The sequence below is a fragment of the Natator depressus genome, chromosome 7 (genome assembly GCF_965152275.1).
Source record: "Natator depressus isolate rNatDep1 chromosome 7, rNatDep2.hap1, whole genome shotgun sequence".
Classification (NCBI taxonomy): Eukaryota; Metazoa; Chordata; order Testudines; family Cheloniidae; genus Natator; species Natator depressus.
Window position 1 is genome coordinate 90,412,988 of NC_134240.1, and position 144,179 is coordinate 90,557,166.

Below are 144,179 nucleotides of genomic sequence, written 5' to 3' on the forward strand. Positions count from 1 at the left end.
TAACAAGATAATTTTAATAAATTTAATGATAATAAGTACCCCTGTAACAACGTATAGTGTGTATGATTTTTGGAAAAACCCTTTAAGGTTGTATGGTAATGATGCTTCTCAGCTATTACCTGTAAATAAACTTAAAGCTTAACACAGCAGGAAAAACATTATAAACTTGGTCTGCTGTATAAGAAGGGAAACTGAGGTACCCCACCTCAGGGATTTAATGACTAAATAGTGGAATAATTTCCCCATAACCCTTAAAAGATAAAAGCCATTGAAACCTGACCTGCCTATAGAACAAAAACAGGAAAATGTGGGGGCAATTCCTCTGTTTTGCCTGCAATCAGCAAGGGTATTTGTAAAAGAAATATTTTAAGCAATAATCTGCCACCCCAAAAGGGGTAGAAACATGTTATTTTTGTCTTTCAGAAAATCAGGAAAAGCTGATGCCAGCTGAAGAGCAACCCAATACTATGAATCTACTAGAAACTGTGTTTTGTGTTCTGTGTGTTGTCTTGTGTTTTGTCTTGTTGCTAGCACTGTTGTGTGTTTAAAAAAAAAAAATAAAGACCTGCAGGTAATTAAAAATAAATTAAGCTGTCCCAGCTACAGGACAGCCTGACACAAAAACAAGTACATGCCAATGTAGACTTGGTCCAAATTGGTCTGGGTAACCTAAAAGCCTGATGGAGTCTTTGGCAATGGCTTAATACTACCACATGGCTTATGCATAAGAAAAAAAAAAAATTAGAAATAGGAAACTACACAGCCATAGCTATGGGATGCACTGAAATGCAGAAACTTGCATTAGCTACTTTGGAACACAAAATGTTCTGGGTCATATTGGGAAATATTAAGGTTTGATGCATTTGTTAAAAAAGAAAGAGATCATTGTTTGACACTTATCAATATGAATGGATGCAATATGTTTCCAGTATTGTAAAACCAGACTTGTTAATGGGAGAAATTGTTGTCAAAATTGCACACCAACAGTCCCTGGAGGCAAAGGTATTGAAGGTTAGCACTCCCCATATTACACATGGGATCCTTCTGGCTACCCTGGACCTCGAGCCAGTGGGCTGGGGAGGGAGGGAAGCTATTGGACACTAGAGGTTCTACCGAATGGACTCCTCAAAAGTGGGTGTGCCTCACCTTGCCTATTGCCCCAGAACCTTGTAGTAAAGATACATCACTAGGATCGTGTATGTGGCATGAATTGGAATCACAAACTCAAATTGCCTCACAGTACCTTCTCTTGAATAGGCTACATAGAAAGTGACACTGACGATTATAAATCTTAGTGTCAAAAGGGGGATTATGTTGGATCATATCAAAGAAGTTCTGTATTAAAATCACAAATGAGTTTGATTCCCCATAGTTTAAATTCCAGGGTATTACTAATTAAGAGGTCTCTTGGTTTTTGGTACTGTTTCTCTCCCTCTGTGTGTGAAACTTACAAGCTGCTAATTGCGTTAGTACGTTCTAAGACAGAGTCTGTTCTCAAAGCAATTCACAGAGAGAGAGAGACTCAAAGCAATACTCTAACAACAGAAACAGCACCCAGAGACTCCCCGCCCTTTTGTTGTATTAACAATTGTGATTAAAGTAGAGATAGAGGATGTATGTGGATGGATGCTTGGTGTGGATAATAACTGAATGATCAGGGAGGTGCCAGCCTAAGAATCCAGTGTCCATCGGCTGAAGAAGGCGTCAAGTGGAAATAACCAGAGGACCCCCAGAGGGCAGACTGGAATCCACCCAACAGCCTCAAGAATGGGAGAACCAAAGAACAAGATAACTTCTTGGAGCCGTCAGGAATGTGCTATCTGCTGATTGATTCAGCAACAGCATGATGAAGCAATTCCCATAGACTGGCATAGGAAGAAATTCCTATAAAAATAGACTCTAAAAAGTGAGAACTTTGGGGTCTGATTCTGCAAACCAACTTCCAGGAGCATCAGATGAGCATCTGACAAGGCCCTGCTCCCTCCTCATGTCCAGGCCACCTGGCCAATGGCTTGGCATGAGCAACTCTAAGGCTGGTAACTATGATAACAACCTTGCAGAACGTGTGCGTGCGTGCGTGCGTGCGTGCGTGCGAATGAATGTGTGAATAAATATGAGATTGAATGGAATGTTATAGCTGTAACTAACTGCTTACTATGATTCTTTCTGTATTCACAATAAATGTGGTATTTTGCCTTTTTCCCTTTAATAAGATCCTGCTGGTTTTTAATTTATTGGTACAACACCCCCACCCCGCCTCTTCCTGCTCCTGCTCCCCCCCACTTACCCCAATGCCTCCTGCATGCCACTGAACAGCTGATCGCTGTGGGCAGGAGGCGCTGATCCAAGGGGCTGCTGAGTACACCCTATTTTATTTCTGTGAATACTCAAACGCTGGAGTACCCACAAAAGTCAGCGCCTATGCCTACACTGGCCTTTATCCTCAATGACAACAATAATGGTGGTGATCTAGCCAACAGCTGGTATTCATTTGTGTTGACGAGACAGTTCTCTAATTCATACAATAGGGATAATAATACTTCCCTACCACTCTGAGGTGTTGTAAGGATATGTTCAGATATGAAGATGGTAAGCACCATAAAAAAAAACAAAACATGTACATAAATAAATACATCACCAAATAAATAAAGCAACAACATTACAGGGATTGGGAATACATGGACATCTTGTAAGGGAGCTACAGTCTGCTGCACTGGAAAATGACAATTTAACAAATCATGTAACTTGTTTACATCGTGTGTATATATAGTGGCCAGTAATAGTTGGGGCTGAGATACGACTGGCTAGAGTAACATACATGACTTCATTGAGTCATTCAGGAACTCGAAGAAATTCTCCATGGCAATAAGAATGTTGCAAGATTTTGTCCTACATTCATGTCTTTCTGACAGGTTTCCCCATGTTACTCGTGGACATTTTTTGCCCATGCACATTTCACTTCTTGCTGCATGAGAAGTAATACTTTGAGATGTTACAGGAAGCAGTTTAACAATAATGGAAATGGAATTCACTTTGATCCCTCCATTGCCCTCTCTGAAATTTTCTATTCATATCAAAGGAACACATTCATTTACCCGGAATACTTGGCTGTGAAAAAAGTGCACTTCCTGGAATATAGTTTTTTAGCTCGTTTAGTTTTCTGTCCATGTGGGATAGAGCATGAAAACTTTCAAGTTTTTCAAACCCCTTCTGAAACCAGTATGACGCAACACCTAGCAAACAGAAGCCATGATGCTAGAAATTGCCAGATGAGTGAGATCAATGCTTTTGGAAAGTTTGGGAGGGCAGTAAATGCTCACAGTATATAATATCATTAGCTGTGTCACACAGATTAGTGTACACTAATGTTAATATTTCACCTACAGCAATTATTTGTGGTAAACTCAAAGCAGAGCAGCACCACCTCCCTCCCCCTGTCCCATAAAACCTCCCTAGGCCAGGTTTAAAGGATATATTTTAATGGTGTGTTTAGGCCAACATTTTAAAAAGTGGACACTGATTTCAGGTGCCTCCATTTTTGGATGCCCAGCCTGTGACACCTTGAAACTACAGGCAGTGCTCGGACTTACGACACAATTGGTTCCTGAAAATCGTGTCTTAAGTCAAAACGTCATAACTCAGAACACATTTTCCCACAGGAACAATGTTATAAGTGGGGGATTGGTTCCTGAACCAAGGCCTGATATTTTCACAAAAATAACCCAGACTTTTTAACTCAATCAATTATAGACAAGTAATATAGCTGCATTAATGTATTTATATTGTAAATAGCAATTATATGGACATAAAAATCACATAAGCTAAAAATACATGAAGAAATACTGTACGTTACCCCTACCTACAAATGATCTAAAAAGCAGAGAAATTTTAAAGCCTTAAAAAAAAAGTTTATATACACCTTGTCTTCATCATTCCTGGGTGTTGCTGATCTTGTCATTTGATTTGTAGGTTAAGAAACCTACTGAAGGAAAGAAAGAGATGGGTCACCTTCTTCTGAGCTCATGGGTGGGTCTAATTGGGTGGAGTTTTCAGGGGGTTTGAGGTGATTTGGAAGGACTTTGAGATTACTTTGCTGGACTTTTTGAAGGGCTCTTGGCTGGAGTCTTCTCAGGAGTCCTGGCTGCAGGTTTTTCTGGAGTCTTGTTTGCTTTCTTAAAGAAAGTCCAAGGAAGTTTGGACAGACGTTCTCTTCTTTTCCTTGAAAATTTCTCTGTAGCAGCTGTACATGTTGGATGTGCCCCTATTCACAGATGCACTGTGTTCAATGTTGGGGTCATGTTCCTCAAACAGGGACATGGCAGCTTCCAAATATTGAAATGCCTTAGCCAACACTTTTGATGTCAAGACTTTACGAGGCGGAGTGTCTTCAACAGTGGATACATCATCTTCTTGCTCTGCCACTTTTTGCAGTTCCAATTCAATGAGGTCCTCATTAGTTAATTCTTCAGAATGTGATGCCAGCAACGCATCAACATCCTCTGGTGCAACATCTAAGCTGGGTTCTTTGCGCATTTCAGCAACATCTTTGGTCACCTCTTCAACAGTGTCTGTAAAGCCTTGGAAGTCAGACACAAACTCAGGACACAATTTTCCCCAAACACCATTCAAATTTGATTGTTTAACTTCACTCCATGCCGCTCCGCTGTTCTTAACTGCATGGTAAATATTAAAGCCCTTCCAGAATTCCTTCCAAACTGGTCCACCTTCCTTCTCAGTTGCCCTGATGGCCGGGTAAATGTGCTGCTAAGATAGTAGGCCTTGAAGGATGCAATTATCCCCTGGGTTATGGATTGCAACAATGAGGTGGTGTTGGGGGGCAGAAACACCACTTTCATATCAGGATGCATGTCATCAAGGATGGTTGGATGACCAGAAGCATTGTCAAGGATTAACAATGCTTTAAATGCAAGACTGTTTTTGTTGCAATAACCCCTGACACTTGGCACAAAGTGAGGATTAAACCAATCCTCAAAAATGTTCTTACTGACCCATGTCTTAGGATTGGATTTCCATATCACTGGAAGAAATGCTTTGGAATATCCCTTCAAAACCCTATGGTTTTCCAAATGGTACACAAGCTGCAAAGGTTTAAGTTTAAAGTCACCTGCAGAATTTGCACTGAGCAAAAGAGTGAGCCTATCTTTAGCAGTTTTGTACCCTGGCATGGATTTCTCTTCTTTGGGAATGTAAGTTCTTGACAGCATTTTTCCCCCAAAAGAGCCCAGTTTTATCAACATTAAAAACTTCCTGAGCATGATACCCACCCTCTTCAATTATCTCAGCCAATGTCTCAGGAAAAGCACGAGCTGCCTCCTCATCAGCACTGGCAGCTTCACCTGAGACCCTGATGTTATGCAAATTGACCCTGGCTTTAAAACACATAAACCACCCCCTACTGGCATTAAAAGGTTCAGCATTAGAACTCTCCCCCTATTGTTTCTTTATTAGATCATCATAAAGACTCCTAGCCTTTTCCTGAATTATGCCTAAACTCACAGGAGCATGGTGTTGATTTTGATCCTCCAGCCAAACGATTAACAATTTCTCAACTTGAGCAATAAGTCCAACACCCTGCTTAGTTATCAAGTTGATTGCATAGGAACTGAGCCCTTAACATGTTCTTCTAAGAAGAACAATCATCAGATTTATGCTTTTCTGCCATTATTAATGACAAAGAAACACAAAATTTTAAGATGAAGTTTGGAAACACAAAGATCCACCACGTAAAAATGGCATCGGAAGAGCAACTGACCATCTTAAGCCAGGGAGATGAGCAGCACAGAATGTTAATGTGCACGTATGAACATATTAACTTGTTCGCTGGCGTGGCATTGCATCGGATCAAGTATCGTAAATTCGAAACAGACATCAGAAAGTCAAAACAGGGTGTCAATTTATAAATGTCATCAGTGCCGTTCATCATAACTCAAACATTGTAAAGTTGAGGACTGCCTGTAGTTTTCATGGGCGCTAAACACCACAACTCCATTTGAAATCAGGGGGTGTTTGGGTCCTCAGCATCTCTGAAAGTCAGGCCCAAGGTCTCAGGCTGGACATCCATAAATAGAATTCCCTGTCTGCACCTATAACTCAAACCTGGGCACCTTTGGAACATGTAATTCTTAACTCCTTATAGTCAAGGCCAGTAAGGAAAGGCTCTTATGACCAAATCACATAGTCTTTCTTAGCTATTTATTGAACTTCAGTGGGAAATCAGAAGATAGTGTAAATCCAACACCAGAATACACTGCAGCCTCAAAAATACATAAATGCATCAATCACATCTCCAGTTCCATTAGATACATTTAGACAAAATGTACAGGGGTTGATCTGTAAACAAAAAAAAAAAAAAAAAAGAGAAAAAAGTTTAAGGAAGAGATGTCCACAGTATGGAATTAAGACAATTATTTGTGCTAGCTGAAATCTTGGTTAGAGAGGAATAAAAGAAATATGAGAAATTAACAAGAGCTTAATATTTACCCTCCTATACTGTTGTGGGATTAGAAATCATTGCATGTCTCTTCACAGACCATTTTACATACATCTCAGCACCACTTTCCTACATCTCTGAAAGAGTTATCAGTTAGAGCCTTTTAGATTGGATAGGTTAAATATAGGCAGATCAATTTTTAATATTAGTTTAACAAAAATATCTATTTCCATTCAGTAATTATCAGCTTCCATACTTTAAAATTGGATATGAGAAAGTACTGGAGTGATCTCTTATTCTTTTCACTCCGTGCTAGCTTGAATACCGAAAAGCCTGAAAGGGAAAACCCTCTAGGCATTGTCAACACTGGGAAAATGCATCTGGTTAGAAACTGTAACTAACTTGATGTTAGACACTGTTGCACTTTCCTTGTATACTTAGGGCCTGATCATGTCAGGTGCTGACCATCTCCTGTGAAGTAAGTTCAAGAGCTGCTCATCACATTTCAAGACTGGCCCCTTAAAGAACAACTCCAGTTCATGGGTTTCCAGCCAGTTAACCCCAGATTAAAGGCTAGATAGAGCCCATTTCCATGATCAGGTTGAGGTGTTGCTTTGTACTATTGAAGGCTGGCAGCCTCAGGGGCACAGCCACTGCTTTTTTGCTCTTCCTTGGGGCAGTCTGTGACATGGCTTGGCATGTTCTTCCACAGACATGGAATTAGTAGTTCATACTGTATAAGAAACAACACAACACTACAGATACAAGACAAGATTCTGTCTGGCTCTTACAGAGTGGGGGCTAGGGAGGAGAGGGCAAGGACCTCTCTCCCTTCACCTGGCCTTGAAGGATGGCAATGAGAGGCAAAATTGCAGTTCCACTGCTGAGGACAAAGGCCTGCTCCTTCCCTACTCCCTACTGGGTGTGCAGTACCCAACTTGGGGGAGGGAGAAGATGGAGGTGAAGCCATGGCCCTCTCCCTACTCCACACCAGTACATTAATTTCATTTTACAGATGGAGAAACTGAGGCTCTTGAACTGGTTTTCAATCCGTAAAATGCTGATAATTCTAATTACCCACCTTCCTCTGAAAAGTGCCCACCCACTGGCCTGCTTGAACTGGGCAAAGCTGCCACTCTCAATGTGAGATGTGGTGTGCAGGAAAGAATCTCACAAGGAACCTTCAGGGACTAGCTACCAGACTGCCACCCATTAATAAAAGATTTACATTTCAAGTGAAGGGGGATCATACAGAATGAACTAGCAAAAGAAATGGCATACTGTTTCCTAAACAGCCTTTTCACTCAGCTCTGGGAAAGCAAAGACGGATGGGGGAGCGTATGTCAGACTCATCCTTCTCTTTTCTCAGCATTTTACAGTCACGAATAACTAAAATCCGGGGTAATGATGCCATCTAGTGGTAAAAGTGGCACACAGCCGGAGCGCTGAACATCAGACACATCACTGTGGTTTTGTGTGTGGAGGAGAAAGAAGAGGGTTTAGGTGTCATAGTTCCATCCAGGGAAAAAATGTTATAAAAACAGAGAGCTTGTAGGTCAGCATGAATCAATGTTTCCATTTGTATCAATAATTTTTTGCCACACAGTTTTTCCACTGCACCAGCATGTAAGTGAAGGATTCCACGCAAACCCACCTATGTATTTTTGGAGACAGCCCTGAAAAACATGAGACGTTAATCTTATGTTGGAGAGGGTTCCCCCTTCTTTCAGCTTTTGGTGAAAGAGGACTTGAAATTGGTCCCATCTGGGTCTGTGGGAGGCATCCTGCACAATTCTTGGATGACATGTACCAGTCACTATCTACACACCTGAAACCTAAAGCCTTCCCTTGGTAAAAAATATTGAGTGTTGTCTTGGCTCTCACTGGTATATGAACTATATCTTATAGCTGCTGTAAGAACATGCATTGCATGCAGGGAATGGATGGATCTGGAAACTGGTAACAGACAACTCCTTTCATTGATAGGTTACTGGTTCAAGCCAAGCCTGAATAGGTTGTTATGGACTGAAGAGCATTTCTCTGTGGTGGTTGTTTATTGTGCTTTATAAAAAAAAGAGTGGGTAGATTTTAGTCCATTTCCTAGTGGGCAAGTGTCCACATCACTAAACTGACCACCACACCTGGCAATCTTGTTGGTAGGCTAAGCAGAAAAGTCAAGGTCTGAAAAGGAACAGAAACAAAACTCTTTCCTCCAAAACGCAGGCTGAGGCAAATGAGCAGGCTGGTGAGGGGAAGCTTGCCCTTCTCAACTTGTTTTGTGAATAAAGGGGTTTCAGCCTCTGGATCTGTCTCCAACACTAACATAAGAACTGCCATACAGGGTCAGACCATCTAGCCCAGTATTCTGTCTTCCAACAGTGGCCACTGTCAGGTGCTTCAGAGAGAATAAATAGAACAGGCAATCGTGAAGTGATTCATCCACTGTCTTCTACTCCTAGCTTCTGGCAAACAGAGGCTAAGAACACTCAGAGCATAGTGTTACATACCTGCCCATCCTGGCTAATAGCCATCAATGGACGTATCCTCCATGAACTTATCTAGTTCTTTTTTTAACTCGGTTATAGTTTTGGCCTTCACAGCATCCCCTGGCATCCAGTTCCACAGGTTGACTGTGTGTTGTATGGAAAAGTACTTCCTTATGTTTGTTTTAAACATGCTGCCTATTACTTTCATTGGGTGACCCCTGGTTCTTGTGTTCTATGACGAGGTAAAAAACACTTCCTTGTTCACTTTCTTCATACCAGTCACAATTTTATAGATCTCTATCATATCCTGTCAGTCATCTCTTTTCCAAGCTGAAAAGTCCCAGTCTTGCTAACTTCACAGCTTATGAAGCCACTTATTGTATAATGTCCTCACACAACCACCCCCGCCCCCACACACAAACACACTGTGATGTCAGGAGGGATCCTTCTTGCCCCAGCCTAGTAAAGGATCTAATAACTCAAGATGTGAGGTTGATAGACTACAGGGAAAAGGCACATGAGATGTAAATAGAATAAACATTTTGTGACAAAGCTCCAACTTTGTCTCAGTGGGTCCCGCACTTCCTGGCGGATTTTGCTAGCCTCAGAGGCTCACTGTGACCCTCCATGTAGCCCTTCTCTCTCTAGAGGCAAGGGTCACAGCCTACTGAGCCATTTTCATCATCAAGGAAGGTGAGGAGAAGCTTTCCTCCCTCGCACAATTTTTGTTGTCTCCCAGTCTCAGTGATTAGTCAGAGAGGGGAGGGGGGAGCCAGGGCACGCCCTCTACTCTGGGCTCCAGCCCAGGGATCCTGATAGTAGCAGCTCTTGGTAGCTGACTTTTTTGGAAACAGGACAAGTACAATTCCCTGGGCCACTTCCTCAATATCTACTTCACCCTTACCTCAAGGCCTCCTTTCTTGTGCCTGATAAGGTTCATACAGCTCCATTTCTGCAGCAGCATGGCTCCTTTCTACAGCTCCTGACAAACACACCCCACCTGACTAGGTGGGAGGCTTTTAACTAGTTTCAGCCAGCCCCTGATTGGCTTCAGGTGTCCCAATCAACCTAGCTGCTTTTGGAAGGATCTGAATTGGCCCCAGGTGTCTTGATTAACCTGGAGCAACTGCCATTTGGTTACCATAGTAACAGGGATTCGTTTAGCCTGGGGCTAACATACCTGTTTCTCACTACTTTCCTATAGCCATCTGGCCTTGCCCCATCACAATTTTTAAAATGTCACCACCACTGAATCGTAAGAGATAACGCTGTTCAAATTTGTCCAGGAAAGTACAATCACTTTGCATATCTGCTTTGTAACAAACTTTTGTTTGGAAGATTACTTCTCAACGGCCTAGTAATAGAGTAGAGAAGTTAAATAAATAATGTTAGAGATTCAAAAACTCTGCCTGGGGAAAAGGTGAATACTACTCACAGAAAGAAAAGAAAGAAAGAAAGAAAGAAAGAGTCAACTTACATTTATGCTGCTTCACCCAGATCAAAGCCCAAGTCACCCCAAAGGATCGTCTTTAGAGAAACGGCAACTTTTCAAACACAGTTCCAGCTCTGACAATGGAGAAACATCATGGTAGAACACCACAGGAAACTATGGATGTCCATTAACTCCTGCGTATCTGAAAATGCGGAATGCAGTCTGTCAAGTGAGATGAGGTCAATGCCCTGGGTCCCGGGGCTCTCATAAAAAACAAGCCTTCACCTCCCCCCCGCATAGTCCCTTCCTACTCATACTTTAAAGAGGCTGATCATGCATAGCAGAGTTGTCCATGCTGTGCAAGGGTAGACAACAATGCCTACTGGAGGAACGATACCAGTTATCTCCAGTACTTGAAGGAACAGAGGGATCTTTTATACCTTCAGTCAGTGGCTGAGATAGAAAAGGAAATGATGAGAAACACAGAGATCAAGGCAAGAATCCTCATCTCTGTTTTCTGTGTCTGATGACTATTTCAGGATTATTCGTCACTGTGACCTTTTTTTGGTGAAAGCTGTAAACTAACTCAGGAGACTTCAGCTAAACTTTAACCTATCTGAATTCTGAGCTGTCTGCTGTAGCCAAGAGCAAATATGCTGAACTCTAGCTGAGTAACAGCATGATCCTTTTCAAAAGGCCATATCTTCTTAGAATAACACAGATTTGTTTACTTAGTCAAATACACTTGAGTTGAGGCTGCTCTAAAAGCTAACAGGATTCCAGTAACTGATACTGGCATTTCTGTTAAATATATTCATGTCCCTTTATCAAAACTCCTTTTGCCATCTAGTTACAATGATGCAGGGTCCCATCTCCAATTTGAAGTCAGTTCTTTGAGTTAATAGACAATTTTAGAGTTGGCTGAAAATTTTCAACCACAAATAAAAAAAGGGAGGGAGGGCAGATTTTTTAGTGAAAAATTTCCCCAATTTTCATTCAGCTCCGGTAATTTTATTTCCATTTTATCTGAGACTTTCATTTCCAAACTGAGCCTAAGGAGAGAGCAAGAAAACAGCCTTTTCCTTTGGAGAAATGCTTCTATTTTTTCCCCAGTGTTTCTGTTGCTCTAACAGTACTAGGCCAGCCGTGCCCCATTATGAATACACTCACACATTTAATACAGTGAGTTACAGGGGGAAACAGCAAGATGCCAGCTTGAGGATGTGTCTATATCTGGAATGCTAGCAAAGAGTGCAAGCAGCAGGGGAGACCGAGGAGTAGTTAAGTCTGCTTTATAGACTGGCCACTAGTTGGCAGGCATAACACCATAACTCAGGTCAAAGTCCTGAGCTATTTCCTTTAACTGTTGAAAGAAGATAGGAATGAGAGAGAGGAGAGTGTTTAGATCTGAGAGTTCTCCACTGGCTTGATGAACTAAACCTTCTCATCCTCACTGTATCTTATATCTTCACTTTCTACCAAGTCCAGCCTCTGCATTCTGCGGTTTTAGGGGCTGGGACCAGTCTATTTGTTTTCTGTGCAGTCTAGCACACTTGTGGATGCTAAAAAATAACAAATAGTGATGCATCAATAGCCAATCAAAACACACCATGTTTTGGCTTGTTGCTTAAATGATGCAGTGTATTGTGGATGCCACTATTGCAACCACCAGAAGTAATTAATCCCATGCTAACCAATCTGCATTTTGAATTTCACCAACATGCTGGATTCCTTTTCTTTTGCTCAAAGCATCTCATCACCTTTGCTGCTGTGAGAACAAGAATGAATAGGATATAGGCAATATTTCCACGGGGGGGGGGGGGAGTTCCACTCAGCCAAAGGTGTAAAACAAAATTGTGTGTGTTACTGAAAAAGTTATCTTGAAGACTTGCTCTACAAAAGGAAATTATCTAATGAATTAAGGTTTCATCCAGCACCCACTGAAATCTCCCATTGACTTCAATGGGCATGAGATCTGACTCGATGAAAATTGTGACGTGATAGACTTGGAAAGACACACAAGTCAGGAAGCGTCCTTATCTCAGACCATTGTGGAAACAAAACAAGCAAAAAGGCATGAGTTCAGGCTAGGGAGTGACACATCTCTTTGGGATGATGGGTGTCAAATTTGGCTTTTTGTTTTTTCTCCTTTGTTGCTTTGAATCACAACTTTAACTCAATCTGTTGTTTTTTAAATGGTATTTAGAAAGAAAACATGTGAAAACAAAAGATGTCTCCTTTAGACTAACTGCTGCACAATGGTTCCCATTAAGGACGTGCCATATGCCCAGTCCCTCTGGAGTTTAGCTCACCGAAAGCAATGGATGGCTGTCCCAGCCATGCAACCAGCTTCTAAGGACAGCTGTACGTAACAAAATGAACTACTAGCGGCCAGCAAAAAAGAACTGAGAGTCTCTGTAAATATGATGTAATTGCTCCTGATGTCAAAACCATTTGGGGCTTCTACACCTATTGCTTGTTCTCTTGTGTACTGTGAATAAGCAATGTTAGGGAGGTAATTACTGATGATATAGAGGACACACCCACATATGGAAAACACAAGCTTTTAAATAAATATTACTACAAAAGTAATATTAAAAAGAAAAATAATTCTTTTACTGTAAATGGAAATTAGCTTAACTTTCTATTGACATACACAGGGCCTCATTTCAAGCCCACTGAACTATATGGGAGCCTTCTGTGACACTCTGTACCTCAAAGGAGCACCCTAGACCCCCATATTCACCACTGTGATATGTTATGATGTGTTTTGTACAAAGTATGCCTTGTGAGGTATCACTTAAGAAGTCTTGAGTTGTTGCACATTACTACCCTGTTAAACTGTGTGTTACCCTTGTATCTGAAGTTATGAAGTATTTCTATGTGTGTGAGACTGAAATATGTTGTGAGGTTGGGAGATGCCCACAGCCAGCCTTTCAGTGGCAACAAAGGAGCACCTAGCGAGACAGATTCACATCAGGACCAACTAGTCAGATGTTGATGGCCCATTAAGAAGAATCCACTATCTCAGAGGCTCCTCAGAGAGGGCACGTACCCAATGAGGGCTGCCTAACCCCCACATCACAGCAAGGATCTTTCTAGCAGCTGGAAGAAAATATAAAAGAGGTACAGTGACATCATCACTGGGCCTCTCACCTCCCCCATCTCAACACTTGGAAGATCATCTGGAAGACGAAGGCTTTGAACTGAGGAGATTGGTCCCAGGCTGGGAAGGGAATCCTGCCTGTGCATTAAGAGCTGTGAACTGCATGGAATGTCTACTGGGGTGAGAAACTGCTTGATTCAAATCCTGCTTAGTTTGTAGAATTTAGACTACAAATTTATTTGTATTTCTTATGTAGCCAACTGTGATCTCTATGCCTGCTATTTATAATCTCTTAAAATCTGTCTTTCTATAGTTAATAAATCAGACCCCTTTCTCTTTAGGATGGACTGGCCTCTATTCCAGTATAGTCTGGGACATGGACATGGGTTCTACAGACCACCTCTTAGTATCTCTTCTCAGACTGGGCTCATGAGCATGGATTTTTCTAAAGGGCCCAGAGGCCACTCCTGTTACACCCAGGGCACCTCTCTCATGCTCCCCAGCTAGTTCCAACCACCAAACGTTAGAAATTATTTGATTACATTTGACATCTTTAAATATAAATTATGAACAGCTCCTCTAGCTCTCATCTACTGCTATGGAGGTAAGGGCAAATGTCTGGCATAGTTTCTACAGTTTGTATTATCTTGTTTTTCCTCTGGATACAAAGGCTCTTTGCACGTTTAAAAGACAGCCCCTAAATGGGGGACCAACCACTCTGAAATACGAACAATCATGGATGTTTATTGTGTCACCAGTTCAACCTCACATGGTTTTCCTCTCCAAAAATGCAACTATGTCCTGCCAAAAATCACTTGTGGCTATCCTAATGACGGTCTCAAAGGAACATGAACGCTGAGAAGACTAACAGCTGGAGTAGCCTTGCCAAAGTCGGAGCATCAAAATATGTATTACTATCCTACAAGAAATCATATATACGTACTTCCATCAGAATTGAAACCCAAGTTTCAGAGCAGATTTGAGGAGTTTAAAGTTGGGGTTTTTTTTTGTCTTAGTACCTTTCTCCCCTCCCCACCCTGCACAGCCAACAATAACTTCTACCCAATATGGTACTCAGAGGTCTTTATTACTGAAACTACACTTCAGATTATCTCTCTCCCTATGAAGTGATGAGGCACAGACTTGACCTTCCTTAAAAAGGCTATTAATCAGATGAGAAAACAAACCACCAACTGTTGTTTTTTTCAAATGGCCATTATAAAGTGGGGCCCACATTGGTTAGTGTTTCCCTAGAGCAGAGGGAGTGGGGGTGGGATTAGAAGAAACAGAATATGCCCCAAAGTGAAAACAGAGGTTCTCACCCATGTTGCTCATTTTACAAATGAATTATTGCCTTAGCAGATTTCAGAGAGGAAAGCTAAGGCGATCAATCCAGCCTAGTTTTGTATGAATGTCCCAGGAATTAATATTGAAATGGTGCTTTGAACATGTTTTAAGAATCTGCAAACTAGCCGATCTCCCTCACCTGGCAGACTACCTCCCTACCCCTGTCCTCAGGACGTCATGAGGAGTTGGGAACCCTGTATTTGGACCCCTGTAACAACTCCTTCCCCCTGTTGCAATGGAGTCTAAAATGCTCAGGATCCAAAGGTAAGGCAGGGAACACATTTTTATACATTTGTATAGCATCTAGCACAATAGGGCCCTGATCCTGATTTGGGCCCTTGAGCACCACTGTAATATCAATTTAAACAATTAAATTTGTATACATATAGGTTTGTTCTAAGAGATTCAGATCCTTTGGCGATACTCTCACACTGGTGAACACTGCACAAATATTTTGGAGACAGAAGGTGGGTGAGGTAATATCTGTTATTGGACCAACTTCTATTGTCTCTCTCACCAGCAGAAGTTGGTCCAATAAAAGATATTACCTCACCCACCCCAGTCTAATATCCTGGGACCGACCAGGGTACAACAACACTGAATCCAAATATCTTACCATAAAAATAATGCAATCTGTGCTTCAGAGGATTAATTATAACATTCATAGAGTGTCATATTTGTATAATAAAATACAAATATGCATGACAGCAAAAAATAATGTTAAGGTATTAAAAATCAGGCCAATCCTAGAATAAGACAGTGAATCACATTTTTAACATCATAGGAGAGATTAGTAGGTAGATTTCAAGATGACAAAAGAACTATAGGGACTGTTTTGGCCTTTGGCAGCACATATATTTTTACTTATCTTCTTATTTGAGCCTCTTTTTATTACTTCTTGCTCTTTATTTTTCTTACTATGTGTTCTTCAACCCAATTTTACTAATATTTGTTAAAAATATTAAACCTCTCTTGTATTGTGATGCATCTTTGACTGTCGTGTTTTGTTATACATTTCCTTTAAAAGATCTCAGACAAAAATTAGCAAGAAAAGGGGTTACATCCATGCAAACAAACAGCTATGCAGAGAGCATTAAAAACATTTAATCACTGTAGCAGGGAACCTATTATGCCCTTTAAGTTTCATGTTCAGAATACATACAGCATTTTAAAATAGAGCCTTATTTTGTGCTTTACCCAAACAGTTGAGACCAGAGACACCTGAGCTTATATAATATATATAATATTCTAGGGGCTGTTGTATATATAATGGCTGGGGTTGGGTTATTTTCAGAGAGGATCTCCAACTCTGGAGTTCACTTCCCTTCTTGCACTGACAGCCTGGATTTGTTGACCTTCCAAGCGTGTTGCAAGATCTACTGATGTAAGTGCTTTCTCCTCAAGAGCCTTGTTTTATTTGTGGACCAGGCAGTTCTTTTCACCTTTTTTTACATTGTTAATTTACAGTATGTTTCTAAATTTGTATTCTTCCACCCAGTTACAAGAAAACTGAAAATACAATATAGTAAGTAAAGTACACATTAAGCAAAGCGATGGATGTTCTCATGTCAAACAATCACCTGTTAGGAAAAGGCAAGGGGAGTAGAGAAGAGGGCAGAACAGATTTGTGTCTGTAACAATGTAAACAAAATGTGTAATGTCTTTGGTATGCAGAGCAAAGCCAGAGACCGCTATCAGAATTTGCACTGCTGATATTATGGGTCCCTCTAATGTTATTATAGCAATTGCAACCACCTAATATATCTGAGCTCATTTGTGGTTAGTAACAGCATCAAAAGATTCAGTTTGTAATGGTTCTGCATATGACAATTTTGAGAAGGAAAACAACTAAAATACATTAGCAAGCTGTTTGCAGTTTATAAATATTAATAAATTACTGAATTTCTTTGTAAAGAGAATAGAAATAATGTTAAACAGAACTCTAATTAAAAGTAGACCGTTTTCTCATGATTTCTGTCACATTAAAGCCAAGGTCAACACTAGCACTAAAGGGCTATAGTACTATGTGTCTTCTATCAGCAAGTCTAGAAATACCTCTATATGGTCCTTATCCCCACAGTATCTAAGCAGTAGCCAAGACACACCTCTGATACTAACCTGTTTCTCCTATTCACCAGCTCAAGACATGCAGGAACTGGGAAAGCTGACAGGTTCTGAGCAAGAAGAGCACACAGGACAGAGGATGGCCAGAGAAAGTTTGAAGTAGAAGAACAGGAGATGGTAGATAGTATTAAAATCCTCTGGCAGAACAACTCATAGGGAAGCAACCCATGGCTTTACTGGAGCTGTAGTGAATGTTCCAGATGGGAAAGGTGATCTTACTTCCCCAGCCGGAAGAGTCCATTTCACAGGCTGCTGGAAGCTGCTGCCAAATTGAACCAACACAGGTTGGAGGACATAGTAGGGACTTGTTGCTCACCTGAACTCTAACAAGCTCTTATCTCTTCTCCTTGTCTTTTTCCTCTGTAGGAAAAACATTAGAAGAGCCAAGCAGGTTGTGTGGGCTCCATGGTTCAAGGCAGAAGTGGATCAGAAACAAGTAATTGTACTGATGGGATGACTGACATTGGTTTGCCTCTGGCTTTCCTATAATATAGCACTCAAAAAGAGTAAGAGGAGGGGAGAAAAGAAGAATGGACAAACGACAACAGGATTTACACTTCATACACCCAAAGCATGATGTTTGAAAATAAGTAAGGCTAAGATTTAGTCATAGGTATTTTTAGTAAAAGTCAGACAGGTCACAAGCAATAAACAAAAATTCACAGCCTGTGACTAAATCTTAGCTGCTCTGGGGCACCCTGGGGGGGGGGGGGGCGCTGCTCTGGGGGGCCCCAGTGGGCCGACAGCTGGCCCCTGCTCCAGCAGCGAGGGCTGACTGCCTCTGAAACTGCTGCTGCTCCAGGGCTGCCCCTGGGGCCAACTGCACCGGCCGCTGCTTGAGTGGCCCCGGGGCCAGCTGCCTGGGGCTGCCCCAGCAGAGGCCAGTGTGGCTGGCCCTAGGACCAGCTGCTTGGGTGGCCCTGGATTCAGCTGCACCAGCTGCTGCAGAAGTCTCATAGGTCTCGGAAAGTCAAGGAATCTGTGACCTCTGTGATCCACGTGACAGACACTCAGCCTTAAAAGTAAGTCATTAAGGAAAGAAACTGCTGCAGTTCTCAAATACAGTTGTGCTCTACACTGTAGCACACAGAACTGAGTGTTGTCCTGTCAACAGTAATGCATACAGGGCTTACTATTATAGCTTCAAATCAAAAGCACATAAAAAGACTTTTCTCCTGGGAGTAACAAATATCTCTAAGTGCTTGCTATGTTCAGTAAGTCTTTTGCCTGAAAGGTTAGGTACAATATGCTAGTAGTTTTTAATCGACTCCAGATAAAGGATGGCTCTTCAGTATTTGACTTCTTTATGCTGCTTAGAGCGGTCCAAAAAATTGTCTGTCATGCAAACTATAATTCTTCTGAATCAGTGTGACTGTGGAAGATCTTCCCTCCTGAGCACAGCTTACATGTCCAAGTTCACAGCTCCAGCTCTGGTAATTGTGGAAATACTGAAATAGTTGCATGTGTGATTCTGCATGGGCACATTTACCTTGTGAACATTCTTTGCACTGAAGCTTGAAAAGTAAATCTTGTATGTCCATTATAACTGCTGGCTTTTAAACAATTGAGGAGGCATGCAATCTTTGAAATAGCCAACACCAAGACCTGGTCGACGAAGCTATATTGCTCAGGGCTATGAAGAATTCCACGCACTATGTGATGTAGCTAGGTCAACCTACCTACACTGTAGACACAGCTCGGTCACTGGAAGAATTCTTCTATTGCCCGAGCTGTGTCTAGTCTATCACCTCTTGAGGGGGTGGAATCACTACCGTGATGGAAAATCACCTTCCACTGATGTATAAGTGTCTACACTACAGAGCTACAGCGGTGCTGTAGTAGCCCTTGAAGTGTAGACATACCCACAACATCCAAGATTATGCAACTCTCCTCTTTAGCAACTTAAAAGCTTAATGTAACTTATTTTGTTCATATTGGACTAGAAGCATTCAGACAAATGTATCCCATCTGTAGCTCTTTCAACAACATTATAGTTAATTATGTTAAAAGATTCTCACACGTTGTGGTTCATAGAAGTCATACAACCTATGAAAAAAGTCAAAATGTAAAACGGCAAAACTTTAAACCTGTCACATAATAAGCAGTTCAACAAAGTCTCAAATGAGTGGATGAATCGAAGTAAGAAAGGCCAAACTGACGTAATATAGGAAAAACAAGTACCAGGAACAGATCGTAAAAACAACAGGAAGATGTAACCAAATTAATACTACTAGGTACTTTATATAGTTTGGTTTAAAGAAATGAATTCCACAGATACATTAAAAACCATCACACAGTAAAGGCCTTTATTTCCAGCAGACAAGTCAACGCTTCCGTTAGAATCAATTTATCCAAGGTTTGAGAGAGATGGGAATTAATGACTGTGTTCAGAAACAAAAAACCAAAACACATCAGAGAACACATGCTCCCTAAAATTATGCTGTCCCTCTGATGGACCCTTTACATCATGTGACGCATCAAAAAGGATGAATTTCAAATACAGATTTGTAAGACAGAATGATTGAGGAAAAAATATTCAGACTTTACCAAGTCCTGGAGGCAAAATTAAACTTTAGTTCCTAATCCAATATATGATACAATAAGTATTGGTTCTAATTTTAGAAAGTGGGATTTGAACAACAAATTTGATGAACATAAAATTTAAGAAGTTATTGTAATGACTACAGTAGAGTCCTCAGACATATTGAAATTATTCTCCCTTGTTATTTTCTAATGTTAAGTATATACTGTATAAATACCACCTGTACCATAGAGCTCTTTTCATAGATGAATTTTACCATAACAGGATTTTGTTTTAGTTTTGACCCAGTAATCAAAAATTTCAGAAAGGAATAGGCCAAAATGCAAGGGACTTTGGTGCCACAATGAGCAATTAACTCATGTTCATGACTTCAAAAGGTGCCAGTGACTACACAAATCTTATCCCCATCTCAGCAGGTCTGCTAGTGCCTCTTTGTGAACAGAAACACATGTAGTCAAAGAAAGGGCATCTTTTTGCAGGAGGGATGAGAGGGAAGAGTATCTTTTTAAATAAAAAAAAGTGAAGGCAACAAAATCAATTAGTTTAGTGTTCACAGTAAAATGTGCCAGCTTTGTAGTTTCATTTGAAACCAAGAGTAAATCATGAAACGTCATGAAAAAATAAGATAAAAATCTCCTAGAGTGATTACTAGATGAAGTTAAAATTACCACACTAATCAGTAAACCCCAGAAGAAACGCAGGTGTCTCATAGTATAGGTCCTTTTTTAAACAGTGTGCACTTTTAAAAATCAATCCATAAAATCTGCATGTTTGGCCACGTTGCACAGGTTTTTTTACCCCTAAAAAATACAGTGTACAGAAAAAAACTTTTTATTCCCAGTATGAATTTTGAAGTATTAAGCTCAAAACCCAAAAGTTAGAGATCAGCTAAAAGGATTTTAAATTATTTACAAATCCAGCAGGTAGAACTGCCATAATGGCTTCATTTCCATCCTTATAGTGGCTTTCATTCTATCCAGCAGCATCTTTGACAGGTATCCACTTCCAGTGAGCTTTGTCACTGATCTTCTGTCATTTTAAGCAATTCCAGAAGGGCCCCAACAGCTCCAAAATAACCCTTAAAAACAAAACCAAGAACTATCAGAAATTCTGAAGTACAACCGAGTAGCACAATACTCATAATGCTTTCAGCATTGATAAGGCAGTTAAAAAGATATACATCTTGTGAGATCAGTCACCTATACCAGTGTTCTACACGTGGATTGTAATTAAATGATTCCAGTGGGAGAAGAAAAGGGTCCAGTTGTATCATTATAAGCCTTACACAGCTTGTTGTGACTAACCAAAGGTCAAAACAGAACTTGTTATGGAACCACTGTAGTGACTCCACACACATGGTAAGACAGTTTCCATTTTAACCCTATTAATTTAATTTTGACATCATTTGACATTTTGTAAAAACAAAATCCCAAACAACCAATACAAGTATCAGGCCTGAAATGCTGCATGCATAGTTTTATGCCAGAGAAAGTTTTGGGCAGATGTATGAGGTTTATCAAATGAAAGTAAATCCAGATGAGCACCCAAACTAATTACAATTCAGGGATTTACATCTTCAACCACCTCCTGAGTTAAAGGCCATTTTCACAGAACCTAGTCTATCGCCCCCTTTGGCTTTTTAAGAGAAATATTCTCTGTGCAACTCTGTACACTCAAACATCACAGATATAGTTTCCTATAACTAATAAAGAATTTAATGGATACATTTCCCTACCTCATGTTCCAAAAACAGAGCCTTCAGCTGTCCCTTGGACCAATAATCCATAGCATATGCTAGCACCTTCATAGAGATCATATTGATTCTGAGAAAGTTTCCTACAAACACCACTCTGTCAATGTTCTGTAAAATAACAATACAAAGATGAAGAATAAAACTAAATTCAGTAGGTGTGCTGCTTTAGACATGCAATTTTATTTCTATGGAGAAAAAAAAACTTGGGAATTTTCAACTTTATACCAGGTTGGATAAAAATCAATCGGACTTTTTCGATAAAATACTTTGAGGAAAAAGCCTATCTAGAGATAGTTTTAATTAAGATACATTATAGCTCAAAGATATCTCATCACGGAATAGGGATTATAAATTATAATTCTATAGGATGAAACAATATATTCATGTAATGTTTAAGTTTTGTAAATGAGTTCCAATAGTTCATGGATTAGGGATCCTATTTTATGAGGTTCCAGGGGCTTCTGTATAGATTTAGGTTCATCCTTCTATCTACCCAATGAGACTCAGTGCTCAGTCTAGAAGATACCATCAGAGATGCTTAGTTTTGCAGTTCTCAAACTCTGGATGTGTCTCCCCAGAGGTAACATGCTTGTTAACAGCAAAAAGGTTTTAAAATAAATAATATAGAGGTGAGAAACAACAGAACTCAACTCTTGTCCCTCTGAAAATTTGGGTACACAGAGTTAATCCCTTACCTCTCTCTAAAAGTGCAAAGTTTCAAAGAGTTCAATGAATAGATGATTGTTGGGGGCGGAATAGATTTGGATAAGGAGAAGAAGTCTGGAGATAAATGTGAGAAGCGAGGGACATATGCTTGTTTTGTTAAAATATTATATATTTGCTGTTGAAGAAAAAAATCCAGAATACTTAATATGTTATTGTTTTAGTTAAATAAAACAATCAAAAATGTCTGTCTGGTGATGTTCTCCTCCTAATACAGCATGGCAAGAAAATCCTCCAAATATTAATGATTAACCTGTTGAATTAGAGATAGTTCACCTCCCAATGACTTCATAAATATCTGCTTCAATTACCTTTGGTAAATGAAATAACCAATCATTCATTTTCTGATATAGCTGTAAAACTAATCAGAAAAGTTTTCAAAATAAATCACTGTTTAAAAATGTATAGCATGTACCTTCTAAAAACGAAACCTACATCTATCTCTGAGTTGTGAAGAATATGTATTAAGGTTATAACAACCAACAAGAATGCACTTTTATGTAGAAAACCATGATTAAATCGAGTCTTCCTGACTAATGGTTTAAATCATGATTTAAATCAAATCTACCGTGCTTTATACATCATAGCAATGCAACCCTAATTCTCCAAACTGGAACCCCAAAAGCAGTAGGTAGCTGTGTTTACTAAGGAGACAAGTGGCAGCAGGAAGGCAGATTTTATTTGAAGGACAGGATAAAGTATGTCACTAATGTGTTGCATACATATAATCACATGGCACTTAGAGGATGTATGATAGTATGAGATATTTCTCTGATGTGGTAAAACTGAAGTGTTAGTTAGCAATGCTATTTCCATGTTCTCATATGTAATTTATTACATATGCATTTTTATTAATATTTCATTTATTAAGTGAATCAGCCCTTGAAGAGTCAAGATAATCAACAAATCCACCTGGCTCCAGGGGAACCTTTGAAGGGCATTTGATAAGGATTACTCTACAGATACACATGTCATCATCATTCCCAAACTGTGGTTCCACTCTGAAAAGTGTGGCAAGCCATCTCAGGGCAGGGTAAATCACAAAAAAAAGGATGGATTTAGTGAAGGCATTGGCACAGGCCACTGCGGCCCAACAAGAGGCTACTAGGGTAAAGATGGCTGCCCAGCAAGAGTCAGTACGCGTCCAACAGGAGACGAACCAATTACTGATGAACCAGGCAGCCCAAGATCGAGCCACCCTGAATGAAGTAGTGAACCAGTTAAAAGCACTGACCACGCTGACGCCCGGGCCCCAGGGGATCCAGCCGCTGCAGGCAAGCAACTATTTACAGACTACGGACAACGATAGAGGCATATCTCCTCGCCTTCGAGAGGACGGCACTGTGGGAGGCCTGGCCCCAAGACAGGTATCCTGGCTCCATTTCTGTGTGGGGAGCCCCAAAAGGCCTATTTCAACATGACCACAGAGACAGCTAAGGATTACCCCCAGCTGAAGGTGGAAATCCTGGCAAGGTCAGGTGTGACGTCAGCCATACGGGCTCAGTGCTTCCATGAGTGGAAATACCAGGACAGCAAACCGCTGACACCATGTGTGGCAAAATACCTTGTTCGCCTCAGTAGGCTCAGTCCTTTTTAGCCTTGGAGACTCAGGTTTGGGACAAAAGTGACTGTAAAATGGCAGGGTGAGGTTCCACATTTATTGTCTCTCACTGGTTTCAATGTTAACTGAGCTCAGTTTATATGAAAAAGCATTATTTGTTTTGTTTTTTTCAAACAAACATACAAAAAACAAACAGAAAACCACCTTTCCAATTTCAATCTAAGGGCCAATCAAGGTCAAGCCAACCTTTTTCCACACATTACCGCCTGTAGTTAAGGTTCCTGTAGCCCATTATGCCTTCAGTTACGCCTATGCTACCCCATTGAATCCAGTTCTGGTGATGATGTACAAAGAGAAACAGAATCTAGCATTCGTCATTTTAAAATAGTTCACACCCAGCAAGTCAACAGTTCAACAGCAAGTGAGTACCTGAACGTGAAAAAACGTATAAGACTCTTGTTGGGAGCTTAGATGATGATGTATTTCATTAACAATCTCTGCTGAATATCAACAGAATTATCTCTAAAGATGATGACATATGCTTATGAGGCCACAGACTCCAGAGGGTCAGTTAATAAGATTTCTATCCTCCACTGTAAAACTTCATTATCTAAATAAAGCTTTTGTTGCTAAATACAGTCTCATCTGCACATTTGACTATTCTTTTCCAAGTAGTTTAGCCATGCTGATATAAATAACTAGACCATGATGTCCTTTAGCACTGTCCAGTGGTGTTGTCTGAAGAGGATGTCACACTCAAAAGGTGTAAGATATTGGATAGTGCTGAAGTACATCATGGTCCAGTTATTTATATTAACATGGCTAAAAGAAGAGTCAAATGTGCAGATGAGACTATATTTAGCAACAGCAGCTTTATTTAGATAATGCAGTTTTACAGTCATGGAGGATAGAAAACTTCTAATTAACCCTCTGGTGTCTGTGGCCACATAAGCATATATTCACATATCCTCCTAAGAACGTATTTGGCTGGAGATGTGGAAAAAGTCAGTATTTTACAGGTTAAGGTTAAAAATGGGCAGCAACATTCTGCATTCTCCAAGCAGACAGTGCTTTCTACTCTGTAAAGCACATTTCTTGCAAACGGACGGCAAAGACATATGCAATACATTTCTGTTAATGCAACACTGGCAAGCTGTTTAGGAACCAAATTTAACTTCATTCTTAATAAACTTTCCTTTTCCCCCCCAAATATGACCATGAAGTTATTAGAAAATCAAAACAAATGGTATCTGACATGGACACACACTTTTTATTGAAAATCCTAAACCTAAAAGAAAACTATTCATACATGTCATTCACTATCCTATCACAAGTATGCAAAATTTATGGCAAATTATTTAAAAAAAAAACCAATTAATTGGTTGGACAACTGATTAAAAATCCCATTAAAGATTCCACAGGGACTAACAGAAGGAAATATGGCTACAATAATGAAATTGGCATGACCATTTCTATTTTCAGTCACTTGTAAACTTTCTGGAACGATCACCTTTTGGTATAAAACTTTCTAGGCCTGGCTTCTGCCCAGGGATACATTTTGTGTGGCAGTTTAAGTAAAGACAGTTCAGCCACTTTTGAGTACAAGGAGAATAAGAACACACTACTCTTATATAAAATTCTTACTACCCTTTTAGCAGTTCTACAGCCAAAATGAAAGTTGAAACATAGCAGCCTTCAACCAATGAGGAAATCTGATGAAATTCAGATTTGATCTGATCAAGTTATGACATCCTGAAAATGACATATGATATACACTGTGTAGTGTTTTTCATTAAACTATTAACAACCGTAGCCCAACTGTGGAAGGCTACGTAGCATATATATCTGTGGCCAATTTAGCTATACAGTGAAATCTGTATTGATGGTGCGGTATGGAGGGCTACTGTATACTTTATATGGTTTGTTAGGTGCTCTGCAGCTAGGGAAGATGTAAAGTACTTCCCCCAGCTGTGAACAGTAGAGGGGGGTCCTTTGTGCCAATCCATGGGACAGTGTTTCATTGACATGTACCGCAAAATATCCAGACGATGGAATTTACACACTCTTGCCAGCTTTATGCAAGCCATCCCAGCTCTGAAGTCCAGGAGGAAGAATCTTTATTTATTCATCATCTTCATATTTAATCATTTTCATTAATATGTTTAAGCTACAACAATAAGACTCATCAAATCTCATGCTTCAGGGCCTAAACTGGTTTCTCCAGTGAGTCACAAAGGAATCATCATCATGGCCCTGACCCAACACATAAGGCTTCACAACAGGCTATGTGCCTTGTTGCTGGTAGGGGTATAGTTTTGCCTTTCTCTGAGAAGATCAAGAACTGGTTATTGGATTAATCCCAACCAGTGAATCACATAAAACAAACAGTTTGCTCCTAAAACAAAAATATTTATTATTCAGCCTAGGATTTTTCTCTGTACGCCTAGCCCATCACACGTTGTGAACAATTGTTCTTCCTTTGTGTCATACAACTGAAATAAGCATAAGAAACAAGATCAAAGTGTTGGTGGGGAAAAATCTATTTAGATGTCCTCTATGAAATGCAAGTTATTTATCACATCTGTCCATTTTCCCTAGCAGTTCTACAGTTCATCCAGTTAAAAGAAATTGGGTCAAAAATCTCTTTGTAGAGGCATATCGCAGAGGGTCATTAGTTATCTTTTTTTCTCCTCTTAATGCAACACATGTGGATCTCTGTTGTAACTCTTGATGCTTTGATAGCCCTGTACAATGCTGCTTGAACTCCGTGCCACAAGGCAACACTGTAAAGAAGCTGAAAGCAAAAAGAATGTAGAAAACCCTGATGACTGAAGATGACTTTCCAGAAAATGGAGAGTACTTAGAGCAAAAACTAACTTCATGAATAGTTCTTGACCACCAGGTCATGAAACAAACACAAACAAAAACCAACGCAATGCGAATGCGGCAGTCATACTTTATTGCTTATGGGATAACAACAAGAGCTACTAAACCAAGAGATAATTAGAAGAATTGATCTGTTATATTGATCTAAAGAGTGAGAACAGCTGGACGGCTCTGGGGATCATTAATTATAGGAGTGTTCATTTATTATAAAACCTTGGGTTTTTTTAAATCCAAATGTCCTGTGCCTTATAGCAAAGAGTACCTTATAATGGAGTTAATAGTAGACTTCAAAAGAGCTAGGAGCCAATATTAAATGTGTGCATCTATCTAGTAGGGCAGTCATTGAATAGGTATATAAGCATTTTGCACTTACTGTTTTTGTTATCTGTACTGCAGTAATGCTAGAGGCCTCAATGAAACGTACAGTGAATTTGCAGACTTACCTCATTCAGTGCACACATGCGAGCAATGGAGCCAATGTTGTTGGTGATAGTGACCAAGGTAGCTCTGGCCAGGTCCTCTTTACTGATGGAATCTCTTTTTTCTTTACTCATCATGTGGCCAAAGCTGTGTTGGAAATATTAACGTTCTTTTTATTCTAAGTTTTCAGAAAGGTTAAATTTCCACAGATCCACCTTAGTAAGCTTATAATATAAACAGTTTTGCTTGGATTTGATGCTGTTGACTCTGGGCATAATATTAAGGTTGCCAACCCTCCAGGACTGGCCTGGAGTTTCCTGGAATCAGCATACATTTTCCAGTGATTATTGAAAGCAATCCAGGAGATTTTTTTATGGGTTATTTTAAGAAAATGACATTATGTCATGTTGGGGGAAAAAAAGATCTCCTGGAATAGCTTCAGTCAGAGTTGGCAACCCTACGTAACATGGACATGTGAGAAAGGACCTCTTAAAAAAGAAAACACAATAGGAGAATACAGTTACAATGGGTAAAGGTGTTTCTTTCAAAATTAATGTATTTTAAATTAAAATAAATTTTATCTTCTAGACTTTGAATATTTTTATACTTTATTAGAAAACAAAAACAGGAGAGATCCTAAATAAGAATACCACAATACAGCAAGGTGACTTATATACAGACAGAGGACATAGGGTAGGAATTGAGAGTTCAGTTTAGTGTGCACAGCAAATTTCTATTAAGCTCTTTGAAAACAACCAGTTAAATATGTACCTTGATGCTACAGCAGATCCTTGAAGGCCAAATCGTTCATAGTCTCCCCCATAAATATCTTTTACCAGTTTATCAACGTTGGTGCTGTCTCCTTTAGCTGCCATTTCTAGTGCTTCTTCAAAAGTCTCACAGCCAGTCAGCAAACAGCACAGACCCAGGAACGTTCCACCTCCGAGACTAAAATGAGAAGAGTTCTTAGGCACCAGGCAGTTCTAAGAAGCGTCATCCACACATTCTGTCTCCTGCTTTTACTTGCTCTTTGCATGGCTCCTTTCTAGAAGTTCACATCTCCTGATTTGGACCAATGAGGAGAGACACTCTAGGCTGTATCTATGGTTATGAGCCATGCCAGGTCGACTCTCCATGATTAGAAGCCTGGTGATTCTAATCATGAAGATCTATCTGGGAGGACTCAAACCACAGGGATGCAACCTACAGCATATTGAGTCTCCCCCAAACCCATGCATGGCCATAGACTTGGAACTACAGCTCAAGCACGTGTGCGCAGTGCTCTAGCCATCTTTCCCTGGTCATAGGGGTCAGAGTGGAAATCACTGGTAATCAGCAACCAAAGCACCCCCAAGCCAGGGAGAAATGGGCAAGGAGCAGCCAGAACTGGGCACCTAGCAAGGGACCAGCAGGCCACCCAAAGCATCCCTCAGCTGATAACAGGAAGCAGCCAGATACTCTCCCAGCCCAGGGCAAGAAACAATCATAGTAACCAACGGCAGCTCTCCACTCCTGAGCAAGACGTAGCTGGGCAAAGCCACAAGAAGCAGCCAGGGTTACTTACAGGCGCCAAAGCCAGCAAGGAGCATGGCAATTCTTACGTTTCTTAAGCTTGTTCCATGCTGCAGCCTTGTCAGGCTTCAGCTCAGATAATCAGGACGTGTGTTGGTTATGTAAATACAGTAATGCATATTTATCATATGCATATTAGGATGTTGAATATTTGCATAACTCCTCCAGATTTATGAACCTTCAGCCTTAACAGACCTGAGCTCCAACATTTTTTAAAGTTGAATTTATATGTGAGCTCAGTGCTTGTGCAGGGTGAGAGCCCTGGAGATGAAAATCCTCATATATATCAACTGAGCTGAATGTACACATTTCTTCAAACTTTCCTGTCAACATGCCTAAGTCACGGCAACAAGGGAGTAGTTTGGCCTATTCACTCCTTGACCTCTTTGCTGAAACAAGAGTGACAATGAGTCCAAGGTGGGACAGTATTTCTATGGAGTGAACAGCTGTCCAACTAGAAAACGGACTATTAATTTATTCCACAAAGGCTACCTGCTGCTGACCTGGGTCAATTTAGAACCAATTAGATAATCTCAGATCTGAATATTCACAACGAAGTACCACTACAAATTGATGTTTAAGCAACAAGAAATATACACATTATTCTTATAATTCAGATTTTTGAATTGGTTAAAAAATTATCCACATAACATACAGGATTGTGGACATGATTCTCCTCTGAAGTCAATGGAGTTATGGTGTGTAACAGGACATCCAAGCCCTACAGTTTTACGATCAGTTTGTTTGTACTGTATACTTGGAAACGAGACAAACAGTTCAAGGCTATCGAATGCTAAAGGCAAAGGAGTTTTCAAGTTAAAGGTCTCCTGTGCATCCATACTAAAAATATTATTATTATATTATTCATGGGGGGCGGGGGGGAAGCAGCACACACACACACTCTTACATAGGCTGAAGTCAAAAACATGTTCTATATCCTATGTGTAATGAAAAACAGTGAAATTTTCAGTGTGCCTTCAGTGTTTAAGTGATCTATCCATAGGTCCGAACATACATTCAAGCTTTAGGAAGAACAGACCATTAGTGAGTTACATATCCTCCACATTAATCAAAAAGAGGAGTGGGGAAGGCAACAGAGCGTTGCCACAGGTTACCCATCAAAAGAGTGGGAGAAAAGATGCAGCACTGGGAGGTTTTAATATGAATGATGGACTGACAATGAAGGGGGAGTCATAGAAAAACAACAAATACAGTTAGAAATATTGCCAAATCCCAGCTTGTTTAATCCTCTCTAGCAATGATAATTAGATGTCTCTTTCTTCAATTTTGGGGGAACTACTGTACCAAACTTCGTATTTCTTTCACGCTATTCATAGAAAAAAATCAAAAGGATGTTAGCAAATGCTTCAATAATTTAAAACCACCACCACCAAATTTTTAGTTTAATTAATCTTATCCCCAATATTCATCACATATAGGAATACACCGGACCCTCACTAGAACGCGTGTCTATATAGCACAAATTCGCATATAACACGGTTGTGGCCATGGATCCCAAATTTACTTACTTTAATTGCAATTCATTTTAACGTGGTCCCTGCTATAACGTGATACCGCACATAGATCCCAAATCCCATGTTTTAGCGAGGGTCCAGTGTATTTTCATTCCCTAATGTATGAATTGCTATAATATTGTATGCTTAGATAAGTTGTATAAATCGGTTAGTCTTTGAGGTGCCGCCAGACTCCTCCTTGTTTTTGTGGATACAGACTAACATGGCTACCCCCTGATACTTTGTATAATTCTTGTAATTTTTCTATATAATTCAAAAAATTAATTACATGCTGCTGTACTTAAATAGTCAACTGCAAGTGAAACAATGTAGTATTTTGGTTTTGACAATGCAAGCATCTCCATGAGGAGAGGGCAACTTAAACATTCAGTTGGGGTCCCTAGGTCCCTGGCAGAGGCTCCCCAGCAGCTGCAATGGATTGATGCATCTCCAAGCTGTCTTCTATGGAAGGACGGGGAGAGAAGTGGCAATAATCTGACCCCGTATATATACAGTAGCATCCTTACCTGGTCCCTGTAACTCTTTTATAGTTGTCCTTGGAATACACTGCTAGGATGCTGACCCCTGAGCCTATGTTAACCAGCAACATTGGATATGGATTATCAAGGCAGTAAGGCTTTTTCTGACATTGTTCAGGAGCTGTGGGATTTTCAAAATAATAGCACTCTGGCTGGCCATTAAACCCAACAGAATCAACATACAGCAGGCCCTGGATCAAGCAGTCCAGCTCATCCAGTTTATGGAGCTGCAGATCAGCAATCTGGAAGAGACCAAGAAGTTAATAAATGAACATTTGTTAGTTCAACACATGCAACACAGAGAAGGGCAAAAGGCTCTGATGAAGCACTTTGTACTGTTTGAGTTGCATAATGTGTCACCATTAAAGTAGGCAAAGTTTCTTTTAAGCCAGAAGTCAAGTAAAAATAGATTGTTTGCCCAACAACAGGCATATCACAAAATGATCAGTACTATACAGTACAGTAGCAGTTTTCAACCCTTTTTCATCTGTGGACCCCTACAAATTTTTGAATGGAGGTGCGGATCTCTTTAGAAATCTTAGACAGTCTGTGGTCTCCAGGGGTCCATGGACCACAGGCTGAAAACCACTCTTCTTTGGTAACAACCACCTTTTGTAGATCCCCAGAGGTCCGTGGACCAAAGGTTGAAAATCACTGCAGTACAGGCTTCAGATTCCCTTTGCCTTAAAGAGATTTTTCTGGACTACTTGCACGGCAAACTGCTGCCACCAAGTCAGAGTTCAGATTAATCAGAAAACTCTCCAGCAAAACCTATTCTGCAGCTGTTTAACAGTATCTGACAGCCAGAGACAGCAGCATTTCCCAGAATGCACCTATTTATTCAGACATTCAAATCAAACATTCCATTGAAATCTAAACTTAAGTAACTTCATAGCTAAAATACCACCATCCCCCGGTCCATGCTTTATGAAACAAAGTACAAAAAAATTTAAACGTGTAAGATGTGCTAGTGGCACATCACAAAATACAGAAACATTATTAGTAAGGATTTACATTTCTACAGCACCTTTTTATCCAGAGATTTCAAAAAGCGGTTTCTTCCTTAGATTATACAGGTGGATCAGTTTAGGATGTCTCATAAAAACACATATTGGAAGTCATTATCTCCATGATTTAAATGTAAGAAACTGATCCCATGTGCACAGAAATAATCCTTGATAATGAAAGAATGGGCAAGAAGAGATATAAAATAACTTTTGTCTCAAAAGGATGTTTTCCTATGAAAACATCATAAGCCACCCATGACTGGACTTAAGCTTGTCATAACATATTACTTAATAGGCTCAGACTGACTGTTGCCTCCTGCTTGTATAAAACGACAGTTCTGTGGAAAGTGCCTCCTTCAAAATGACATAGGGGTTGAGTCCATATCAGGGAAGTAAACAATATGGGGGAAGGATGCAGAGAGAAAAAAAAAAATAACCATCCCCTGCTCAGGTCTACTGGGTTGCACTGTTTACATGATGAATGAGGAGAATGAAAAGGAGCTGGAAAAAGTAAGATTTTAAAGAAGGTTTATCAAAGTAGCCTTATAAAGCTGCTTTATAAACATGCTGATTTGGAACAATCCCCAGTTATTTGATTGCCACTTCTCTAACTGAATGAAGAGCAACCAGAAAAGATGTGCTCCATCCTGAGACAGTTTAAGATGAACACCACCATCCCTCATTAATTACAGAGGAAATAATTTTCTTGTTTTGCTAAATGCAACCCTGAGGTTAACTTTTCATTGCTCCAAATTCAGGGTAAGGTTTCCCACAGTAACCATAACCCTCTCCCAATATGTGCGTACATTATGATAAGGTTTCAGAGTAACAGCCGTGTTAGTCTGTATTCGCAAAAAGAAAAGGAGTACTTGTGGCACCTTAGAGACTAACCAATTTATTTGAGCATGAGCTTTCGTGAGCTACAGCTCACTTCATCGGATGCATACTGTGGAAACTGCAGAAGACATTATATACACAGAGACCATGAGGTCTCCATGGGAGGAGGTATTGTTTCATGGTCTCTGTGTATATAATGTCTTCTGCAGTTTCCACAGTATGCATCCGATGAAGTGAGCTGTAGCTCACGAAAGCTCATGCTCAAATAAATTGGTTAGTCTCTAAGATGCCACAAAGTACTCCTTTTCTTATCATGATAAGGGTCTTTCCTGACACAGTCACACGACACAGATGCAAGGTGGCAAAATGCTACATACTGCAGATGCATCTGTAGACAGATGCAATATACACAAATAGCGAAGGAAAATTCACTTTTCTCTATATTACTGAAGGAGTGGAATGAAATACAGTTACTTTCCAATACGCTTTTTTTATAACTCACATCACATATTGTTCACTGCTGTGTGAACATGCTGCATAATGAACATCTGATATAATGGGTATTAACAAGGGGGCCATAATTAGTGGTTATATGACCCTTTATTCTGACTTTCAAAAACTTGTGGACTTAAAATCTCATTCAACATTGCACCAGAATAATCATCTGTAAATGTTTTTGTCTCTCCAATAGGTCAATTTCATATAATGAAAAAGTATAACTAACACAACCCTAAGAATGAAATAACCTGAAGTATCAATATCAAGAAGAATGTTGGGAACAAAATTATGATTCTGACAGCAAAAATTCTAATTGCTGCAACTCTTGGGATCCATCCAGAGCTCTATTACAGAGAAGTGGAATGTAGGGGAAGTAGAGGAGGAGCTAACAGATCTGCTCTCAGCACCCAGGGGATGCAAAAGTTTCAATCCATGGTAACAGGGAAATGGGAATTTTCCCTGCTCTCAGGTGTCTCTGCTGGGTCAGTTGCTGCACAATCATCTGAAAGAAGTCCTTCCCCTGCGCTCTCTCACACAATATTCCCAGCAAAAAACTTACTAGAGAACAATTATTTTACCTGCTTACAAAACATTTTGTCACAAGTTTTGTCCTTCAATTTAGCAGGCTGAAAGTTCTTTATAACTTAATTATTTTAGCTTCAGAACATCTTTATGAGGTAAGTATTACTTACTCACATTCTACAGATGAGGGAACTGAATTAGAGAAAGCTTTATTTGCCCAATATCATACCACAAGTCAGTGGTAGCGTGAGGGAGAGAACCAGGTCTGTTCATTAACCAAAACCTATCCTTCATAGAAGTGACTCAAGTAGCTTGCCCACATCAGAAAATAGATGTTGCCTTAGACCTCAGCCATGGTATTGAGTAGGTCTATTTCTTTGCTGGTGCCATCATGCTACCCTGCCACATTCTGCTCCAGCTTGGCTTTCAACCTTCCAAGTCCCAGTTTTGCTGAAAAAGACCCAAAGCTTGACCACTGCCCCAATATCACTTTAGGTTGGGAGCTGAACAAACAAGCAGGACTCTTGAGGGGAAAGATTGGAGCTTGTGACGTTTACAGTGAGTTTTACTTGTTTAAATGGGAGCCATTTCTGGTTTGTTTTTTACTGCACCGCACAAATGGCTTTGTTTGGGACCGCCTATTGTATTTTTATTGGCATGTTTTGGAAACAGTTATGATGGCCACCAAACAGAGCGGTTCTTAAGAAGGCCTGAAAAACCATCAGGCGCAGGAAGTTATGGACAAGTTTATCTCAAGCTTGGAAACTAGTGTGATCATAGAGGGAGCAATGCCATATTCTATGCCTTCCCCACAATAGGTCATTTCCAAAGATAGGCAGGTTCCAGGGTTAGACAGAGGGGTACAGGGGTGTGCTGGAGAAGTCAACAGATGCTACAAAAGCCAGTTTTTAGAACAGAGACCACTCCATCTCCATGCCCACCCCCAAATATAGTACACCTGCTCAAAGAGTATCTTTTTCAAATGCTTTCATCAAGGCCTTTTTGGCAGGTGTAATAATGAACAAAGGGAGACCTGGTCACACCCAAGGGGGGTATAAGTTGACTTGACTCCAGGGAGAAAGAGATGACACACGACAGTTGTCACCAGGGAAGTGGCAGCTGACAGGACCCTGACACTGTGAATAGGGCCTTTACTGATTGATTCCCCCCACCAGTATAGGGGAACATTTCTTGCTTTTTTGGGAAGGTTTAAGTCCTTGACAGTAGTAAAGTAATTATCCTCAGGAAAGTCTGACCATGCTGGATCAGAGTTGAAATTTCTTTGTAAGTAAATGACATGTTTGAGGCCAGATCTACACTACAGAGCTATATTGGTATAACTACATCACACAGGGGTGTGAAAAATCCACACCCGTGAGCAATGTAGTTATACCAACCTAGCCCCCCCCAGCGTAGACAGCGCTCCATCAATGGGAGAAGCTCTCCTGTCGGTGAAGGATCATCTTCACTTGAGCACTACAGTGGTGCAGCTACATCGTTTTAAATGTAGACCTGACCTCAGACTCCAATAACAAAGAATAAGATGACACAGCTCTGTTCAGGAACATCCATGGATAAACCTGAAATATTTGCAAGGACATAGGCAGGTCCTAATGAGACCATCAGGGCAGAGATGAGTATACGCTTTTAAGTCAGAAAGACACATATACAAATTCAGTTGTATTTGTGTTTTCAAAACCAATTCAAACAGTTACTAATTTTTTGGGTGTTCTATATAAAATCTGAATTTTAGAATCCCTTCTAAATATAGCTTAAAGTTACAGTTGTTCCTTTTTGAACTATTCTTGGAAATATGTAAACTTATTTCTAATATTTTGTATTTTGCAAGTGCATTTTTAAACCAATTGTATCAATTGCAATAGCCCCACTTGCTACAGCTCCGGTTTTTGTTATGCCTTCTCTCTCTTCCAGGCCTCATTCTAATTTTTCCATTTGCTTTTGTATAACAGATCATAATATACCTTTTCCATCTATCTCCCTCTCCCACCGCTATAACTGTGTTCTCCACTTCCTCCCCTAATATTCTGCCTCCTCCCCACAAAAATCTCTCTGAACCTACTTCTCTTCTAGTTTACCTCATTTCTACTCACCGCCATTCAGAATTTGGAAATCTGTCCATACACTTACAAGCCAAAGAACAAGCCATACTAGCAACAAACTGACGTGAATGATGGGTGGGGTTCCACTATTCAAGAACAGTCCCATTCCAAGCTGTTGAGAAAGGGGAGGTGGCTAGGATACCTACCAAGTGCTATTCCTGAACCTCCCTTGGGAGGATCCATCTTTTATATCAGCCTGCAGAGAGCAGGTATCTGATAAGTTTTAAGATCCTCTCTCCCCCAACCTCCTTTGGAAGCTGGAACGAATAAAGGAGCATTTTCTGTTCTCCTCACCAGAGCTTCCTGGCTGCTAAGGGTGATGGTGACAATAAGAGTTTTCACTACTTTACCTTTCCCAAGATTGCACTGTTCACTCCTCTGCCCCAAGGTTACAGCTTCTAGCCTTCTCCAGCAAAAGAGTAAAACTAATAAGAATTTTGTCAGTATCACAGCTGCCCAAAGGATTCTGAATAGCAGTAGTGAACCTGACACCATTCGTCTGTATCTTGGAGAGCTATGGACAGCAATAGAGACATAGGGAGCTGTCTTTATGTAGTCAGCATGGCACCCATCAATAATTTTTTCACATCAAGGTGATCTTTGCAATCATCAGGGCTTTTAAAACAAAAGCTCAGATTCTCCAGTAGTTGATGGCACTCTTTGGGGAATCTTCCTAATGGGTGTGGGCAGGTGGACTTTTCAAGCCCTGCATAGAAGGTATATATCAAGATTCTATCAGTAACAAAGAATAGCCTTTGGGGAATAACAACCATGTAGTAAATAATCGCTGAGCAGACTTTCCCTATTCTCATTTATGTGCACTTTTGCTCCACTGTTTCATATTATTTTAAAAGTAGGTAAATGTACATTATAAAATTAACAGACGTACACCAAGACAATTCACACCTCTTGAATGTATTGATTTATACTTGTTCACAATTTAATGAACACACAAAAATATCATTCCAGATTAAAATGACTAGAAATAATTTATATGGACATGTTTTCATTACACTCAGAGTGTAAATGTAATATGGAAATATTTCAGCTTTCAGGACATGACAGGATCCACCATCTGTCAGAAAGCAGTCTAACCCTAGTACTTTCCACTGCAGTGACTGACACCACACTCCTAGAAACAGACACTTTGAATATGCCTGAAAATGCCTAAGGTTGTTTTAAAAGAGAGAGTGTTTACAAATCAATTTTAAAAAGGTTAGAAACTACCTTCCCCACTCCCACCTTGGTAAAGCGCCTAAAGAGCTTCCAGTGTTATACTGTTAGATTGATTCTCTATAGAACAGAGAGCAAGGTCCCCACCTAGACCCACTGAAATCAATAAGAATTTTGCCACTAACTGCAATGGAAGTGGTTCTGAGGACAGATTTATAATTCACAAGCTAAATAAATATGGTACGGAAACATGGAAGTTTTTTTTATAGAAATGTCAAAGATTTGGAGGCACATCTCAAGTGTCTTTCAACTAGACTTACTCTGTAACATAAGCCAAGTGACAGAGTAAGTTATTTCTTGTTATATTACAAAGCATTTTACTGTGGAAGAAACAAGCATTTTGGATAGACAGGGTATTCCAGAAGAAGGTAAAGAATTTTCAAAGGATTTATACTGCAAGTGAACAAGCAAAGAATCCCATGTCCTCTTTATAGACATAACCTGAAATATGGAGCCTGCAACCTAAGCACCCCCTTGCAGCCACGGCTCACTCTGCAGGACCCTGCCTTTGATTTCCCCCTCTTCACTGGGCACCAAAGATCCACCTAATTTTTCCCTTTTACTGGGGCCAAAGTACCTCAGCTTTCCACCATAGGTGACACGGCAGGGCTCCTCCACAGCTTAACAAGGACTCTCTGACATGCTCAGTAAGTAAATTTATTTGTCCAAACATAGGCATGTAACAGACCACCCTCCCCCGCCCACAAACCCCCCCCGCACAGTTCCTCAGCTCTCCCTTTGTCCTAGGATTTCATGGCTTATCCTGCCAGTGGGGTCGCAGGTAATCCTGCCACTTGCAGCACCCCATTCCTAGCCAACTCTGCTCTCAGCCAATTCTGCTGCCCTTCAGGGCAACCTTCATAGGCACCTAGCCTTTGGTTCCTCTCCCCAGGCAGTCTGCCACAATAACTCCTCCTCATCCCGCCCTCTTTAAAGGGCAGGGAGGGCTGTACCTGGAGTGATAAAGGCCTGTAATTAGTCTCAGTTGGGCCTAATAAACACTGACACTGGGATCTGGGCCTGGTCTACTCACAGGGTCCAGCTACCCTGTGACCTATTACTCATGAAGAAGTCGGTGTAATACAGACCAATGAAAAATGGTCAGAACTGAGTGACAAACTTTATAAAGAGAAACTGCCAGCACAGCTAGCTCCCAAGAACAGCAGTGCTGCCTGCAAGTAAATGTAACCAGTAAAATAATTCAGGAAAGAAGGAAAAAGGCCAACCTGAAAATTCTGCCATATTACTGACTCATTCTTGTTCATGTTCCTCACGGAGTATTATATATTGCCCTCTGGCTGATAAGCCTATTTCTGTGGTTTCACTGAAGAGATGAATGAATCCAACTGGATCCTAGAACTTCAAGGAAGAATGCTCAAATGCCAGGAGCATTGCAGCAATGGCCTGGGGGATTATCAATCATTTTTGCCCAGGACCACAGGATGGACCCCAGGCACTCCTTTCTCCTGCACTGTCCTAAGTCACCAGGGTTTACAAATGGCCTACATCAGAGAGGGAGGCTACAGCAAATCCAGCTGACCGTGGCATGGAAGATTTTTACCTGCCTCCCTGTTTCTGAGACTCAGGTCTTGTCTACATTACCTGCAGGATCAAAGGGCAGCGATTGATCCAGCGGGGGTTGATTTATCATGTCTAGACTAGACGCGATAAATCAACCACAGAGCACTCTCCTGTCGACTCCAGTATTCCACCGGAGTAAGAGGTACAGGCGGAGTCGACGGCGGAGCATCAGCTGTCAACTCACCGCAGTGAAAACACCGCAGTGAGTAGATCTAAGTACATCGACTTCAGCTACGTTATTCACGTAGCTGAAGTTGCGTAACTTAGATCGACCCCTCCACCACACACAGTGTAGACCAGACCTAAAGGTTTCATTTTCAGAGGTGATGAGAACTCACAGTTCCCACTGACTTTATTTGGAATTCCAGGTGCTTAGCACCTCTAAGAATCTGCTGTTGCAACTCAGAATTGGAACAGCTCCAAATGGTGAGCTATTTGGTGATGGTACAGGACTGCTTTCAGGCAGGCAACCTTCTTCAGTGTAGCTCTAGCTGACATTGAGTTTTTCTGGTCCTCTGAATCGAGTATCTGAGGAAGAAGGTTCAAGTGTGTAGTTTCTGCCAGTTGAGTGCGGACCCAGTTTTGCAGACAGAGATTCTGGATGAGGTTTGCTGATCACATGCAACAGTCCTTTGTCCCTTTTGATTTGTGGAAGCCAATGGGGAGTGCTTGGACCCACTATGGCAAAGGCCAATAATGCAGGAAAAATGTTTCCAGGCCCTAGAAGCTATACTATATCACTTCTCCAGTGGTCCCATAAACTTCGGCAAAAATAAAGTTTGATTTTAAAATGATGTTTTAGCCCCTAACATTTTGAATATGTTGAGGTAAGGGAATCTTTTTATTTTCAGTGTAATATTTAGTCAGTTATTGTTTTAATTACACATCTACACCTGGATTGGATGGGGTAGTAATGTTGTATCTGTAGCTACTAACCACTTCACCTATACCTGAAATTAAGAACATATCACCCCTTCCTAAGAAATCTTCACCAGCTTCCTGTTTTGTTTTATGAATGTGGCAACCATTATTCCGACTGATGGAAGAGTAGGCTGAACAGCCAGACCAATCACTGTGGAGAGATATGAAATGGGGAACTGAAAAGTTAATATTTGGGAAATGGAGAGAATAGGAAGGAATAAGGGTACTTGAAATCAAATCTGTGGAAAATATTTAAAGCTAGAAGGGAGATTTGGAACCTGATTCTCCAACAGGCAAGTAGTAGTGATTCTTTGGGGAATAAAAGAAAGCAGCAGCAATACTAAAAGTTAAACTACTGCTTTTGGATTTGAACATGTTATTTTGCAATAATATGGCAGACACTTTCCTGCTAGAGCTGTGCAATCCTGAAGGACACTAGGTTGTACAATTCATGGATATTTAGAAATACTGTTATGAAATACAAAAATAAATGTTACAAGGGGGAAATAAATACAGAAGTAGGCTACAGAGGTTAAACAAAGCATTTTACCAATATTCATAGCTCCATGGATTTACATGCATGCAGATTAAACACTTTCTATGAAAGGATGCATTTAAATTTTTGTTATATGCATCCCCATAGTTAGATTATACATTACAATTCATTACAGTCTGCATGTAAAAGTATCAGGTGTGCAAGAAACTCAGACAATGACATTTCAATGCTTCAGGACACAGATTCTTAAACTGTGGTCCATGACAAAATAAGCCACTGTGCAACCTCTTCTCTCTGATGTAGACCTTGCCACTATTATTCATGCTCAAAATAGATTGCCACGATGTACAGTATAGGTGGATACAACTCAGGATGATTCAGAAGCTGAATAAGCAGGCTGCAGCATTCTGCACTCAGTGATGCTGCACATTGGCAGTACTTCAGACTTGTGTTCTGGGGGATGTCATGGCTTCTAACAAGCTTCTGGATGGACTTCAAGGTGTTGATTTTAACTTATCAAGCTCTCATTGGTTTAGGACCTAATTGCTCTCCCCCTGTGACAGACTGTTATAGCTGAGATCAGCACGGGCACTGGAGCTTCCTCAATACAAATGATGGAGCGCAGCTGGCAGGGCCTTCTCTAGGATCGGTCTTCTGTTTTGAAACTCACTTCCCACACCCACTCAAGCTGTCAGAGCCCAGATTTTTTAGCCTTCCCTGCAGGCTGCAAAGGCCTTTTTTTTCCCCTCTTGTGTAAGGCTGATGAGAAGAGAGTGGGCCAAGATGAACATATTTATGGGAAGTCCTTTGCTTATTTAGTAATTTTAGTGTATTAGATTGGTTCCCAGAACCTAGGACGAGCACCTGTAAGTTTTAGAAATTTGAGACATATTAATCTTATGAGCTATATGTGATGACCATGATCGGACTCACAATACAGTTCACTGGAGGTCAAAACAAATGGATCAAGAGATTGCAAAAGGGTAGAGCAGGACAGAAATATCTCCTCCCCCTTTTCTCATCAGGTTGGACAAAAATCAATGGATTTGAAAAAATCAGATTTTTTTAAATTTAAAATGGATTTTTAAAATTTAAACTTTTTTCTTTTTTAAAATAAGCTCATTTAAAATTTAAATTTGAAATGATAACATCTGTTAAAGACCTAAACTTACTATAAATCTATTAAATTCATTTAAATTAAAATAAAAAACAAATTAAGCAGTATATGTTTGCACTGGCTAATGACCTGGAACTGGCATCTGTTGCAGTGTAATGCAGCTTTTGGCAGTCTTTTTCAGATACAGAGAGAATAATTTTATTCATTTAAGTTTATTCAACTACTTCAAATCAATGACTATAGTCCATTCAAAGTTAAGAAGCTGACTGGGATTTGAAAAAAGGAGGAAAGCTTGTTTTCTTCTTCCAATATAAGAATGAAAACTAGGTGATGACGATGAGACCTAATTCTAAACTCCTGAAGGACATGGTGACCAGAAACAATTAGTTCAATGCATTAACAACAGATATTTCTGTTGTGTAATAAATCACTTGGTTTTAAATTCAAAACATGTTTTGATAATTTTATTTTTTCTTATGTATCCAGCAGATCTACAGTAGCCTTATTTAACTCATTAAATCATTTTAAAATGCTTTGGATAGAAATTTTAATTCAATTAAAAATGCATCCAAACAGACCTTGACACAAATCACAAGTAAAATAATTAATCATCATCTAGTAAATAAGAAATGCATTTGCTTAAATAAATCCCCCTGGTTAGCAAGAAAAATACCAAATTCAGTGGTAAAGGGTATACGTAGTTGCAAATTGATGATATGTTTTAATGATTACCAACCAAAGAGAATCAACCTCTCTTTAATAACTAAAGTACAAATGAAAAACGGGATTATAAACGATTATTTAAATCAAGGTCAGCTTGCTTATTTAAATCAATCCACCCAGTTTCTCACCCTAAGGAAGTATTGTTCTAAATCTTCCCAATTAGCAATTCTTTAAGTTAAAAAAGTGACTGTCTAGGAGTGACACAGAGGTAATTTTATTGAAAACTTTAGCTAATAGAAAGATTTTCATATATTTGGTTTTGGAGAAGGACTCACAGATAGATGCTCCTTAGTGAGATTATGTGCATTTCCCACATACCGTTCTGAAGTCCTCTTCAAACTTGTAAGCCCCACCTCCCGTGGCACAAAGTGTAGTGTGCAGGCTGGAGAAGTTCTTTTCACTACCCATCTGTATGAACCTATGCATGGCATAGGTGGGAAAGCGGATGAAGTGCAAATTCCCTTTGCGTCCACACATGGTCAAGTTTTTCAGTTCAAGATGGACATCGCGAATGCCAGTTTTACCATAGGCTGTATTGGAAGTCAAGTATTTCCTAATGCTTTTCAGGTTTTCTACTTCCTCCTGTTCCTCTTCTGCTGTAATGTCTTTTGGTTCAAAGTAGACCAGTTTAACCAATGTTCCCCCAATATCCATTCCGAACCATGGGAACGCTAGGAAAGGGAAAAAAAAAGAGAGTGGTGCCATAATTATCTTAGTTTATCATATTACTTAGAGTATCTATAGAACTGAAATTCAAGTTAGGAAAGTTTACAAGATCAGTCTGATCCTAAGGACTGCTGGACACTTGCACCTACCAATTGCAGTTATTGGTCATGATCAGATCTCATTCATGAAACCTCAGGGTTAAAACAAAATTTCAGAGAAACTGAAAAACAAGCCTCTAGGCACTTCCCCAAACATATTTTTCTTTGGAGAAATATAATCAGATGTTATGATTATATTACTGAAAACATCTATCTATCTTGGCACTAGAGATCACTACATCTTCAAACAGGATGCTTATTGAATTTCTTCTACTTTGAATCCTAGCATTGCTAAATTAAAATGGATTGGGGGAAATGAAAAAGGAACAGGAAAGTGAAGTTTTGAGTCATGCTGGCAGTGCATGACAACTACATTCCCTTTCCTCTCCCCCTTGTCCTACTCTGCTCTTTATTTGGGAAATAAGCTCTCCAGAAATGGTGTCTGCCTTCCCATCTTTGACATCGATAAAACTGCTGAAGCTAAGATGCCTAGGCTGACCAGCTGCTCCAAATTTGTTAAGTAATCACACTGGCATGGCACATTTTCTTCTTGACAAAAGAAAGGAAGAAAGGAAGAAAACACCAGCAAGTAAAAGAATTAGTGATACTTTATTTTGGTGCTTAAAAGCTCATGAGCCCATCCCTCAAACCAAACCCCAGTTTCTGGACACAGATTCTGTGTATTATTTGTTCCTCATGATCTCTATGCACGGAAAATACTACTACTCAGACTGCAGCACATCTTCCCTTCACCTTCAGCATGCACCATGGGCCAAGTATAACAAAGGTTTCACTTTATCAACAGCAGGAAAAACATTAAGTGTTCCATACAGCAGGCAGCCAATTTGGCAGAGAAGCCTATCTATGGATGAGAAAGTATTCCCACCTGTAAGTAAGGCCCTATCAAATCCACGGCCATGAAAAATGCGTCACGGACAATGAAATCGGGACTCCCCCTGTGAAATCTGGTCTTTTGAGTGCTTTTACCCTATACTACAGGGATTTCACAGGGGGAGACCAACGTTTCTCAAACTGGGGGTCCTGACCCCAAAGGGAGTTGCGGGGGGGTGGGGGTCACAAGGTTATTTTAGGGGGGTTGCAGTATTACCACTCTTACTTCTGTAATGCCTTCAGAGCTGGGTGGCCAGAGAATGGTGGCTGTTGGCCAGGCACCCAGCTCTGAAGGCAGCGCCCTGCCTGCACCAGTGTCGAATTAAAGGGTGGCAATACCATACCATGCCATGCCACCCTTACTTCTGCGCTGCTGCTGATGGCACCTCTGCCTTCAGAGCTGGGATGCCAGCCAGCAGCCGCCGCTCTCCAGCTACCCACCTATGAAGGCAGCGCTGCCATCAACAGCCGTTCAGAAGTAAGGGTAGCAGTACCACAATTCCCCCTACAATAAAAAACCTTGCGACCTCCCCACAAAACTCTTTGGGGCGTGAGGATCCCTACAATTACAACATCGTGAAATTTCAGATTTAAATAGCTGAAATAATTAGATTTACAATTTTTAAAATCCTATGACCATGAAATTGAGCAAAAATGGACCATGAATTTGGAAGGACCCTAACTATGAATCAACTACAGTTCATCTGTTGCTCAGAGTGAACCATCCTGCCTCTCTCATACAGCAGTGGCAGGCAAGGGCATAATTTGCCTCTTAATTTCCCATTCTGAACCTGACTGTCCTTGGTGGCAAATTCTCCTGGCACTACTTGTGCCTTTTCTTGGAGGCTCTCTTTTAATTAACTTTCCTGTTAAGATAAAAACAGCCCCCACTCACCCACACCATGGAAGGCAAAGACCCAGACATGGCCTGAATACAATTTCTACCACTGAGTTTAGGTCATGCTGTTTCCTGAACCTTGATTACATTTCAAGGAAGTTTTCTTGTTTCTAATAATTACCTCCCTTCTCTTCACAGGCCGAAATGACCTCCCAGCCTTCAAATTCTTCAAGTCATACTACTTTTACAAAGTTTATCAACTGACACTCCTAGGCATTTCCAGGGCTTTGAGATTGAATCACCACCAGGAACATTATGGGTCCAAACAATATTTTCTGTGCCTGAACAAGTCCACTCACTCCTACTTCTTGTTCAGCCAATCGCTAAGACAAACAAGTTTGTTTACATTTACGGGACACAATACTGCCCGCTTCTTATTTACAATGTCACCTGAAAGTGAGAACAGGCGTTTGCACGGCACTTTTGTAGTAGCATGGCACTTTTACATGCCAGATATACTAAACATTTGTATGCTCCTTCATGCTTTGGCCACCATTCCAGAGGACATGCTTCCATGCTGATGACGCTTGTTAAAAAAAATGCGTTAATTAAATTTGTGACTGAACTCCTTGGGTGATAATTGTATGTCTCCTGCTCTGGTTTTACCCACATTGTGCCATATATTTCATGTTATAGCAGTCTTGGATGATGACCCAGTACGTTTCATTTACGAACACTGTCACCGCAGATTTGACAAAACACAAAGAAGGTACCAATGTGAGATTTCTAAAGATAGCTACAGCACTATTTAGCACAGTTTAAGAATCTGAAGTGCCTTCCAAAATCTGAGAGGGACAAGGTGTGGAGCATGCTTTCAGAAGTTTTAAAAGAGCAACACTCCGATGTGGAAACTACAGAACTGAGCCATCAAAAAAGAACACCAACTTTCTGCTGGTGGCATCTGACTCAGATGATGAAAATGAACTTGCGTCGGTCTGCACTGCTTTGGATTGTTATCGAGCACAACCCATCATCAGTATGGAAGGTCCTCTGGAAGGGTGGTTGAAGAATGAAGGGACATATGAATCTTTAGCACATCTGGCACAAATATCTTGTGACACTGGCTACAACAGTGCCATGCAAACACCTGTTGTCACTTTCAGGTGACATTGTAAATAAGCAGCAGGCAGCATTATCGCCTGCAAATGTAAACAGACTTGTTTGTCTGAGCGATTGGCTGAACAAGAAGTAGGACTGAGTGGACTTGTAGGCTCTAAAGTTTTACATTGTTTTGTTTGAGTGCAGTAATTTTTTTGTACATAATTCTAGTTTTGTAAGTTTAACTTTCATGATAAAAAGATTGCACTACAGTATTTGTATTAGGTGAATTGAAAAGTACTATTTCTTTTATTTTTTACTGTGCAAATATTTGTAATCAAAAATAATAATATAAAGTGAGCACTGTACACTTTGTATTGTGTGGTAATTGAAAGCAATATATCTGAAAATGTAGAAAACATCCAAAATATTTAAATAAATTCTATTAATTTTTTTAAAATAGCATGACAGCCCTAGGTTAGAGTAGATTTTAATTCGTGCAGGATCATCCCCAGTTGATTGAAAAGGTCCAATGTGAACTGGACATGACTAAGGACTCACTTCCTGGATCTGCTTCTTACTAACCAATCATTCAAGAATGGGAAGACATGAATGCCCCTCCTTCTGAGATAGGTCGCTACCCACCATCATGTATGTGGTAAAGACGTGTGGGACTGAAGACAGGCCAAAAGGAAGAACTTTGTCTTGATAGTGTTGGCTTGCGACAAGGAATCTCAGGAACTTCCTGAGATCTGGGAAGACTGACATGTAAAAATAAGCATCTTGGAGATTGAGAACAGCAAACTGGTTGTTGTGATTCAGTGCAGAAATAATAGCAGCCAGGGTAACCATGTGGGATCGCACATATTTGATGTACCTGGTGGGACAGCAGCAGCAATTGAGAATAGGTCTTATTCCTTCCTTGGACTTGGGGATCAGGAAACACCTGGAGTAGCATCCCTTTCCACCATGCTGATGAGGAACCTCCTGTACAGCTCCCAGCACACAGAGTCTGAATCTGCTGAAGAAGCAGTGACTCATAAGAAGGGCCCCTGAAAAGGGTACGGGATGGAGGGAAAGACAAAAATTAAATGGAGTACCCCAATCCCACACTGCTTAGGACCCATCTGTCAGTCGTTATCGCTTCCCCAAACACTGCAGAAGTGAAACAGCCTGTCCTCAAACTGAAATGATGAGGTTGAGATGTTCACAACTGGTCTGCTGCTCTCGATATGCAAGGCAAATAGGCTGCCTGGCTGAATGTGGAGGGGGACAGAGTGGCTGGGTAAAACTAGAACCCAAAGATCTCCTCCTCTGAAACTTATTCCACTTTCTGGAGTAGTCTTGTCTCAGTTGGTAAGGTGTCTGCCTAAAATATGGTTGAGAGCAGTACTGCTGCTGACTGCCAAAATTATGTCTCCTTGTTGCTGGAGTATAAATTCCCAAAGAGCACAGATTTGCTTGAGAGTTCTTAAAAGAATATAAAGTTTCATCCATTTTGCCTGAGAATAGAAGTTGACCATTGAAATGTAGGTCTTCAACACACTGTTGGCTAGCTGCTGCTATTTCTGCATTCTGCAACCACGATGCTCATAGTGACCACCAAAGTCATAACCCTGACAACCATATCAGCTACGTTCAGGGCCGATTACAAATAAATCTTTGCAACCAAACTCCACAACAAATGCCTCAAACTCCTCAGTAGAGGATTTGGGTAATGTGTCCATAAACTTGGCTACAGAGTCCCAGGTCACATTATTTTATTTGGATATCAGTGCCTGCTGGTTTGCCACTTGCATTTGTAAGGAGGCAGTCCAATAAGTTTTCCTGCCCATGAGATCCAACCTCTTTGCCCTCAAGCATGGGCTTGTACTTCCCTTGATGTGACCTCTCATTGGCTCCCTGAGATCAAGGACTGAAGAATGTCCACTAGCTTACATGTTTTTTCTCCTGCACAAATTCAGCCTATATACCTAAGGCTGAAGCCAATCATCTAAGGAGGTCCTGATGTGCCACAAGTCCTCCGTTATTGGTGAGGAAGCCAGTAGCGTCAGCACTGGGGCCAATGAAGAAGTCAGCACTCTGAAGATTGGCAGGGGCAACACACTCACTTGATACCAATGCTGAAAGACACCCCACACTGGGGTTGGTATAGATCCCGACACGATCTGCAATATGATCACCGGTGGTGCCGAAGATGACTGCTGTGCCAACGAACCCCCTCAGAACTAGTACAGGCGGCCTTGACTGAGTACTCAGAGTGATGTGTGGTGCTGAGGATGGTGCTGGCAGCTGGAACATTTGTGTAGTTAACCCAGACCATGCTGTCACTACTGAGGAAGTCGCTGCAGCTGAATGTTTCTGGATAACTTGAGAATCAGGAACTGAAAGGCATAGCAGATATGACGTTGCTTGGTATGCCAGACGTGTGGACACCATCAATGCCATCATCATCTGTACTGATCTCAACAGACATCGCAGGGACAGTGCCAGAGTCCATGGTGGAACCTCGAGTTGATGGTGATTTGGTACCCGAAAGCTGGTAGAAGGCTCCATTCAGTTGTGCGTATCTGAAGAGTCACAGTGCTGATCTGCACTGATTGTGGCAGAGGAGGATGACTCTCCCTGAGATCTGGAGTGGCTACCTACAGTCTGTATTATGGGTCCTTTTCTCAGTTGGCATGGGAAGGGGAACGATTTCTCTTCCTCCAGGGGAAGGCCTCAGAGTCTGGGCAAGGAACATCAGCTCAATGTGGCTCCAAAGGTGTCTGAGGAGTGAATACTAGTGCCAACGCAGCCGTTGTGGCCTGCTCCATCAAGTGCTGCTTGAGTCTCAAGTCCCTTGTCACCTGAATTCTTTTCTTAAAATGGCGCACTTCTTTTCTTAAATGGCGCACTTCTCCTTAATGTGCCGCCCTCCCAGACACAAAAATAGCATGTAGGGATCACTCCTAGGAATAGTCACCACGCACAACAGACCATATTTAAATCCAGGTGAAGGCATTCCTCCAGAAAAAACACAGCTACTTTAACTATTATAACTAAGGTATACTAGCTAACTAACTACTACAACTATTTACAACAAAATCTCAGAAGGCCATGACAAGAAAATTAGTGTGAAGGAACACCACATGGAGCACTCTGACCCTAGCCATGGGCAGTGAAAAGGAACTGAGGGAGGGTCAGGGCGGCATCATCCTTATACAGCCAAGGGAAGGGCTTTAAGGGAAAGGGCATGGGCACCACCCCATGGATGCTTGTAGGCAAAATTCTCCAACTTTGGTGCACCTGCGTGAAATACATGTCTGCAACCACTCAAAGAAGATGTGAATTACATACCCCAGGACAACAAATTCACACTCTGAGTGATATAGCTAACACATGAACAGCAAATTAAAGCACTTGGGTAACAGCAGCATGGTCAACCAGTGTAATATGGAACGGGTCTATGGGTAAGTATTCCAACTACCAGAGCTACTCACTTACAGTGACATTTTATATATATTAATGAGCTCTACTTACTGCACAAAACTGATGATACAACTTTAAGGGTTAGGTTCACCCATTATACTTTGTGGTATGAATGTTATAGGCCATACTTGGCTTACATGGACACTAAAATGTATACATGTAAGCAGTCAAAGAAGGGACTGCTGCACTGGAGGAAAAGAAGGGGTAAAATGGGCTCAGCTGGGGCAACTCCTCCCCCAGCACTGCCTTGGATCCAGAACTGTGCAGGGGAGACCCCCTACATACACCCACATTCTGGGGTCACTAGATGCAGGTGGTCCCTCCCTCCATTCCCCCATGTTGTTAAAGGTTGTAGCAAGATAATGTTTTGTTTCTTTAAAAGTCCCATTTCCTGTATACCAAAATAGTTCTTTCAAAGCTGTTACAATGTTAACGTAAGGGTACTTAAATACAGAAGCAGGGGAAAATCATGCCACTCACTTATCAGGTGCACAAGAGCTTTGAATCCAATAGTAAATAAAAAAAACTAGTGACAAGATTTTCATGCATGACTAGTGTTGTGCATGTGATGAGGTGTCCCAACACCATGTCAGTTTCTGGGAACTCCACAGAATCATTAACAGGTGGAATGAAAGCAACTGTACTATTTGAGGTGAACAAATATTGTAGTCAATAGGATTATCAACATGACAGGATTTATACAACACAGGGGGCAATAATTATGTAGCCTACCCACTTTTAAAAAATCCTAACTGGGACTAGGTCTCTCTCTTATTAGGTCACTGGTTTTATTTCTCTCCATGTATCTCACTCCTCTTTCCCCTCTGCTATGGGCCAGGCTAACAGCTGTAGAAGAAGATGAACAAATGTTTGTTCCTGAACACGAGCAGTTTCCCTGTAACACTGGGGCAGAGTAAAAACTTTTAAAAAATTACACTTTTAACACCATAGCCACTGATTTTCAATAGTGCAGAAGCACAGCTTTACTGTTTCCTTTGCAGAGTTGTCTGGTGGAGAGAGAGAAGCACAGTGACTGCATAACAGACTACAATAGGGAACACACCAAATTCCAGAGTCTGAAAACTCCCACTAAAATCCATCAACTTTGACACTAAGAAGCAATAATGTGCAGTGTAAAAGTGCAGCAAAGAACCATAAGCAGCATCTGTGCATTCTGAATAAAGGATTTAGCAATTAACAAATTAACCTTTTTTTGCAAAAAACTGTGCTCTTTTACTGGTACTGCTGATTAAAAAAAAAAAAAAAAAATCTGAAAATGAGGCACTATTAAGTTGCCGAAACGATGCCTGCATGTTTCTTCAAATGCTTACAATAGCACCACATCTAGTGGTACCAACAGTAGGAGCACGAAGGCAGACAGACAGCTGGCATTTTATCTACTGTGTCTTCTGCACATGCAGGTTTACATAACTTAGTGGTTACAATGACTGCAGCCAATTCATAGTAATGTTCCCACTAATGCAACCACTAATGGGAAGTATGAAGAAAGTGTAGACACAGCTTTTAATTAATATTTTGATACCTGTCTCTAAACTAAATATTAATGGATTAATTATTTAAATCAGCATTTTGTCTGATAACCTGTGTCACAGGCTCTCCAGAATTCAAATTGAGTGAGTTATCAAAAATTGAAAAATTATTTATAGCGCAAATTCTGACAAATCTATTTGCTGATAATAAGTACTGCTACAATATTCTGGATAGGTGTGATTTATTATACAAGAAGTAAGGAAGTCACTGAATTCTCTGTAAGAGCATTATACTCTTTAAAACTATCAAAAATGGGATTATCCTTAGCGAAACAAAACTGCATGATGAGAATAGTTAAACTGCTCATTGACTCTGCTGAGCAGAGGGAAATCCATTCCTAAAGAATCTCATCACCAAATATACATTCCCTAGGAAAAGAGTGAGAGGAGACAACTCTGCTACAGATCTGCATTGCAGTAAGTTACAAAGGACACATTAATAAAGTGAAATGCAGTCCTAGAAAACACAGCATTGACATAGAAAGCCCTAGAATGAGTGTCACACACCTCAGAGAATAGAGTAAAAATATTAATATGACAGTGAACAGCAATCTGGTGCTGAGCTGGTGTGCACACTTAGATAATTTCATTCTCCCCCCCGTGAATGTTAACATAGTTTTTAAATGTATAACGGTAATGCTAGATACTGAGTCAGGAACTTATTTGATTGTTACCTGTATATAAAAATCCATCTAGTATTCTTTGACATTTCAAAGCAAAAACATGTGACTAAGCAAACAGAAGGTATCTAAAAGATTACATAATTAAGTAATCTGATAACCCAGCTGTTGGTGTGTATCTAGGGGAAAGGTTCACTCATGGGTAATATAGTACATCTTATCCAGTATCCATACATGCTTGAGCCCATATAAACACTACTGTGCAGAATTATGAAACGATAAAACCATGCAGCTAAATATAGAAATATTTTCTTGCATTTTATTTAGCAGTTGTCAAGAGTACAAAATAGAACCTCAAAATATAATGTGTTCCTTAGGAATAGAAACTCAAACAAACTCACTAAATAGAGTACCTAGAACACAAAGGTACTTTTCACATTTTTCAAATTATTTCCAGCTAGAATTATTGCACTTTACTAAAAACTGAATAAAACAATGTTAAATTTTTGATAAGCAAGTAGGAAGGTGTGGGGTTTTTTAAGTCTCGGTTTCAAACTATTCATTTCAGGAAACTGGACATACAACATTAATGAACATTCAACTTCATCACTAAGTTTAAAAATCAAAAACAAAATCCATAGGCCAGATTATACTTTATGAGGAAAAATCCACAGAAGGCCGCAATTTAAGAAGAAAACTCCATACGACTTGAAACCTTCAGTGTCTATCTCAGCATGCCCTCTCATGGGAGGGACCTGAAAGCTGACAAAAGAAGTGGGTGGCACAGCCCTCCATCATCATGAATGTCCAAAGATTTGCAGGGAAACTCATGAACCTCAGTCGTAGGTCACACCCTCTCCACAGAATCCGACAAAGTAGTATGGTTTCCTTAAGTGGTTCCTTTTACACTTGCACCCAGCTGGTGCCTGGTTAAAAAAACCTCAAATATAGGAGGATGGCTCTGGAGTAGCATGTACTCAGAATTTTGGGCAGGGGACCACAAGGTTCCTACTGACTTTATAGAGTAGACATACAGCTAAAACCTGGCACTTGGGAGAATTTATCCCACATTGGTTCTGTCATATCTCTGGGAGCAACTGTAACATCTTAAATGGTCTCACAGCAACAATAGGACACAAAAGGGATTGTCTTTAAAGAGTCATTATCCAGTGAATGTTACATCATATGGTTCCCAGTTGGCTTTTTGTGTTGAAGATGCTTAGGCTGACTGACGGGCTGAAATGCCACTGCTTTAATTGTGGGCTTGTACACACTACCACTTATGTCAGTAGAACTTATGTCTCTCAGGGGTGTAAATAAACCACCTCCTCGGCAACGTAAGTTACACCAACTTAAGCACCGGTACAGACACCACCATGTCAGTGGGAGAGCTTCTCCCGCCAACATAGCTACCACCTCTTGTGGAAGTGGTTTTATTATGCCGACAGGGGAGCGCTCTCCCATTGGCATAGAGCGCTTCTAGTGTAGACTAGCTGTGTGAGGTTTAACTACTACTTCCTCATCAACTGGAAAGAGGGAAAATAAAGGTGGATGACATCTTCCTTGTTTCTGACAGATGCTTCCTGTAAAATATCTGCCTTGGGTCTTACGAAGAATCTAGATGTAATAATCACTCTTATTTTAGTTATTATTTCTTGACCACTGCATAAATACTTATATTTAAAACAATTACTGAATCAAAGTTAAGTATTTGTTTTGTTTTGTGTCAAGTAAAGCATACCTGCTTATCTGTCACCAGGACCGCAACCTTACATCCTATTTCTGCTGGGTGTGGGTGGTGGGCAAAAAATGCTGCTTAGTTCAGAGTGTCCAGGGCTCATTGAAGAACTACATCAAGTCCACCCTGTTACACAAGCTTAGAATAAACAAAATGACACTAACATGGTAAGTGCTTATTGAGTGCCTACTGCCTATCAGGGGGGACGGGGGACACCCCCCCACACACACACAGATGTTTAGCATGATCGCCTATCCACATAAATGTGAGGACAGGTATGTTTATTTGGGTGTGTTACTCCAAACATACTGCAGACTGATTACCTAAAGTTGTGATTTTAAAAAATAAGCACAGTCAGACTGGGTCATTTCTTGAGCAAGGTACCTCCATGGAAAACACAGATGCTGCAAGAAGTGATGATGATTTAATAGGAGGCCCAGTCTTAGGATTTGTGATTGCGCAAGCTTCTGGAAGTGAGGAGGATCAAGCCAGGTCACGATTTCTCTAACTTTCCAGTGTTGTTGCATGTATGCGCGATTCTACTTCTGCAGAAGAAGATATGGCATCTTTTCAACTCACAGGATGCAGAGCCCTAAAGCACCACATGCTTTGCGTTTGCTTACAGCCACACTTATTTGCTAGACAGCACTCTTCCCTCTGAATACTGAAACAATTCTTCAGCATGCTGTTAGGGGACACTGTGCTGCCAGAGGTGTTTTCTTCCAATGAGATGTAGAAAAAAGATCCTGATCATTAGAAGATCCAAGAGCATTTTTGTGTAAAGGATGGAACACTAAGGATGTCCTGAGTGACATCCAGGGAGTAATTCTGTCCTGCTTACTTTAAGTTCTCCCTGCAGTTTCAGTTGGAGACAAACTTATCTAGTATTGCTGACAAAGAACATTGTTGCAACTTTCCACCCTACAGATGCCTGCATGTCACTGTGGATAAATAAGCCCTGTATTTTTCAGGCAGCAACACATTTGGGAGTAAAAGCGTTGTATAAATCTATGCTGTGTGCACATGTACCTTGTACATGAATGATTGCAACAATCTAATTACAAGTTGGTTCAAAAGCAATATATGCTACATGATGCTACAGCTTGAAACATTTAGAAATTACAGCTAGTGCATATTGCAGGTGCCCTTCTATTAAGTAATGCTGCTTGCCAGGAGTACACATTCTCCGTGACAGAGTAAATGCCAACTGATTTTCAGGTATTGTTTCTGATCAGTACCCTTAAAAGGTTTGCCTTGACTAGAAGTGGTTAAGTTTAGCACATGCTGGTTAACCTTGACCTAATTTGACCTTTTTCCTAGTGTATGCAGGATAACACCTTGAAGCATGATTTAGCTATCTGAGGCATACACTAGGCGACCTATGTGACTACACTACTATTTTATGGGGGTTGACACAGAAAGTTAGCTAAAGTTAGTTAGATTGCAAAGCACATCTGAAGAGGCTCATCAAGAGATAGCGTGGATGCTCTAAAACAGTTGCAAAAACTTTACATGGCTATTCCATGTAAATGAAACCTTTCTGAAAAGAGCTGTGAGGCGGGGGCCTAGGCTAGCTAGGAATATGCACAAGTGATCCAAAAAAAGAAAATCCTACAATAGGTCACCAACGAATCATTCAGTGCAATCTAAAATAAAACTATTCTTTTGGGGTGGTTGGGAGGGGATCCCCAAACAATGATAGAATCAATTCAAGAGCTTCACTGAAGTAGACAGCATATCCTCACTAGCAAACAGTTTTAGTTTCAAGTGAGAATCTTCCCCTCCTAAACTCCTGTATTTCCAGTCTTTATTCCTGTCTGTCATGTTTTGACAGACACCATACCAACACATAATAAATGCCTCACTTATATGGATTTAGAATGCAATTTGACAACTTTTTCTTGTTGCTATACTAGGAAATGCTAATTTTCTTTCATAACATGCAAACAAGAATAGTGATCAATACTAAAAGGTTTAGTGCAGTTACCACGTGCATTTTGCAATGTGCCCTTTAACACACAAACATCTCCAAGCACCAATGTTAAACATCATACAAAACCAGAAAAACAGGATTGTTCATTAGTGTGCTCTACTCGGATCCTGTCAATGCTAAACTATTTTCTATATCTTTGCTCTCTGATGAACAATATAAAACATGTTAAAATATACTATTCTCCTGGAAGTATAAAACATAGCTGTAAATATACTTATGTACAAGACAGCCGTAAAAACCCCATATTTACACATGTTATTAAAGAAACTCATCTACTCACTTGAGCCTGAACTGAGTATACTGGGTGTTTGTTTCCCCATCAACTGGTGTCTTCAGTAGGACATGGCAAATCAATAATTGTATAATCCTTACTACTGGATTGTTTACCATGCTTCTGGTCCCTTTCAGAAAAAGGTTAAAGGAATTAAATTCCTTATTCCCTCTTATTTAAGAGATTATGTGAATCCATAGAAATCTTATCCTTTTGTTTTTTTCATAATACTCAGAATTATATTTTTAAACTTTGACACAATAGTGCAGACTGTGCTTAATAATATATAATCAAAACTACCAAGGAAGTATGCTAGTCTGTGGTTTTGTTTCATTGCAGATCAAATATGCATTCTAGGTTTAATTAATTAATTAATTAATTATTATTATAGTTTTTAAAGTAGATATCACAATCATTTACAAGAATTAGTCTGTCATCATTCAACTCTTCCTTCTACCAAATGCAGAGTATACTGGTACTGCAGAGGTTAAATGACTATTCAATGCAGACAATCTTTTTTTAGTATAAACAGTAAGTGGTGGCATTTAGATATTAAGTTAAAATAAACCATTTACGTGAAAAAAGTTTGTTAATAAGTAGTCTATGACTAAGACTATAAACATGAAAGTTGCAGCTCAACATATAGGTTATTTTTAACAATGAAACAGCTCTGTTCCTACAGTTAATTTGAGAGGAAGAGGTTTCCTTGTTTTTAAATCTTTTCACTGTAAGCTATTACTATCACTTGGCAAGTCAAGGAGGTGAACGACCACCATCAAGGATATAAACAAGAAGTTTTTGTTGCACCTTATTAACTACCAGGTTTTTCAACCTACCAAAAAACCAGTAAACTCCGATCCACTAAGCCTGTATTAAAATGAAGAACAAGGTTATCTTTGAAAGTGTTGGTTTAGCTTTAGCTCCTAACAAGTCTTTTTACACATTTGGTGAGAAGGGAACTTCAATAACAAAAACACCAAAAAATTCCAATGAAGTCATATACTGTCAAAACAATACATCTCATGAAATCCAGAAAAAAATCCAAGATATCAACACAGAAACTATTTTGTACTTAGTTTAAACTTTATTATGTTTTGGCACAGGGTATTTATGGTTCTATTTCTGATTATCTCCTCAGAATATGCTGAACTTTAAAAAAAGTCTGTACAAAGTAGAAAGTGAATGATGTCAATAAATCTCAGTTCCAATCACTACAGCAAGCATGCAGCAAAGAGTACAGCTGTTTGTTCCCTAATGTCAATTCACAATTGGATTTACATATAAAGTTTTGGAATTAAATAGCTTTCTTTCATAATTAAAATTTAGGTATTAAAAGACCTGCACTACTAAGCAAAGAGAGTACATTATCAGTAATCAAGAAACACATTAATACTACAAACATTTTGAATACATTTCAGCTCGCAGCTTTAAAAGAAATATGTTAAGAGGGTAGTCAATTTACCAGTCCTTAAAAAACCAAATAACCAAAAAAATAGGCAATAATCACAAAGAACACACTTTACACACAAATTTCAGATAGTATCAGCAGTATGAATAAAAATGCTTCCAATAAAGCGGACGAATCAAATGTTTAATTTCTGGATGAACTGTTCTTCATTTTACAGACAACATATACAAGTATAATATTATTCCTATGCAAAAGTGGTTTGCATTTCCATTTTTTTTTCCAATAATGAAATATGAAAAAACATCAATAAAACATTAACACGTCTACTAATGACCTTAATTCAGATGTCCGTCTCATTTACTTACAATGGTTCTTAGCAATTATGAACTTCATTGGAATGTCTAAGTCACAGAGGACCATGTCAACGACAGCTAAATTAATGACTGATTCAAGGCGTCTCCGACTGAAAATCCAAGGCTATATCTGCAAGTTTACATCCCAAAGTGTCGGAACTGTAAGCCTTTTTTAACAAGGTCACATTTATACAGGCTGTAAATTAGGAAATGTCTCATTTTAGCTTTCAGCACACAGCAATTTAGAAACCAATCCACAAACCCACCACCTTCCAGCTTCCTCATTGGTCAATCGCTGACCCAGCCCACATGCTATCAGTAGGTGTGTCCCCAAAACACAGTTTTATTGGTTGAAATAAGACGGTATTTAATGGACTGATTTTGCCGTGTTGGGAGGGGACTGTCATTCACACTGCAGAGTTCCTCAGCACGCTCACCAAGCTGACGAAAGTGGGCGCCCCCCCCCGACCCCCCTGCAGCTGGCCTTAGAAAATCCCTGACCTGAAACAAGTGAAACGGATACAGAGGACTTGGACGCGTCTATAGGCAAAGTCCTCGTTCTCCGGGAGGAGGTCACACGGGATCCCCTTTTTTCCTAAAAGGCTGACAGGCGCTTGGGGACCTCCGTGTAACAAGCCCCTCTCCCCGCGCCGGCGGAGCAAGGAGCGGGCGAGGCAGCGCCGCAGGGCGCGGGGAGGGCAAGCCCAGCGCGGGCATCACTTACGCGGCCTGTTCCGTCTGCCCGAGTCCAGCCGTCTCCGCAGCCGGCATTTCTTGGCCGGGGAGCCGTGGCCGGGCACCGGCGGCTCCTGGCGCGGCGGCGGCGGCGGGTGGAAGCCGTTGTGCAGCAGCCCGTTGAGCAGCGAGCCGGAGGAGGAGGCGGCGGCGGCTGCAGCCGGCGGGGCGGCAGGCTGGGCTCGGGGCCGCTCCCCCATGGCGGCGGCGGCCTCGCTCCTTTGTCTCCGCGCAGCGGGCGGGCTGGGCCGGGCTGGGCGGCGGAGCCTCAGCGTCCGCAGCACACGCTGGTCCCGTCCCCGCCGCAACCTGCTCTGGACGCGGCGCCGCTGCCGGCGCCCCCGCCCCCGGCCTCCTGCCGGCAGCGCACGGCGCAGGCGCCCTCCTGCCCGCTGCGGGGAGGGAGCGCCCCGGGCTCCGCGCCGCCGCTGCCGTGCGCGTTCCCGGTGCAGAGGCTGCCGCGGCCGGGGGCGCTCTGTGGGCGCGCAGCGCGTTCGGGCGGGGATGTGCCGGGGGAGGGCTGAGCCCCCGGCCCTGCCTGTGGCTGCTGTCAGCGGCGCCGCCGCAGCCCCGGCACCTCGGGCTGTGCGGCGTGTCCGGGGTTGCCGGTCTGTACGCGGGGTGCCTCAGCCCTCCGCTGCCCCGGCATGGTGGCCGTGTGCCCTTGTGTGTGCTGTCCCTGTGCCGTTTGTCTGGCTTCTCTTGTGGGCTCGTGTTTTCTGGCTCTGTTCACCAATGCTCTGGCTGCCTGGTGTTAGTGTTGTGTGCAGTGCGGGGGCGCCTGGTTTGTATAATTTTTGGTGGTGCCCCGAACGGGTCCAAGTAGAGCTGTCCCGTCCATAGGACGGACCAGGGCAACGGCCCCGGGACCCGCGCTTTGGGGGGCCCCGCGCTTCAGGGAGACGCGGGGTCCAAGCAGAGCCATCCCATCCAGAGGATGGACAGTGGCAACCGCCCTGGGCCCCGCGCTTCAGGGAGACGCGGGGTCCAAGCGGAGCCATCCCATCCAGAGGACGGACAGTGGCAACTGCCCCGGGCCATGCGCTTCAGGGGGACATTGGGTCCAGGGTGGCCTGGAGGGTTAGCAGGGGGGCTGGCGCCAGCAGCAGCAAGCAACTGGGCCCCAGTCCACCCTGCTCCGCCCCCCAGCGTCGCTCGGGGGTGGAAAAAGCCAGAAAGGGCCGGGGGTTGGAAGAAGGGGTGGAATGGGGGCAGGCTGGGACCAGGTTGCTCGCTGCTGCGGGCACCAGGCCCCCCACTAACCCCCACAAGCAGCCCTGAACTCGGGGCCCCGTGATTCAGGGGAACGCAGGGTCCAAGCAGAGCCATCCTGTCCAGAGGACGGACCAGGGCAACCGCCCCGGGCCCCATGCTTCAGGGGGATGCGGGGTCCAGGATGGCCTGGGGGTTAGCAGGGACCCTGGTGTCCACAGCAGCGAGCAACCCAGCCCCAGCCTGCCCCCTCCCTGCCCCCATTCCACCCCCTACCCCCGCCTTTTTCCAGCTTCTGCCTCTTTCCCTGAGTGACGCCAGCGGAGTGGGGCAGGCTGGGACTGGGTCACTTGCTGCTGCTGGCGCCAGGCCCCGCATTAACCCCCCAGGCCACCCTGGATCCTGCGTCCCCCAAAGCGCGGTAAGTCCAAACATTGGTGGAGCCAGGCCTACGTTCCTAAATATTGGTGAAGCACAGGCACCACAGGCCATATACCTTGCCACCTATCATGTAGCATATATATGTACACACCTATGTGAGTGGCTTGGGTATGGAGTGCTGTGAAGATGCACCCACTGCCTCTGCATGTCTATAAATGCAGGATTTCTGTGTATGCTTTGTGCTTCATGGAGAGTTGTGTATCTGCATGCATGATCTGTTTTGTTGTTTTTGTGTTACATCATTGTCAACAGTGACTACTCAGGCCTTCGGTACATGTGATCTCATGCCTTTCCGGTTTGTTGGCTTTCACTACAAGTCTTTGACAATCCTTTTGTGAGTCACATATTTTATCTGGCCTCTAAACAGTCCAAGTGCAAAACCCCATTTAATGAATGAAATGTTAATAAATGATAAAGTGCATTAACGTAATGAAATGCATATAAAATTAGGTAAACTGCATGGTACCTGCTATTGGGTATTTGAAAATCACCATAACAGAAACACTTTACAACAACCATGTTCTGGGTATTGGTTCATTCCTTCCTAAATGTGGTTTTCACCCTGCAGATATATTACTGATTTTCTCATAGGATGCTGGTGGGTCACTTGGTGCTGGCTCCTTATATCCAGCTGCTATTACAGGTTTCCAGGCTCTTGTAAAGCAGTGGGAAAGAAAGAAGAGAGGGACTAGTTGCCTCCAGTAGGGGTTCTTGCTCCAGCAGAGAACAGAAAACAAATTACACAGCTCCTTTCTCGCACTATCAGAAGCCAGAATGAATGGTCAGGGAATTCTGTTCAGGGGAATAGAGGACTAGGCTACAGCAAACACATGCAACAGGGCAGAGTAGGGGAGAAAGAAACAATACAACTGAGAGTGTGAGATTCAGATAAAAAGGTGACAGTACTTTTGGGAGAAATGCACTGAGCACTTACCATTTTAAAGATGATTAAAGTGCCTACATACTTTTGTGATATTTTACCACATAAGCAATTGCTGTACTTGCAATTGGGATGCTGTGCAGTCATAAACAGGACTACTGTTAACAGGCTGGGAAGGGATGGGGTCTGTAAAACAATTCCTGGATTAAGATCTGGTCAGCTATGATAATTTGATAATCCCTGCCTTACTATAATGTATCTAAACTAAAAGCCAGACCACTGCATCCTGAATTGTGATTTGGCAACCATCAGACCACGTGTGGTCCATGGAGAGTTGGCTCTTCAGTGTGCTGGCTTTTCTTCTTGATTCCATCTGCTACTGTATGTTATATAAAGCTAAGGTACATTAAATACTTTCCTAATATTATTTTCCCCATGTAAATTGCTGCACGTGCCACGGAAGTGCTACACAATTGCACGTGAAGGGAGCTGGACTCTGTAGTTTTGAATATGAGAAATGGGCCTATGAAAAACTGTGTCTGTAAGATGTGGTCCTTGCTATTAAAGTATAGATTAATCTAGATAACAAAAACCACAACTGTAAACAAACAAAAAATACTATTCCAAAATGCAGAAAGTGTCCTGAGACAAAGAGAAGGGTGTGATGTCAAAGATGATCCAGCTGACTCATTAATATGATTAACAGATGTGATTTAAGTGCCTAATAGAGTGTGGAGGAATAGACTCACTTTTTCATGTGTGAAACAGTTTTGAGTTAAGTTTTATACTCCGGCTGTCAATTAATTGCAGTTAACTCAAGCAGTTAATGCAAAACAAATTAACTAGATTAAAGAAAATAGTCACAATTAATCAGTTTTAATCACACTGCTAAACAATAGAATACCAATTTACATTTATCATACATTTTTGGGATGTTTTTCCACATTTTCAAATATATTGATTTCAGTTACAACACAGAATACAAAGTGTACAGTGCTTGCTTTATATTATTATTTTTATTACACATTTGCACTTCAAAAAAGATAAAAGAAATAGTATTTTTCAATTCACCTCATACAAGCTCTATAGTGCAATCTCTTTATCATGAAAGTGCAACGTACAAATCTAGAATTTTGTTTTACGTAACTGCACTCAAAAACAAAACCATGTAAAACTTCAGAGCTTACAAGTTTATGCACTTATCCACTCAGTCCTACTATTTGTTCAGCCAATCGGTAAGACAAACTTGTTTGTTTACATTTACGGGAGATAGTGCTGCCTGTTTCTTATTTACGTCACCTGAAAGTGAGAACAGGCATTCACGTGGCACTGTTGTAGCTCGCATTGCAAGGTTTTTATGTGCCAGATATGCTAAGCATTTGCATGCCCATTCAGATCCTCACAATCACTGCAAGATGTATGTTTAAGGATTTGTGTACATGTACTAGAAATATGTTCTAAAGTCTGTCACCAGCCAAAGAGAAAAACAGGTGTCTTCCAGACAGGAAATATCTCTGTCAAAATGTAAATTAAACATTGTAAGCCATCTCAATGGGAGCCTTATTTACATACTGAGTCAGGACTTGGAGGAAAGTGTAGAACTGATCAATGAAATTGTTTTTAATTGTTCACTTTATTAATATAACTTCATAAGTAAAGTTTTATGAATGAAACCATTCATTCATAAAACCAGGTACCCCAATTGGCTAATTGAGTTTCACTTTCAATCCAATTGCTGCTTAAATCGCTGAAATTTACACTGTTTCAACAGATTTCAGAGTAGCAGCCGTCTTTGTCTGTATTCACAAAAAGAAAAGGAGTACTTGTGGCACCATAGAGACTAACCAATTTATTTGAGCATAAGCTTTCGTGAGCTACAGCTCACTTCATCGGATGCATTCAGTGGAAAATACAGTGAGGAGATTTATAAACACACAGAACATGAAAAAATGGGTGTTATCATACACACTGCAAGGAGAGTGATCACTTAAGATGAGGATAGAGAGGTTATCATGTGGTAGGGAATCATAGAATATCAGAGTTGGAAGGGACCTCAGGAGATCATCTAGTCCAACCCCCTGGCGGGGGGGTCAGGGGGGAGGGGAAAGAAAACCTTTTATAGTGATAATCAAGGTGGGCCATTTCCAGCAGTTAACAAGAACGTCTGAGGAACAGTGGGGGGGCGGGGAGGGGAATAAACATGGGGAAATAGTTTTACTTTGTGTAATGACTCATCCACTCCCAGTCTCTATTCAAGCCTAAGTTAATTGTATCCAATTTGCAAATTAATTCCAATTCAGCACTCTTTCGTTGGAGTCTGTTTTCGAAGTTTTTTTGTTGAAGGATAGTCACTTTGAGATCAGAAATCGAGTGACCAGAGAGATTGAAGTGTTCTCCGACTGGTTTATGAATGTTATAATTCTTGACATCTGATTTGTGTCCATTTATTCTTTTACGTAGACTGTCCAGTTTGCCCAATGTACATGGCAGAGGGGCATTGCTGGCACATGATGGCATATATCACATTGGTAGATGTGCAGGTTAACGTTGTAGTCCTTACTCAATGCTTAATCAGACAAATTTCCTATGTAATGAGCAAGAGTTTCTTTTTCTTAAAAAAAAATAAAGAGAGAGAGAGAGAATTTCCAGCCTTTAGTGTTTCACTGATTAAGTGCTGGGGACACAAACAAAAAAAGAAATAGATAGGTACAGACTTCTTTCTCATCACTAAACACACGCTAAAAATAACTTCAAGGACCTCTCCTGCGTAATGACAACTTGCACTTTTATTCTGAGAAAATAAATTTTGAAGTCACACTCTTCTTACTAAGACTCCTAGAATAAAACGTAAATTATTCTGTAATACAATAGGGATCACTGAACCTATTGTGAACAAAAAGTTCTCTTGAACATACTGTGTCTAGTGTTAACTTTTCACTTTATTCTTTACGTTCCTAGGAACAATCAGATTTCTGGAGCTCCTGGCTCTGAATAGTGCTGGCAAACTTTTAATTTTGTTACTTTATTTTTACATGGAACTTGGAGACAGAGGTTTTAGAATTACTTGTAGTCAACCACTGTAAGCAACGGCATTATGTCTCCTCAGTGCAACAAAAAGAAAGCATAGAATAGAATTTGTTGTTTTAAAGTTCTCTCTATGCCCACTGAAAACAGATTTTATTGTCCTATCACATCACAAGCTCTAATTAATCACAATAATATATACCAAGACAAATACTTTCTTCTGGCTAGTTGTTCTGTCTAGGGATACTGGGCAACAATTTATTTTTCTTTTTCTGGCCCATTTATAAAATACTCCCAGTATCAAGGTTTCAAGGCACACAGTTGTTGTTTTTTTTAAATACACCGTCTCATTTTAATGAGGAAATAAAAAAGAGAGAGAGAGAAAATAAATACCAATCCCTTCATAGAAAGGCTTGAGAAAATGACTGGAGCTTAGTGACCACTATATTAATGATTAAGAGTAACAGAGTATCATAATGTCTTACTAGGCATTATGAGTAAACCACCAGGTGCACATTTTCCCTTAGAGATATCTGAAACCTAGCTGGTTTCTCTGTTGATGACCTTTTCCCTGAAGGAAGAAATGGCAAGTTCTGATCTCTATCTGAAGAAGCTCTGATCATAAAGTGTCTTCACCTCTTCGATCACAAAATCCAGCCTAAACACAAGATGCAGAATGTGCCCACCTACAGGTATAAAGCCAGCAGAAGGAAACAGGCCCACAATTGATATGGTGGCCAGGACATCCTGAGCCAATCAAGAAGAGCCATTGTTGGTTTTATGGTCTCTACATTATAACTATGCCAGTCTTCATTCCTCATGTCCCTACCAGGGGTGCTGGAACAATATGTATAGTGGGGGTGCTGAGAGACATTGAACCAAACTGTAAACCCTGTATATGATGAATACCACTTCAAGCCAAGGTATCCGGAAGCACCTCCACACCCATAGTCCCAGCACCTATGGTCCCTACCCCCTGGTCACTTAAACAAAATGAACACATACCAACAAATCAATTTTTGGAGTGGACTACCTCCTGCATATCAAAACAGATGAAAATAACCTGGGTTTAAAACAATACTGTTGTTAGTAGGGGTTAGTTTCCCAGATCAAGGAGAGAAAACACTTTTTTCTGACAACCATGTAGACAATATTGGAGATTGGTTTCCTAGGTAATCTAGTGTAGTTTTATAAAACAATTTTCAGAAAAAGCTTTTCCCTGGTCAGAGAAACCAAGCTAGAATCCTTGTTTCTGCTGCTCAGAGAATCATGCTATAATCCTACTACCAACCAAGTGTAAACCTGGTTATACCTAGCTTGGTTCCAATCATAGCGTACACGTGGCCTTCATAGTCAATATGAGGAGTGGGTAATATCCTCCTGACATTAAAATAAATAATGCGTAGTACTGATATGGCACTTTGTGTCCATAGATCTCAAAACATTTTATAAAAATGAAAAATCATCATTATTCTCATGTTATAGATGAGGAACCTGAAGCAATGGTGAACTGAACAAAACAAGTCAATGGCAGAGCTGGGCCTAAAGCTCAGGATCTCCTATCAACCAAATGCTTTCATTTCTTCAGACCATGCTACCTTTCCATGTCACATACAGTATGTTCATGACATGGACTCTTGTAAATGTCTCCCTCTTTGTGTTTTATAACAGAAACAAGGATTTATGTATGTCTCTGTCTCTCATTTCTCATTTGTGTTACTTTCTTTTGTTCTGACTCCCTGAGCCTTCCACACTGAAAACCACCCACAATTTTTCATCAATGTTTTGTTGTCCTGTTTTTAATACCCCAAGAAGATCTTCATGTCTTTATTTTGCATGTACACAAGTGTGATGTGATTTAGCTGTCACCACTATGATCAAAATTCTGAGTAGTCAGGTCGTGTACAACAAAACACAAGGACTGTAAACAGTATGTTTGGCATAGTTTATGTGATCTTCCCCTGCGTCACCAGTTGTTTTGATTTTCTGCTTTCTAGTACATCTCTTAGAGCTGGACAAAGTTCACAGGGTAACGAGTACTGCTCAGTGATCAATATAACAGTTTTGTCAGTCATTCTCTTGTCTCATTAGTCTCAATCTCATGTGTGCTGTGCAGCAATAATTTCACATAAGTCTGTAAGTGGCCTGATTTTTAGAATAAGTATGTACCTGTGCCTCCAATGAATATGAACCTGTAATGTCATTCTCCATCCCCAGTCCAAGTACTGAGAGTTACATTTGAACAACATGAACATTTCACTGAAACTTGCCAATCTTTCTTCTTTGTTATAACACGTGAAAATAAGACAGAGCAACAATGACAAAATTGTAATCAGAATCTTATTCATGCTCTCATTGTATGGTAAATACTTAAAATGCAGTTAGCACCTGAGTTTTTAGGAAAGGTGTGTCCGTTTGTATGCAGGGGGTGGCGGTTCCCTGCAGCCAGTAACTTTTAAATCTGGCACCCGTCAATAAGAGAGGAAAAAAAGAGAGATGGGGGAGAAAGAGAAGATCTGCAGCAGACTTGCCCAAAGTGGAGCCAACGTTCACAGCTTTGCACACTGAGTTGTGTTTTCACCACTGTCAGACGTCACCATTAGATTTGATTTAATCAGCTCTGTCCTGCACTGTTGTATCACCTTTCAAACCGATAGCATAAAAAACAAAGAGAGAAGGTTACAGGCAACAGCCTTGTGAAATGGCCTGTCTCCCACTGCTATGTAATCCCTTTTCTCTCTAACCTCACCCAATTTACACAAACCAAGGCATGGTATCTGAATAAACAAACACAAATCTTCACAGCAAATCATTAGCAGTATGCTTTTATTATCATTAATAAAATTATAACTTTTCTCTATACTTTATTGCACCTTTTTTAGGGACTCTCAAAACCCTTTACAAACATAAATAAATTTAGCCTCAAGAGCCCTGAGGTTGGTAATTATTATCCCCATTTACAAGGTAGTGAATTAGAGGCACAGAAAAGTTAAAGTGATTTGCTCAAAGTCACACAGCAAGTGACAGAACTCGGATTAAAATCTAACATCTTTTGGATGCCCTCATAATACGCCACAACAAAAGGTTTACTAAAGCATTAGCCTAGCGAGGTATTTATATTGCTCTCATCTCCACAGTACCGGAGCATCTCCATTAAAACAAGTCTTTACCAAGGTAGTGCAGATCCATCCCAAGCAAAGAACTTTCCTGTTTTCCCCATATCAAGGTTCTCAATAATAGTCATTAGACAATTAATTGAATATTCTGGGGTGAACAGTTTGTCCTTGGGAACGTTCCTGTGATAAGGCTTTGATAAGTCAGTATTCACGGTTCCTGGATGCAATGACACACACACCACTTTAGTTTTCCCTCTTCCAAGTTCAATGCTGAGATTCTTGGTAGCCATGTTCAAAGCTGCTTTAGACATCCTGTAGCTATACCATCCACCTAAGGCTAAAAACAATATGTCAGGTAAGCAAGTTCTGCAAAGCCACAAGCAGGATTATGTCATAATTGTAGCATGTTAATATATTTGGCAGATTTCAGAATAATATATTAGTGAATATCCCTTTGGTCATTTGCTGGTACATACAGCATTATCCCATATTTTTTAGCCATGGGGAAGGCTGTATTTTTTTCTTGAAAAAGATCTAGCAAAACCAATGGATTCATCATTGTCTTGCTTGTCTTTCTGAAAGATAAGCTCCTTGCTCAACCAGATGTTATGAATTTGATGCAACAACCACTGCATAAAATTTTGTGGTCTGTTATACAAAAAGTCAAAATAGATTATCATAATGGTCCTTTCTGGCCTTAAAATCTAAGAAAAATACAACAAAATAAGTAATTATAGAAAAAAGAATAGTGGACTCTTACTATTTACCCCTTAGTTTCCTTCTAAATTCAGTTACCTAGTTCTTTTACATTTACCTCCCCATTTTTATTTGCCCAGGGACAGATAGGAAGTCAACGGCAGAATTGAGATAAGTTTTCAGGAAGTCCTTTCTCCCAGTTCTGTACTCAATCTACTAGTTAACACTGAACTCAAGGTTCATGTTTACCTATGCCATGCTAGCAGTAGCCATCTGATTTTAAAAAGTACCATAGTGTCTATTTTAGAATTTCTTGTGTTGGATAATTAATTCCCTGAGAGTATGAGTCACCCAACCAAAAATGAGTCACTCTCTAATTTTATACTAATATTATACCTAAAATAAAAGTTTTTTTCCTTCATCACCCATTTACTTTAGCATGTAATTAATCCTTTTCACAAAGTCTCAGAAATGCAGCTTTATGTAAAGGATTTTTTAAATTTACTGTTAGAATAATTCTCAACTTTTTATAAAGCTGTTTATCCAGAAAAATCCACAGTGTTTTACAAATGATATATAAAAGGTATATAAAGAAATGACTTCCGCACCCCCCAAATGCACGCACATATGAAGTGAAACATGGCATGTATAAGATAGTGCACAGCAGTACTACACAACAAAATACAACTGGAAGTGAAAGATATCATATCCAATTGAAACTGCAGGAGGAAGTTTAGAGGAACAAAAAGGAATAACTCAAAATGGAATTTTGCCAAGACAAAAGGGTTAACATCCTATTCTTGAAAAAAAAAAAAAAAAAAAGGGCCTTAGAATCTTCAGTTACCACAAATGGTCAGGTTCTTTGGTGCTTTATAACACACTATCATTTTGTATCGTGCCTTTCATACTTTCACTCTATAATAGGTGCAAGCACAGTCTGAAGAAGGAAGCCTGGCATGTTTCAAAACTGCTGTTTCATTGGGAAAACTGACTGGAACTTGTTGTAACAGAGTGGGATATGACAGGATTAAATTATGAACTTTATGTTGTACTGTGTGTGGAAACAGTACCTATGTGACTTCATAAGTCTGAACTTGTCCAAGGGAAAGCCTCTTATTAGGCTGCAATCCAGACAGTCGCCCTGCCTGGGCAAGGTGTTTGGCACCTCACTGCAGGGCTATCACTGAGAAGCCATCAAGACTTCAATCTGGGGCTACTGACTTTGATTGTCTCTCAACTTCTAGCCCTACCCCCACAGAACAATGTTTTTTCTACACAGGGGTTCACAACGTGGGAGGATGAGCAAGTATGGCGAGTGGGTCTGGATCTTCTCAGTTGGAGCACGCATCACAAAGACAGAGACCCTATTTAAGAGGGAGGTTCTGTTCTGTGCAGTGGGCTGACCATTGCCAGCCATAAGAAAGATGTGCCGGAGAGACACTGCCCGGCTTGAAATGCTGATGAACCACTGACTCTCAGAAGGGGTGAGCTAAGACTAGGGGCATCTCAGGACTTTTGTTATTTTCAAAAAATCTGTAACAGTGACCCAAGAACCTTTTAATGCCAACTGGCCAGGGGGTGTAAAGGGTTTATAGAAATCTCTTGAGTCTTGTGTATACATTCTAGTTCACCAAAGAATGCCAAGCAATCTTGACTAAAAGCCTTTGTCACAATGGTCATTAGTATAATTGTGAAATGTATGTACAGATACTATGTAAGGAATTACACACACACACACACACACATATATACTTACACCGAAACACTATGTTTTTAAAATCTGTATCAAGGTTGTGGCCACCAGCAAAGGTGAAAAACAGGTTTGCCTCCAGACAGGATGTAAATTAAGCATTAATCAGGGATCTGGGGCAAAAATTGGGGATTGGTCCTGCTTTGAGCAGGGGGTTGGATTAGATGACCTCCTGAGGTCCCTTCCAACCCTGATATTCTACGATTCTATGATTATAAGCTAACACAATGGATGCCCATTTACAGATGAAGTCAAATGTTAACAAGGAGGTGTGAAGTCAACACCGAAAGAGCACACTGGGAAAAAAAACAAGCCACGAGTTCTTTCCAGTCTAAGAGTACAGACAATGAACTTTGGGGGGAATTTCTAGAAGAGAAAGAAGACACGCTGAGATCCTGCATCTAGGAAGTAAACAGACAGCATGTTTATATTCATGAAAACAGTGTCTGAGCCAATCTTGGTTGAAAATGCTGAAGAGGCCTTTCCATAAAACTTCATTAGATAGGAGTTAACCTGTTACATTTAGTCTCTAGAAAGCGAGTTATGATTTTGTTTTATATGTAACCATTTGATTCCAATATCCTTACTCATTATTGCCTGAATCTTGGATCCCCAATAGTAAACTTATTCTTGTTTTCACTATAGAATCACAGAACTGGAAGGGACCTCGAGAGGTCATGTAGTCCAGTTCCCTGCACTCAAGGCAGGACTAAGTATTATCTAGACCACCCCTGACAGGTGTTTGTCCAACCTGCTCTTAAAAATCCCCAATGATGGAGATTCCACAACCTCCCTAGGCAATTTGTTCCTGTGTTTAACTACCTTGACAGTTAGGAAGTTTTTCCTTGCCCTTGCTGCAATTTAAGCCCACTGTTTCTTGTCCTATCCTCGGAGGTTAAGAAGAACAATTTTTTCTCCCTCCTCCTTATAACAACCTTTTATGAACTTGAAAACCATTATCAAGCCCCCTATCAGTCTTCTCTTTTCCAGACTATAAATATATCCAAGTGTTGTGGTGTTAAGCAAAGTGCTGATCCTGAGCTGGCTCTTACAAGCTAGTGTGTCTACCACTGTTCCTTTGGGAACAGCATGGTTGGTAGTTCTATGGGGGTTCAGTGGATAAGGAGCTGACTATACAGGGAATGGTCTGAGAGGGTTCAGGGGTTGGTGTGGGCCATTCACTAACCTACACAGAGGGAGCGAGGGCTTGCACAGGCCATACAAGAAGTGCTTGATGTCTTGCCAGAGGCTGGTGGATTCAGGGAGCTGATTCACAGCAGGCACCAACAAGGCTGCCTCACGTGTAAGGGCAAGTGGTGGTGAGGTATCTCACCACCCTGGGTACCCCTAGGGAGTGTCACAGTAACTCTTGAGTCTTTGAAGAGTAAAAGTTACTATGGTTAAGAAATTCCATTGCTAAGCCTGTGTTCTTTGTTTTCCTGCCACATTGTCACTGCCAGGAAGTTCCCTCCATCCTGAGCCTGTCGTGTGTTCCCCCTTCTCTGTGGAAATGGGGTAAATGGGGTGCAGGAGCAGGGGGGAAGGGGACACCTTGACATTAGCCCCGCTCTCCCCCCCAAGCAAGTAGGAGGCTCTGGAGAGCAGCTCCAAGGCAGAGGGCAGGAGCAGCACATGGCAGTGGGGGGCAGGACAGCTGAACTGCTGGCAATTGATAGCTTACTGGGCAGCTGCCACACAGGGAACTTAGAGGAGGGGGGAGCTGATAGGGGGCCTGCCGGTCCACCCTGGTTCCAAGTCCCCACCAGCTAGTGCAAACGGGCTGCTCTTCCTGCCAGCAGTGGACAAAGAAGGTAGCTGCCGAAAGACTTTATAAGGGAGCATTGCACAACTTTAAACGAGCATGTTCCCTAATTGATCAGCAACGTAACAACGAAACAATGTTAACCGGGACGACTTTAAGCAAGGTGTTACTGTACACTGAAATAAGCCCTACACGTCTCGTGGAGTTATGTCAGGGAACGTCTACACTAGCAAAGTTACAGCACTGGCAGATACAGCACTGCTCAGAGAGCGCTGAAGGGAAACCGCTGTTGTATTTTCACACTGTTAGCTGCCTGCCCAATAGCGTGTTCACACTTGTGCTGGTATTCGGAGCGGTGCACTCTGGGCAGCTATCCCACAGAGCACCTTTTCCTTCTCTACCGCTAAGAGTTGTAGGAAGGCGGAGGGGGTTGCGGGACATTGTGGGTCCAAACCCCAAATAAATCCGTTTTACCCTGTATAAACTTTATACAGGGTAAACTCATAAACCGTACACCCTCTATAACACTGATAGAGAGAGATGCACAGCTGTTTGCCTCCATAGGTATTAATACTTACTCTGGATTAATTAATAAGTAAAAAGTGATTTTATTAAATACGAAAAGGAGGATTTAAGTGGTTCCAAGTAATAACAGACAAAACAAAGTAAATTACCAAGCAAAATAAAATACAACATGCAAGTCTAAGCCTAACACAGTAAGAAGCTGAATACAGATAAAAATCTCACCCTCAGAGATGTTTCAATAAGCTTCTTTCACAGACTGAAACAAAAACAACAAGGAATCTGGTGGCACCTCAAAGACTAACAGATTTATTTGGGCATAAGCTTTTGTGGGTAAAACATCACTTCTTCAGATGCATGGAGTGAAAATTACAGATGCAGGCATTATATAATGACACATAAAGGGAAGGGAGTTACCTCACAAGTGGAGAACCAGTGTTGACAGGGCCAATTCGATCAGGGTGGATGTAGTCCACTCCCAACAATAGATGAGGAGGTGTCAATTCCAGGAGAGGCAAAGCTGCTTTTGTAATGAGCCAGCCACTCCCAGTCCCTACTCAAGCCCAAATTAATGGTGTTAAATTTGCAAATGAATTTTAGTTCTGCTATTTCTCTTTGAAGTCTGTGTCTGGAGTTTTTTGGTCAAGTATAGCTACTTTTAAATCTGCTATAGAATGTCCAGGAAGACTGAAGTGGTCTCCCACTGGCTTTTGTATGTTACCATTCCTGATGTCTGATTTGTGTCCATTTATTCTTTTACGTAGGGACTGTCCGGTTTGGCCAATGTACATGGCAGAGGGGCACTGCTGGCACATGACGTGCAGGTGAATGAGCCTCTGATGGTGTCGCTGATGTGGTTGGGTCCTCTGATAGTGTCGCTAGAGTAGATATGGGGACAGAGTGGGCAATGAGGTTTGCTACAGGGATTGGTTCCTGGATTAGTGTTTCTGTGGTGTTGTGTGTAGTTGCTGGTGAGTATTTGCTTCAGGTTGGGGGGCTGTCTGTAAGCGAGGACTGACTTGGAGTTACACCTCAGAAAGCTGCTTTACTGCACAGAAACTTGCCAGTGTAGACAAGGCCTCAGTGTAGTAGGGCACTTACATCAGTGGGAGGAAGGCTGAAGTGTAGACACTGACATACTTAGGTCAACATAAACTGCCTTATGTTGACCTAACTGTGCAGTGTATACCAGCTCTGAGGCCTTTTATGACTGAAGTCTGAGTTTCACATCTCACACAAAAAACATCATGTGAAATCCTGGCTTTGTTGAAATCACTAGCAAAATTCTCATTGACTTTAATCGAGCCAGGATTTCACTCATCATCTCCAGCATCAGAATGACCCCTTGCATCATTCTTGGGACATCAGCTCAATATTGAATCAAAGGGGAAAATGCCACACAAGGAATCCATACCAATATCAATTCCTGCAGTTTGTGAATTCTCTCTCTAGGTCTCAATTCAATGGACCAATACGGCTTAATTTATGATATTTGACAAAGTCACATCCCCAAATGGTATAGCTAAAAGTCACAAAAGACCCAGAAATTGCATTTAATGTCTCTAAAGTTTATATTAAAGAGACTTACCTATCCAAACACTGATCTTCCAAATTATGAGGGATAAAATGAAACCCTCTACTTAAATTATAAGAAATGTTTACAAAAACTTTTTGGAATGGATTTTTAAAATACTCCTTGAATATTCATAGTGCACATACCGTCTTGAATGTTTGATAAATAAATATGTCATTCACCACATGCACCTGAACAGGAATATACAAATTTTAAAATTAAAAAATTGCTGCAGAATATACCCCCATAATTACTTTTAGCAGTGAGAAGGAATAAAGAAAATAATTCAATATATATTTGTTAGACAACATAGCAGTACAATTTAAGCAGAATTATTCTTTTTACTTCACAAACCATTTTTGCAGGAAAAATATAAATTAAGATGCAGTAATACTTAGAAAATTATAGTGATCTTCTCCATTGATATTAGCTACGCTGGCCCACACCAGCTGGATGTTATAAAACATTAATATATCAATCATTTATCTTCTTATATGAAAAATAATTAGGTTACTGCATAACATTCATGTCAAACAGTACTTACCATTGTCTCCTATGGAGCCTACTTTAGCTGTCAGGTTCACCAGTATGGCCCTATGCTGTTTGGCCTGGTCAGCAAACTGATGTCCAAATGCTCCAGTTCCTTTCCGCAACAGAGGGGCAAAATATTTAGCCATCACTAGGGGCCCTATGGTATTTGTTGCCAATGTTATGGAAAGACCCTAGAACATTAAGAAAAAGAAGAAAAAAATAGAAACTGCAAAGGTAAATAGTCTACAGCCAGCAAATTCCAGTTTTAAAGTTCCATCTTGTGCTAACAAAAGATATAAAATCACGTCATCATCTCTCATCATCTCAGTGTGATATCATTATCACTAACAAACATTACCCATTATTGGTCCTGACTTAGCCCATCTGAAATGGTATACAGTAATGTAAGGGGTGATCCTTCCAGAAGTGTTGACAAATCCATATTACTATAGTTTACATTGCGGTAATGGTCAAAAATACAGTGAGGATCAGAATCCCATTATGCTAGGCAGAGTACAAATGCCTTAGAAGGTATTATCTGTCCTGAGGAGCAATCTTTTTTAAAAAGACAAGATAAAAAGGTGGGAGAAACCATTCAAGCAAAGTAATGCGCACATGACTTATTAATTCCATTTCTTCTTCCTTGTCAGATGAATTAATAATTCATTTTTGTTTAGTTGGACTCAATATGGAGCATTGCTGCTTTGTGGCATTTTGTTACATGCACTTATTGAAGGCTAGTTAAATTAAAACGATTTAACCTAAAACACCACATAGCATTTTTTTTTTCTTTTTTGTGGCCACTGACACTGAAAACAAATCATTAAACTACTTTAGCTCTTTCTGACTTTGCTGATATTGTTTGAACTTTGAAACGTTGGTCACTGGGTATCTGGAAATAAACAACTGGTACTAAAACATGTTGTTTAGTCACAGGAGCATACAGGTTTAAACTAAGAGATCATAGCTCAAATTATCTATTCAGGTCATCAGAATGTGAAACTCTAAGGACAGTCAATTCATGTATACTTTGGAGTTAAATTATTAACTTGGAATACTAGAGTGAAGGTCATGAAAGCCATTCCATTCTAAGGCTTCAATACTGCAAAGATTTATGCAGGTGCTTAACTTTAAGCATGTGAGGAGTCCATTGTGTTCTTTACAGCATCAGGGCTAATACATTTGTTTTTCTTTTCTAAGAATTTTCTGAACTTTTTTTCCCTAAAAAAATCTCAAGCTTAGTCTAGCCCAGGAAACCAACAATATGAGTTAAATCAAGAAAAAAAACCAAGAGTTACTTAACACACAACACAAGATGAAGGGACGGAACAGGCAACGTTCTGTAACTAAGGTTATGTCTACACTAACACTTTTGTCAGTACAACTTTTTGTCAGTTAGGGGTGTGAAAAAACATACCCCTGACCGACAGTTTCACCGACAAAAGCGCCAGTGTGGACAGCGCTATGTTGGTGGGAGACTCTCTCCTGCCGACTTAGTTACCGCCACTCGTTGGGGGTGGTTTAACTATGCCGACAGGAGAACTCTCTCCTGCTGGCATAGAGTGGCTACAGGGGAGACCTTAAAGCAGCACAGTTCCTGCAGTACAACTGTCCCACTCTAAGAGCTTGGCTACACTTGTGAGTTACAGCGCAATAGAGGAGCCCTGGGTGCACAAGCTCACTACCCGCCACACTGGCAAGGCACGTAGAGCGCTCTGACTCCGCGGCTACAGCGCTGCTGGTACTCCACCTCGGCGAGTGGAATAATGTTTGCTGCACCCCTGCTGGAGTGCCGCAGCGCCAGTGTGAACGAGGTGTTGCTTTACTGCGCACTGATCAGCCTCCAGAAATGACCCATAATCCCCGAGTCAAGTGGCCACTCGTCATTGTTTGGAATCGGCTGTAGGAATGCGGAAATGCCCATTGAAAGCTCCATTTCTGACAGCCGGCTGCTTATCTCCTCCAAGACAAAGCAACCATTAGTGTGGAATGCTGTGTGTGAGAGAGAGAGGCGGAGGGGGGGTGGGTCTGCCGCTGTCTAAACTTACAAGACAGCATGCTGACATGCTCTCAGCCCCCCAAAAACCCACTCTCTCCCCCACCCACATACACACAACACACTCCCTGTCACACTCCACTGCCGTTCCCCCCCGCCCCCGTTTGAAAAGCATGTTGCAGCCACTTGCATGCTGGGATAGCTGCCCATAATGCATGGCTCCCAATGCCGCTGAAAGTGCCGCAAATGTGGCCACGCCAGTGCGCTTGAAGCTGTCAGTGTGGACAGACTGCAGCACTTTCCCTACTTCGCTCTACAAAGGCTGGTTTAACTCAAAGCGCTCTACATCTGCAAGTGTAGCCATGCTCTAAGGTCTGTAGTGTAGACACAGCCTAAAGAAAAACAGGGAAATAGGAATAGCCCACTTAGCAGACAGTTATGCTTAGTGAAGTCATTTCACATTCAGAAAGAGACAAAACAAACATACAAACCCCCAAACTATTATATTGTTGTTACTTAAGGTTAGGGATCTGATGAAGACAGGGTGGGATTTTCAAAAGCACCTAAGTGAAGCACAAGTCCCACGGAAAATCCTATCCTTAATTAGAATCATAGAATATCAGGGTTGGAAGGGACCTCAGGCGGTCATCTAGTCCAACCCCCTGCTCAAAGCAGGACCAATCCCCAATTAAATCATCCCAGCCAGGGCTTTGTCAAGCCTGACCTTAAAAACTTCTAAGGAAGGAGATTCTACCACCTCCCTAGGTAACGCATATAAATGCTGGCCAGCTGCAGGGATGCATAGCCAAAACCTGAGCTGCACTGTGACCCCTGGGCGAGGTTGCAACACCCAGAGAGGGACCGAGGCCCAGACCCACGTGACTGGAGCTGAGCCCCATTGCTGGGTTGGGTGAGTGCGGTGTGGGCTTCCCCTCCAACTCTTCTCCCTGCAGCCCCCCCTCAGTGGTAATTTCTTTGGAAGGGTGGAGGCCCTCACTGTCAGATTTTGCCCCAGGCTCCCTAAAGCTCTGTGCGGCCCTGGCTAGTTGGTCTACTGTGAAACCAGTGGGAAATAATTTTACTTCCACTGTCATTATTGTGGAACATGATGTAAGGATGTATATTTGGTGAGATGAAGGAAGGGATTGCTTTTTGTTATTTCATAGCTCTCTGAAGTGTGCTATTGCCATTTTTCCTTTTTTTACCCTCACCAAAGACTTAAGTTATTTTTGAGTTGTGCTAACTGGCCAAAATACATTTTATTCAACATATTTTTCAAACATTCTTTGAAGTTGCACAATGCAAACATACTTACTCCTCAATGTGCTTTATGTTTAGACCATGCTAGTTTTGAAAGAAAGTTCTGAAGGCCCGAAAATAACATCTTGAACATACCTGGTGCATTTTCATGACTGAAATATACCTGCACAGTTCCAGATGGGCACACTCCGTCTATCTGGAAGCATGCGTGCTGAAGAATAGCTGTCCAAACAGGCCCTCTAAATTTGGGCACCTTGCCAGCTGTGTGTGTCCCCTTTTTCTTTTCTCGGTGGTTGTTGTTTTTAATTACATAAACACATTCAGTTCAAATGTCATGCATCCTGGAGCTCTGCACTCCAGAGTGCACTGTGCATTGATGAGCATGCAACAACGGGAATGGTTGGCTGGAGAAAAAGCCCACTAGACCCGTTTCTGTTGCCATGAGGAGCCCTTTCTCCTGGCACTGGATGAGACCCAGTAGGTGGCATGTTTTTTCTTCTCAGGCCGCTAGTCACCTATTTCAACATGAACATGCTTTTAAAGCCATGATGCATGTTCAGGTGTCTACTGATATATTTATTGAAATACACCAGCTGCGACGAGATAACAGAATCATAGAATATCAGAGTTGGAAGGAACCTCAGGAGGTCATCTAGTCCAACCCCCTGCTCAAAGCAGGACCAATCCCCAATTAAATCATCCCAGCCAGGGCTTTGTCAAGCCTGACCTTAAAAACTTCTAAGGAAGGAGATTCTACCACCTCCCTAGGTAACGCATTCCAATGTTTCACCACCCTCCTAGTGAAAGAGTTCTTCCTAATATCCAACCTAAACCTCCCCCACTGCAACTTGAGACCATTACTCTTTGTCCTGTCATCTTCTACCACTGAGAATAGTCTAGAACCATCCTCTTTGGAACCACCTCTCAGGTAGTTGAAAGCAGCTATCAAATCCCCCCTCATTCTTCTCTTCTGCAGACTAAACAATCCCAGTTCCCTCAGCCTCTCCTCATAGCTCAAGTGTTCCAGACCCCGAATCATTTTTGTTGCCCTTCGCTGGACTCTCTCCAATTTTTCCACATCCTTCTTGTAGTGTGGGGCCCAGAACTGGACACAGTACTCCAGATGAGGCCTCACCAATGTCGAATAGAGGGGAACGATCACGTCCCTCGATCTGCTCGCTATGCCCCTACTTATACATCCCAAAATGCCATTGGCCTTCTTGGCAACAAGGGCACACTGTTGACTCATATCCAGCTTCTCGTCCACTGTCACCCCTAGGTCCTTTTCCGCAGAACTGCTGCCTAGCCATTCGGTCCCTAGACTGTAGCAGTGCATTGGATTTTTCCGTCTTAAGTGCAGGTCCCTGCACTTATCCTTGTTGAACCTCATCAGATTTCTTTTGGCCCAATCCTCCAATTTGTCTAGGTCCCTCTGTATCCTATCCCTGCCTGCCACCGTATCTACCACTCCTCCTAGTTTAGTATCATTCGCAAATTTGCTGAGAGTGCAATCCACACCATCTTCCAGATCATTTATGAAGATATTGAACAAAACCGGCCTCAGGACCGACCCTTGGGGCACTCCACTTGATACCGGCTGCCATCTAGACATGGAGCCATTGATCACTACCCATTGAGCCCGACAATCTAGCCAACTTTCTACCCACCTTATAGTACATTCATCCAGCCCATAACTTGCTGACAAGAATACTGTGGGAGACCGTATCAAAAGCTTTGCTAAAGTCAAGAAACAATACATCCACTGCTTTCCCTTCATCCACAGAACCAGTAATCTCATCATAGAAGGCGATTAGATTACTCAGGCATGACCTTCCCTTGGTGAATCCATGCTGACTGTTCCTGATCACTTTCCTCTCGTGTAAGTGCTTCAGGATAGATTCCTTGAGGACCTGCTCCATGATTTTTCCGGGGACTGAGGTGAGGCTGACTGGCCTGTAGTTCCCAGGATCCTCCTTCTTCCCTTTTTTAAAGATGGGCACTACATTAGCCTTTTTCCAGTCGTCCGGGACTTCTCCTATCGCCATGAGTTTTCAAAGATAATGGCCAATGGCTCTGCAATCACATCCGCCAACTCCTTTAGCACTCTCGGATGCAACGCATCCGGCCCCATGGACTTGTGCACGTCCAGCTTTTCTAAATAGTCCCTAACCACTTCTTTCTCCACAGAGGGCTAGCCACCTTCTCCCCATGCTGTGTTGCCCAGCGCAGCAGTCTGGGAGCTGACCTTGTTCGTGAAGACAGAGGCAAAAAAAGCATTGAGTACATTAGCTTTTTCCACATCCTCTGTCACTAGGTTGCCTCCCTCATTCAGTAAGGGGCCCACACTTTCCTTGGCTTTCTTCTTGTTGCCAACATACCTGAAAAAACCTTTCTTGTTACTCTTAACATCTCTTGCTAGCTGCAGCTCCAGGCGCGATTTGGCTCTCCTGATTTCATTCCTACATGCCCGAGCAACATTTTTATACTCTTCCCTGGTCATTTGTCCAATCTTCCACTTCTTGTAAGCTTCTTTTTTATGTTTAAGATCCGCAAGGATTTCACTATTAAGCCAAGCTGGTCGCCTGCCATATTTACTATTCTTTCGACACATTGGGATGGTTTGTCCCTGTAACCTCAATAGGGATTCTTTGAAATACAACCAGCTCTCCTGGACTCCTTTCCCCCTTATGTTATTCCCCCAGGGGATCCTACCCATCAGTTCCCTGAGGGAGTCGAAGTTTGCTTTCCTGAAGTCCAGGGTCCGTATTCTGCTGCTTACCTTTCTTCCCTGTGTCAGGATCCTGAACTCAACCAACTCATGGTCACTGCCTCCCAGATTCCCATCCACTTTTGCTTCCCCTACTAATTCTTCCCGGTTTGGGAGCAGCAGGTCAAGAAAAGCTCTCCCCCTAGTTGGCTCCTCCAGCACTTGCACCAGGAAATTGTCCCCTACATTTTCCAAAAACCTCCTGGATTGTCTGTGCACCGCTGTAGTGCTCTCTCAGCAGATATCAGGATGATTAAAGTTGCCCATGAGAACCAGGGCGTGCGATCTAGTAGCTTCTGCGAGTTGCTGGAAGAAAGCCTCATCCACCTCATCCCCCTGGTCCGGTGGTCTATAGCAGACTCCCACCACTACATCACTCTTGTTGCTCACACTTCTAAACTTAATCCAGAGAAACTCAGGTTTTTCTGCAGTTTCATACTGGAGCTCTGAGCACTCATACTGCTCCCTTACATACAGTGCTACTCCCCCACCTTTTCTGCCTTGCCTGTCCTTCCTGAACAGTTTATAACCATCCATGACAGTACTCCAGTCATGTGAGTTATCCCACCAAGTCTCTGTTATTCCAATCACGTCATAATTCCTTGCCTTCACCAGGACCTCCAGTTCTCCCTACTTGTTTCCAAGGCTTTGTGCATTTGTATATAGGCACCTGAGATAACCTGCTGATCACCCCTCATTCTCAGTATGAGGTACGAGCCCTCCCCTCCCAGATGTTCCTGCCTGTGCTTCCTCCCGGTATCCTGCTTGCCCACTTACCTCAGGGCTTTGGTCTCCTTCCCCCGGTGAACCTAGTTTAAAGCCCTCCTCACTAGGTTAGCCAGCCTGCTTGCAAAGATGCTCTTCCCTCTCTTCGTTAGGTGGAGCCCGTGTCTGCCCAGCACTCCTCCTTCATGGAACACCATCCCATGGTCAAAGAATCCAAAGACTTCTCTCCGACACCACCTGCGTAGCCATTCGTTGACTTCCACGATTCGACGGTCCCTACCCCAGCCTTTTCCTTCCATGGGGAGGATGGACGAGAACACCATTTGCGCCTCAAACTCCTTTATCCTTCTTCCCAGAGCCACGTAGTCCGCAGTGATCCGCTCAAGGTCATTCTTGACAGTATCATTGGTGCCCACGTGGAGAAGCAGGAAGGGATAGCGATCTGAGGGCTTGATGAGTCTCGGCAGTCTCTCCGTCACATCGCGAACCTTAGCCCCTGGCAAGCAGCAGATGTCCTCAAGCGATGGCTTCACAGTTACCAAGCCACCTTCAATAAAAAAAAATCACCCTCTCCTTCAGACCTCCTTCCATTAACAAGGATCCCCACTTCTCTCCACAGCATGTCAATCTAGCCTGGCTGAGATTAATTAGCAAAGACTTAAACCCACACACAATTTGGACAAAACTCCTGAGCAGCTGAGCTCCGAGGGAACGCACTTGCTCAGAGCGCTACTGACAGAACGAGGGGTCTTCCAGTTAATCCCACAGGAGTGAAATACACCAGGTCTGCACTAAATACGCTTTTTTTTTTTTAACCCCACCGATGTTTCCACTGAAGGAAACTCTGGCCCACCTCTGCCGTGACCTCCTGCAGGCTCGTCTCTCCTCTGGCGCTGGGATGCAACACTGCCCCAGAGTTGATGAGCAGATCCAGCCGGCCATGCTCCTTCGCCACTGCTTCCGCTGCCTCTCGGATCTCTGCCTCCCGGGTGGCGTCCAGCCGCAGCACGGTGAGGTTCTGGGGATACAGCCCGTGCAGCGCTTGTAAGGCGCTGGCTGTTTCGGGACTCCTGCAGGTAGCGATCACTCTCGCCTCTTTCCGTGCGGATAAAATGTGTTTGCAGAAGTGCAGGCCGAGCCCCCTGCTGGCTCCCTGCACCAGGACCACCCCTCCTGCCATCGCCCCTCCAGCTACACCCTGCACCTCATCCTCCCCCGGCCCGATACCGTATGCTGCCCACTAACCCCACAGGGCCACGCCCTCCGCCCAGGCAGCCCAAAGAAACCAGGGAACCCCTACCGCTCTCTAACTGATCACTGCTAGTGACATGCTGCATTCCCCATAGAGGTGCATGGCTGGAGAGGGGTCCTTCCTGGCAGAACAGACCCAGTTCGCTTGCACCTTTGCATGGGCCAGGGAAGCTGCTACAGCTCTCAGCGAGCACAGGAAACGCATGTTCTCAGGCTCCCGGATTTCTGTCGCATCGAATAGCATCACACGCGTTCAGCCCCCTGCTCTTAGCTGCAGGGGAGGTGTGTGAAGACAACTGGGATTCGTAGTGCCCTGTCTCGTTTCTGTGTTGGCAGCTCACAGGGTTTGGACTCCATTTCCCGGGACCGCCTGGGCTAGGAAAGGCGTTATGAATACAAGGGCAGAGGAAAAAGCCTGCTGTCCTGCCCAAAGGACCCTGGGAAATGAAGTCCCACTCCTATTAGTTCCCATAATAAAGAACGCATCGGGAACTAACGACATCTTCAATATTCTATGTAATAAGGCTGTATTAGCCCTCCACTCCCATTAGTGTAAAAAACTGAGGACAGCCCTATCGTGTAATTGTAGATCATGTGGCTATTGTTCCCCCTCCCTTCACAGAGGGGGAAGTCCAGCTGGGCTTCTCCCTACCCAGGTCATGATTAAGGGAGAGTTAGAGAAGCATAAGGGAATGAAAAGAGAGATGATGCAATATTGCTAACTCTTCCTATTTTATTGTGAGAGTCACGATATATTTGGTGTTTTTCTTAAAGCACCAGCTCCTGGAGTCAAGTGGTTATGTGAGGATCTCAGCTTTCATTTAAAAAAAGGTAGGTCCATATAAGAACATAAGAACGGTCATACTGGGCAGACCAAAGGTCCATCTTGCCCAGTAGCCTCTCTTCCAACAATGGCCAATACCAGGTGTCCCAGAGGGAATGAATAAAACAGGTAATCATCAAGTGATCCATCCCGTCACCCATTCTCAGCTTCTGGCACACAGAGGCTAAGGACACCATCTCTACCCATGCTGGCTAATAGCTATTGACAGACCTATCCTCCATGAACTTATCTAGTTCTTTTTTTTACCCTGTTATATCTTTGGCCTTCACAACCTCCTCTGGCAAAGAGTTCCACAGCGACTGTGCGTTGTGTGAAGAAATACTTCCTTTTGTTTGTTTTAAATCTGCTGCCTATTAATTTCATTTGGTGACCCTTAGTTCTTGTGTTATGAGAAGGAGTAAATAACACTTCCTTATTTACTTTCTCCATACCAGTCATGATTTTATAGACCTCACTCATATCCCCTCATAGTCATCTCTTTTCCAAGCTGAAAAGTCCCAGTTTTATTAATCTCTCCTCATATGGAAGCCGTTCCATACCCCTAATAATTTTTGTTGCCCTTTTCTGAACCTTTTCCAATTCCAATATATCTTTTTTGAGATGGGGCAACCACATCTGCACGCAGTATTCAAGATATGAGCGTATCATGATTTATATAGAGGCAATATGATATTTTCTGTCTTACTATCTATCCCTTTGTTAATGAGTCCCAACATTCTGTTCTCTTTTTTGACTGCTGCTGCACATTGAGTGGATGTTTTCAGAAAACTATCCACAATAACTCCAAGATCTCTTTCTTGAGTGGTAACAGCTAATTTAGACCGCATCATTTTATATGTATAGTTGGGATCATGTTTTCCAATGTGTATTACTTTGCATTTATCAACATTGAATTTCATCTGCCATTTTGTTGTCCAGTCACACAGTTTTAGGCAGTTTATGTCGACATAATTATGTCAGTATCTTATTACATGGGTGGTGGGTGAAACTTCCCTTGGGGCAGGATAGCTCCTTGTCCCGCCTCTTCTGTCACAGCCCCGCCCACACTCCACCCCTGTTCTACCCCAGACCCCACCTCTGCCTCACTGCTCAGCTCTTCACCCGCCTGTGAGGTCCCCCTTCTGCTCACCTCCTCCCCCAGCCCCCTGCTGCTTGTCCATCTGCTGCTCGCCTCCTCACCACCTGCCAGACCCTCCCACCCACCACGAGACCCCCCCCCACCTGCCATGCAGATGGCTTGCTGCTGCCCCCCCCCCCCCGAGACTCTCCCTCCTTTTCACTTTAAAACACCAGTAATATTCCCCTACGGAAACTGAACAGCTATAGATTAATTGCCAGATGGATTCTCCTCGGTGTGACAGGGAGTTTGGTGTATACTGTATAGAGAGAGACAAAAAGCCAGGCTACCTGCACCAAATTGAAGCCTAATTTCTCCCAGTGCTGTTAGAAAACCACCCCACGAGGGGAGTAGCTCCCAGTGCTGGAAGCGCTGCTCCCTATGCTGGTGCAATGTCTACACTGCCACTTTACAGTGCTGAAACTTGCATAGCTCAGGAAGGTGTTTTTTCACCCCCTGAGCAAGAAAGTTTCAGTACTGTAAAGTGGCAGTGTAGACAAGATCTATGTCTCTGGTCTGGAACACTTTTTCACTGTGTAAAGTTACTCAGGGATGCCCTCCCCTTCTTCCTCATTCCCCCGCCTGCCGCTCGCATCCTCACACACAACACCGCCCCGTAGGGATGAGGGTTGGGGATGTGCCGGCAGCTGCAGGGACCTCTGAAAGGAGAGGAGAGTGCAGTGGAGGAGAGGAGGAAGACTGACACCAAGCAGCAGCAGCAGCAGGCTCTGGGCACCTCCAGGAAGGGTCAGAGTGGAAGGGAGGTGGGGACACCACAGCCCAGGTTTCGGGCGACAGGGACAGCTGTGCTAGGGGAGGCACCACTGCCCCTTCCGCCCACCGATGTAAGTGCCCTACTACACCAACACCTCCACGAGAGGCATAAAACTTATGTCTGCATAGTTAAGGTGACACAGTGTCTGTGGAGACTCTTTCTCCCATACATCTGCTGTCTTGTCAATTTCATGGCAAGGAACTGTGAAACTGACAAGAAAGCCGCACTTCCCTGGCAAGCTAAGCCACTGGATGCTGCTCCCGCTTCCAGCTGAGAGCCAGGACAAGAAGCCCGGGACAGCTTCAGACCCTACTCCTAGCTTGGAGAGAGAGCGAGAAGCCTGAGGGGCCCCCTGCCCGCTCCCTGCAGGGGGGAACAGGGAGGGGAGAAGCCCTGGGTGTTTTCCCCCCGCCCCACTCCCAGCAGGGAACAGGGAGGGGAGAAGCCCTGGGTGTTTTCCCCCCACTCCCAGCAGGGAACAAGTGGGTGGGAGGGAAGAAAGCCTTGGGTGGCTTCCCCTCACTCCCAGCTGGGAATGGGTAGAGGAGAAGCCCTGGGGGGCTTGTTCTCATACATCTCTACTACCAAAAAAGAACCCTCAGCCAAAGAAAACATTTATGTTTTGTTATAGAATATTTTCCACAAGACATCAGTGGTTTCATAGCCTAGTATCAGATATACTCTGAGAGGGGCTTGGTGTGGTGGTGGCTGCTGAGGAACTGGAGTTGTGTTTGCGTGGTTGGTTTTTACCAGAGTCTTTTGTTTTGTCCTTGGGTTTGACGTATATGAGGTTTGGACTGCCCTGATGCTTCATCTGCGTTCTTGTGCTGTTTTGCATTAGCATTGTTAAAGGTCTCAAAGCAGATTCCTGGTTCTTTGGCGGTTCTGGTTGAGGTGTCCCTGTAGCTCCGACTACAGCATTGTTAGGAGAGCTGCACATGCCTGATTAGGGGGAAAAAACATTTTACAAAACTTAACTTTAGCATTTTTCTCACCCACACCTATTTATTTACTTAAAATACAAAACCTCATAAAATAACCAAACCAATAAGCAACATATATTTACTGGGCTTCATCCATCCATCAGTCACTAATGCTGGTGAATTTTCCTCTTCAGCTGTTGTTGTTATTAAAGGACTCAGAGAAGATTTCTGCTTCTTTGGCGGTTCTGGCAGAGGTGTCCCTGTAGCTCTGACTACAGGATTGTCAGGAGAGCTGCCCATGTCTGATTAGGGGGAAAAAAACATTTTACAAAACTTAACTTTACCATCTTTCTCACCCACACCTATGTATTTACTTAAAATACAAAACCTCATAAAGTAACCAAACCAATAAGCAAAATATATTTACTGGCCTTCATCCATCCATCCGTCACTGATGCTGGTGAATTTTCCTTTTCAGCTGTCTCTTTCCTTTTTCTTTTGAGCTTGTTTACCCTCTGGTTTAAGGATCTCTCATGTTTTGACTATACTGTGGAGCAGAGTGTTAGAATATAGATATTCAGGCCCGACTGTAAAGGCCTATACTCTAAGAATTTAGGTCTATTCTTATCACTTAGCTAGTTATAGAGGTATAAAAGAAAGAATCAAAATCATTGTCTGCCGGTGTAAGGTCCTTCTCTTACTGTGACAGTCTGAGGCCCTGTGCTTAGGCTAAGATATTTGGCTAAGCAGCAGAGGCAACCATAAGCTAGGAACCGAATGGTCACATCCTCACATTCCAACCTAGTCACATTGAAATAAGGTGCTATTGGGATATTAGGAATACAGTCCTGTCCTGATAATGCCTATCTCCTCCAGAGAAAGGGAAGTGCCTAGAAGATGTAAAAGGAAACTTAGTTTGATAGCATCCTGTCTGGCAAGAACTCACATATCAATAGCTGGGATGTGAAATCCTCATTTCTGTGTTTGTTCTATCACTGTAGTCCCCATTTCCCTATGGTTGGTCTGTATAATCTCTGTCTGGTTCTGTGATTGTTTCTGTGTGCTGTATAATTAATTTTGCTGGGTGTAAACTAATTAAGGTGGTGGGATATAACTGGTTAAATAATCATGTTACAATATGTTAGGATTGGTTAGTTAAATGTCAGTAAAATGATTGGTTAAATATAGCTAAGCAGAACTCAAGTTTTACTATATAGTTTGCAGTCAATCAGGAAGTGGGTGGGTGGGTGAGAGAAATGGGAACAGGGAATGGGAGTGGGGAAATTGGAATCATGTTTTGCTAAAGGGGGAAATGGGAACAGGGAATGGGGGTGGGGAAATTGGAATCATGTTTGGCTAAGGGCAGGAATGGGAACAGGGACACAGGTGTAAGGCTCTGTGGTGTCAGAGCTGGGAAGGGGGACACTAAGGAAGGAAACTGGAATCATGCTTGCTGGAAGTTCACCCCAATAAACATCGAATTGTTTGCACCTTTGGACTTCGGGTATTGTTGCTCTCTGTTCATGCGAGAAGGACCAGGGAAGTAAGTCGGTGAAGGAATAAGCCCCCTAACACAGACACATTATTATTATAAAACACATGAAACTGTCTTGTAAACTTAAAAAATAAAATATTAATTGGGGTGTTTTTCTATTTAAAAATTCATACCTTTAAAACAAAATAATCCATTTCAGGCTGTACAACAAACACAGGTTTTGAGTTTATTTCTGCCACTTTAAAAAACAACAACCCCCAAACATTTTTAAAAACACATCTCATTTTGCAGAATAAAAACCAAACTGCTTTAAAAATCAACTTTTAAAATCCATTTTAAAACACATTTTGCACAGAAACCCGTTAGTTTGAAACACAACACACCATCAGTTTGCAGCCATATGCTTTAAAAAAACCCAAAAAAACCAGCAATGTACTTTTTAAAAAACACACCTATGTTTTGCACGCACACACACACAGAGCAGTTTAAAACACCAAACCAACAGTTTGCAACAAAATACTTTCCAATACACCCACATGCATTTAAAAGCCAAATGCAGAAAGGTACCTTCTACCACAGGATAAAGGATTGCAGGCACATGATTGCATAGGTGCCGACTCCATGGGTGTTCTGGGGCTGGAGCACCCACGGGGAAAAATTGGTGGGTGCTCTGCACCCACTGGCAGCCAAGCTCCCCGCCCCGCTCACCTCCGCCTCCTCCCGTGTGTGCACCGCGTCCCCGCTTCTCCTCCCAGCTCTTGCCACTGCAAAACAGCTGTTTCATGGCATAACAAGCTCTGGGATGGAGGGGGGAAGAGCGGGAATGTGGCACACTCAGGGGAGGAGGTGTGGAAAAGGCGGGGCTGGGGTGGGGATTTGGGGAAGGGGTTGGAATGGGGGCGGAGTTGGGGAGGGGCCAAGGGAGGAGGGGGCGGGGCTGGGGGCAGTCGAGCACCCACCGGCACCAACAGAAGTCAGCGCCTATGCATGGTTGTTCTGTTTCCCCCCATGTCTGTTTGGGTCTTTGGGTTAAAGAACAAGCAAAAATGTTAGTTAGTATTACCCTCAAATCCCTGTGTAATACCTGAATTTTTTTTTTTAATTTAACAATATTAAGCAGAACTATAGTTAAAAATGGTTTTCCCCTTGGTGTGATGGTGAAATGCAGCTTAAAGTTACTGGTTCCATGCTAAACAGATCACACTGCAATAAAGATAAGTACCATTATTTAGTAAGGACACCATGGCCAAAGAGTGACATTATATAATATTATTTTCAGAGTTAAAACCAGGGAGCATACCTCCTCTTGCAGTCCAGCAGCAATTCAAGAGAGTTTCTGTTGAAAGAGGACAGTCTCCAAAATACCTGAGGTTTTTATATCATCCTAACTCTTTGTTTCAAACAGACTTCAAAAGTCTGTAGTTAGCAGGTTGATCTGATCACCACAACTCTGAAATAACAGATACTTAAGGACTTTAAAAAAACGAGGAGTACTTGTGGCACCTTAGAGACTAACAAATTTATTTGGGCATATGCTTTCATGGGCTAAAACCCACTTCATCAGATGCATGCAGAGGAAAATACAGTAGGAAGATAGGTAGATAAATAGATAGATAGATATATACAGAGAACATGAAAAAATGGGTGTTGCCATATCAACTGTAACAAGACCAATCAATTAAGGTGGGCTATTATCAGCAGGAGAAAAAAAACTTTTGTAGGGATGATCAGGATGGCCCATTTCAAACAGCTGACAAGAAGGTGTGAGTAACAGTAGGGGAAAAAATTAGCATGGGGAAATAGTTTTTACTTTGTGTAATGACCCATCCACTCCCAGTCTTTATTCAAGCCTAAGTTAATGGTGTCTAGTTTGCAAATTAATTCCAATTCTGCAATTTCTCATTGGAGTCTGTTTTTGAAGTTTTTTTTGTTGTTGGAGAATTGCGACTTTTAGGTCTGTAATTGAGTGACCAGGGAGGCTGAAGTGTTCTCTGACTGGTTTTTGAATATTATAATTCTTGATGTCTGATTTGGGTCCATTTATTTTTTTGCAGAGAGATTGTCAGGTTTGGCCAATGTACATGGCAGAGGGGGATTGCTGGCACATGATGGCATATACAGTATCACATTGGTAGATGTGCAGGTGAACGAGCCTCTTACAGTGTGGCTGATGTAATTAGGTCCTATGATGGTGTCCCTTGAATAGGTATGTGGACAGAGTTGGCAACGGGCTTTGTTGCAAGGATAGATTCCTGGGTTAGTGGTTTTGTTGTGTGGTGTGTGGTTGCTGGTGAGTATTTGCTTCAGGTTGGGAGGCTGTCTGTAAGCGAGGACTGGCCTGTCTCCCAAGATCTGTGAGAGTGAGGGATCGTCCTTCAGGATAGGTTGTAGATCCTTGATGATCTGCTGGAGAGGTTTTAGTTGGGGGCTGAAGGTGATGGCTAGTGGTGTTCTGTTACTTTCTTTGTTGGGCCTGTCCTGTAGTAGGTGACTTCTGGGTACTCTTCTGGCTCTGTCAATCTGTTTCTTCACTTCAGCAGGTGGGTATTGTAGTTTTAAGAAAGCTTGATAGAGATCTTGTAGGTGTTTGTCTCTGTCGGAGGGATTGGAGCAAATGCAGTTCTATCTTAGAGCTTGGCTGTAGACAATGGATCGTGTGATGTGGTCTGGATGAAAGCTGGAGGTATGTAGGTAAGTATAGCGGTCAGTAGGTTTCCAGTGCAGGGTGGTGTTTATGTGGCCATCGCTTATTAGCACTGTAGTGTCCCGGAAGTGGATCTCTTGTGTGGACTGGTCCAGGCTAAGGTTGATGGTGGGTTGGAAATTGTTGAAATCCTGGTGGAATTCCTCAAGGGCTTCTTTTCCATGGGTCCAGATGATGATGTCATCAACATAGCATAAGTAGAATAGGGGCGTTAGGGGACAAAAGCTGAGGAAGCGTTGTTCTAAGTCAGCTATAAAAATGTTGGCATACTGTGGGGCCATGCGGGTATCCATAGCAGTGCCGCTGACTTGAAGGTATACATTGTCCCCAAATGTGAAATAGTTGTGGGTGAGGACAAAGACAGAAAGTTCTGCCACCAGGTTTGCAGTGACATTATCGGGCATACTGTTCCAGACGGCTTGTAGTCCATCTTTGTGTGGAATGTTGGTGTAGGGGGCTTCTACATCCATAGTGGCCAGGATGGTGTGTTCTGGAAGATCACCAAAGGATTGTAGTTTCTTCAGGGAGTGAGTGGTGTCTCGAAGATCTCGTAGGCACCCCTCCCCTAACATTCCCTTTTGTGATGTGGGGTGGGGGAATTAAGTTGTCTGCACAACTGGGCTGCTTTTGGCTAATATTTTTTTCCTTTTAGTTAAAATACATTTTTCTGTAGGGCCTTCTTACAGTATTAAACAGTAAATTACCAATCCTTAATGTAACTGTACCCATTTCCAAGTGGGGGCCCTTTGCAGATATCAATGAATGTCTTGGGGCTTGTTTTTTAAACATGTTTCTTCCATGCTTAAAGTTTGGGGGTTGTTTTTGAAATAAAAGGGGTATTTCACAACCATAATAAGCACCCTACAAATACCCATAGCTTTTAAATGTTTGATTGTCTTTAGAGCAAATGCTTGTTCTAAAGTATGGTGGAGGTTTATAAACCCTTGAAACATTTCAGTTTTGGGTTAGACCCTTGTTTATTTTTTTTGTAAATATATTATTTTAAACTTTTAATGACTTTGAGTTGCTAGAAAGAGTGACCCATAGTGTTCAACCAACTCCTGGGTTATATTTAAACTGTCCAATAGCGTTCTACCAACTCCTGGGTTGTTCAGGAGTTGGTAGAACGCTAAAACTGTTCAACAGCATCTGTGAATTCCTGAGGTTTTATTTCATTTCATATTAATCAGAACTCACCATCCTCACCCACCCACCTCCCTTACTGTGAGTGCACACCTCTGAAGTTTAATTACTGATCACTAATACATTAACCCTGATGGCAAAAAGGGTGAGTAATCTCAGTCACCCTGGCTATTCAGTGGGAGTGTGGTTAAAACCATTCTGTTCAACAGGATGAGGCAGCTGTATTGTACTCAAACACGTCTGAACCATCCCTATTTTTTTTTTAATTATAAACACATTTTTAGGATTTTTTCCCTCCCACAAGATTTTACAACATACATTTCAGCTTTTTGCTGTCAGTGGGTCTCCTTTACACAAACACACAAGAGCTAGGTTCTCACATTTTTTTTTTTATTTAAAAGACATACAGGGCCTTGAAAACAAACCAAGATGCTCCATTAAAACTTTTAGCTCACTTAAGTGCCACAGTGACCTTCTAACAGAAACACAGATCGTCACAAAGCCCTTTTCAATAATTTTTTTTTATTTACAGCTACCAAGTTTTAAATTGCTTGTTTGTCCCCTCACCATTCTCTAACTTAATCCTTTTCGATTTCTTACAAATAGTCTTCTTCTTAAGAAGGGTTCTGTAACTTTTTGTGTGGCTCAGACAGTCAATATAACGCTGTAAGCAGGCATCTTCCTGTTTGGTCATTTTCTTTAAAACACGGTCAGGGTCTCCAATGAATTGCACAGCATTTATCAAAGTCACCCCTTCCGCTAAATGTTCTTGAGTTAGGCACAGACATAATGCATAGCATAACCTATGGCAATAACAGTGTTTAATAAGCTTTCCAAACACAGCTCAGCACACAGGCCCCAGAGCTTGCAGTTTATACACACTGAAGTCCAAGTCACACAGACATGGTGCTGTTGGGCTGGCATGTCTATGACACAGCCCTCACAATCTTTGAAAAGCTTTTCCCTAAGACAGCGATTAAGGACAGCATAAACAGCAACGCGTACAAAAGTCCGCATTACTTTTTTATGCTCACGACGTGGCACTGGCTCAGTTAGTTTCATGCCAAGCTTCCTCCTAAACTCCTCATAGCTGTCATCCTCGGAGTCCTCTTCAACAATTTGTATCAGTGTTGAGCAAAAACAAGGCAGGCCCTGTTCATCTTCACTGTCTGATACAACACTGTCCAGGGTCTCTGGGTCCTCTAGAAAGGCATCGTTGAGCTGTTGAGAAATTTTCAGAAAAGAAACAAGTGTAAGTTCCCACTGCTTGTTTTTAGATTTACACAACCCTGGTTCCTAACACCATTACACCCCATCATCAACCATCACTTCTTAATCTTAATTTACCTGAGCGATGTCTTTTCCATTCACCTTGTTCACTGGTGACTCCCCCAAGCTGCGTTTGCCTTCCTCCTCCAGGGGGGTGGACAATGAAAGGCCGCCATGCTCATCAGGGTGTCTCATGAGCAGTTGGGTTTCGGGTTCGGGTTCCAGCATATCCATCAACAGCTGGGCCAAAGGGTTCCCCTCGTCCGCTCCCTCCTCCTCCTCGGAATTGTCACTGATGTAGAATAGTCTCCGCAGATGGTCGAAGGCTCTCAGGGCTAAAACAAAGTCTGAAGTTCTCATGGGAGTGGTGAAGGAGTCCATGTTTCATATTAGCCTTTCCACGATTTCTAAAACACGTGTTCTTGGTAAGAGATGGCCTCCTCTGCCCAGCGCTGGGACTCATGGGGTGATGATGCTGCGCTCTGATTGGCAGAGGGAGGTAGGAGGAGTTCTTAGAGGGGTCACACAACCCTCTTCTGGGCGGTTCATCCCGTCCCAGAACCTGCCCTATGTTGGTCAAATCTGCTCTCGGGGCGGTCCTCTGCGGCCGAAACCCATCACAATTGGTAGAGGGCGGTGGGAGGAGTTCTTAGAGGGGTCAGACAACACACTTCCAGACAGGTCACTCTGCCCCGGAACTCCCCCCAATTGGTCAAATCTCCTCTCAGGGTGGTCCTATGTGGGCAAAACCCATCCTGATTGGTAGAGGGAAGTGGGAGGAGTTCTTAGAGGGGTCACGACACACCTTGCTTCCAGTCATGGGTCCAGCTTGACCCCGGAAGTAATACCCCAATGGGGCGGGACTTCCAGTGACAGGTGGGTGGGGCTTAATGGGCCAAGGGGCAGGGTTAATGTTTGTTTGACAGTAGGGCCCTTATAATACTTCTGAGGGCAAGACTGTAATTCTGAGTTCTAATACCAACTCAAGAACCGGACACACTCTCTGGACGTGGGCAAGTCACTTAACCTCTTCCTCTTTTCACCATATGTAAATAGTTGTTATAATCTTATCCATCTCACAGGAATGTGGTAAACATTATTTTATTTATGCCCTGATTTTGCAAACATTTTTACATTTGCTTAACTACAAACATGTGAGTAGTACCACTGAAGAACTCACAAATTAAGCATGACACATTTCAGGACTGGGACCTTGATATTTTTCTAAAAGTAAATATATCTAACATTTGAGCACCTCAAACACATTCATAAGTTTTTCCTTACAATATTCTATTGTGTTATTATGGCTATTATCCCAATTTCACAGATGAGGAACTGAGGCTGAGAAAGAATAAATAATTTATATTTTCTCTACTCATCAAAACATGTAAGAAAGGAGGAGGAGGGTCACATTATAAAGATCTGCAAAATCTATGGTGCCTAACAGCTCATTTTGGCACAACATGTGAATGGGTTGGGGAGAGCAATGCCACGTCCCTTCTCAATCAAGAAAATCCAAGACCAAGGAGCTAAGTAGAGCCCACAGGTGTATTCAGACCCCCCCCCCCCCTCAAGGGTATAAGAAGCCTAGAAAACATGTGATCATATATGCCAGCAGTTCTCAGATTGTGGGTTGGGACCCCAAAGTGGTCCCATTGTAATGGGGTCACCAGGGCTGGCATTAGATTTGTTGGGGCCCAGGGCCGAAGCCCAAGCCCCACAGCCCAGGGACAAAGCCAAAGCTCAAATCCCACTGCCGGGGGCCAAAGCCCAAGGGCTCCAGCCCTGGGTGACAGGGCTCAGGTTTGGGCTTTGGTCCCTCTGCCTATGGTGCTGGGGCTCGGGCAGGCTCAGACTTTGGTCCCCCCTCCTGGAGTCATTTTTGTTGTCAGAAAGGGGTTGGGGTGCAGTGAAGTTTGAGAACCTCTGATACATGCTTAACATCTCACAATCGACTGTGAGTAGCATCTCACGTGGACAGACCTTATTTTGTGGGAAAGCATTTGGAAGAGTACCACCACCCCTTTCCCCCCTAATCTGACCCCTGGTTCACAGTTTCATTTGAACTGCTTTTTGACTCTGCTCAGGCTTGTTTTAAGCCCAGATAAAGAACTGGCAGAAACAACCTGATCAGCAAATTAGCTGGTTCATCCTGAGAAGCCGGTGTAGCTCTGGGCTTGCCTGCTGGCAGCTGTTCTGTAGCAAGGTACTGCTCCCCATGTATGGCTCAGGTCCTCTCACACAGCTGAATGAAACCATGCATATAATGTAAAAAGAACAGGAGGACTTGTGGCACCTTAGAGACTAACAAATTTATTAGAGCATAAGCTTTCCTGAGCTACAGCCCACTGCATCCGATGAAGTGAGCTGTAGATCAGATAAATTTATTAGTCTCTACGGTGCTACAAGTCCTCCTGTTCTTTTTAGGGATACAGACTAACAGGGCGGCTCCTCTGAAACATACATATAATAACTGGTACCCTCATTCCAACCCACCTGACCTGGCTTCCGCTCCTACCCAGCGCTCCCCCTTTCCCTACAGCAGGCAACCGGCAGGCACCTTGCAGAATCTGACTGAACAAATAACTCGCCCGCCCGCCCCATGGGCTCTCCCCCGCCCCCCCAAGCGCGCATCGAGCCAGCCTCCGCGGATCCCTCGCCCAGCGTCCTCCGGCAGAGGGACGCTCCCCTTTCCCCTGCCCCAACTGAGGCAGCGCCCCCGCCTCTCCAGCAGCGACCGGGGGCGACGCCTCCTTTCCACCCCTCCCCGGGCGGCGAACCAGGAGACAGTCCTGCCCCGCCCGCTGTCCCGCCGCAAGGCCCCGGCACAACAAACATCCCAGGTGCCCGCCCGCGCCTCCCCGAGTCCCAGCCTGCCCTGGGTGGAGACGTTCCGCTCGCCCTCAGCGGGACACTGGCTTCCAGCCCGCCCCTGGCCTCCCATGGTGCTGTGCGGCACAGCGCGCCGCCATTGGGTGGATTTGAAAAGGGACCGCGGCGAGTCTGACGGTGTTGCCGGCAGAGAGGTCTCGCGCCCGCCGCAGGTGAGCGCTGGGGAGGGGGCTGCCGATCTCGCGGCTGCGGCGGCTAGGGCTGCACTGCGAGAGGTCGCTTCCTGGCTTCCCTTTTCCTGGACACCGCCTCGGCTTTCCCTGTTTGTGCGCTGGGGACCGTGAGCGGCCCGGCCCGGGGTGGGAGTTCGTGTCCCTGGCATAGGCAGCCTGGGGCCGCCTGCCCTGACTCCCAGCGCCCTTGGGGCTCCGGCATGCCGGGGTCGGGGCTGGTGCGGCCGGCCCGAGGCGCTGCGGTGTCCCGAAGCGCTGTAACAACGGCAGGGGCGATGGCTGGGGCTAGGGGTGCCGACTTCTTGTTATTGGTTGAGTGAGGGGCACGTTAACCAGCGTGATTTTTAAAATCTTCTGGTAAAGGATGGGTGGCTGACTTCTCTTCGTGTGTGCCTGGGCGGGTTATTGCCATGGGAACTTAGGAAAGCGGTAGTAGGAAAACTCTCTCTCTTATCCATAGCCAGTGGGAATCTACAGGCGAAGTGCTATACCTTCTGCACGCTTCAAGCGTGTATTTGCAAAAAGTAACTATCATGATTAGTAAGGACGACTTCCAACCAAGTGTGAAGAGGGAGAGAAAGCATAGGCCTCCTCTATACTGGGGATTAGGCCTGGTTTCAGTTATTAGTGAGGCTGCTCTATTGGAAACCAGTGTGTCAATGAGAAAAATAGCAATACACCAAAGGTTCTTACTAGGGTGAAATAGGGGAAAAGGTCACTAGTGCAAATTATATGTTTCCTTGTCTATGCAAGGGACTTGCACTTCATGGGGTTGTTGTCACTGACTTCACATCTTTAACTGATTTGCCTTCAGTCTCCTGAGTGTCCCCTGTAGCATCGGTTCACAACCAGGGGTCTGTGGCTCCCTGGGGGACTGTGAGCAGGTTTCAGAGGAATCGGTGAAGTAGAGGTGGCATTAAACTCACTGGGGCCCAGGGCAGAAAGTCAAAGCCTGAGGCCAGTTGTGGCGGGGCTGAAGCCTGAGCAACTTAGCTTTGCGGGGCTCCCTGTGGCCCGAGTTGCCCTGCTTGCTACCCCCTAATGTTGGCCCTAGATTTTATATGCAGAAAAACAGTTGTTTTGGGGGTAGGGGGGGTGCTGTGGAGTTTTTACAGCAGGGGGGGCTCCAAAAGAAAAAGGTTGAGAACCCCTGCCCCATGGCCATGCCCACAGAGAGTTCCTGTCTTGAGCTATTAATTGAATTTAAGGCACAGTTGTTTGTGTCTTAATTAACAAATGTAGGGGATGTGAGAGCAGAATTCTGAGACATCTAAAGCCCTTTTAAAAGAAATTTAAGAAGGAAACAGAACAATTTGCATTGCACCAGGTGGGGGGAAAAAAGAGCACATGGAGCTTCCATCATCCCCAGACTCCATGTTGCCTTTTTCTCGGGTTCAGTAAACTTTACTTTGAGGGGTAACCCTCAGAGGAATCCATTTTAAAGGTTTACTGATCTACAAAGACAGGGGGCTGAACCTTAAGTGATTTGAATCAGTATGCAATATTACTATATTTTGAAAGTGCATAAAGTAAATTTTTTTTCTGAAAGCTAGTGATTAATATCATTGTGAAATAGTGTTAATACATACATCTGAGGAAAAAATGGGTACTGAATGATATTTAAAGTTTAAAGTCAAGTACCAGTACTGTTGGAATTAAAGTGAATGTTAATTCCATTTAATGTGGCAAGCTGGTGGGTTTTGGTGTCTTAAAGGAATAAACAAACAAACCTTGTTATTTCTTTGAGCTGTCCAGGAGAGGGCTGGACATTACAGAGCACACAGTTTTTGGAAAAATCAGGACTTGAAGTGTCGACCAGGCAAAAATTGTGTCCACTTGATTTCACAATTGACTAGTGGACACCCTGGTTTAGTGTACACCCTGATTAAAACTGCTCTGATTTATACTTGGTGGTTGACCTCTGAAGTGGCAGAAACAGCTCGAAGAGACACTTGTCTGGATTTTGGGCAGCGTTGTTCTGAGATTCTGGAAGTGTTAAAGGGCATATGTAGAAACGGCTAAATATTCCACAATCCCAGTATCCTATCTTCTGGCAGTGGCCAATGTGAGGTTCTTCGGAGGGAATGAACAGAACAGGGCAATTATCAAGTGATCCATTCCCAGCTTCTGGTAGTTAGTGGCTTAGGACACCCAGAGCATGGGGTTGCACCTCTGATCCTCTTGGCTAATAGCCATAAATGGATCTATTCTCCATGACCTTACCTAATTCTTCTTTTGAACCCAGTTATACTTTTGGCCTTCACAGCATCCCCTGGAAACAAGTTCTACAGGTTGACTGTATGCGTGAAGTACTTCCTTTTTTTTTGTTTGACCCGTGGTTCTTGTGTTGTTCGAAGAATAAGAATACCCCACTTTGTCCACACCATTCTGATTTCATAGACCTCTATATACTCCTGATGGCATTCTGCACCAAAAAAAAAGTTCTGTGCACAATATTTTAAAATTCTGCAAATTATATTTGTTAAATAAATGAGGCTCCAGCATGTCATTGGGGAACACAGGCCACTGGCTGCACAAAGGTGGGAGATCACTGTGCAGCTCCCCTTGGGCGAAGGACTCAGCGGTGAGGCGGTGCCTGCTCCTCTGTGCCAGGTGTGGGCAGGCAGGCTCAGCAAGGATCCTAGTGTGGGGGGGATCCAGGTGTGGGTTGAGAGGTTTCTGTGTGGGGCAGTCTGGATGCAGGCAGCTCAGTAGGGGATCCGGGTGTGTGGGGAATCTGGATGCACGGGGGCTTGGGGGGGGAGGGGTTTCTGGGTGCAACGGTAATTGGACTCTGCAGGGGTGTCCAGATGAAGGTGGTTGAGGATCGGTGGGGGGGAGGGGGTTAGAGCTCAGCAGGGGGATATAGGTGTGTGGGGACGGTCCAGATGCATCTGGGTTCGAGCAGCTTATCAGGGTGGCCCAGGTCAGGGGGGAGTGTGGCTTATTTGGGGGGGGGTTCTGAGTGCAGGTGGGGGGATTAGGCTTGGTGGGAGGTCTGGGTATTAGGGAGTCTGGATGCACAGGGGTTGGGCAGATGGGGGAGCAGCTCCCTGTACAGGGATCCCTCCCGCTGCATCTGAGAAGCGATGGGTGCAGGAAGTGGGGGAGCAAGAGGGGGTGTTTGTAGAGCTTCCTTCAGCCAAAGGAGAAATCTGGGAGTGGGTCTGACCTGGCTCCAGATGCTGTGCAAGGGAAGAGGAAGTCCCGTCCTCCCCAGCCCAGCTGGGAATAGCAGTTGAGCCCGGTGCAGGGTAGGAGCCACCAGCCGGGTTTTCCCTAGTCCCACTTCCTCCCCCACAGTGATTTACTTCTCTGCCGGCTGCCCTGAGCCCCCAAAACATACTGCTGGGGAGGGTCAGAAAGTCATTTTTCTGCAAGGAAGCAAAGAAATCTGCAGGGGACATAAATTCTGCATATGCACAGTGGCAAAGAATTCCCCCAGGAGTACCTCTGATATCTCCCCTTGGAAATGTGATGACTAAGCTTAATAGTCCTAGTCTTTTTAATCTCTCCTCATCTGGAAGATGTATCCTATCCCTAATCGTTTTTGTTGACTGTTTCTGTATCTCTTCCAACTGGAAATGGGAGACAGGGAATGGATCACTTGATGATTACCTGTTCATTCTCTCTGGGGCACTGGCCACTGTCAGAAGACAGGATACTGGGCTAGACGGACCTTTGGTCTGATGCAGTATGATGCCGTTCTAATTCTAATATCTTTTTTTTTTTTGAGATGGGGTAATCTGAACTGCACACCATATTCAAGGTGTTGGCTACCATGAATTTATGTAGTGGCATTATGATATTTACTGTCTTCGTATCTATCCCTTTCCTAATGGTTCCTAACATTATTAGCGTTTTTTATTGACGCTGCACATCGAGCCGATGTTTTCAGAGAACTAGCCATGATGTCCTCAAGATCTTTCTTGAGTGGTAACAGCTCATTTAGACCCCATCATTTTGTATGTATAGTTGGGGTTATGTTTTCCAGTGTGTGTTACTTTGTGTTTATCAACATTGAATTTAATCTGCCATTTTGTTGCCCAGTCACCCAGTTTTATGCGATTCTTTGGAAACTCTTTACAGTCAGCATTGGATCTTAATCATCTTGAGTAATTTTGTATCTGAAAATTTTGCCACCTCATTGTTTGCCCCTTTCTCCAGATCATTTATGAATATGATGAACTGCACTGGTCCTACTACAGATCCCTGGGGGCCACTGCTATTTACCTGTCTCCATCCTGAAAACTGACCATTTATTCCTTCCATTTGTTTACTATTTTTTAACCAGTTACTGATCCAGAAGAGGATCTTCCTTCTTATCCCATGAGTGCTTACTTTGCTTAAGTGCCTTTTTTGAGGGACCTTGTCAAAGGCTTTGTGAAAGTCCAAGTACACTATCCACTGGATCACCTTTGTCCACTTTTGTTTGCCCCCTCCTCAAAGAATTCTGATTGATTGGTGAGGCATGATTTTCCTTTATGAAAGCTATGTTGACTCCCTCCCCCGCGGGCGGGCCCCCCCCCCCATCGTGTTCATTTATGTGTCTGATAATTCTGTTCTTTAGTGTAGTTTCAGCCAATTTGCCTCGTACTGGAGTTAGGCTTACTGGCTTGTAATTGCAAGGATCACCTCTGGAGAGTGTTTTTGGTTGTTAGTTTTTGTTTATTTAAATTGGTGTTTCATTAGCTATCCTCCAGTCATCTGGTACAGAAGCTGATTTAAGTGATGGATTGACATACCATCGCTAGTAGTTCTGTAATCTTGTATTTGAATTCCTTCAGAACGCTTGGATGAGTCCCATCTGGTCCTGTGCCTTATTACTGTTTAATTTATTAATTTGTTCCAAAATCACCTCTATTGATGCCTCAGTCTGGGACAGTTCCTCAGATTTGTCATCTAAAAAGAATATCTCAGGTGTGGGAATCTCCCTCACATCCTCAGCAGTGAAGAGTGATGCAAAGAATTAACTTTAGCTTCTTCACAATAACCTTATCTTCCTTGAGTGCTCCTTTAGCATCTCAATCATCCTGTGGGTCCACTGATTGTTTGGCCGGCTTCCTGCTCCTGATGTACTTAACATTATTTTTGCTGTTAGTTTCTGTATCTTTTGCTAGTTGCTCTTCAAATTCTTTTTTGGCCTGCCTAATTAGACTCAATGGTGGGTGGTAGCATTGTTGTCAAGAGTCTGTATTCTTTTGAATGCTCTCCCTTCATCCTTCCAGGCTGGAGCTCCTCTTTAGCTAACATCTGAAAGTTTGTATGCACTTTTTGGGATGTTTTTTTCTCCTTTTTGCCCCAGCCTGTTGGAAACTGTATTTATGCGTAAGGTTTGAAAAGAAATAAAATACATATAGAAATATAAACTTGTATTATGTTGGCTTCTCATGTCTTCAGGCATGCCATGCTGTTTGAATAGTTGGCTTTATTTTTGCAGAATGGAACCAGTTTTGGATAAAGCAACAATTATAAGACCATCCTATATTGCTAGTGTTGAGCTACCTCCGAGAATTGGGCCAGTAAATGTTGAGGACCTTAAAGCAGATCTCTCAGATGAATTTTCCCTGGTTTCTTCAAACTTGGATACAAGCCAGGTGAGAATGTTAAACAGTCTACTTTGTTAATTTTAAAAATGAAATGACTTAAATTGTGAAGCATCTATATGGCCTGTTCCTTTTAATGATAAAGCAAGCATATCCATGCTTCTGTATAAATTAAAAAGGAAACCTTTTAAACTGGATGCTATAGTAATGAAGTCCTGTATTTGTGCCTTGATAGTCCTGTCATTGTGTTAATCAAAAAAAGATAGCCTCTTATATTTAGAGTAACTTCTGTCATCAGAGGCAGAGAAATTCAGAGACTTATTTGTACATGTATATTGACTGGCCTACTTGTTTTCATCTTATTTTGAAGTTCTGCTTTGTCACAGTCTATGTAGTTGACGGCATCGTTTTTGCTGGATGCTTTTGATACCAACACAAAAAGTGATGATTATCAACAATAACTTGCAGGAAACGTGGGTAAAATCTATAGTCTCCTCCTCCTGTCCTGCCTAGTAATGCAGAAATTAATTTCAAGATACAAAGGATAATATGGGGTATGCTGGTGGCTTTTAGTTTCAATTACTACTTGGCCTAAACTGTATAGCATATCTTTGTATGCTACAAGAAGTCATTCTAAATATTTTATAGGGTTATTAAGGTGAATTTCTAGAAGGGCCAATGCACTTGCAGCAATAAATGAATGAATTATGCTGGGGGTGGGGGGTGTAAGGGACCTGAAATAATTAGAATTTAATATCTTACCGTGCTAATTGTCAGACTAGAATATGAGCAATGCTATTAATTGAAGGTAATTTTTTTTTTTTTTTTGGTTAATAAAGAGGAACAGCTTGGATTCCAAGGAACATATACAAGTTTGCCTTCGTATAAGGCCTTTCACAGCAACTGAAAAAGAAAATGAATCTCAGGTTTGGCTCTTTCTACATAAAACTTAAAATGGTCTTTTTTACAAAACTGTTTTAGCTAAGATGTAACTATACAATTTTTCTCCTGAGCTTAAAAATCCAACTTTTTTCCTTTTACAGGACTGTGTTTCTATTCAAGACTCAACTAACATTATATTGAAAGGCCCTAAGAATTCCATGATCTGTCGGCTGAGTGAAAAAAATGTAGGGCAGATGGTGCAGAAGTTCACTTTTTCACGAGTAAGCAGATGATACTTGAGACAAACTTCATTTTGCAATGTGGAAACTTGTTGAATCTTGCCCGAAACAAGTTTATTTTGTTGTTTTGTTTTTTTAATTAAAATAGGGAACATTTTATATACATTTAACTGATAAGTGCCTAGATGCAAACTGCTCTTTCTTCCCCACCCCCAAATGGTCCTTTTAAAACAACTGAAGGTCATAAACTGCCTCTTGCTAATGTTTAGGTATTTGGACCTGAAACAACTCAGGAAGAGTTCTTTGATGGTACTGTGAAACAACCAGTACGAGACTTCTTGGAGGGACACAATCGTCTTATTTTCACTTATGGTGTGACAAATGCTGGAAAAACCTACACATTCCAAGGTACTACTAACATTTTCTTGAACCTTGAAATTACAAAAATCTGTGTATGTAGGCTTCTGAATTAGCCAAATGTTGTTCAAGTGCCTGAGGCTTTTTTTTATTTGTTTGTGGGTGTTTTTTTGGCCTGTATATAAGCTTACCTCCATTACACATTTATTTGGACTTTGCAACTCTCCCTGAATGTACAATAAAACAACTTAAAAACTGGTAATACCAACAAAAACACCTCTTTGTAATGGAGAAGCATATGTGTATAGTTCAAAATATAAGCAGACTATACACAAGTTAAACTGTGGGTGGTGTACCTCCTCATAAGGTCAAGTAGCAGCTATCTGCTGAAAGTGAACGTTGGCTTCAAATGGAGAGTAGTAGAAATTGATCATAATGAGCAGAAAACAGACATTTTCTGAAACTTGTTTGCACACCTGCTTTGTGTGTGTATAAAATTAAATTTGTCACAAGCTGTTAAGGTTATAATTGACAATATCCTCCAACACAGAATGGATAAAGAGATTAAAAAAAAAACATTTAGATCGGATTTTTTTATTTTGTTACTTAAATGATAGGTTTCTTTTGAGAGAGAAAAAGCTTATTTAAAAAACTGAATTTAATACAAAATATGTAAAGACCTAAATTTATTATAATCTCAATATTTTTTTAAATAAAACGTAAATATGCTGAATCCATGAGACTATCAAAAAGTTTTGAATTAAAGGCTGCTTTTCTATTTAAAAAATTTTCTCTTTTCTCCCTCTCTTCCCCCACCCCTCTTCAATTCTAACTTTTGAGGTGAAGTTTTTTTTAAATCTGGCACAATAGGTATTAGGTTCTGGAACTCAGTTTGTTTGGAGGTGCTGCTGCACCCCGGCTTGAAGTGGTTTCTGTCGTATACATGGTTTACAGTTTGGTTCAGCAACCTCACGATACAAATTGTTCCAGCATCCCTGCAGTAGGTCATGCTCTGTATTAAGGGCTTTATTCTGTGGGGTCTCAGGGCTGCTGGGAGCAAGAGACTGGCAAAGTCATCCTAAGCGTTGGGACCCAGCCTCTGACTCCGAGAGACACCCATCATCTATCTCATAAGGATCATCCACTGAGCCCACCTGGGTGGTCTCTTATTCCTGTTTTATAGTATCTCCCTACCTGAGCTCTGGTTGGCTCATTTTAATATGAATATTTGATTCCAACCCAACATGGAAACTTGCTCTCCAGCTCATGGAAAAAACATTGATCTGCCAGTAACTACCAGCCCATGGTTCTGGCTATTTCAAGAAATGTCCTTGCTCTGTCTCTTTGCATGTGCTCACAGACACAAACAAACAGAAATCCATTAATTTCTCAAATGCCTGCCTCTGTTTCTAAAGAAATAAAATGCTGCAGCTGAAGTCATGGACTGTCTTTTTTCTGTGGATGGGGTGATGCAGGGAGTTATGTAACAAGGGAGAATGAGCAGTGTGTGCAACCAGAAAGGAGCAACGCTAGTGTCAAAACAGGATATTGTGGGAAGAAGGGACAAGATTCTTCAGAGTGCAGCCTGTAGTGTTGTTTTCAGCACCCAGGGACTGGAGGAGGAAAAACTGCCATAGCTGCAGTTCGTAAAAAAAGATGGTTTGGGGATTATTCTCAAGAAATTCCTGTACCACTGGGTAAAAAAGGAACTTGTGCCAAATGTAAACAGTGCAGCAAAGAGATGCAGAGCCTGGTTGTCGGAATGAAACAACATTATGAAAATGCTCCTCAGAAGGCAATGACTTTGAAGATGACGATATAGACACATCTGAACAATCTGGATCAATTGGTTAGTAAACATATTTTTGCACCATTCTTATGAACTGTTTACCATGTCTTACTGTGCTAGTAAATGATAAGCACAAATTTATGACAATGTAAGTTTGGGTGGCTTACTTATGAATTTCAAAATGTTTGTGTTCAAAATATAATGGGCGTATTTATCAATTACCTTTTTTTATAAACTGTTACTGCTGGACTTCTGAAATGACTTTTTAAATTGCTCAGTATAATCAAACACCCTAAGTGAAGATTTCCTGTTTAAAAGTGAAGTTTTATTAGGCATTTATGAATTTTAGCATTTAAAATTTCTCAAGCAGTTTGGCATGTTACTAGAGATAAGGTTTTAAACAGATTTAGATAATCCTTATTTTATTTTGCTATAAAATTGGGTTTAAAATTGTGATACAAACAGCTTTGAGGAGGAATCTTTCACTTACAATCTTAATAAATTAATAAAGCAGTGCATTGAGTAGTACTCAGTGAGTGAGAGTAACTTTTTTTTCTTTATCATTTTGTTTCAGGGTCCAGCTTATTCATAAGGGGTTATGAACATCCATTATCTGTAATGACTGCAACTTCAGAGTCATCTGCTGTACCACCGCAGTGCTGCAACTAAAAATACATGAGACAGTAACTACCTGTGTTTTTATTTTGTTTTGATATATAAAATAATTTAATTTAAAAAAAAAAAGCTTTCTTCATCAAGTAAAACCATGGATGAGTTCATAATCAAGACCAGCAAATTACAGCAAGACTCCATAGATGAAAGGAAGAATTTGTTGTATACATGAACTAAGCAATCTTTTCATCTTGTTCAGGACAAATATTTCATTGACATGGTTCAATCACTATGACCAGACTACACTCCACCCAGAAGACCAGACATTTCTGAAAGGTTGCTGGATACAGTGTATGAGAAGAAAATCTGAACAGTGTGCAGAAAACATTGACAGAATTTTAGTTAATCAGAGTCTTGATGGGTATAGCAATGTACACAATGATCCAGTAATATGTGATTTGTGTGACAACAAGATGGAGTTGTCCTTCTTACAGAAACAATGCCCATACGGTAGAATACTACTACTTGGGAATAAAGGAAAATGTTGTTGAAGCTGCACAATACTTCCGTAAAAATCACTTTGCTTCAGCTTTTCTGACCAGAGAGAAAGAATCCAAACTAATTTTTCCCCAAGATGTTTGATGGAATTCAGTGGCTGACTGTTTTGAGCTATATATTAACAAGTAGCTTATTCTGACTACAATTTGTGAAGAAAATCGTGACAAAATAGATGGAACTATCACAGCCAACATAGTCAACATTAGACTGAAGAGAATCGTGGAAGATAGGTTTCAGTGTATTTCCTTAGCTTTGGGCAAACTGCAGAAAGATGGATGCTATATCACTGATTCTGTCAAAATTTGGAAGGAACTAAAGGAGACACCGAAGAAAGGAAATTACAGGCAGTAAAGAAGCAGATATATCGAGCACTTGTTCTACCTCTTTTTCTTGCTAATAGTCTCAACCCAATATACTTGGGTAGAAGCTTAACTGCTGAAGAAGATGCTGCTGCTATGACATGGGTATCTAATAATCACCCATCGGGCATGCCAACCATAACAAATTTCAGGACTGGAGGTGAACCATTCAAGCAGTACATGCTTGCAAAGTCACACCACTGAATTGAAGGAAGTCCCAGCTAAGCACCTGGAACCAGAGTTTAATTGCTAATCCAGCTTTTGAAAACAGTAGCCTTTTCTGCAGGCACAGAGAATATCTTCATTATTTGGACTAATTCATTTAAAATTGAGATATTGATGGAGTTGTAAAAGCAGGAAAACTTGTCTTGTTCTTCCAGTCCATGAATGAAAACAAGGAGGGAGGGGATGAGATGTATTAGTTCTTAAAAATTTGAAAGATAGCCTAAGTAACTTAGGTCATTTTTAAGAGACCTAGACAAGTAGGAACTGTAGCTCCAGTCACTTTCACTTAGGCATATTTGAAAAATTTCCCAGGCTGACTTGACACTTAGTTTAATTCACTGACTACAGTTAATCCCTCTACTGATAAATTTTCAATACATCATTTAATCATAAATGTGGAATGTGTCTTGGTAAGAAGTTTGTATGTAAAACATTTCAGGTTTTTTTAATAAAACTTATATGCTGTTTTGTTTGATTAAATTCTATTTACCATCCTAATGTGGCTGACACAAATGAGTAAAATGTTAATTAGGTAAATAAGTAATATATCATTCACTAGTTTCTAACATACTAAAATGTACAATTAATAATCTGAAAATATTAAGCTTTATAATGACTTAAATGTGTATATAGCTTACCAGCCTAGGTTGCAAAAAGATGCAAATCTCATGTAAAGGCGCAATTTATTTCTGAGTCAACATGTTTTAATGGTTATAACAAATAAGAGTGCACTTTTTAAGAAAATAACTGAAGTACAAATGGAAAAGCTGATTACAATCGATTATTTAAATCGAGGCTTTCCACTTGATTTAAATTTCCTCGATTTTAAATCAATCTATACTGCTCCAATGTGCAGTATTTTTGTACTATTAACCATCATAATCATTGCAGACCAGCAGGTGTCATCCTTCCTTTAGTTCCAGACATTTTCCTATAAAAGGAAGGAAAATAGGACATACCTAGTCTTGTGTGAATTCAATCAGATCATAATTAACAAAATATCTGTGGCTGCTGTAGTAGGTGTTAATTATCCAGAAATACCAGGTAGAGTGACAGCACTATTCTGATTGATCTTGTGCTATGTGAAATTGATTTTTATTGATGCAATTAACCAATTGCTTTATTAGCAGTAATAACCTTTTTATGGGTTACTGCCTGAAGAACTGGTGATATAAGTTATGATTAACGAGCACTGGCAACTCTTTTCCAGATGGTCATTAATCTCAGGAATTGCTCTTGTTCAAATAAGTAACAATTGATTTCAGGATTTCTAGTCTCAAATAGGTTACCTCAAAGTTGCAAAAAGTTTAGCAGTGTTAACACGCTACAGAAGTTCTTATGTATTGTGGTGTTTCCAAAAAGCTGTGAAATATAGCAAAGCTCTCAATTCAAAGCAGTAAAGTATATGAGACTGGCAGATAATATGAAAAGTACACCAAATTTTAATTTATTGAAATCACTGTATATTAAGGACTGCAGTATCCATTAGGGTGAGGAAAAACTGCTTAATCTAGATGTTTCCCAGTCTAATAGAATTGAGAGTTTAGACTGTGCGCTTATATTTTATATCTTTTGGTAACTAACTCTGACTTTTTGCCTATCACTTAATCTCTTATAGTAAATAAATTTGTATATTTTGTATATCCACTTTCCATTGCTGAAGTGATGAAGCAATTATTCTGCACTGCCCATCTTGAGCAGTGCAAGACAGTGTGTTCCTGAGGTACAGTGCTGAGAGCTTTGGGGGTGGGATTTGGCTTTGGTGCCTTTCTCCAGGTGATTCATGAGTGGCTCTGGGAGCATTCATGCAACCTAGCTGGGTGTGTGGGGCTCCACATGCTGTTGTGCTGAGTGACCACAGCACCTGGAAGGGCTTGCTGCTGGTCACTAGTAAGGCATTGTGAGAGACAGCCCTGGCTGGAGAGAGTTAAGGGAGCACAGCGGTCCCATAGTCCCAGGCTGCACCCCGGAGATCCCGTCACAGACAGTTAAAAGAATTCTCACACTTCAGAGTGCCTTTTAGTCACTGGTCATGAATGCAAGGTGCTTGTGGAAGAGATTGGGTATGAAACCATAGAGCAGGTAAGTGGAGTAAAATGTCTTCCAGATTGCTTTGCCAGCACATATGGAATTCTTGCACTCTAATCAGACTCTCCCAAGGAAAGACTGACAGTTCTGAGACTTGTGCAAATTGCCACCAGAGAGATAAATGAGATCACTTGTTTAAGTTATGTATCTTCCTGTGTGGAGGCAGGACACTCCACCTTTTGCATGCGGCACTTACCAAATGTATTAGGAGAGAGATTGTAGTGGATAAGCCTCCCTCCTTGGCCAAGTAAGAAAATAAAAGGTGCTGTGACCTGAGCTGTCCTTTGGAGTTTGATAGTTAATGCCATGGTCTTATTTTCCCCCTTAAGTATTATCAATATAATTTCCCACTTTTGGTCTACATCTGCTAATTGGCTTACATGACCATCCCCTCTAATCACTGAATGCTCATGCCAAAGGGCATATGTGGAGAACAAGGGAAATATCTGTATTGATATAGAATTTGATTTACCTGCTTGATTCTGTCTGACTAAACAGTGAATTAAAAGGCATGGTTAGGAAGAGCAAGCAAGAAGCAAAACAATAGTTAGAAGATCTCTCGGAGTAAACAACTTCTTGGGAATAATGGGTGGGCAACCAAGTGGGAAAGGTTCTTTTCAGGCACCAACAAAAAGTTGTATTATCAGTGCCAGAGTCTAGAGATCAAAAGGACCATGAACAGTTAATTCTGAGGGAGGAGAGTTGCGAGAAGCTGTTGGAGCTTAGATGCTGCTAGTGAGAGACACAGGCAGAGAATGCAGTAGGGCAGACTGTCTCTGCCTGAGGTGAAGGATGGGGTTGCGGGTAGGAGGGAGAGAATCTGAGTTAAGTGGAACCTTCGTAAACTTGCAAGGAAAGGATAAAGTGTAGGTAAGACCAGATGTGTAATAACCCATTTATCAGACTGTTGTGCATCTTTGGATGGATACAGCTACATAAACATGTTTGAGTTGCTTTAATCAGTCACTGGTCATACTCTACTGCACAGAAGTTTCTTGCAGGTGCCAAATACAATTGAACCTGTTGGGTTAACACAGTTGGAAACAAGGGGGGCAGCAACCCAGATAGTCAGTCCAACCAAGGTTGAACTCTGGACTTCTACCCTTGAGAGAAGTGAAGCCTGTTGCCTGAGGGGTGCACTTGAGGGACTACAAAGGCGTTTAAGGTGCAGCTTGCCTTGTAACTATGATGGCATATGAGGGGGAATGACCCCTACTTCCTTTTTACTGCCTGAAGGGAAAGATGAGTTCTAATTTCTTCACCAATGTCTTGCTTTCTAAGAGCGTACAGGGCCTTGATATAGCTCTTGTATTTTGATTACAGGGACAGAAGCTGACCTTGGTATTCTGCCAAGAACTATGGATATGTTGTTTAAAAGCATTCATGGCAAACTGTATCCAGATATGGATTTCAAACCCCTTCGATGTAGAGATTATATAAGACTGACTAAAGAACAAGTGAGAGAAGAAATTGCTGTTAAAAATTCAATACTTCGTCTAATGAAAGAGGTAAGTCAGAATTTTTTGTATAGCGCACAGTATATGTGTATACGCACTTTTTAAAAAAAAAGTGACTTACTGAGTTTGTAAGGTTGATCTTATTTCCATGAAAATAAGGCAAGGCAGTAGTCAAACATGGATGAGGCTAAATGTTTGGAGATGGAAACTTGTAGAAATGAAAAGGAAGACTTCTGGGATAGGAAGGTGGGATTTAGGTAAACCGGAGTAAAGTATAAGGAGTAGATTGAAATAGGTTTTCTGATGGAGCTTCATCTAATGATTCCTACCTTTGCTGCTGTTCTGCCCTGGAGTATAGTGAAGCAGCACTGTATTCTTGGGTTGTGGTAAGAAAAAAAAATAGTTATCTGGAATGCTGAAGTTTCAGAGCGGCCTAGTCTTCTGTTAACATAAACATCAAATACCTGAGTGCCTTGAAATGTAAATGGCATCTACCATGATATAGAAACAAAATGTATAAAGTGCATGGAGCATCACAAATAAAAATGAAGAGGAGATGGGAAGTTGGGACTACTCGGAGGGGGTTGCCCTTTCTTTATAAAGGCAGATTGGAAAATTAACCCAAATAAATGCCAGGCTGTCTCTGGATATTCCAGTGGTGGTACTTTTGGTGAGGTGGAGCACATCTATTGTGTGATCTTTAACCTGAGTTAAAAGCAGAGTTTTCCAAAGGGAGGAAAGATGTCAGTAAAATCTCTTAAACGTGATTACAAACTTGGGTAAAGAGAGCACAGAAAATAATCAAAGATGTTTAAACTAAAACATTGATTAGGAGATTACAGGCAAGAATCTTAAGTTAAAAGAAAGTTCCAACATATGGATTCTCAGAAGCTTCTTTTGGTTACACGATTCTAATAGTACAAGGCTGCTACTCTGTTTTGGACAGCTCTTTGATGGAGACTAGTTGTCAATTTACATAATGGCAGGCAGACTGGAGCTTCAACAACACTGCATTGACCATTATGGCTACAGTTATCACCACATGCTGGGACCAAAGGATTTACAGTGTCAGCATTGATCGCTTTTTTTTTTTCCTGATCCTGACTGATACCCTGACCAAACCAGATAAGGGAAAAAAGAATCAAACAATGATCCAGCTTCGATAAGTGTGTCCTAAGCTGTGTAGAACCTGCACAGAGCCTGTGCAGATACAAAATTTGTATCCGCATCTGATCCACAAACATGTTCTGCAGATATCCACAGATTTCAGGGCTATAAAGATGTGAATGAAAGGTTCCTGTTCCCTCCATAACTCTTCTTATCTTAGGAGGCGAAAAGATCCACAAGAATTTGGTTTAGCCCAGGCAGGGCAAATCTAACCTTGCATCCTCTGCTATGACCAGCTTGGCAAACCAATAAGCAGTACCATTTTGGTGCAGAGTTTTTTCTCCTGATGACAGCAATAAGTTAAAACTTAGCCAGATGTCTTTCCAAAGCCAGAAAAGTAAAATCAGGAATGGCTAACTGAACTGTGTGCTGTAAGTTGCAGTTTAATTCCTGAATCCACAGGTGCTGCATTACTCCTCCACCCCCCTCCACTTCAGTGTGCCTTTCCCTTATGAGACTGGATTAGATTTTTAACAGGACCTAAAACTGACTTCCTCAACTGTGATATTTGAGACTGTCAAGCAAGCATTTTCACCTTGAAACTATTCCTCCCTCAGTCCCTTGGATGGTATCTTCTGAGGACTAGCAATTAAGGAAACTTGATGCAAATGTGTGGGTAGGAAGGAAGGTTTGTTTCCTCCACTAGGCTTCTGGGTTGACTAGTATGGTGTCCGTCTATGGATACCAAACAGTTTGGCTCTGGCAGTGGATTTAATTTCCCAGGTTTAATTAAACAACTTTTTTCCACCCTATGTATGATTATTGAGCCTTTGTGAAATGTGCAGCAATATCTGATGTATTGTAAAGTTCCTGTGTAATAGCAGAGTAGAGGGAGATGTAAAATTACATCTATTAATAAAAATTCTCTGGAGTGTAGCCATTACATTTGGAGACAGTATTTAAGTGTAGATCTCTAATAAACTGAGACAGTTTATACAATACACACAGAGTAAGTGGAAAAATCTACATAATTTTAAACAAAATCTACTGCTTCGGAGTTGTTACTGAGAGGACAGGCACTCTCAAGATACCAGGTAAATTTTATAATAGATGCTGACTGAAATATAGGCTGTCAAGGTTCCTCCCCCACTCTGAACTCTAGGGTACAGATGTGGGGACCTGCATGAAAAACCTCCTAAGCTTATCTTTACCAGCTTAGGTCAAAACTTCCCCAAGGTACAAAATATTCCACCCTTTTGTCCTTGGATTGGCCGCTACCACCACCAAACAAATACTGGTTACTGGGGAAGAGCTGTTTGGACACGTCTTTCCCCCCAAAATACTTCCCAAAACCTTGCACCCCTCTTCCTGGACAAGGTTTGGTAAAAAGCCTCACCAATTTGCCTAGGTGACTACAGACCCAGAGCCTTGGATCTTAAGAACAATGAACAATCCTCCCAACACTTGCACCCCCCTTTCCAGGGAAATGTTGGATAAAAAGCCTCACCAATTTGCATAGGTGACCACAGACCCAAACCCTTGGATCTGAGAACAATGAAAAAACATTCAGTTTTCTTACAAAAAGACTTTTAATAGAAATAGAAGTAAATAGAAATAAAAAAAAATCCCCCCTGTAAAATCAGGATGGTAGATACCTTACAGGGTAATTAGATTCAAAACATAGAGAACCCCTCTAGGCAAAAACCTTAAGTTACAAAAAAGATACACAGACAGAAATAGTTATTCTATTCAGCACAATTCTTTTCTCAGCCATTTAAAGAAATCATAATCTAACATGTACCTAGCTAGATTACTTACTAAAAGTTCTAAGGCTTCATTCCTGGTCTATCCCCGGCAAAGACAGAATATAGATAGACACACATACCCTTTGTTTCTCTCCCTCCTCCCAGCTTTTGAAAGTATCTTGTCTCCTCATTGGTCATTTTGGTCAGGTGCCAGCAAGGTTACCTTTAGCTTCTTAACCCTTTACAGGTGAGAGGAGATTTCCTCTGGCCAGGAGGGATTTTAAAGGGGTTTACCCTTCCCTTTATATTTATGACATAGGCACCTAACAGATTATAAAAAGATGTCAGAAAAGTACATGTATGTTTTTGAATCTGGGTGGGGGAGCTGCTCATAGGATAGAAGAAAGTACCAGACACAGGTTGGAGGAGAGAAAATAGAATAGACTGGGGAGAGATGGCTTGTAACCCATGCTTAGTGGTTGAAATCATGGCCCCACTGAAGTCAGTGGAAAAACTCCCATTTATGTCAGTGGGGCCAGGATTTTGCCCTGTGTGTATAAAGTTAAAAATCCTCTTTGCAGTTTTAGTGGTATAACCACTTGGCTTTTGTGGCTGTTGCATGAATCTGTTGATGAGATCTCAGCTTATCATGGGCACAGTTTCCATATAAAGAATCTCACTTTTAATCCATGTTTTCTTTTGAAGGTACACTGTACTTGGGTTTATAGTTCTTGGTGGATGAATTCCATTTCTGCTATTTGCAGCCGTACTATGTGTGTTACCTTTACAAAACTGGATATTGGAAGTATACATAAACTTAAAAGTATTAGCAGTAGGAATTCCTCTTCCTTTGATTTACAAGTATAAGTTTAGCAAAAAATGGTACCCCATAGCCTTCAGAATCTTAAATTTTTTATTTCAGCTTGAAACAGACTTTAGCATTGTCTCTTAACCGCATATGTGGTGATTACAATCATTTAGCTAAGCTCTTCAAGTGAGCATTTTAGTTTTGTTGCTGTTCCAAGCTTGTTAGTTTGACATGCAGCCCATCAGAAATTTGGAGATGTGGTTCTCTAGTTTTGTGACATCAACAGCCGCTAGAAACTTTGTGTGGCCAGTAAACTTATGTTGGCATATCGTTGTTACAATTGACTAGCCTTTAGTGGAGCAGTAGTACTATGTTACAAAATTGATGGATTTAAATACCTAATATTATACCGACCATGACATAATAAGGACAGTGTATTTTAAAATTAATCTTTGTTCCTTCTTTTGTCCTTGTTTTTATAGGTAGACTCTCAAAACAGCATAAACAATCACAGCAAAACTTCAGAATCATTTGAAGGTATGTTCTATATTAAAACCACTTAGTTTCCCCCCCACCTTCTTTTTTTAAGAGGCTGAGGGCCATTCTTTAGATCAGTGATTCACTTCGAGCCCAGATTTCTAGTAGTTGAAAGTGTTTGTTTGTCATTTGACAGCAATTGGGCTGTATATAGTTTCTTGTGGATGGGTCTCATGACACAAACTACTCCAACTGGTAGACTTGGCAGAGAGGCCAAAGATAAAGTTGGTATGAAGATTGCAGTACTCATCTAGGTCCGAATTAAGGCAGACTGCAGAGTAGGATGTGGCTGTGGCAGGGGGAACTTGCCCTGCTGGTGATGGTGGTATTTCTAGCCCTATCATCCTGTCAACTTTTATGAGCACTTAGAATAAATCTATTTAATTATAACTATTGGGAGGAATCCAAAATGAGCCCCATAGATATGTCGTCTATTCTCAATTTTTTTTTAAAAAGGAAGATTTAAAAGTAGCATTAAATTGACAAGTATGTTCTAAAGAGTTCAAATATGTAATAAAACTTGGTTTTAAACCAATTATTGCCACTGAATAAGAGCAGGTGAGCTTCAGTGATTCTCATGATAATGTAACGTAGGTAGGTAGAGATTCCCAGTTGACCAAAAAATGTTGTTTGCTTATTGATCACAAAAGCTTCTTACTATTGTAAAGTCTGATCTGAATCAAAGTTCATATTTTGTGATATCTAATTTGTCATTTCTGAGATATGATGATTAACTTTTAACTCAACGTATATTGCTTTAAAGGCTTCATTTGAGCAGAGCATCTGTGTAACTGAATAAATGTTTTGGCAGACTTGGAAGAACCCTTAAAAGAACCTGAACAACCTAACATGAGCATGGAAAGCTACATGAAATTTTCTGTTTGGGTTTCCTTTTGTGAGATTTACAATGAGTGCATTTATGACTTATTGCTCCCAGTGTCAAATGACAAGAAAAGAAGGGTGCTCCGTCTTGCTCAAGACGTCAAAGGCTGCTCTTATGTAAAAGGTAACTGAAATACCACTTATTATGCTGGTTATGATAACTTGTTTGAATTTCAGGTGTATTCATCCTGGTGCTAGTACTGAAGAATGTGAACTAGCTTTGTAGTAGGATAGGAATGTCTTTACCTTGTATTAAGCATGAGTAATCGGTTCTGAAAATAGCAATGTTTCCCAGTTTTCACTCCCCCAAATTTAAAGTGCTCGTGTATGTGTACATCTATACATGCACTTTATTAGGAGATCTTCCACAATGTTCCCCTAATTTCCAGAGTGCACTTCTTAGGGTCCTGTATCCCATTCCCTAATTTTCCTTGTAGAAAATTCTTTTCCAAGTCCTATTTTTTCTTAATACCATGAATGTTGGAAACCCAAAACTGAAGAAAGTTGTTTGGAATTCTTTTGTTAAAAATAAAAGACTCTATGTAAACCCAGAGACAGTCCTGCTTTTTGATAAGTATAGGAAGAGTCTCTTGCCATGATATATTTCTCTCTCGTGAAAGCTCAGCCTCACAATTATGATAGCTTCCTTCTTGAGGGAAGCCTATGTCTTCAGATTTCTCAGGCTACACTGGTCACAACTAGGCTGAATTATTCATGGACATTCTACAAGGACTGTCTTGCTTGCTTCCACCCCAGCATAAGTTTTGAGACCTTATACTGGCAAATAGACCTAACCAGGTCCAGTTTAGAAGGCCCAATAAGGCTTTATTTGTGGGTGTTAGGTGTGGTGGTGGTGTGAGCTTTTTGTCATCCCCTTTGCAAAGTATAGATTCAGCCCCTAACAGTATGTCTATGCTGCAATTAAAATCCCATGGGTAGTCCATATCAGCTGACGCAGGCTACGAGTCCTCCAAGCCTAAGTTGGCTGGCCTGTGCCAGCTGCAGGTGTCTCATTGCAGTGTAGACTTACCCTAAAAAGTCCGTTAAACTGGTGTACATGCCACTTAGATACTTCCTATCTACTGAGATTCTAAACATGCATTTTATACAGGATCAGAAAGAAAGTCTTACAGCCATGTCTTAGTACATATCATTACACTGAGGACTACATAACCTCAAGAATACAAGGTTGCATAAATTAAACAAAAAACAAAATTTGATCTAACCTTCGATTTTTATTTATTTATTTGTCACAGTCCAGCATTACTTTGAGAGCTTCTCTGGCTAATTTTATTGTATTTTTTTTTCCATGTTTTTAGTTAACAAAAGTTACCATCTTAATATTGCTTGAAGTTCCCTTGTGGTGATTTCAGGTACAAACGTTGCGTTTATCAATATGGTTTTCATTATTTTGTAGACTCAAAGTACTGATCAATGGCTTTTTTTCGGTAAGATTGATTCCATTGATTGCAAAGCGTTGTCAACTGTGATTGCTAAAGCAGAAATGCATGCCCTCATGGCAGTCTAAATGACAGTAGTATTCTAGTGCTAATCAAGATATATGTATTAAATAATGTGTGGCCCATTAAAGATGAAATCTTGTTGTTTCCTCTCAAGATCTGCAGTGGATTCAGATTTCTGATTCAAAAGAAGCTTTTAAACTTCTGAAGCTCGGGTTGAAGCACCAGAGTATTGCTTGCACAAAACTGAATACTTACTCCAGTAGAAGGTGAGAGAACCGTTATTGGTATTGTTCAATATAGGGTAGTAGAACACAAAAACCACGCTGGCCAATTTTTAAAATCTCTGTGGCGCTTGTGTTGAGGGGAGAGTCCAGACTTTTAGCTTCTGGATTTGACCTACTTTAATGGTGAACAAAAACTGCAATTTTTGCTCAGATCTTGCAATAAGATTGACCTACATAAGAATTAAACACCTTTTGCTGAAATGCCTTCCTTGAAGGTAAGACATTTAGCTGTTAAGTTTGTTTGCCTTTATATTCCAGTCTCTTTTGGGGTTTGAAAAGTCCTCGGGCTTCTAATAATCAAGAGAGTGTTGGGTATGGGGATAGTCTACTACTTCGCCTGTTTGAGCAATTAAAAAAAGACTGCATTTTGGTCTCAAGCGTATATTCTCATAAACACACATTCAGGATGTTAAGGTAAATTTTCATGTCAAAGTATATCTTCAATCATGAATCTCTCCTCACACAGGCATTATGGAGACTAACGTATTTTGAATTTAAGTAGTGTTGAAATTAGACCAGTTTTTAAAAACTTGTATTTATATCTTTTAGTCACAGCATATTCACTGTTAAAATGTTAAAGATTGAAGATTCTGAAGCACCTAATGTAACACGAGTCAGTGAGTAAGTGATTGTGTTTATTTCAAAGCTAACACTAATTTTGCTGACTTCAAAACACCTGAAAAGCAAAATAACTATTAATCTGTATTTTCAGATTGGCGCTCTGTGATCTTGCTGGCTCAGAAAGATGTACCAAGACGCGCAATGAAGGTGATAGATTGAAAGAGAGTGGAAATATTAACACTTCTCTACTGATTCTAGGCAAATGCATCAATGCACTTAAGAACAGTCAACAGTCAAAGTAGGTGCTACTATAACTTAAATTTTTGTGCCTTCACAGAATAGCTAAAGGTACCTTTCTACAGCATGTAGCACAAATGTTAACTGTAGTTGTGGTAGAAAAAGCAGTTTGATAAATTTCCCAGACTCTTCAGCCCAAATGTGCAAAATTTCTGGGAAGTCTGATAAACACACTGAGTAGTTTTTTGAAATGCACCAGTTAATACACTTTTCAGACACTTTGCTGTTCATTCTGATTATTCAAATTCCTACATATTTTGAAACTTGTTTAGTCTTCCATGACAAGTGATTGATTTATTTGTAAACCAAGCTTTGGGGCAGGAAACCCCTGCATTCTCCCCCAGCTGTACACTTGTCTGTAAAGCATGCATCATCTGGTGGTGCTTGGATATTGGATGTCAGGACCAGCATTAAGGTACAGACCAGGCTGGTGAAGCACCAGAGGTTCTCAGCAGGGAAGGTGGATTTGGGGGAGGACTGCATCTAGCAGTAAGTCAAATTCTAAGTGTAGAAAGGAGTTCTCAAACTTGGGACAGTGCAGAGAGCAGCTGTCCTTGGACAACTGTGGCTATAATTAATGGATATCTCTGGACACCATATCACATCGCAATGGTTTTACCTCAATCCATTACTCTTTTTCTAAAGGGCTAGCATAAAGCCTGTGTACCACTTAAGTGCCTCATACGCCCTCAAACTAGGGAGTAAGTGGTGCATAGGCCTCATGCTGGGTCTGCACAGGGTGACATTAAACTAGGAAGACACCATCAATTAGAAATTTCGCAAATTTTTTAAAAATGACAAACAAAAACTAGCTTTAGATGATACACCTACTTCTCAGCATCCTGCACTCTTGTGATTCTGTAATCTCACTCTTCTTTCTCTGCATGCTAACCCCCATTACTGTGTGAGATCCACACAACCATACTACACAGGAGAAACAGTGAAACTAAATACAAAGTGCTGTCAAGTACATGTAGCCAACCAAGTGTCTTTCTCTAATTTTACAGTAATGTGAGAGCTACTAAAAATACCTGTATGAAGTAGTATCGTTAGCAGTGTGATGGTTTACTATCATTCTAACAATTTTTTAATGCTTAAATTTCGAAGACCTAATGTGGTCTGTTTTTATATGGTTAAAGAATCCAGGAATTGCAGATTGAAATGTTATGACTGAGGCTCTTTTTCCCTACTGAACTAGAATGTATCTAACTCTGGTATTTTGTTAGGCTGCAGCTGCACATACCATTCCGGGAAAGTAAACTAACTCACTTCCTTCAAGGCTTTTTCAGTGGAAAAGGGAAGGTATATATGATAGTAAACATCAGTCAGTGTGCTGCTGCATATGACGAAACCCTCAATGTGCTAAAGTTCTCCGCAATTGCCCAAAAAGTAAGTGCACTATAACTTTGAAGATTTTTAAAATAAAACTACAAAGTTACATTATGGAGATAATTTAGCAGTTCCATATCTGTACAATTTAGACTTGCATGTAAAGTCTCTAAAATCCCTATCATACTTCAGTGATTTTTGAATTTTGTCTCTACATTTGTCTCCTCATGATCAAATTAAATGTTCTATAATCTTTCCTGGTTGAAATACTTCATAGTTTTGGGAAGGAAACATTTAAAAAATGAGTCTTTACAAAAAGCTGTTGTGATTATAATGCTCTCTTGGGCTCTGCCAGCTAGAAAACCATAATCCCTAGAAATTCCAAACTTCACACATATGGCTCATCCTATCTCTGACCTGCTACAGATATTTTTAAACATTCATATATTTAATGCAAGCGTCTCACCCTGTTCTCTTATTGATTGTAAGCTATTTGTTCTCAGCAAGCATATGGTGAGAAGTACATCAGGGTTTTTTTTTTGTTTTTTTTTCCTCCTCCTTTAATTCCTCCAATCTCTGGGGGGAGTTGTTTACTCTCCAGCACTAACTGCAGTCTGAATCTGCAAAAGGGACAAGCTGCCTTTAGCTCCTGAAACAGTCTTCCACAGTTCTTGCCAAAATAATGTATCGGCAGTTCTTCTACGTCAAAGGAATTAGCAACCCCATTCCTGAGGTGGTTTCGTCCCTCTAGCTAATTTCCAGTGCTTCATTCCAGGAGAGTTCAGGGTCTCAAAACAGTGCAGTTTCTGCATGATTCCTGCTCTTCTCTGCACTTCAAAAGTACTCCTGTTTTGTAGTGTGGCAGAAAATGTCAGGTGCGGTAACGGCAAGTGGACATTGCCAACAGAATGAAGTACGGCCCCCAGTTGCATGCTAAGTGATAGCCATGGCTGCAGGCTATCTCCATAAGTGCTTAGTGTTCTCTAAACCAGTGCCTAACAAATAATTGACAACCTCTTTCCCACAACAGATTTGTGTTCTAGACACTTCTAATGCTCCCCAACAGCACTCATTTGTCCAGAAGTCTGCAAGAGAAGTGTCTCTCATAAATAATGCTGACACTAAAATGCAGGGAACAAGAAAAAGAGCCACTATACTTTGGGACAGGAGCCTGGAAGATGTGATAGAAGATGAAGATGATGATGATTTAACTGTGGATAACAATGAGACACATGAGGAGCATGATATGGCGAAAGAGATGCCAAATGAGGAGGAGGAGGAGCATGACATGGCAAAAGAGATGCCAAATGAGGAGGAGGAAAATAAAGTAATTATTGGAAAAGAAGTATATCAGGTATGTACCTGGGATGCTTTCAGAGTCAATACAATATAACTTTTGATGGGTAGGGTTCATCCTTCCGATAATATATTTGTGGGGGACTGAAGCATGCTGCCTGTTGCGGAAAGATGTGTAAAAATGGCTTTTTAAGTTCGGATTTGGTCATGATTTAGTTTGGTTGCACCCATTACTGAAAGTCAATATAAATAGACCTCTTCTCAATGTACCATATGTACAGCATGGGCAAGCTGTGGACTTCAGTAATACAAAAAATCCTTTATGCCTATATTCTATGCATGCAAGATCTCTGGCAGCAAACTTTCTTCTATGCTTCAGCATGCTTATCAATTTAATGTGGGACAGAACTAGATTTGGAAACCACTCTTGCTTTGGGTTGTGTTCTGCTGTGCTATATTCTCCAACTAATGCTCCTTGAGAAACAATGTCTATTTTAAAAATATACTGTTTAAAACTGTAGATTTTAACCTTGTTTTGAACAGATAAAAAATTCCAATCTTTCTTAGAAAAACTTTTTCTAACAGTTGATATAATTCATTGTAATGTTCTTTGGATTCTTGAACATGCTTGTTCTGTGTACATATGTATACAATATTGATGGTTTGCACTGGTACAGCAATTTACCAACATGTAATCTATCTACCAATCCTCCTGGTTTGGTTTTTTTTTTTTTTTTTTGATAATAGTAGCAGAATTGGACACAACAGTTGCTCACATTTCAAAAAAAAAAAAAAAAAAAATCTGAACCAATATTCTCATCTTTTGAAGAACCTTTTATTCTTGGAGCAGTGATTACAAAATCTTTCTGTAAACATTCCTTTATAAAAACATTAAAAGGCTATTTGTGATCATTGTAGAGACTACTAAATATAATAGAACACTTGAAAAGCAAGCTGATCAATGAGAGAAAAGATAAGTTACTCCTGGAATTAAAAATTCGTGAAGAAGTCACACAAGAATTTACTCAGTATTTTGCTCAACGGGAAACAGATTTCAGGTAAGTTAACTGTTGCTTAGGTTTCTTTATAGTCTTCTAGTTGTAGTAGTTTACACTGTTGTGGAACTCAGTCTTCTAACCTTAACCTGTAGATGGTAAATATTTGTATCTTTTACAGTTGCAGGTAAAATGAAATAATAACGTAAAAGCCAAATACTTAGTGTTGGAAGTTTAACATACCTGCCCCTCCCCCCCACCTCCACCCCGTGCAGACACTTATTCCAGTGTCTAATATAAGTGACTCTTTAGCTTAAACCCCTTCTCAAACATGTCAAACTGAAAAAGTTTCTCCTTTTAACTGGAATAAATGCTTATACAAGCATAGCCCACTGTGTATCTGTTCATATTCATACCTCTACTTATAACAAACTTTCCTGTGTATATACAAGGCTTCATTTAAAAAAAAAAAAAAAAAAAGCTTAACAGCCTTCTGTTTCATGAGGTCAATTTTGTTTGCTTTTTCACTATACCGAATGGATGGATTTGGTCAAATTTAAGTTGAGTTCTTCTCCCCCTCACCTCCTTAGAAATTACATTGGTTAAGATTCTTTGTAAAAGAGAGAAGACTTTTTGACTGCTCTGGTCTTTCCCCTCAGTTTTCTTACTCTGAAGTCCTTTTACCTTCCAAAGCTAGTTCAAACCCCATACCCAAGTTGTGTCATTAACCACTTACCATGAAAGCAACATGTATTGTATATAAACTTCACATTAAACAAAAATAAAAAACCCAGAGTTCTGTATTGACTGACTTAAACCACTGAAAGATGAGAACACTGAAAGACAAATGACAATTCTGAAGTCCCAACATCTCTCAAACTACCAAGGCAAAAAATCAATGTCCTCTTCTTGGGAAGATGATGCATATGTTTTCAGTGCCTTTAGCCATAAAGTTCTAGCTATAGTTGCCTGTTGCACTGTCTACTAAAATTACAGGAAGAAAACCTGTTGCAAATGTACTCTAGTTGATGATGGTCCAATATAAATGCTTTCCAGAACAATAAAATGTTTCAATTCTAGAAGTCTTGAACTAAGTAATAAGACTTTGACATGATTTGGGATAGACTTTGGACATCTGTAAATTCCAATCCCTGTATCAACTGCAGATATGTTCCGTGCAAGAGGAGGACATAGGAGCGCACTACCATGCTATAAGTAGTTTTGGTATGTGAAGCTCAAAAGCTGCTTGAATGGAAATCCTGATGAAACATATACACAAACTTAGTGTACAGCTTACCTTTAGTAAGATGCACAATTCAGACAACCTTGTGAAATCCTTGATCTGTAGAAATATTTTTCATAATTTTTTAGTTACTGAACTCTTTCTGAAGACAAGGCTAATATACACTTGTGAAGTTTGTTAGAAAGAGCAGCTGTGACTTAAAATTAACCCAGTTCACAAAATGAACAAGCATGGGAGAATACCCAGGTTCTAACTAGTCAGTGTCAGAGACGCACTATTATTCTTTTGTTTAAAAAAAAAAAAGTAATTTCTAGTGTTAGAACTCTTTGAATACAGGCAATGTCTTTCTCATGAACGAGAGTTGCTGGAAAAAGCTTCTGAACAACGCTTGGAAATCTACAAGGATTTGGTAAATGAATGTGCCAAAAACCTGGATGAAGAACAGGAGATAAAAGATTCCCATTGTAATGAAAGAGCTGGAATGCTGGTAATTTCCCCCCTACATATTGTTGAAGAATCTGGCTTTGTACTATTACCTAACCTACCGTTAAGGGATGAGCACTTCTCATGGTTGGGTATTAATGTAAACTGACTCCAGATGCCAAGGAATTGATGTAGTGTGACATCAAGAATCCTTGTTCCAAGAAGGGTAGACCTTATTTCTTATTAAATTAGATGTCATTACCTTTTAGCTTGTCATTAAAGAACTCTCAACAAGATCTATTTTGGGCATTTTTCAAGGGATGAAAATTTAGATTGTATACTATAAGATGACAAGTAAGTAGTTCAGGTTCTCAAATTTGGGCTTTGTGTGCTAAAAAGATTGATGCACTTATAGTAGAATCGAATATAAATTTAACTTTTGTTTAACTTCAGTGATGTATCTATTCCAGGTGACTTTAGGCTCCTATAAACATATTCAGTGAGAGGAGCCTAAACATCTTTTCAAAAAGGAGTTGTGTGCACATCTCAAGCAATGGGAGTAGCATATACATCTAAGGCATAATTAGGCCCTGGTGCTTGTTTTTGGCACAAGACAGGATATTGCAGCTTTGTCATCCTATTTTAACCTCTACTTCCCCATGTTCTTCATCTTAATTTTAAAAAAGCTGCATCTTTAACTCTCCTATTTTACCTTTACAAAAATATATTTCCAGACACTAGTTAATAACAATTCAGAAATTGACCCAGACTGTTTACTTGGTGTGTGTTTATACTCCACATTCTCCCAACTCAAGATACAATACTTTGTGGTTTATGGGCAAAATTCTGCTGTTACTTGGGTTTATATCCATATAATAGAGAAAATTTTACCCTTGTTTAAGTGCTGTAAAAAAAGAGAGAGGCAGATATTATCCCCATAGTGCAAGATGGCATCAGTCAGGATTAAAATCTGGGAACTCCTAGGTTTTATCCTTCCCTTTCTTGGACAAATTCATCAAGTTGTTCAACTGTCCATAGAAAAGATGTCTATACTAAGATTTGTCGAAGAGAATTTAGAATTCTCTTATAGCTGATACAAGCTATTTTAGCAATTTAGGCCATTGCTAAATAACCATAAAGCATTTTTCACTTCCTTTCTAGGAAGGAGGGAATAATGTAGCTCCTGAGAACTGTATTGATCTTGAGGGCATTATTAATTTTCTGCAAGATGATGTCACTGATATTAAGAAGCAGGCAGAAGAAGCTCACAGGTATATTGTATCCCTAGAAGACCCACAGGAAGCTATTGCTTGGCTTGAACAAAAACTGGGAAAAGTTACTGTTGAGCTAAGTAAAACCAAAGAAGAGCTGACACAGAGAACTAAAGGTGAGTGGGGTAAAATAAGAGTGATTCTGAACTAATGCCGACTTAGAAAATGTGTTAAAATTCTAATGAATTAAGTGGACTGGATATCTTAACCTGCTTAAGTTTAATATTTACTACAAAGTATTTACCATCTGCTCATAATGTGATCTTTCTAGTTGATCAAATTGGATGTTACCTTTATTTTATTTTAAGCTCAACTAAACCACCAATCTTATTTAAAAATTATAGAACAGTTCAGTTATTACTTAATTTGAAAAGATGCAGCCTTATTCAAGTTAAAATGTCATCTTCTAACTTTGGGATGATTTTTTAATTGACTCTTATTGATTTTACATTCTTAAGAGCATGCACAGCATATATTCTAATAACTGAAATTACTGTATTTTACAGGTAACCTTTCACTGAAGTTTGATCTCACAAGAGAACTAGTGCCTTGCAATATAACTATATACTAGAATTCTCAAAGTATGAATCCAGTTGCATAGACTTTTACTCCAGAAAATCTAGTGGGTTTTAAATTTATCACATTGAGTTTTTTTTCAACTTGTCATTAAAGTAATTACTTGACCACAATATATTTGAGGGGATTTTTGTCTTCTCTGAAAATGGGCTCTAATTTTAGTCTGAATGGAAAAAAATTACTTCTCCCCCCTCCCCAACCCTCCCAAAAAGGCAGCTTAAGTACATGCCTGCTGTTGGGGAAACAAAACTGTCTAAAGTTTTAGAGGAAAAATGGTAATGGGTGGAGTGACTGGCTAGTGGGTGGAATCAACTCACTGAATGCTGAAGACATGGAGTTTATAAACTATTAGGGGGGAATTGATTTTGCTAAATTCTAGAAACTTCTGGAATGTATGTAGGGCATATATTAACGATAAATCTAGTTAGCTTATCTTTCAGTTCTTAGTGTGAATTCACTACTTTCTCATTCTAACTAGTAAATATGAAAGCTGTTGATTATATGCTGGAAACAATGATTAATATTTAATGATTACTAGATATCAGTGTGTGAACTACTAATTCAACATGCCTAAAGTTGAAAGTGATTGGAAACACGTGATTATGTAGCCATAAACAATGCAAATAGTATTCTTCAAAATAAAACATTTGAAACAAATACCTGTCAGCAAGTATGTCTGTAACAATACAGACAACAAAAAAATTGAAGGAAATGTTTTTGACAAATAAGTTCCTTACTAGGCATATTAATACAGAACTCATGAGTAGTAATTCAGTTAAACTATAATACAGAACCATATTTCCCGCACCCCTCAGAAGCAGTGCAAAGGCTTGATGGAGTCAGGGTTAATGGAGGAGCTGAGGGAGAGAGAAGTAAATTGCTGGGAAGGAGTCTGGGTGCTAACTTGAAAGGTTGAGTATGGGTGGGAAAAGTATGGAACTGATTTTTTTTTTTTGAGGGGGCGGGAGGGATTGTTAAGGAACACTTTCATGCAGACCCTGGCTGACCCCTAGCCTGTCCCATTCAGTCAGGCACATCTGCCTTGTCCCCATGTGTTCCTGCACCCTCATGTGTCCTTGCACTCCCTGTCGATGTGTCCCTCCACCTCCACTCTCACCCCCGCCCCTATGTAGCTCTGCACCCCTTCCCATTACCATGTAGTCCTATACCTCCCCCCCCGCCCCATATGGCCCTGTGCCTTCACTCCCATTCAGCTCCTGCCCTAGTCTGTCCTCTCCCACTAGCCCTTATGAGCCCCTGTCTGACCCCCAGCACTCCACGCTGTCTGTCTCCCCATAGCTCCTGCCCCGGCCCACTGCAAAGAAGGCAAGCTCTTCCTCTTCCCTCGCTGGCTAGGAGCTGCTGCTTTTTTCTATCGCCACAGCTCCCTCTGATGGGCAAAAGGCAGAGCTGTAGCAACACTTCAGCAGAAGGATTTTTTCTGTGCAAAAAATTTAGTGTGCAGCTCATTAATTATGTATGCACAGTAGCGCAGAATTCCCCCCAGAGTGTAATAATGGCTACAAGCGTACCGCAAAAAACTAAGTAGACTACCCCCTATTAATTCTGTGTCTGAAAAGAAAATCATAGAATATTGTGTCCAAGTTGCTGAAGATGCTATCCATGATACAGAGGAAGTACTTAGTACTCTGCCACTTGTTCAGACGACTAAAATGAAAACTCAGAGGAGGTGCAATCCTCCTAAACTGATGACCCATGCTAGTTCAGCACCATATCTAAAACTTGCTAATGTAACACTTGGCACAGTCGTAAAGCATCTTGTGGAACTTCAGTTTTTTCTTTTTGCAACAATCAGTTTCTTGGTTGGTTGCCTGGAGGTTGTGTTTACATATGAACGCCCCGTCCAGGATTCTACCTGATGTACTGGGGTTTCACTGAGCCTGGCTGCTCCACTAGCCTGGGCTCCCTCTCCCTGTTTTGCTGAATCAGGCTCTCCGGCCTCGAACAGTGCACGTGCGCGCGCGCGCACACACACACAGGTAGGGACGCACCAGCTGTAGAATTGCAGAGTCTGCAAGCAGCTCTCCATGGGAAGATTTAGCTAGGAAATCCCCCAGCACTCAAGTGCGGCTTCCTCCTGAAAAGTACACCCAAAATAATAGTCTTGTGCTGTAGAGAAATCTATACAATAGAACCTCATAAATTCGCCCCTTCCCTCAATGTGGAGGAATATATATGCACAACTTCTCCTCCTCCTCCCCCCCCCCCCCCCCGGTTATAAATTTCACAAACTGGGTTTTATAACAAATAAAAACAAGTTTATTAACTATAAAAGATAGATTTTAAGTGATTTAGAAGGGATAGCAAACAAGACAAAGCAGATTACTGAGCAAATAAAACAAAACATGCAAACTAGGCTTAATACACTCAAGAAACAAGTTACAAAATGTAATTTCTCACCCTAAATGTTTTTAGGCAAGTTGCAGAGTTTCTGTAGCTTAGAGTTCCAATTATTTCTCTTTGCAGACTAGACTCCTGTCTTAGTCTGGACTAAGCCCTTGCCTTTCCATCAGCTCAGCTCTTTTGTTTCTTGAGGTACTTTCAACTGTCTGTCTTCTTGGGCAGGAAAGCAATGGAGAAGAGTTCTGTTTGTCTTACTCCTCAGCCTTAAATAGAATTTACATGAGGCAGGAAGCCTTTGTTTCCAGTGGAAAAGAACCAGCAGTGTCCAAGGTGGTACATTTTACTAGGTGACATTATTACTTGACCTTGCAGTGTCAAAGCAACCATGAAACCAGGTTTATTTGCAATGTCCACAGGAACAATTCCCGGAAGATGGGGGATCCCCCATCTTCGAAGACTCATTGTCTTTTTCCTAATGGCCTAATAAGGCTGTTTGCTTACTGTCTGGTGGGCATCTCCAAGTATAACCACAGTTGTAATTGTTACATAGTCAATATTCCTAACTCCAGATACAGAAATGATACATGCATACAAATTGGATAATCACATCCAGTAAATCATAACCTTTCCAATGATACCTTGCATGAGCCGTCTTCCATAAAATAGATCTTAATTATGCCGTATATATACAATAAGCATATTTCTATAAAGAATGTGGCGAGTGATATGTAAACCCTGACATGACGCACCTTCCCACTAACACTCAGAACTTTCAGGAGGACTTTCTACATTTACCTCCAACTACTGTAAATTCTAAATCTTGCAATGAGCATCAAGAGGACTCTATCAGCATAGAATAGCATTTTTTTCCAAATAGGCTCACTCTGCAGAGGCACTAAACGTTAAAAACCAAAAAGGCTACGTTGTAAACTTAAAAAAAAAAAAAAAAAAAAAAATGGAATCGCACTAAGGAGGGAGGAGATTGGAGAAGTTTTATAAAAACCTTTCCATTGTTTAGTCAACCTGATCAATCAAGATAGAAAAGCTGAGCTGTGAGGAAGAGGGTGAAAAGACTTTGGTTTTAATATTGAGGTGGTTCTTTCTCTTACAACATTTTAAAATTGTGGATTCAGATATCTGCCCTAAAATCTCTGCTTGTGAAGAAGCTTGTGTTCCTGTTGGTTGCATCAAAATAGAGGAAATATGTGAAAATTTATAACTTTGTCCTTAAAAAGGGGTGTGGGGAGGGGATAACAAAAACCTCCATTCCTGTCTAGCTTGCACCAGCATTGGTCGTGTATTTGCAGCACACCTGGAATGATTGAAACTTTCCTAACAGGTTAGAGGCTGGAAAAACAAATAAGCAAGCAAATCAGTATCTCAGGACACACATGAGTAGTGGGCTTATCTAAGCTGACTCCAGACTCTCTTATTGTGACCTATTTCCGGAACTGAAAGGGGTGGGGGGGTGTGTGTGTGAGAGAGAGAGAGAGACATACATCTGGATTTCCTTCACTTACCCACTTGTGGGCTTGGTGGCCTTTTTCTTGGCGGAGGGGTAGCTTTCCTATATTGGGAGTGGAAAACATCACAGTCCTCGTTAATGTATTAAGGTCTCTAATATTAAAGTTATTGTTCTGAGCAGGACTCAAGCAGGCTTACAGGAAGAAGCCACTCTTTTTGCTTAAAGTGCAATTATTTGGATCATTTTGGTTGAAATATATGCATTTATTTTTCCAAACTATTTAAATTACTCCTTTTGAAAATCAAAAAATATTTTCGACTGCTAAATCAAACTGGGGGGAATAGTCTCAATGTATCTCAAATATTGGCAAATGACTAAAACCTTATTATAGAAAGACTTCGCCAATTTACTGAATGAACTACTAGTTTGCAATCTATGTAATGCAAACCAGTTTCTCTATTTGATTACAGAGATTGAAATGCAAGTGATTAAATTAAGTGAATCTGCTCAACAACTTGAAGAAGCTACTGAGGTAACTCTTAAAGAGAAATTCACTGAAACTTACATCTGCTTTAATTATTCATACAAAATTACAATAGCTTAATGTCTAATTTCACAGTGTGCTTAACTGAATAGACCTAGCACTATTATGGTTTGCACTCAAACACACAATGAAAAACAAATGATTTGGAGTCATGTTATAATTAGGGCTTTCAAGAGATTAAAAAATTTAATCACAATTAATTGCATTGTTAGACAATAATTCAATCCTATTTATGAAAACATCCAAAAATATTTATTACATTTTCAAATATATTGATTTCAATTACAACACAATACAAAGTGTACAGTGCTCACTTTATATTTATTTTGGATTACAAGTATTTGCATTGTAAAAAATATATATATTTTTCAATTTCACCTAATACAAGTACTGTAGTGCAATCTCTTTATCATGAAAGTTGAACTTACAAATGCAGAATTAGGTACAAAAAAACCTGCATTCAGAAATAAAACAATTTTAAAATTTTAGAGCCTACAGGACCACTCAGTCCTACCTTTTTGTTCAGCTAATCGCTCAAACAAACTTTGTTTACATTTGTAGGAGATAATGCTGCCTGCTTCTTGTTTACAGTGTCACCTGAGAGTGAGAATAGGCTTTCTCATGGCACTGTTGTAGCTAGTGTTGCAAGATATTTATGTGCCAGATGCGCTAAAAATTCATCTGTCCCTTCATTCTTCAACTACCATTCCAGGGGACATGCATCCACGTGGATAACTGGTTTTGCTCGTTAACCATCCAAAGCAGTGTGGATCGACACATGTTCTTTTTCATTATCTGAGTCAGATGCCACCAGCAGAAGGTTGATTTTCTTTTTTGGTGGTTCAGGTTCTGTAGTTTCCACAAAGGAGTGTTGCTCTTTTGAGACTTCTGAAAGCATGCTCCACACCTCGTCCCTCTCAGATTTTGTAAGGCAGTTCAGATTCTTAAACCTTGGGTTGAGTTCTGTAGCTATCTTTAGAAATTTCACATTGGTACCTTATTTGCGTTTTGTCAGATCTACAGTGGAAGTGTTCTTAAAATGAACAACATGTGCTGGGTCATCATCCGAGATTGCTATAACATGAAATATATGAGCAGAATGCGGGGAAAAACAGAGCTGGAGAGCTACAATTCTCCCCCAAGGAGTTGTCACAAATTAACACATTATATTTGTAACGAGCATCAGGAAGCATGACCTCTAGAATGGTGGCCAAAGCATGAAGGGGCATACGAAGGTTTAACATCTCTCACACGTAAATACCTTGCAATTCTGGCTACAAGAGTGCCATGCAAAAGCATTCTTGTTTTCTGGTGACATTGTAAATAAGAAGGCGGCAGCATTATCTCCTTTAAATTTAAAGAAACTTATTTGTCTTAGTGATTGGCTGAACAAGAAGTTGGACTGAGTGAACTTTGTGTTGTTTTTGAGTGCAGTTATATAACAAAAATCTACATTTGTAAATTGTACTTTCACGACAAAGATTGCACTATGGTACTTGTTTGAGGTTAATTTAAAAATACTATTTTTACAGTGCAAATATTTTTAATAAAAATAATATATACTTTGATTTCAGTTAAAACACAAAATACAATATATATGAAAATGTAGAAGAACATCCAAAATGTTTAATAAATTTCAATTGGTATTCTATTGTTTAACAGTGTGATTTAAAAACTGCATTTAATCATGATTAATTTTTGAGTTAATCATGTGAGTTAACTGTGATTAATCGACAGCCCGAGTTACAATGCGTTCCTGTTATCTAAAACCTAGTAAAAATGTAACTTTTCTCATCTCAAAGAAAATGACGACACAGAATAAGCGGATTCAAGAGCTAATAAACATTGTGGAGCAAAAAGATGATGTTATAAGTAGACTAAAGGACCTAATATCCCATTTAGAAACTACAGTAAAAGACTACGTAAGTTTTCGGCTCTTCATTTCTTAAAATGTACAAAACTTACTTTGACTTTTTTAATGCTCGTAATAACTGGTTAAAAGATGGGAAACAGGGTAGGAAAAAATGATCAGCCCTCAAAATGGAGAGCGGTAAATAGCGATGTCCCCCAAGGATCTGTAATGGGCCCAGTGCTATTCAACATATCCATAAAGTGTCGGGAGAAAGGAGGACAAACAGTGAGGTGGCAATGTTTGCAGACTTTTTTTTTTTTTTTTTTTTTTTACTCAAGATAGTTAACTCTTCACAGTCTGCTTTGGACTTACAAAGGGATCTCACAAAACTGGGTGATTGGGCACCAAAATGGCAGATAAAATTCAGTGTTGATAAATGTAAAGTAATGCACGCTGGAAAACATAATCCTAACTACAAAATGATGGGATCTAAATTAGCTCTTACCACTCAGGAAAGAAATCTAGGAGTCACTGAGCGGATGTTTTCAATGTCCAGCGGCAGTCATAAAAGCTGACAGTCTTAGGAGCCATTAGGAAAGGGATAGATAAGACGGTAAATATCCTAATGCCACTATATAAATCCATGAATACTGAGTGCAGTTCTGGTTGCCCAATCCTAAAAAAGATGTATTGGAAATGGAAAATGTACAGAGAAGGGCAACAAAAATGATGAGGGGTATGGAAGAGCTTTCATATCAGGAGAGATTAAAAAGATTGGGACTGTTCAGTTTAGAAAAAAGACAACTAAGAGGGGATATGATAGAGGTCTATAAAATCACAAATGGTATGGAGAAAGTGAGTAGTGAAGTTATTTACCCCTTCACATAACACACAAACCAAGCACCCAGTGAAAGTAATAAGCGATAAGCTTAAAACAAAAGGAAGTATTTCTTCACACAACGTAGAGTCAATTTGTGGAACTTGTTACCAGGGGATGTTATGAAGGCCAAAAGTATAACTGGCTTCAAAACAGAATTACATAAGTTCATAGAGGATAGGTCCATCAACGGCTATTAGCCAAGATGGTCAAGGGAAAGGTCTGTGGAGTGGCCATTTTATTTGGGAGACTGAATCTATAGTTGAAGATGGAAAGAAGTTGTGGGCAGGAGGCTAGAGTTATGACATGAAAGTCAGAATAAATGGGAGACTGAAATGAAGAAATAAAGCCTTGGGAGGGGAGAGGGAGCAGTAGATTATTTAAAGGAGACTTTTTGGTGAGCAATTCAGAGGAGAAAGCACATAGCAGGAAACGAGTTGGAGACTGACAGAAAGCAGTAGCCCCCAACACCATCTCCGTGGTTCTTTTTGATTATGGTGTGGAGGAGAAGGAACAGTAATAGAGACATTGTTGCACCGTGAGCCAAGTTTCAGTGGGGGCATGAAGGTGGAGGAAGCCGGAGAAGAGAGGTCAGAAATATTTGGAGACAAAGCAGGTATTCAAGAGCTATCCTGATCACCATCCAGTCATCCTTTTCTTCCCTGCCTCTGACATGGTTGAGTGACTTAGTAGCGATGTACAATGGTTGTAACCACTGAAAACCTTTGGGATGGTATGGGCCTATAAGTATATTGGTGGTAGTGACTTAGTGTGTGCATCAAAGTCCAGTAAGTGTCAACTAGCCTGAAACAATCTTCTAGAGAAATACCATTTGCATGTAAAAATGATCTTATGTTTGCAGCTATGCATCCACTTTTTCTACAATAAATCCACACTGATTTATTCCATACAGTACATTAGGGGATGCAAATTAACATTGACTTATCTTATTCCTGTCTTTCAGTTTGTCAGTAGTGCAACCACTTTTGAGGGCTATATCTATACTCCAAAACTTCTTAGGATTACACAAGATATGGCTCCTGTCATTTCCTCATTCTCCAATTAATTTCCCCAAAGCGAACTGTCCATACCATGCTTTCACACCTGACAAATCTCCAGGTGTAGAACTACAAAAATTCCAAAAAGAACAAACCTTTAACTCTGTCCACCTGTCTTATTTAATAACATGGTAGTGCAGTGATTTTCAGACTTTTGTACTGGGGACCCCTTTCAGATAGCAAGCCTCTGAGTGTGCCTGCCCACCCCCTTATAAATTAAAAACACTTTAATCTATTTTACACCATTATAAATGCTGGAGGCAAAGCAGGGTTTGGGGTGGAGGCTGACAGCTTATGACCCCCCACATCATAACCTTGCGACCCCCTGAGGGGTCCCGAACCCCAGTTTGAGAACCCCTGTGGTAGTGTGACGATGAAGTGCTATAATCACATGGCGTTTTTAATAGATGTGTTGTGCTGTCTTATCTATCTGGCCAGACTGGTCCTGTGCATGCAAAAACCTTAATCTTAATATTTTGGTCAAATTTATAGTCCATAGCAGAAATTAAAGCATTTGCCAACCTATCCTTTTGGGCTTACTATTTATCATGGGCACTTCTAACCTAATTAGAAAGTACATCAAGTAGTGTTGATGGTAGGAAGAGTTAAGGCTGTTACTAAGAACTTTCACTTTTGAGAAGATGAGGAAAAAGTATAAAATTTTTTTGGAAAAGTCACCCAAATGCTTTCCGTAGGCAGTAACAATTTCTGTAGCTTTTGACACATATTACTGTTCTCTTGATGGAATACATAATCCCTCTGACTCATGCACATTATCTGTATTAGTGCTTTTTCTTTTCTTCCCCTTTGTGCTATGTTCTATACTCCAAAGCATTGTACACCTCTTTATTGCCCACAGAAAAAGCAATTTATAGCTGACTTTTTTCTCCCCAACAAAAATCCTTGTAGGAAGATGTTATATGGCTATTTGTCTAATTTTTTTGTTTTCATATTCAGCTGAGATTTATTGCTTGTAACATGTTGGCTGCTTGTTTTGTATAATGGCACGTGGTAACTAATTTTATTTAAATGTAGGACAACACTGTAACTACTATTAAAAGACACATGGCAAAGGAGAACAGCAATGGGAAAATAGAAGGCACTCAGTCTAGTGAAAATGTGAAGCATGTGTTGGATGTAGGAAGAAAACGCTGTTTTGAAAGTAAGCCTACTCAAGAGGAAGAGCCACCTACAAAGAAAGGTACCATTTCTACCGCAGCCGAACAGGGAGCCTTCCGAAAAAATCTGATTCCAATGCCAGAACAAAAGCAAAAACTCGCAATTCGTAAACTTTATCGTCTGAGGAGAAGAAAGTCAGCAACATTAAATGCTAAATGGAAGTAACTGTTTATTTTCATTGTCTTGTGTTGCCTCTAAATTCTTAAAATAAAAACTGCTTTTAGATGTCTTGCTTTCCCTTTGCTATGTCTGCTAATACATTTGCAAATTCTGATGCAGAAAAGATATTTCTGTTAAAGTGGACTTTGCCTACAACTGGCATGTTTAACTACTGTTTTTTCTGCCAAGCTTGCTGTTAACCTTCTTAAACATTCTTACCATTTTCCTGCCTGAGCTCTTTTTAGAACTGTCTGAAGAAGTGTCAATGCGGTCTATGATTTATTCTGTCATATTGTATGTAGATGCTGTACACACTTCAGTGCAAGGTGTTTCATTAGATCAGTGTATAGAAACATGTAAATGCTGCATGCTAAAACCTATATATAATACGCAAAGCTGACAATGGTAAAACTCAAATTCATTTTGGGATCTAGTGTTTCTCATAAACCTCTCTTTACTGGTAGAAACTGCATTAAGTAGGCATTCTAGTCATGTATGGCATGCGTCTACATATCTGTTCAGTGTCTGCAGCTTTGAAATCTCCCTGCTCTCCTTACTTGAACTGTGAGCTTGCTTGGCCTCTGACTGCCAAGGATCATGTAAGTGCCTCCCCAGAAGCTAACGGGCCTCTAATATGTGCAGCATCTATGCAACCTGAGTGGGGGTTGCAGATAGGAATATGTTGACCCAAACAAGAATCAAGGAAAGGCAATGGGGCAGTCTAGAGGCTTTTTCCTCTCTCCTTCCCTCAAGTAAGGAGCTAAAGGCTCCCCCAGTTAAAAAGTGGAGATGGATTAAAGCTACGTAGACTCTGCTTTGGGATCAGAAATGCCACCTGGTGGTAAAATGGGAAGCAAAACATGGAGGTGCAGGTAGGCCAGCCCCCACTATGGGATTGAGAAGTAACAGCTGTTGAAGGGCACTTCCTTCAGTGCCATGTTAAACAAAGGAGGAGTGGTATAGCAAGTTCCATAGGTCTAGGACATAGCAGATAAGCAAGCTGCTGATGCTGCTTTCTCTAACAAGAGAAGAAACTGATATGCCTGTGAAGACCATCACACATGTTGGTTAGAGCCAACCTTGGGTCTGCATGGAACTACCTTCTGGAGAAACCATGTAAATGCCAACAGGGGAGAAGGTGATGACAAAATTAAGCAGACATTAAACCCCTTGTTATAGCAGACTGTGTCTGATACCTGCTCTAATCTTGGTATTCATGCCTAATGGCAGTTTGTAAATGCTAATTTTTAGCACTGAACAGGAAACTAGATAGAATGCGAAGTGGTACATTAATGCTACTGTTTAAGTTGTAGAGTCAGGAAATGCAAACTTTTCAAAACATAAAACTTAGTCTTGAGTGCTCTTTAAAGAGAGTACCCGTCAAATCTTAAAAGTCGGTTGGTTGTCTCGAAAAAGTATTCAGAGAATATTTGCTTCACATTAAGCTCATAACTCAAAAATGGCCACATGTATCTTCCTCAAATTTTGCTTAAAAAATCACCTTTTCACGGAGAGAATGAAAATTTTAGCAACCAAGACTTAGGGTCAAAAAGAAATTTCAGTTTTAACTATCCTTCAGCCTTTGGATGCATCCGATGACGTGAGCTGTAGCTCACGAAAGCTTATGCTCAAATAAATTGGTTAGTCTAAGGTGCCACTAGTACTCCTCTTCTTTATAGTAAAAGAGAAAATCTTAAAGTCTCTTCAGAGGTGGGCTGTCTATGTTGAAAGTCATGTACCCTATCACCGCAATATAAACAAAGTTCCCCAAATGATCTTAGCTGTCAATTATAAAGCACCTAAAATATTTGGAATTGATTCTGGGCTTTCTCTAACCTACAAAACTCAGTCATACTATGGGTGTCAGAATACACCTTTTCTGTAATCTATTCCATTCACAGAACATAAGCCACATACACCTTTTCCTGCATCAGCAGCATGATTTTATTACGTAACTTAATATAGAGAATACATGATGGCTTTTATATAAGTCTGTTTTGTGGGCCCCGTCAAGGAAAGAATGCTGGGTCTCAACAGGAACCTGGCTATTTCCCTTTCCAATGTTTCTAATGCTGGTTTCTATCTACTGCTGGCTTACGAAGTCTGACTCTAAAGCCATGACACTTCTGTTAGTAAAGCTAGTGCTTGCTTATCCTATCCCTCATGCAGGAGTAATTTTTGGTGGGGTGGATTCTAAATTTATGGGGGAAAGGAGGAAATAGACCCCCCCCCCCCAGAAGCTAGCTCGCTCTCGCCTTTTTTGTTTTGTGTTTTGTTTTTCTGTTTTTTAAAAGGTGTCTGACTAAACTTATTAAGGCTTCTATAATAAACCAGTCTTGGGTCAATGGACTATTTGCCATAGATATGTACAAATTGCACAATAGTCATTACTTTATTAATGCCTCTTCAACTTAGCACATGGAAATTCCTTCCACCTCTGTGTGTCTACACACACTAATGCTAGTTCAGAAGTATCTCCTCAAGGTGTACTGCTGTAAATTTACAAAGTACTCTAATGATAGTTTGTGCAGTCTACCTACAACTTACTGTGTTTGCAAACTGCACCATTTTCTACACAGATTTTATATTCTGTAAAAACACACTTTTGCCTGCCAATTCCATATGTATTTGACCAGGGAACTACTCCCTAATACTGCATTATGTGTAGTTGCACTAGAAAATTTTCCCAATTTTTCAGAAGTGATTCTAGCTGATGTCAATGGGAGTTGCAGTTTGCTCATTGTTGGGGTTAATCAGCCTTAGCATAATAAAAACAATAACATTTTAAAGGTGGAGCTCAGACTGCGTGTGTGTTTTGAGAGCTCTTTGTACCCTTGAAGTTTTTTGAGGTCTCCAAACTCTCAATGTTTTGTCTTCAGGAGTATTTCTTCATACTTTTGTGAGGAAGGCAGTGCAGAAATCAGTTTTACTTTTTTGGCTTCCTTTCTCTACTTCCATCTGCACACAAATTTGACTTCCCAAAATACCTTCTCTTCTAACCCTTAAGCTGCCATTGTGTCAAATCAGAAGCAGATTTGGGAAGGAAAACCTTCAGCACGTGGTGGAAAGGCATTAGGTGCCACTTACTTAAAGAAGCAGCAGACAGTTGCTTGTGGCAGAGGTGTGGACAGTTTACACAATCCAAGAAACTCCTGGTTTCTCTCTGCATCTGGCAGATGGGTGTATCTGTAGGATGTAAGATTGTTGGGCCAGCTAAGGTGGAAAATTGGGGATGGTTGAGTGTCAGGTAGTTATTTTTGTGCACTAGGCATCACAAAGTTTTACCATCACTGCAGCAGATTGGGAACCTGAACAGAGCACAAATCGGCGTCAAGCCATTCATATTCTGGCTTACTGAAAGTCAAGACAATGTACACCCTGTCTGGAAGTCTAAGGCAGATACTATCTGTAGTACTGTTCAAACATGTAGCTTCCAGATTTTGGGATCACTTTTAAAGGCCAAACTTCAAAATATTGCCTAATGTGAGGATTTAAGGCTTACTAAACCAGCCAAAATCTCCCACAGAGTTTTGAAAGTTACTTCTTGGTATGTATAATTTATTAATATTTTTGCTTTCAAGAGCAATACAGTGATACTTATTTTTCTTTTTATAGGGTCCATTAGAAGTGCAGGTAAAGGTGATGCAATAGAGCAAAAGAAAATTGAAGAAATGCAACAGAACATTTTAGAAAAAGAGACAGAAATATTAGCATTACAAGAAAGAAGTGAATCCCTAGACTGTCAATTAGCTATACTTAAAGAAAAAATTTCAAATGAAAAAAGGGAAAAAGAAGGGTTCAATAGACAGGTGGCAAACTTGTGCCTGGAGCTATCTTCTTCAAAAGAAAGGGCTTCTGGTTTGAGTGAGGAGCTCCAGCAGTGTCAGGCTAGTTATGGGAAAATAGCTTCTGAATTAGACACACAGAAAGTTATAAATAAAGAGCAAGAAGAGAAGATTAAACAACTGACTACAGAGGTAGAAGCCTCTAGTCAGAATATTATAGTCAAAGTGTCACAAATAAAAGCAATGCAGACAAAGATAGATGAGTTGCATAAACTTGATTTAGAATCTCATATTGTAGATGTTGATCTGGTCAATCTAAAGGATTTTTTGGAAGATTCTCAAAAAGATAAACCAGGGAAAATTCAAATGCATTCCTTAAACACACAGTGCCAGACATCTAATATTGCAGATGTCAGGCGAGAGAGCTCTTTCCATTGCAGTATGGAGGGCATTTGGAAAGAGTGCAAGCAAATTATTAAGGCCTCCTCCCAAAAAAGTAATCAGATCCAAGAACTCCTTCAACAAGTTGAAAATTTACAAAAGAGCATCAGTGAGGTTGGGAGTGAGAACAATCAACTAAAAATACAATTGGATGACCTCACAAATCAGGGTAATTTGTCCATAAAGGAAAAGGAAAACCTTGTTAATCAGTTACAAGAACAATTACAGGAAAAAATCTGTGAGTCTGAAAAACGTGTGGCTGAAGATAGAAGTGCAATTACCCATCTTGAGAAACAAAGTGCCAGCCACAAGGAGAAAATAAAAGAGCTTGAATGCCTCTTGGAGGCTTATAGGGCTAAAGATGACAGTGCAGCCAGGTTAGAACAAATACTTAAGGAAAAAGAATCTATCATTTTAAAGATGGAAATGGATATAAAAGACCTGGAAAAGAAATGTATGAATTCAGAAATAAAAATCAAAGAATTAAATGATCAGGAAACAAAACTGAAGGAGGAAGTCATACAGTTGAAGAATAACTTGAAAACTACTGAACATTCACTTCAGGAAAAGGAGAGAGAAGAAGAAGAATCAAAAAAAGTTACAGAACAGTAAGTACAGCATTGAATAGACACTTGAGATGAGATCTGAGATGAAATCTAAGATGAGACTAGTTTGAATGTGCATCTGCTCAGTTCCAAATAACACTCGAGTACTTATCCAGATTAAACTGCTAAGAAGTGGTTTAGATACTAAAATTTATCTTTGAAAATCATTTGTACACATTACTGGCTATTTTTTCTCTTTGTTTAATTGTATATCTTGATAATGTATAAAACCCAGTAAGTAAATTCCTACCTGTAGCATCAGTACATGGAAGGAAACATGAGTAAAAATGTAGACATTGCAATTAAACTTGTCATTAACAGTAAAAGCAATCCATTTTACAAGGTAATACTTGTACCAGGTGTACTAACTTCTTTTCAATAGGGAACTATTTCTAACTTCTCCAAATTTTCTACAATGTACCTACCTTGTATAGTAAATTAGGTTTTTGGGGTTGGGGTTTTTTTCCCCCCTCTAAAAGTCAGAGTAGAATATCTTCTCAGGTGGAGGTTGCAGAGTAACAGCCGTGTTAGTCTGTATTCGTAAAAAGAAAAAAGAAAAGGAGTACTTGTGGCACCTTAGAGACTAACCAGTTTATTTGAGCATGAGCTTTCGTGAGCTACAGCTCACTTCATCCGATGAAGTGAGCTGTAGCTCACGAAAGCTCATGCTCAAATAAACTGGTTAGTCTCTAAGGTGCCACAAGTACTCCTTTTCTTTTTTCTTTTCTCAGGTGGAGATTGTCTGTCTGATCAGGTTTTTTGCACTTTATGATAATGCATCTTTTTGCCATAATTATCAGTTATTTCTAACTAAATTATATCTCCACTAGTGAAATGGACATAGATGCTTTAATGATTTTTCAGGCTAAGTAAATATGGTACAATCATGAGTATTTATTTTATTCACTTTATCCACCAGATTCAAATGTCTTCTAGAAAAGAGCTTGTGTTTAAGGGACTCTCAGAATATGAATAAGGGGAGCCTGGTATGTTTAGAGTCTCCTGCATCAGTTTGTTTAATGCCATACCGTGGAGTATACCCAATTATTGTATTAGTACACTTGTGTGCGATCTTTCAGTGAACTAAAGTAGTTCCTATGTTAAAATGGCCTCTACATTTGGAACTCTATTAATATTCATCTACCATTTACTTCTTGTATGGAAACCAGAGGCAAGAAAAACTTTTATATAAACCTACCTGTTAGAAATCCTGATACTAGATAACCTTTTTGGAGTAGCAGGTGCAAATGTTGGAGCAGAAACTTCATATATGGCAATTTTTTAAAGCAAATAACTTGACATGGGTCCAAAATATTAAAATGTTAATAGTTGTTATGTGATAACAGCAGTTTTTGGTAAACAGTTGGATAACTTGGTGATGGATGTAGTATGAAAACTTAAACAGGAAATGAGTGTAGGAGAGTGGAACCAGCCTGAGGCATAATTGCACTCCCTTTACCTGACCCTAGAGGAGGAGGACGAAGGTAAGACAAAATTATGATAATCCTCAGATGGCTGAGGCAGTGGTGCTATCAGGAAGGTTTTGGAATGTTTGACCACTGGCAGGCTTTCACGGACAAAGGACTGTTCTTTCCCACCTGAGTAGGGAGGGAAATAGACTTCAGGGATGGAGGTCAGCACAACTGATTTAAAAGAGCTTTAAACTAGGAATCTGGGGGAGGTGGTTGGGAGATGCTCATGTAATCTCCACACCTGATTCTAATATTGACCGGGAGAAAAATCAAGAAAGAGAATATAGCAATGGAGAAAAGAACAGCAGTGTGTAGGAGAATGGACATTAAGAGGAAAGAGAGTTCAAATGAAGTTAACAGGTAGGCGATAGTGGCAGTAGAATGACTGTACCTAATCGGGTGAGGAATCTGGGTAAAGCCAAGCAGACAAAACTAAGATGTTTGTACACCAATGCAAGGAGCCTGGGTAACAAAATGGAGGAACTAGAACTACTGGTGCAGGAAGTGAATCCAAATATTATAGAGCTAACAGAAACATAGTGAAATAGTACTCATGACTGGAGTGCAGGTATTGAAGGGTAGGTACTATTCAGGAAAGATTGAAATAATGTAAAGGTGGTGGAGTAGCATTGTATATTAATGATGAAGTACACTAAAAAAATTAGAAGTGATGGAATACATAAAGTAGTCTGTTTGGATCAAAATGACTTTGGGGAAGAAGGCTACCAGAGGCTCACCTGGGATAGTTTTTGGAGTATAGTACAGACCCCCAGGATCCAATCTGGATATGGGTAAAGCCATTTAAAAAATATTTTCAATGAAATATATACTCCTGGGAATTGAGATTATGAGAATCTTTAACCTCCCAGATATAGATTCAAGAAAAAGTGCTATTAATAATAGTAGGGCCCAAATTTTCCTTGATGTGGTAGCTGACAGATTTCTTCATCAGATAGTTGCCAAACCAACAAGAGTTGATGCCATTTTAGATATGATATTGGTGAGTAGTGAGGACCTCATAGAAGATGGACAAGAAACTTGTAAAGGGGAGACTACAAGGGTCATACTGAAAGGTGAACTGTTAGGCTGGAGGGAGGTTACTAGAGGTGTTCCTCAGGGATCAGTCTTGGAACCAATCCTATTTAACAATTTTATTAATGACCTTTGTACAAAAAGTGGGAGTGTGCTAATAAAATTTTCAGATGACAAAGTTGGGAGGTCTTGCCAATATGGAGGAGGACCAGAATACCATACAAGAAGATCTGGATGACCTTGAAAACTAGAGTAATAGAAATTGGGTTAAATTTAATAGTTCAAAGTGTGGGGTCTTACACTTGGGGACTAACAACAACAAATTTTGCTATAAGCTTGGGACTTTCCAGTTGGAAGCTCCAGGGGAGGAGAGAGATCTGGGTGTATTGATTGATCACAGGATGACTATGAGTCATCAGTGTGATGTGACCATGAAAAAGGCTAATGCAATCCTAGGTCAGGTATCTCCAATGGAGCCAGGGAACTGTTAGTACCATTATACAAAGCACTGATGAGACCTCATCTGGAATAGTGTGTGTAATTGTGATCTGCCATGTTTAAGAAAGACTAATTCAAACTGGAACAGGTGCAGAGAAGGGCTACTAGGATGATCTGAGGAATGGAAAACCTACCTTATGAGAGAAGACTCAAAGAGCTTGGCTTCTTTAGTCTCACCAAAAGAAGGCTGAAGGGAGATATGATTGCTCTCTATAAATACATCAAAGGGAGAAATACCAGGGAGGGAGAGAAGTTATTTAAGTGAAGCACCAATGTGGACCCCAGAACAAATAGATATAACAAATAGATATAACAAATATAATAGATCAACAAATTTAGGCTTGAAATTAAACGAAAGTTTCTAACCATCTGAGGAGTGAAGTTCTGGAACAGCCTTCCAAGGGGAGCAGGGGGGGCAAAAACCTAACTGGCTTCAAGACTTGAATCTGATAAATTTATGGAGGGGATGGTATGATGAGACTGCCTATAGTGGCATGTAGCTGATCTGCGACAGCTAATAGTAAATATCCCCAAAGGCCAGTGGTGAGACACTGGATGGGGAGGGCTCTGAGTTACTGCAGAGAATTCTTTCCCACGTGTTTGGCCATTGGTTCTTGCTGAAATGCTCATGGTCCAACTGACTGCAATATTTGGGGCTGGGAAGGAATTTTCTTTTGGTCAGATTGGCAGAGACCCAGGGGATTGTTCGCCTTCCACTGCACTTGGGGCATTGGTCACTTGCAGGTTTAAACTAGAGTAAATGGTGGATTCTCTGTAACTTGAAGTCTTTAAATCATGATTTGAGGACTTCAGTAACTCAGCCAGTGGTTAGGGGTCTATTAAAAGGGAGGGGGTGTGAGGTTCTGTGGCCTGCAATGTACTGAAAGTCAGACTATGTGATCATGATGGTCCTATCTGGCTTTCAAATCTGAGTCTACTCATGTTGAGTAAGTAGCACCTTACTGATCAAGTAGTTCCATTTAAATCAAAGGGGCTTATGAAGTATAAAATACTACTTAATATAAGGATGACAGAATTGAGTCCTAAGTTTGTAAAATGCTGAAAGGCCTCTTCCCTAATTAAGTCACAGAGTAGAAGTTCCATTTTATATGTTTTTGTTTGCATTTATATTTATGGAACATTAAAGGAACGCTCTAAAGTAGCTTTGTTCCAAAGTTTAGGGCTTTTTGAGTTTTTTTAAAAAAAAAGTGTAAAACCTAATAGAAATGTGTCCTTTAAACAAACACACACACACACACTCTCTGAAGATTTTGAATTAAACATTACTTTGCAGCTTACAACTCCTTCCTCTATAATAGTTTCTTTTAACTTCCTTAATGATATTTAATCCTTCCTCCTCTTTCCCACCTTCCTCCTCCAGGTTAAATAAAGAACTCTCTGAGAGTTCTGCCTTCATACAGCGGCTAGAAATGGATTGTGAGAGGAAAGATGAGGAGTATACAGATCTGAAAGAAAAGCTAGCTGATGCTAAGAAACAAATTGAGCAAGTACAGAAAGAGGTCTGTAATCATAAGAAGAAACGTGTTTCTTTTGCAGATTAAATGTAGGGCTCTGCTAATCAAATATTTTCTCTTAAATATATCTTTGGTTATATGAATTGTTAAAGCATTTAATATTAAAACAATATTTTTAACTTCTTTAGATTTAGAATTCTGAACCTAGAGTAAAAGTGAACCTGAAAACTATTGATACAAAACTTGTAAACTACTGAGAAAACTACAGTAACTCATATTTTGACATGTAGATATTGAAAAGAAAAACAGTCTTGCTAGTAGTATGTTTGCCATGGGTTCAAGAGGACTTGAAAATAATGGCGAATCAGGTTTCTGAAAAGAACTTTCCAGACTAATCTAATCATGTGTCACTCTGGAATATGTTGTTTTACAGGACTAACTTTGGGACTTTCCGTTTCTTAAACTGATGGAAACCAGACTGTCTCTGAAGATAACACATTGATTGGCCTTTTGGGGGGAGGCAAAGGTTTATCAGAAAGGGAGAGTGCTAATTTTGTTTCTCTTGTGGTTAAAAATGAAGGTTACAAATTCTGTTGATCTGTGAAAGGAAATGAAAGAGAATAACTTCTAGTTGTATTAGTGACTAATATGTAACTACCAAGCAGTAGCATAATTAAAATGGAATGCTTACTGCAAGTAATAGCCGTTTTGCATTTTAAATAGAGGCTATAGTGTGGAGTCTTGCACTAGTGGTTAATTACATGTATTGCTGCCTGCCCAGGATAATAGCGCTTCTTGTCCTTCATCTAACCAGCATCCTAAATATTTAATGCTGAACCACTTGTGAAGCGTCAGGAAAGGCTTGAGATCAAATGTCAACCAAAGCCTCTTTTTAAAACTCTACCGTTTAAAATTAAAAGATTAGCTTCTTAGTTCTATACATATAGCTGAAATTTTTGCTTGACAAAGCTACCTGCATTGATATCAGTTGAATACAGTAAATCTTCCCATTCAGCGATCGGACCTCTTTCTTAATTAAGATGAAAATGTAATATATTGCACCTGCATTTTTCAGAATAATGGAGAATTGTCTAATTATTTGAAAGCTTGTCATGTAATCATATTAAATACTATTCGTAAATACAATCCATTTATGCCATCTAAATCTAAAAACCAAACCGACATAGGACAATTAACTGTGGACTTTTGCTTATCCTTTTATGACACGGTCTGCTTTGCAGGTGTGCACAATGCGTTCCAAGGAGAAATTATTGAGAAGCAAAGTTAATGAACATGAGAAAACTAAAAACCAGTTTGCTGAGGAACTAGATATGAAACAGCGGACAATCCAGCAACTTAAAAAGGTATTTTGAACATTTCTTAAGTTTTATAAACGACTTGATATGCCCTCCATTTGTCATTTGCTAATTATCAGTTTCTAATGATATAAGAAGGTTTCTAAGCAGTAAGGCAGTCACAGGAAATAGGGTAAAATAGAACTAACCATGCTAAAATTAACTTAATGGACAAGAACATTTTTAAGGACCTTCTCATAATAGTGCCTCATCAAATTGCCTTTGATAGAACTAAGTGTTCAGTACATATATAGATGAATGGACAAGGCCTGATCTGCAAATATTCTGGCTTGAAGCATCTGGATAAATAGTTGAAGTGCCTCAGTTTACACCTTCTCTTTTTCACCAGTAGACTGGCTGTGAGAATGCCCCTCTTTGGTAGATGGAAAAGCTACATATTCCAGATTTCTTCACTCTTAAGTATCAGCTTATTGTTTAATAAAGCTCTGAGTGAGACTTTCCAGACTCTTACCAAATGCCAATGTGCATCTTTGTTTTCAAACGTATTAGTACTAATTTCCTTTTGATGTACTACTTAGGAACTATTGGGTAATGAGCAGATAGAAGAAATCTCAAAACAATACCAGAATGCATGTAAAGGTAAGCAATAACCATTTTTGTTCATATCCTGTCATGAAATGGCAGCATAATGGGTTCTTCTTGTGTAAATAATTTTCTTAAAGGGTTTTAATATGTTCAAATTTTAAAAATATTGTTTGGATGGAACAAATTCCAAACCTAGTATTTAAAACATTCAGATAATGAGCTGCTGTTTTGTTTAGCCCATGTCAGTTGGTCTATTAGAAAGCAAGAAGTTGATGCAAAGGATATAAATCCCAAACTCTATCTCCAAAAATAAAATGAAAAAGGATTGTGGGCTTGCTATACCCACACTTATAACGTTTTAAAAGTCTGAGAAAGTGTGAGAGCCGCCATTTTAATAAAATCTCAAAGATTAAAATGCTGACTGGTTAATGATAGTTAAGGCTGCAATTTTGTCACGGAA

General features: G+C 40.9%; 4 protein-coding genes across 8 annotated transcripts in view; 1 reads left to right on the forward strand and 3 right to left on the reverse strand.

Moving 5' to 3' along the window:
- Positions 1-19,220: 19,220 nt before the first annotated feature.
- Positions 19,221-57,441, reverse strand: PANK1 (pantothenate kinase 1). Of its 2 annotated transcripts, none has more exons than XM_074959986.1 (7): positions 57,231-57,441; positions 41,830-42,182; positions 30,445-30,698; positions 27,603-27,779; positions 26,855-26,978; positions 21,224-21,349; positions 19,221-20,566 (listed from the first exon to the last, which is right to left on the reverse strand). In XM_074959986.1, the coding sequence occupies exons 1-7, from the start codon at positions 57,439-57,441 to the stop codon at positions 20,507-20,509; spliced, it is 1,305 nt and encodes a 434-aa protein (XP_074816087.1). In that variant the 3' UTR covers positions 19,221-20,506. The 2 variants fall into 2 exon arrangements, with proteins under 2 accessions (XP_074816087.1, XP_074816089.1); XM_074959988.1 differs by lacking the exon at positions 57,231-57,441 and adding an exon at positions 56,519-56,867 and having other exon boundaries at positions 19,223-20,566.
- Positions 57,442-61,957: 4,516 nt separating this feature from the next.
- LOC141991040 (C-signal-like) lies at positions 61,958-81,030 on the reverse strand. 2 transcript variants are annotated; one of them, XM_074959044.1, is made up of 4 exons: positions 80,885-81,030; positions 80,351-80,515; positions 72,762-72,939; positions 61,958-66,251 (listed from the first exon to the last, which is right to left on the reverse strand). In XM_074959044.1, exons 1-4 carry the CDS (start codon positions 80,990-80,992, stop codon positions 65,965-65,967), a joined length of 738 nt encoding a protein of 245 aa, XP_074815145.1. In that variant the 5' UTR covers positions 80,993-81,030; the 3' UTR covers positions 61,958-65,964. The 2 variants fall into 2 exon arrangements, with proteins under 2 accessions (XP_074815145.1, XP_074815144.1); XM_074959043.1 differs by lacking the exon at positions 80,885-81,030 and having other exon boundaries at positions 80,351-80,726.
- Positions 81,031-90,328: 9,298 nt separating this feature from the next.
- Positions 90,329-91,582, reverse strand: LOC141991655 (uncharacterized). The gene is made up of 2 exons (XM_074959989.1): positions 91,097-91,582; positions 90,329-90,970 (listed from the first exon to the last, which is right to left on the reverse strand). The coding sequence occupies exons 1-2, from the start codon at positions 91,397-91,399 to the stop codon at positions 90,524-90,526; spliced, it is 750 nt and encodes a 249-aa protein (XP_074816090.1). The 5' UTR covers positions 91,400-91,582; the 3' UTR covers positions 90,329-90,523.
- Positions 91,583-99,523: 7,941 nt separating this feature from the next.
- Positions 99,524-144,179, forward strand: part of KIF20B (kinesin family member 20B) — a 69,380-nt gene continuing 24,724 nt past the window's right edge. For all 3 annotated transcript variants that reach the window (XM_074959045.1, XM_074959046.1, XM_074959047.1), the window contains exons 1-22: positions 99,524-99,680; positions 100,469-100,555; positions 100,673-100,792; positions 101,020-101,158; positions 108,062-108,246; positions 112,338-112,392; positions 113,204-113,398; positions 114,892-115,003; positions 115,571-115,642; positions 115,734-115,880; positions 117,106-117,268; positions 118,239-118,562; positions 119,423-119,562; positions 121,079-121,229; positions 122,327-122,552; positions 127,312-127,373; positions 129,188-129,307; positions 132,208-132,373; positions 136,126-137,344; positions 141,725-141,863; positions 143,060-143,182; positions 143,713-143,773. In XM_074959045.1, the coding sequence (XP_074815146.1) occupies positions 99,525-99,680; positions 100,469-100,555; positions 100,673-100,792; positions 101,020-101,158; positions 108,062-108,246; positions 112,338-112,392; positions 113,204-113,398; positions 114,892-115,003; positions 115,571-115,642; positions 115,734-115,880; positions 117,106-117,268; positions 118,239-118,562; positions 119,423-119,562; positions 121,079-121,229; positions 122,327-122,552; positions 127,312-127,373; positions 129,188-129,307; positions 132,208-132,373; positions 136,126-137,344; positions 141,725-141,863; positions 143,060-143,182; positions 143,713-143,773 (4,162 nt within the window). In that variant the 5' untranslated portion in view covers position 99,524. The remainder of the gene's footprint in view (positions 99,681-100,468; positions 100,556-100,672; positions 100,793-101,019; positions 101,159-108,061; positions 108,247-112,337; positions 112,393-113,203; positions 113,399-114,891; positions 115,004-115,570; positions 115,643-115,733; positions 115,881-117,105; positions 117,269-118,238; positions 118,563-119,422; positions 119,563-121,078; positions 121,230-122,326; positions 122,553-127,311; positions 127,374-129,187; positions 129,308-132,207; positions 132,374-136,125; positions 137,345-141,724; positions 141,864-143,059; positions 143,183-143,712; positions 143,774-144,179) is intronic.

What these genes read in the sequence shown, in the direction of transcription:
- PANK1 (XM_074959986.1), bottom strand. Translation starts at nt 57,441, where the DNA reads ATGGGGGAGCGGCCCCGAGCCCAGCCTGCCGCCCCGCCGGCTGCAGCC. An exon ending in GGGCAGACGGAACAGGCCGC is followed by an intron (nt 42,183 to 57,230) that starts GTAAGTGATGCC and finishes TCCCTTTCCTAG; the next exon opens with CGTTCCCATGGTTCGGAATG. An exon ending in GCATGTGTGCACTGAATGAG is followed by an intron (nt 21,350 to 26,854) that starts GTAAGTCTGCAA and finishes GTTATTTTACAG; the next exon opens with AACATTGACAGAGTGGTGTT.
- LOC141991040 (XM_074959043.1), bottom strand. Translation starts at nt 80,677, where the DNA reads ATGGCAGGAGGGGTGGTCCTGGTGCAGGGAGCCAGCAGGGGGCTCGGC. An exon ending in TGCAGGAGGTCACGGCAGAG is followed by an intron (nt 72,940 to 80,350) that starts GTGGGCCAGAGT and finishes TTAATGTTCTAG; the next exon opens with GGTCTTTCCATAACATTGGC. An exon ending in AGGCTCCATAGGAGACAATG is followed by an intron (nt 66,252 to 72,761) that starts GTAAGTACTGTT and finishes TATTGTTTTTAG; the next exon opens with CCTTAGGTGGATGGTATAGC.
- LOC141991655 (XM_074959989.1), bottom strand. Translation starts at nt 91,399, where the DNA reads ATGGACTCCTTCACCACTCCCATGAGAACTTCAGACTTTGTTTTAGCC. An exon ending in ATGGAAAAGACATCGCTCAG is followed by an intron (nt 90,971 to 91,096) that starts GTAAATTAAGAT and finishes ATTTCTCAACAG; the next exon opens with CTCAACGATGCCTTTCTAGA.